This window comes from Alternaria ventricosa, assembly GCF_023758065.1.
Source record: "Alternaria ventricosa strain BMP 2768 chromosome Unknown scaffold_11, whole genome shotgun sequence".
Classification (NCBI taxonomy): domain Eukaryota; kingdom Fungi; phylum Ascomycota; class Dothideomycetes; order Pleosporales; family Pleosporaceae; genus Alternaria; species Alternaria ventricosa.
Genome location: NW_026055691.1, coordinates 699 through 103,112, shown reverse-complemented (window position 1 = coordinate 103,112; position 102,414 = coordinate 699). Strand labels below are relative to the sequence as shown.

Here is a 102,414-nt window from a genome sequence, read left to right as displayed (position 1 = left end):
GGGATGGTGGTGAAGACCGACGACTCGTCTAATTACGCTGTTGGTTCGCTTGAGAGGCAATCTGGGGGGTTTAGCCGGCACAAGGGCGGGATCCTCGATTAGCTGCCGCTGCGCTGCGCTTCGCTGGGGGCTAGGCTCCGTTAATGCTGATGTTGGAGAGGAGATGCGGCTATTGCGAGCAGACAGTGTAATGCGGATATTGTCCAGCACTGTGGCTCTGTGGTGCGCGCGCTGCACTCTGGTCAATCGGTTCTTCAGCGCTCAGATCTACCGCAAAGCTTAGTCAATGGGCCTGTCATGGCGGGGACAGAAGGTTGGGGGGTGGACTGACAGTTTTGGGGTCGAGGAAGGTGCGATGCAGTGTGCGTTGATGTCACCCACGGCGGCTGCGCATTACCTTAAACCCTGGAGTTATAACGGCTCGTCTACGCAGAGCGAAGAGACCCGCAGCTGCGCTTTGCTTCTTCCCGCGCACTCTACGCAGATCTGGAAGCTGGAATCCCGAGCACAGACAGGTACGGATAGCGGCCTTGTCGCTAGGTGCCTGGATATCTAGCTGCGACGTAGGCGGTGTGGGCGCGTCTCTGACGTCGCTTTCCTGCGATCTGTCAGTCTCGCAATATCAACCGAGGAAGTGGTCTCAACGGGGGTGGAGCTTACAGGGTTCTGCTGCAGTCTTCCAAATCAAATGATGTGGCGTCGACTGATGTTCAATCGTGGCGGCTTCGACGAGGATGCTGACCCGTTGTCGGACACTGGGCGATCTACACGCACACCAGCTTGGAGGACTTGCTCAACTGGAACAAACTTGCTGCATGCACTTCAATGAGATGTTGAGACAGAGACCAGAATCGACGGTGGTAGTGCCGTTGACGTATTGTGACAAATGTGAGCCAGGTTCGGTATACCAAGGGTCCGTATGGTGAAGGGGCCGAAGCATATATGCACCGTGCCCTCTGTTGAAATTTGAACTCTTGCTCTCAGACTGTTGCACAAGGTTGCCAGGGTTCAAAACCCCCGTGATCTTCGAGGCTGGTAGGGTACCGGCTTATGGTCTCAGAACAATGACCTGGAGTAGACTGTTGGGAACAGTGGGTCCAGGAAAGGGACTAACGGCAAGCAATGGAAGAGGTGGGAGGGCCCAAGATACGAGCGGCTGTCGAATGGGAGTGAGCTTGCAGAAAGTGGATGGTTGAAGTACAGTTGACAGGCAAGAAGCGCTACAGCTCGATACAGGGTAGAGACGGACTAGGGTGGTGACGGACTTGTTGGCTCAAAGGAGAATGCCTACCAAGTGAGAATAGCTTCGAAGCATGCTTAGCATGCTGGATCAAGATTCAGCCCCAATGCATATGATCCGTATTGCTCAGACCTGGCCATTTTCTAGCACCACGGTAGCATTGGCAAGCTGCAGCGGCGAGCCTTTCCCAAATGGGGAGTCTATATATCTCCGATGTCAGGGAGAGGTGATTTGCCTTGGTGCCCAGGATTACGTCTTTCGAATGGTCGCTGAGCTTCGCATTCCTTGCACGGAAGAATGGGCTTCTGCTACCTCGCGGGGCCAGGGCCCACCCCATGCCGCGCATCGATTGGCGCGCCCGGCAAAGACATCACAGTCCCGTGCAGCAACGCAGGAACATGGACCACAACACCACTCTCGAAATGGGGGCCGACTCGACACGGCAGCTAAGTGACCGGACTGGCGGGTCGTCGATGTTTCATCTCGATCAGCCGCCCGGAATGACCCTTGAAGCGAACAGATGATCATGGTTTGCTCTTGCTACGGCTGTGCTAGATTAGACTATCAGTCACGGGCGGCGTCCAGTCAGCGGCAGATGGCGAACGGGCCAAGACCAGGCGTAGCTAGCAGCGCCGCGGGCCGACAACCGTTGGCAGACGACAGGTCGTCCCGCAGATGGACAGTGAAAGAGGGAACTAGAGGACAAGAGGGTTGGGCTCGAAGCCGTTACCTGTCACAGAGACGAAAGCGACGGCACTACTTGGCCCCGCGGGGGAGCGGTTTGACGTGACTGAGGTGGATGAGGGAAAGCATCCACATACAGGCGCCACTGCCAGCGAGTGATGCGCAGATGTTGCATCGCCTCGAAGTTTGGGTTAGAGCACTATCAGCGCCATGATCCGGGCTTTCATCTGCCCCAAGCATACTGCGACCCGATACAGTGGTAGATGCGCAACACTCCGAAAGAGGGCACAGCCAGTCATGGACGACGTGGGCCGCAGGAGGTCGCCTTCGCTCGGCGGCTGCTGTCAAGCGACGATATGGGCGCGGCGAGCGGCATTTCGAGTCCAGGGTCTCCGGTTAGGCGACGAACGGTGAGGAAAGCGAGAAGCGACGGGCCCGCGGTGCCTCCCTTGTGCAGATGGAAGATGAGGCGATACGTGATAGATGGCCCACGGAGGAAGGAGGGATGGGCGTGGCAGGGGATTGGGAGGAGCGCCCGGTGACGTGCAGCTTCTCCCGGGTATTCCTCCTCCGCCTGGGGCTTCACCTTTCCGTTTCGGGCTCTAGCGCGTCTTGGCCGCTCTCTCCGTGAAGCTGGCGCTCCCCGAAAGTCCTGCCATCACGATATCGCGCACCCAACACTGCGCCAATATCGTCGTCGTCGTGAGTTTCCTGCTGGCCTCAGCGATCCTTCACACGAGCATGGTGACATGCCAGTTCCAAACCTCGCTGTCTCCATGTGTCTCGCACGTTGCGGTCGACCACGGAGCGCCTAGGGCTGACGCATCACGAGCACTCGTCTCTTCGCAATACATTGCTCACCTCTCAATGGATACTTCACTGCCACGCTGATCCAACCACTGCCACGCTGATTCAACCACTGCCACGCCATCAGCCTCTACTAGCGAACGAGGCAGGCCACCAGGCTTGCTGCAGGGCTAAGATGAGACTCCGGGCGCACTCCCTCGACTTCTTCGCCGGGACTATCATCTGACGCGTCTCTAATGCAAATTGCTGGACCAGGCTTTCCGCTTACATTCTACTCGTCCTACCACATTTTGCGCGCGTAGCCCCTGGTGCTTTCGGCACCGGCCATGACATCTCACTGCACCCATGCACAACAGCCGTTGAAGTGTAGATGTAGATGGTGGCTGAGCAAACCCAGGGGATCGCCGCTTGATACAGCAGTGCATCCAATCTTGAGGTCACGAAGCACTCGACTGTTCTGCAGGGCGTCTGCTGTTGAGGCACAATGGGCTGCAGCCTCCCGCACCCCCCGTGACGGCGATGGTCGGCTGTCAAGCAGTCCTCGTAATCGATAAAACCATGGCGACCCGCAGCCGCCTCAAATGTACCATCGGGAAGATCAGGAAGCGTTGCAGACCCTTCTGTGCTGTCTCAGTCGACTCGAAGTGGACTGAGGCTGCATGATCGTCAGGCTGTTGCAGCAGCTGTCTGCCGGTTATTGCGTATGACATGTTACACAAGAACTGCTTATCTCGGGTGTTCTGATCAACTGATCGTCGAAGAAGCATTGATGTGACCCAGCACTTGAGAACAGAATCGTCTGCACCTTGCGGTACGGGCCGTCAACGTTGAAGAGGTTCATATCCTCACACTTCTTTACCGATTGTTCCAGGTACTCGCAGACCATTTCCATTGGACTAGTCACCCTATTCCAGCTTCCCGGATATCGGGCAAAGCTTGCGCCCCGACCGCGCTGAGAGTGTCTCTGATTCAACAAGGGCGTGTACAAGGCAAGCTACTGACAACGTTCAAGTACTGACCGACCTTCTTTTGATTATACCGATGACGCTACTGCAAGCTTGTGTACACTTCACTGCCATTCTTGCGCATGCAGGATCATCTATTTCACGCTCAAAGAATGTCAGAATGGGCTGGCACGGTTTCAGCAAGCTCTCGGTAGTCCTCATACCCATACAGCCTGTCCCATGGCATATGAGGCTATAACAGGCGTTCACGTAATGAACGACAATTAGCGCATGTGTGCGAGCGGTTCATGGTCTGCCCTCAAAGGACTCGCACAACGAATCCAGTGGAACCATTGAAGCTGCACGAATTTGCGCCAACGAAGCTCCGATTCACACAAGGACGCTCTAGCGAGACTCCTGACTCGGCCAACGGGTCAATGCAAGCTTGCTAAAGGATCGATGAGCAGTAAGCCCATGTCTTGTAAAGCAATCTCTTTAATGGCGGTTGCCCAGCAGTGAACATTAACTGCAGCGAACACGACACTTGGTAATCTCTCTGATTTCATCAATAGACCGATGCTAATGGAATCTTTTCAATCAGTGGTTGAAATCCATTCGACATTCGACTTGCCTTTTCGAGCACTTGCACGGCCTGGTAGCGAGCTGTTGGCGTTGTACGGAGCGGCCGATGGCATCCGCGCAAACTACTACCACAACAACGAAATGGCAGCCTACCAATCGGCGCATGCCCAATATGTGGTTAGCCTTGCTATCTATGCTCAAGTCCTTTGATAGGGACATGGTCGTCGAGTGGCTGTGGTTCCCTTGGACTGCGTTGGACTCAGCCCTTTGGGCCAGTGCGCACGCCCGACAAGCGCGTGTTATTCTCCGACCCTGACGTGCAGCCGCCCAGATCTCACGTTGAAGATTTCATCAACGAAACTCAGCTCCGTGGTCGACCGTCCAGCGCAAAATGGCCACACTTGTCCCGTATGCATGCGCACGGTATGCACACAGCCTTTGAGCGACAATTTCGGGCAGTTTCCGAGATCCAGCCGTACGACGAAGCTGCCGGATTTCAATGAGACCACGGAAAGTCCACGAACGATTGGTCTGTGCGGATGCAGTGGAAGCAAACGACACGGCTGTGGACGGGTACGGCTTCTATCTTACCGCATTAGGATGCTACCGGTCAAAGCCGTTTGTTGTGCGGAAGGGCTAGCCATGGACGACTTTGTGATTCCATGTCTAAGCCCAAGGCGTCTCTTTGGCGGGGACACAGCACGAGCATCGTCACAAGATACGCCGTCTGTCCACCGAAATGTCAAAATTCTGTAAACCATAATCCGGGGACGGGTATTCAACAACGCCACAGTCGCGCGACATTTGAATGCCGTATTGATTCCACGGCGCCAACCCCGCTTCGAACGAGCTCCTGATTTTGTCTCTAACGGTGTGCCAGTCTTCATATATCTCCGATGCGGCTAATATGGCTCTTGGCCAGTGCTCAAATCACGAAGACGTCGTTGGATGACTCTGGCGTCGAGTGGTTGTTGTTCACAACAGTCGAGCCTGACCTGGATGAGTTCCTGCCCCTGGACGCTGCATGATTCCTGTGACTTGTGTCAGCTGGTCACGACAGCTGGCATCGGGCGTGCCCATGAAGCAAGTCGTCGTAATCTCTTGCCCCGTTCAGTTGGTTAGCCTTCGACATTGCATCGGCGGGACAAAAAGCAACAGGACAGCGACTGGAGATATGGCTCGAAAGCAATTTTTAGTATCCCGGGCTGACGTCGATGAGCTGCATGATCTGATGACCAGCGCGCTGCGAGTTAGGGATTCTTCAAAGCGACAATGAACTGTCTATTGGCATGCTGAGGGTATTGAGAAGGGTTGGTGTATATGGGCAGTTGTTTTCAGACGCCTGTTAATGAACCCTCAACTTCTTCGTAGTGGCAGCTTCTTTGAGTCAGTTCTGAGAATATCAGCTCCATCGTGCAACCAGCTCCGTCGTTCGGCTCCGCAGTTGCTGTCATATTATTCACCAAGAACATACGCAGGATCTCGTCATACACATATTCGTGTCCGATCTACTGACGGCTTCCACGACAATCATGCCCAGCGGGACTAGTTCTCGGGTACTCAACCCTCAGCATTACTGGATCGGTCAGGATTTCCATCGTTATAATTATGGGTGGACACATCTCTCGGCACATCCTCAGGCACGCAGTCACGGGTGAGGTATCCTATAGCATGACCGCAAGAATCCGGTTTCTCGTACCATGGAAGCTTCGAGGTGTGCTGATCGGATGATTCTTGCTGCTTTTCCTATCGTCCCAAGGGAAAGGATGGGTGAGGAGGCGGCCAGCTCCTGAGACTAGTGTTGAGTCCAAAACCAACTAGTGGCTGTCGTGAGATGCACCACTGGCGCTGCTTTCACGACATGCATGCAGGGTCGGAAGGGAGAATATACAAAGATAGTCATATCAAGCGCCCCAGCCACTCCGCTCGATGCAAGCCCCGAAAAGAACACATCATACCGATGAATGCTGCTGCTGCAAGTATAGTGTCGTTGAGTTACCGATCGACCAACGGCTGCCGCAGTCGTGCGCGGGTCCAGGGAAGGAGTACATGGAGCCTCAGATTCGGGGTCTCCGTGTTGCCCCTGCGATTTTGATGGAAATGGGCAAAGGGTTGCAGTTCTCCTCGATCTGCTTTGTGACAGGGTCACGAGATCGCGCTGAATCGTGAGAAAGGGTTGAGCTCGCTCTCTTCTTCACGAGAGTTTGTGCATCTTCGCATTTGAGATAAAGCACTGTTTCAACGGTCGAGTACTCTCGTCAATCTAGTAGTATCGTGGAGCTGTTACTGTACTATGTTGAACATACGCTATGGAACCGGTCTCACGCTGCTCTTCCGGAGCAGAACGCTTGTCGCTGCCTAGCAACCAACGCCTACAATATATTCTGTTCTCCAAAAATGTCTTCCAATCAAGTAGAGAGTCTTCCTCCATCCTATCTCTTAGTTTTACAACCGTCTCAATCCTGATCTGACCGCTTGAGAGATCTTTAGACGATGTATTGTAAGTTTGTGATGCACGCGCGTTAACGTAGCCGACCTAAGCCAAATCTCTCTCCTCTTTTAGTTCCCATATGGCATGCCTTCATGACGCTCTTCCTCTTGCCGAATCATTGTGTAATATACCAACCTCTGTCTTTGTAAGGTCCTGTCAAATTAATGCCACAATTAGTCCACCTTCTTGGCCATGTTCGAATGTGACTCACCTAGTTCTAGACGAGATGCGTTGCCCATTAGAGACTCCATGCTTTGACCTTATTCATATATGCCTATTGAAATACTCTATTCACCCGACAAGATAAAGGAAACATAGCAGGCTTAGATGCGACGGCCAGAACTCAGTAGCAACGTGCTTGCACCATGACATAGTAGTGCGAAGGCTTTACGCAGAAGACGAAGGAGTCCCTTTCGCCAAAGAAATATACAGCAGGAAGAATGAAAGACACTTTAGGTGACTTATGTGAGTAGTGATCTGATATGCCAACTGTGACAAGTGCTACATGATACCTACACATGTGCCCTCGTTCACTACTATCCAATCTCGCAGAACGAGGCTTGATGCTGGCCATCTCCAGGTTAACATTCACCTTCGCAATCTACTTTACCTTCGATTGGACATGCACGCGTCGCATATCACGGCATGTCTAAACTGCCTTCACACAAAGCCATAGTGCGAAGTAGATAACGTCGTAATCATATGGCGTCTTACATTTATCTAGAAAGTCTTTAAAAATATGATGCATTTGCATACTAGAATATTTCAACGCTTATATAGATATACGAAGCGTTGCTTAGATATAACAAGCTCGTGCAGACATCAACTTCCTAGAAGATACCTCCTATCAAGCAAATTGACTAAGTAGCTACTGGGTCAAGCGTGAAGAGCTTATGGCGACGAGTGGTCTTTTGGGCTTGCGATAGTAGTGCAAGTAACGCGCAAAACTGTGATCACTCCCGAAGACCGCATTCCCGCATCCCTCTTTTCCCTTCAGTTTCATGTATTCGCTTTCGACTTGCAACCGTAATCGCGATTACATAAGTATGATCGTCTGCTTGACGCGATCTTCGAACCACTTCTCTGGTCTTCTCTTAGATGAGGGCACTTCTGGTTGCGCGATTCTCTGTCGCTTATACCTCTCTCCGCGCGCCTCGAGGATGATGAAACTAAAAACCGTGAGGCTGCCAAGAACGTTGTACTCGCTGCTGAACGTGACTGCACATAGTACTGATTTTAAGTCTCCCTTTCCTCCATCCATATCATCCCAGCTTATCAGGGAATACATGTCATCCGGGGTGGGCAAAACGACGCGGGCCCTGCCGGTTTTGCCATTGTAGTCTACGAATAGTCGTAGAATATATGCAGTCAGGAAAAGTTCGTTTGATACTTCTGCTGTATTTCCCGCGCTGTATTGACGATCGCATTGTTCCCAAAGTGCCCTTGAATTTCGCACCGATACAGGGTGCTGAAATTGGTTGAAACACTTATCTCCTTGCCATGCAAGAGGAGACCAGCTTGGGTATCCATGCCGTCGAGTTCTGCGTCCACAGTTCTCCCAATAGAGGGACAAACAAAACTTGCGCCTTTCACCCTTAGGAGCATCGTTTCCAAATGGGAGACCCCAAATGCTGCCTACTGGGTCAGGCTCGTTCCGGAGGGATTTAAATATGCCAAGCACTGCATTCAGCGCGTTAGACTGGAAACTGAGACTACGAGCAGAGTACTTTTCTAGTAAATCCATCCCTATGCTCAACGTAGAAGCGTTTTTTTTTTGGGTTAGATGTGGGAAAGGTAAACTTGAGGTTGTTGACAGACGCCTCGCGGCCACTTGAGATGAATTCGTTTTCTGTAGACTTATTACAAACGAACAAAATTTCGTAATCTGTGAAATACAGTCTTCTTCGAGAAAGGTATCCTTCTTGAAGAGTTCTGACGTTACGTTAGCCTTTGTGGTATATCTTTGGGCTATATGAAGCACTGGACTTACTATGTGCGAGTAGACCATGTGGGATATTTAATTTGTGAGGCGACTGAAGAGACTCCTAATTCGAATCCTAAAGTCACGGGGCCGAGGTTAATGGATATATCAGGGAAGATACGTTTCCGCCCTACACTAGGTAATCTATACGTGCAATCTTCACCAGCCGCTCTGATGAGGGTGAAGTGAGCAGAAGCATATATAAGGTCCATTTGTCGGATTTGTACGTGTTTATCCCTGGAGTTATGTGGTTGCACACACTGAAGTTATGGTCAGTCAAGGAAATTCTGAAGAAGGGTATGTAGTCGTACGTATTTGTCCACCCAAAGGTACTGGTAGCCAAGAAGCAGAGTCGCAGTGATACTATCCTCAACCGTAGCAGGTAGTCCTGCTTCCAAATCTGAGCTCTCTTGCAGCGGCATATTACCGGCCTTGCCCCAAACATATGACAATGCGACATAATCACATCTCTCAGGCGCCAGAACAACAATTTTCTGGATACAATCGATCACCCTAAGACCCTGTAATGATCCTTGCTGCCTTACACTGCAACAATTGTGGGAAGCTGAGCAGTCTTCTATCCAGTCTCTGACCCATTCTAGATCAGATAATGAGGAGTAGCTCCCAAAATCAGACGACGTCAGAATGGTCAAATCACCGCCCATGTTTCGGTAGTTGTAATCGAAAAAGAAGGAGCCCGAAGATCGATTCCATGCGAACATGGGTGACGCCATTTCCCGTGTCCAGTCTCCTATTTCCCCAGAGACTGCTATTCCAATTGCTCGACAGAGTTCGCAGGCCGAAGCTTTCAATTCTCCAGAGCTAATATCAAGCTCGAAAGAATCGCCGTCTTGATACTCTGGCCACTCAAAGCGAAGAGGCGACTCTTTCCACGCAAGCCGAGCCGCCTTAGTCTCTGCCTCAATAACTAGGCATTTTCTCATTTTCGAGCACATGTTCACACATCGATCGCAGAACGTGGTACAGTTGCTGGGAAACTGTTCTCCGTCTTTCAAAGAATCGCGGCGCTCGTCTACTGTGGGGGATACGGCCATGGCCGACGGAATCTTGCCACGAGCAGCCGAAAAAGGCGCGTGGAGTAAAACAAAACTGGATGCGTCGCTCGAGTAGCGCCCTTGCGCCGATACGTTTGGAAGGATTCCTAAAGTGTTTCCAGCTTGAGAATAACCATGAAGAAGAAGGCTGTCGAGAGTACGTTGCAGCAGAAAAGCAAGGCTGCCTCTCTATTACAGCTCATCCTCCCTGATAGGCCCAAGCCCACGTGACTCTTATCATGCAAATCCAATTGGATAGCTGACTTATCCCGGCAATAAACACCTGCAGATGTACGACGAATACATTGCGTCAGTCTGCAACAGATACATGAGATTGTGTAACTTCGTTTGTAGTCCGATGTAGGCTAATCGACATGTAAGCGCCGGATGTACCAGTAGACCAAGGCCGGCCTCCAGTGCGAAGAAGCTGCATCCTCCAGCTGTGCCTCGACATCGCGGGTAGAGATTCTGAATCTAGCAGCATATTGTGGCAAACACTGGTGGACTGCCAACATTTAACCCTTTATCGCCTTCTACGTCAGTCCAAATGTATTGGTACCTTGACTTCTGATCCTGCGACATTAATACTGAATGCCGCCGACGAGGTGCAAGAAGAGGAAGTTGGCCTGCATCCGCTGCTTCATTGCGCATGCGCCATGAGCTGATGGTAATTGAGTAATTCAGCTTTTTAATTGCCGCACGCGACAAAGTCACAAGCCTCCTCCCGTTGCGCACGTTGCTGAAGTCGCACACCGGGGTAAGATGAGAAGAGTTGACGGGCGGCACGTGAACGTTTGGAAAGGGTCTCCCCAGGTCCCATCGTACTAAGTTCTAACCGGATGATATCAGTATAGCGTATGCATTCCCTGGCTTGCGGCGGAGTACATCCCGAGGCACGCGTGCAGGAAGGGCCGACCCACGCCACGCTGACAGACAGCAGGAGCGAGGGTAGTTCGGTGGATACCTAACTAGGTCAGCATGTCAGTTTGAGACCAACCCACTTTTCCTTTACACCAAATGCAGGTGTACGGCACGACCCAGTGTGGAGCAAACGTATTTCATTGACGACTTTTTTGCCTAAGGCAGCTTCGGGTACACAGACACACCCTGTTTTCTAATCTATGCTTCTCCGTAGAATGATAACACCTTGAAATGCAGTGAATGACGCAGTGAACCGAGTGTGGTTAAAAGAACAAGTAAACATATACACTGAAGCCAAACATGACCCGCACAGTCTAATCTGCGTTGCACTTCGCGGAGGAAGTTCAGCCGATGATCCCATGAAATTCTGCTTTGTACTGCCGCCGTGCATGATAGATGACTGGTCCGTTGCCCCTGGCAGATGCAATTGGTGAGGTGATGTGTCTAATGCTTTTTTTGATGATGGAAAAAGAAATCGTGAATACCGCCGTGTGTGATTCGTGACGCCTTGCATGCCCGTTGGCCGCAAGGCTGGCTCCGGGAACTCCGATGAGAATGCATCGCCCAGCTGAGTTCGACTCGTGCTGGGCGAATTTGCTGAAATTGTAATGAGTCTAATGGTTTCGATGGTAGAGTGATATGGATCTCGATGATATGTTGATGATACTTTGTTGTGGAGATGTACTGTCGCATGTTTATGGAGTTTGGATTGATGCTGATGATGCCCGATGACCGTTTTAGGCAATGGAGTAGGAATGAGCAAAGGCGGTGGCGCTCAGATTTCGTCGAGAGGCGTGAAAAGACGTTTCATGTTAAGCGTCAAGTCGGCGATGGCGTAGTCGTCAGCGATGGCAACCATAGAGCCGATCTCGATGCCTTTCTGGGCGGAGTCTGATGCAACGTAATGTCTAATCTGTTTCAGGAGATTGAACACATGCCGGCACCGAACATCGGCAGGAGCGGCCCAGTCGTCTGGTCGAGACTGCCGCAAGAACGCTTGAGCTAGGAAGTAAAAGTGGATGCCGTCTCGGCAGAATCCACGTCGACGCTGGTTCTGTGTGAACTGAATAGCAAGGTCCTTGTCCCAGCACGCCTTCCACAGCGAAAGTGCGCCGACCGTGGAACGGAGCTTATTTTGGATTTGCTCATTAACGCCATTTGGTGGTGTGGCAGGACTATCGCCTTGCGATCGGGGTGTGCTTGTACCGCTCGAAGACACTCGCTGGAGCAGCTGATGCTGGATGTTGTAGATTTGAGCATGAATCGCATGAATGAGAACTGGAGACGTTAGATGGCTATTGTCGACGGCAGACAGAGAAAACTTACTGAATTTTCCAAAGACATTAGTAGCCCGCTCAGGAAATTTTCCTGGACAGGCTCCATTGAGTACACACAACGCCTCGCACAAGGCTAGTTGTTTTGCCCGTCTGCTTCCCGATTCATTGCTCATCTGCGCTGACGAGCCTCTCAGACCCAAAGCACTGGCGCATTCTTCAGAAGTCTTCGCTTCCCAGGCTGCATCATCGGCCGGCAGAGGGACTGTGATGCTCTTGGCGTCGAACCTGGGCTGTGTGTTGAAGAAAATGGTGGAAGAAGCATCGATAAGATAGATGTATGCCGCCAATCGAGTTCGCTTTTCATTCTCGATCCAAGAGTTCCAGTTCCATAAGTCCACCTCTGCACCTGTTACTGGTCCAGGTTGATGCAACGCGCTCGCGTTCGGATTGTCCTGGGGAAGAGGTTGAAACAGTGCCGCACAACGTGTAATGTTGACCACTGCCCGCACCTCATCTCGCACTTGCTGACGTTGTTGCTGGGACCCGTGCCATAGGAACTGAGAGTGAAGAAGGACTAGTGCTTGTATCTCCTCGGTAGTCGCAGTCAGCTGATGGTTCAGATCAGCCATCTGGTGCGCCTGCGCCAGTTCGTGAACATGACTAGATTTCAGCATGCTTTCTCGAACACGATCCATGAGCCATCGGACATCCGAAGGGCGCATTCGGTCAGAATACACGGCGCCAACACAGCACATCGCCAGAACAAGCCCAGGGTTGGCGGAAAACGGATCAAATGTTGCAACGTGTATCAAAGGCCAGTGTGATTGATAGTGTCTGTATTGGTGTAGGAAATCCTTTACGTTGTCTCCAGTCAAGATAGTCTTCAGCCTTTCGTGAGCGTGCGCCTCGTCTGATTGTTGATTTGAAAGCAAAGACGCATTCGGAAAGCAAAAGTTGAAAAGCGATTGTGCCAGGTTGTGCAGAGGATCAGACGTGGATTGGCCAATAAACCAGTTGTCAAGCATCGGGGAAGAGTCGGCCAAACTGGGAACATGCGAGTATAGTCCAAACAAAGTATCATGTGGTGTATCATCTGAGGTCTAAAAGTTCCGGTCAGAACTGGGCCGATTTTTGAAAGGTTGGGCCACCTGCCGTACTGGAATTATTCATATCGCCGTTGAACGATCCGTTTCGCCAAAGTGAGCCATCCTGGCCGTTGGGCATGCCGTCCACGTTGGGCAGGGTCGATGCTCCTCCGTACGAAGCTGGGTCCGCGGCCTCACTCTTGACCGTCATGCCATTCTGTGCCATTGAACCATTGGTAGAGGCGTGGTCATAGTTGTTGTAATGGGAGTTGGGGTCGGATCCGTTGGCTGCAGGCTGAGTCTGCTGTTGCTGCTGTTGTTGCGCGTAGCCATTGGCGAGACCGTCGGGCCGGTAGTCGTTGAAGTTCATCCTGTTGTTCGCGAAGTCCATGGCCGACATGCTCCTACGATGCGCGCTGTCCTCGACTCCACTGCTGGGGCGCATCAAGCTGTTAGAGCGAGATGTGCGCGCCGACATAGACTGGTGATGGTTGGCAAGCGAAGGTAGGCTGTCGTTGAAGCCATTGCCGCCCATCGCCGGCATCTGAGGCAAGCCCATGGTGTAGCCACCAGCATCTGCGTAAGACATGGAATTCGCGCCAATGTGGTTGAGGTACGAGTTCTGGTCCGCGCCGCTGGGCTGCCTGTTCTTCTGCAAATGTTGTTGCGCGTGCTGGAGGTGGTTCGCGCCGGTTGGGTTACCCCTTCGTATTGAGCACTTTTGGAAGTGACGCTTCAGGATGTCGCTTCTGCTAAAAGTGTCCTTGCACAGATGGCATTGGTAGGGCCGCTCGCCGGTGTCTGTGTAACGTTAGAAGCGGAGCACGGTTATGTGGAGGCTAAACTTACGGCGCAACAGATGACGCTTGAGATGCTTCAGGTGCAGGTACGTCTTGTTGCAGTGAGGACACTCGTATTTGCCCTCAGCGTTCTTGGTGGCAGTGGTGGGAGTCTTGCCTGCAGCGGGCGCGGGCCTACCGGGGTGCGTGGGCAAGACTCCGCGACGACCTTGCTGACCGACGACGTGAACGGGCTCGGGCTCCTGGTTGGGGAGCACGGGAGGGTGGGCGTACATGGACGTGTGTCCCAGTCCCATGCCAGGAGGGCCGCCGAGCTGGTGGCCGTTGGTATGCGCAGATGCGGTGGAAAGCATAGGCGCCTGCGAATAGGCCGACGACATGGGCATGTACGAACTCGGCGTAGGCTGGAGGGGTCGCAGCGGCGGGTGCTGCAGCGGAGGCATGGTAGAGCTGCCATTGGCGGCCGAGGTCACAGGCGTGTGCGGCGGCTGGGGCGTGTGAGGGTTGCTATTGTGGCTGTACATGGGCGCGTACTGGCTGGCGCTCTGTAGAGGCGGCAGGGTGGGCAGCTGGTTGTTGTTGCCATTGTACTGCTGCTGGCCTATTGATGGGTAGCTATTGAGGCCAGGCTGACGGAATCGGTCTGTGGAATCCATAGTGAAGTTATTGGTGGGTCGAGGGTGAGTGAAGTGATGGGGAAGGCGCGACCAATTGTTAGTCGTGAAGGGACCATTCGACGGAGCTTAGGGCGGAGTAACGTGTGCAGGGCTGGCTAAGCACACGACGAGGGCCGTTGGACGGACGTCGGGATGGAGGAACGATGGGCCACGAAGAAGCTTTACAGGTGGAGCCGTGTGGGGGACTGAGATGGCCAGTCGAGACGCGTCGGCGGGTACTCCACGGGTGAGGTGGAATTGGGGAGCCCGCAGTGGGTGAGACGTCGAGGTGATGGGTAAGAGGGGCGACGATGTGGAATGGAAGAGTTTACCGGCGACGACGGGTTTCTCGTAGCTGGACTAGCAAGAAAGTTGCGGCGGTGGTTTGCCTGGCTCGCGCGGCAATTCACGCGAAGGGACAAGGGACCTGCTGCAGATCGGCGGCCCACACACCCTTCAGCCTCAGCCGATTGATTGCGGATAGACCAAGTGGAGAGCTGTAAGCACGAGACAGGTACGGTAGACCCACGACAGGAGTGAGGGCTGTTGGGGAGCTTTGGGGGAGGGGAGAAGGTGGCTCGGGGTAGAGATAGCGGTCGGCGAAAAAAATATGCGAGTTCTGCTGCGAGAAGTGCCCGTCTTCCGCACCACGTAATTCCTGTTTCCGCGCTGCTGAATGCCGGAGCTTGCCGGACGTTGATAGCGAGCAGATATGGCTTGTCAAGAATAATGTGGGTGGCAGATACTGTGAGGAGGCAGGGGAGGCGTCGGACGCGCAAGAGATTTCTGAACAAGGTCTTGTCGCGGCAAGCGCGTCGGGGTGCCTGTGCAGCGACGTTACAGACTTAGGGCGGGAATAGTAGGTGAGGACAGTGGGAGAGATGCAGGACCATCTCGAGACCCCGACTACGCCTAGGGACTAGGGACTCGGGCGCGGCACGTGATGACCGAGACTGATGACTTTTCGCATACGTGAGATGTTCGTATTGTGTGCACTGCATTGGAGCGCGTATGCGCCGCCCGTTGGAAAAAGTTATTACCAATGACGACAGCCGTTCGTGGGCTAACGGGCCAGGACCCAATTGCATGCACATGCACAGATGCCTTAGATTCCTAGTCTACGCGCTGGCCGGGGCCCTTGAGTCGTGCCCACCTCCGAAGCTGGGTGCGTGTATCGAGGCGTATCATAGCCCTCCCGTATGTCCCCCGACCTCGTCCATTACCATGGCCCAGGAGTTTCAACCACGCCACGGCGCGGCAATCGATAAGGGCAAGAGCCTCATTCCACCATCGCCCGCACCGTCTTTGGCGGTTTCACTTTCCAGAACCCCCATTCCCATGGTACCTCCCAGTTGCTCGTACGTACTGTCGGCGCGCCTTAGTCTGCGTGACTTGTCAGAGCCACCGGATCGGTAAGGCCAGCGAGCGCGAGCAAGCAACTCATCCGAGCATCGACCCGACAAAGGCCGAGCTTCACGTCGCGTTGGCGGCTGTGGCTTGCTGGGGTGTTATATCCGTCCATGAAACCAAGCGCGCCCGGCGAGCTCCACGCCCCAGCAATGTTTCCGCACCGCTGTGCCAGCATCTCCCGTGGTCGCAATACTCTGCTGCATGTCTCTCAGCTCTCTCCGAGCCGTCGCTGGCGGGAGCGCTGGGCCCGTGGCCGTTGGCAGCCGCCGAGCGTGAGGTGAAAAGTTTCGTGAGCGTGACGTATGGCTACCCGCAAGCAGCTAGCGCGTAGCTGGGATCCCTTGACGGCAGATTGCAACGGCGTCCGCCAAATCTTCGGCTCGCCAGATCCTTCGGCTGTGCGACCCTCGAATGAAACCTCACGTCTTGAAACAGCTCTGCGGAATGGATGCGCTGGAAGGTCGAGGCGCCGGGCTTTCAAATCGAAACAACACACGCTGCAGCTCCAGAGACAACAGCAATGCGCGACGTCTTGTTGGCCGCGATCGTCCAAGGCGAATATTGTTGAATGCCTCTCGTCCACTCAGCTTACGTATCGCGACTTGGAACGCCGCTAGCGTCTTCTATCACGATGCCGCTCGGCCTCGAAGCTGACGGTGAAGGACGCTCAATGCGGCATACCGCGTGCTGCTGCTGACTCGATTACAGCACCAAAAGTGACACGCATCCAATGCCTGCCAGCTCAACTCCTTCATAACTTCGCACCCTCTGCCCTAGTCCGCTCTTGTGCCGCCGTGCATATCCTGCATCTATCTGCCTCTTTTCGAACGCGCAATATGTTGTCCAGAGATTGTGTGCACAAAGTCTTGCCGTGACCGTCGCTTGAGAGCATCCGATCTTGACGTTGCATGCTTGGCAAAGTACAACGCAACCTTTTGCGGAAGAATTTGCCGAGGCTTTAGAGTGCAAGGTGATGGAAGAGAAATTTTCCTCGGCAAGCGGCATGCTGTCACAGAGACCGATGGCGCGATGCTTTGTAGTTGAGCTTAGACGGGTGTCGTGGCTTGCCAGAGTGCCGTTAGATGCAGATGAGCCAACCCCCCCACGTGTTGTGCGCTATCCCACATCGCTCTTGTGTATCAAACTCCCGGCATGCCAGCGATTCTTGCAGCTTGCGCCATGCCATCCGATGCGACACCGTGCGCTCAATCGCTTTCAGGGTTTCGATGGCACCACTGCGCGTGCTAGGTGGCCGCATCTGCGCTCCCCGTACGCGCAATGCTCCTCGAATGCACACACTGCCCACACGCTCTGCATCGTGGAAGTTGGAATAAGCTCCAGTCCCACTTGCGGTTGCGCTCCCGAATCTGGGTGTGGATGATACCCGAAGGTGGGCATCAAAGTGGGCTGTCCGCTTGACGCGCTGCAGTGATTCCCAAGACGGCAAGACCAGCGACATACAGGCGGGATGTCTATGTCGTGCAGCAGGCTCTGACCCGCCGTGGCTTGACCGTCATGCACTCGATGAGTTTCAACCTCCTGTCTTGTGAGGTCACGCCGCCGAGAAATAGACCGGTGAGGCGCTGGGACAGGCTTCCGACGTCAAGATAGCGTATCATCCAAGTCATGGAACCAGGGTCCTTGACCGGACGAACTTGGGACTGTCCGCCGACTTTGCGTAGGCGGAAGTGCAGTTCCGATGCGTAGCTGCGCTTGGCTTCGACGCGCATATGACTCGATGCGAAGCCAGGAGCAAGGCGCAGGCTGGTTCGCAACAAGGCGAGGCTTCCCACTGAAACACAGCGTTGTAATCATCGTGGTATGTCTGCTGGTACTATGGCGACGCTGTAATTGCGACATGGCGGGTTTGGTAGGCGCGACTCCGGTGGCGGTACCTAGGTAGACTGATCCCATCTCTTTATCTCATCATTACCGTGTATGAGCGATTTGTGAAACTTGGCTCTCAGAGCCATATTTTGAGGTGCTTCGGATTTTGGGCGTGATAAGAGAATTTCCTGATGATCACGTTGCAAGCCCTTGTGTGCCAGAGGCATTGCCTTGCTGTGGAGCGCCACGGTGCCTAGGTACCACCTTTGGTGTACACGATACTCAATATTTCATCGAAAAAAAAAGAGGTGCCAGGTTGAGGTACAGTGATTGATACATATGGATCTGATTATATCTGATATCGGAAAACGGGAACAATTGCGGAGACGTACATGCTTGGTGGCGCCTTCTCTGCCTGGGTAGGATGCAATAACTATCTATGTAGGCTTGAGCGTACATAGACGCAGTAGTGGTCTGCAACTTACTCCAATATAGCTGTCAAAAACTCTGGATCATGTGTACTATTGTTCCGAATGTGTAAAATCTAATGTCACAAGTTTTGTGCGTCGTGATGAAGCTGGCGAGCTGGCTCACCCTATGTAGCTGTATGTAGCAAGACGCCACCAACTGTCTCTGCTGCAGTGTGCGACATGGATTTCATCTTATTTCTTCCGGCTGCTATAGTAGTCTACTGGTTACCACGGTCAGTGAATGTTGTGTTGAACGGCTGCGCAGAATCGCTGCGCAGCCCTGGAGAGTTCTTCCTGCCCGGGCATGCGATATGCACGCAAGACAAAAACCCAGCGGTTATCTCGCAATTCGCGGATTGCGATCGAGTTCTAAAGAGTGCAATATGATATTCTCGACCTAGGCTCCCGATTTAGTGTGCGTTCTTATGATTTTGAGTGATGTGTGCAATACGTGATTATTTTCAAATGCTTGGAGCTTTCTAGAATTCACAAATGTAGCTTCTCCAAACGTCGCAACATCCAACGGCAGTACTAATAAACGCACCCTCGACTTCATCTCCGAAAGATCAAAACACTTCATGAGAACAAAAAGAGCTCTAGCACAAGCCTTACGTGCCCACACAACTGCGTTCCGCCGTCCACAAAACTACTGCATCCACGTCCCCCACCTACAAGTACGCGCGATGTCAGACTCCACCAACTCAGCAAATCCGCCTACTCCACAGGATCCTCAGGACCAGACATCGCAAGACTCCAACAGGACCCCACTACCCCTTCCGGCACCCACGGCTGAAGAGGGTACCACGCAGATCAACGTCGGTGGGCAAGCGGTCAAGCTTGATCACCTGGGCCCTCTGGTAGTGAATAAAGATGGCACATTGTCGCGCATCGCAAATTGGGAGCAGATGGCGGACATCGAGAAGCAGAACACGTTAAGGATTTTGGTGAAGCGAAACCAGTTGAGGACAGAGGCTTTGAAGAAGAAAGCGGATGTGGAGGGAAACGGGGCTTAACTGGAAGCATGGATCACGGGCGGAAACACATGTTTATGTATCGGGTAAAAGGCTGTTGTAACTTCATATACAAATGTGATGTTTCTTATTCTACTATCTATGTCCCGGGTCGAAACATATGGCTACATGGCTCTATGGCTTTTGGGTCTTTGTGTGTGTCATGCGCTCAAAGTAAGACCATTGGCCCTCTGGCGCTGGCTCCTCGAGTGGCTCCCAACTATGGCGGGTTAGCTGTGATGTAGATACTCAGAAAGAAGTCTGCTTACACCTTGGCCTCGACCATGACGTCTACAAGCTTGTGTTCGCCCTCGGCGACCTGGATGACCTCTTCAATCAATCCTGCGCCAATTCTGCTCTCAAGTTCCGAGATACTGTGCAAGTCAGCTACGGATGCATTGTTGATTACGGCTCATGCATGACATACGCTTCGGCGGTGTATTGCGGCTCAGGATCGAACTTGACGTCGGCGACTGCCCGCTCGGGCGTGTAGTTGACATCGCCCTTCATCTTTTTGGCATGGGGCAAGCGCTCTTTCGACGACCGAATGCCCTCGGGGAAGGTCTCCACGGCCTCACCGTCCCACTCAGCAGCCTTTGACCGCTCATCCACCTCGTGCTGGACTGGGAGTATAATGGTCTGTCCGCCTGTTGTGTCGATGGCCTGATATCTTGTCGGGTCCTGGCTGACCTGCTGCGCGACCTTTTGCTGCCACTCGTCCCATCCTGCTGGCGTAGCTTGCTCGATGACGGCAAGCCGGTGCTTGGTGAGGGCCTCGGTCGATTGGCGGTATACAGAGGATTCGGGTATCTTCTTGAGCTTGTCGAGGGTGGAGTGGTAGTGGTAGAGGAGGGTGGAGCGCGGCGACGGGTGGGTGAGCAGGCCTGTGAGACCCGTGGGAGTGCCGGCCTCGAGGAACTGGCCGGGCTTGACGCTGGCGAGGAGACGTGCAGCTGCCCTCATGTTGGCGGGAGTGTGCGAGGTGGGGCGGGGGCGCAATTGGTGCTTCGCAGTGGTGATGCCGTCAGGACGAAGATGCGCCCGCCAAGCGATATGCAGCCGGAGCGGCGGGCCCTGGCTAGTAAGCGTCCCATGGCTCAGGGACAATGCGCCCTGGAGACACGATTACCCTCATTCACGCGCGACGTCCCCCCCGCCACGCCTGCGTGATACACAGGCTTGCTGTAATTCCTACAATCCCTACCAATCGCGCCCTCGATACGCAACAACCTCGTTGTCTTCCCGCGAGCGGACCGCTGCCTCACCCGAGCAGCCCGCCCCTCAGCCATCGCCGCGATGCGCTCCATATTATATTCCCTCCTGTCGCTGGCGACGTTTGCTTCCACACTTGCGGCCGACACGTCGAGTGCCCAGGCGACCGCCAAGAAGGATGACTGGGACGACAAGACGCCCGACACAATATTCAACGGCGAGACAGTGCCGCCCATGATAGAACTTGGGCCTGCCACCATAGACGCCGAGATCAGCAAAGGCAACTGGTATGGAGGCATCTGTACAGCTTCCACGGTATACTGACATTCCGCAGGATTGTAGAGTTCTTCTCGCCCTACTGCAGCCATTGCATGCACTTCAAGCCCACCTACCAGACCATCTACGAATTCTACTACACCTCGAAACCCTTTCTCTCCAAAGACGAACCCGAAGGCGACTCCCTGAACTCCTTCACCCGATACTATGACTTCAAGTTTGCCAAGGTCGACTGCGTCGCATACGCCGATATCTGCAAAAAGCACAACATCCAGAGCTACCCGACCATGATCTACTTCCAGGACGGAAAAGAGACGGAAAGAGAGACAGGCTCTAAGGACATGAAGGGCATGAGCTCTTGGGTAGAGAGACTTTTGGAGACTCTCCGACCGGGTACACGCAAGGAGGGTGGTCCCAAGCTCCCCAAAGTTGGCGCAACATCTGTAGAAACTGGCCCGGAAACGGAGGAGGCTGTCAAGGAAGAGAAGAAGGCAGAGGCCCAAGACAAGAAGGCTGCGAGCCCAGCCACCAACCTAGCTGCCGGCGCCACACCTTCTGCTTCGCAAACGACCAAGGCTGCGCCTGCAAAGGTTGAGCCCACCTCCAACGCGAACCCATCCGGCATCGTCGAGCACCTTACCGCCGAGACGTTCGAGAAGCTCGTTACAAATACACGCGATCCTTGGTTTGTCAAGTTCTACGCGCCATGGTGCCACCACTGCCAGGCTCTTGCGCCGACGTGGGCGAACCTTGCGCGACAGATGAAGGGCAAGCTCAACATTGGTGAGGTTGACTGCGACGTGGAGAGAAAGTTGTGCAAGGACGCCCGTGTTCGAGGCTACCCGACCATGCTCTTCTTCCAAGGTGGCGAGCGCATTGAGTATGGAGGTCTCCGTGGACTTGGTGATCTGCTTGACTATGCGGAGAAGGCCTCGGCGATTGGTTCTGGCGTGCCTGATGTAACCGCTGAAGAGTTCAAGAAGATGGAGGAGACGGAAGAAGTCATCTTTACCTACTTCTACGACCACGCAACCACCTCGGAGGACTTTCAGGCGCTCGAGCGACTTCCTCTCAGCCTTGTGGGTCGCGCAAAGCTGGTCAAGACCAGTGACAAGGAGCTCTTTGACCGCTTCAAGATCTCCACCTGGCCAAGGTTGATGGTCTCAAGAGATGGAAAGCCTACGTACTACCCACCTAGGACACCATTTGAGATGCGCGACGTCAAGAAGGTCCTCACGTGGATGAAGTCTGTTTGGTTGCCCATCGTCCCCGAGATGACATCTACCAATGCCCGCGAGATCATGGATGGCAAGTTCGTTGTTCTGGGTATACTTAACCGCGACCGTTCCGACGAGTTCATCCTCTCTAAGCGTGAGTTGAAAAGCGCGGCGCTTGAGTGGATTGACAAGCAGGACACTGCCTTCCAGCTTGAGCGACAGGAGCTTCGCGACGCGAAGCAGTTGCGCATTGAAGAAGCCGAGGACAAGGACAACCAGCGAGCACTCAGAGACGCAAAGTCCATCCGAATCAACATGGATGATATCCAGCGCACTCAAGTCGCATTCGCATGGGTTGATGGTATCTTCTGGGAACGCTGGATCCGGACCACATACGGTGTCGATGTCAAGGACGGCGAGAGCGTCATCATCAACGATGAAGATGTAAGTCACTTGGATTCGCTCACATGTACCTTACTAACACACATAGAACCGTCGCTACTGGGATAGCACTGTATCTGGCGAACCTATCCGCCTCTCTCGCGCTGCAATCCTTGAAACCATCAAGATGGTTACCTCGAACCCGCCGAAAATTCCCGCCAAATCTACCACCGGTCGCATTACTGGCATGTACCTCTCCACTCGTCACTTTATCAACAACCATCCCTTCATCTCGCTCGGCATGTTTGTCGGTTTCTTCACTGCCGCGACACTTTTCGGCAACAGCAGGCGGAAGAGAAGATTTGGAAACACCGGCGCGTACTTCCAGCTGGGCGAGAAAGATGGCTTACTGGGCGGCATGGGTAACGGCAACTTTGGAGGCGCAAAGCACGACTAAGCTCTGAGATAAGACCACAGAATGACTTTTGGGTGGTTGGGCGTTTTCTTCGGCATGTAGCATAGTCACGATTGGTTCTGACAGCGATAGCGGTTATTCATCTCGCGTCATGTATTAATACAAACTGTTGTTATCTGTACCGCAATGGTCAAAGTGTGCGCCTGCTAATGCCCAGACGATATCACGACATTTCCAAGCTTTTGACGTGCTACGGTAAAAGCGCATGGAGGTCTAGAGCGTATGCCATCATATCCAAGGATGTCACTTGCAGCTGGCCATTGGGTGGAGCACACACGTGTCTACGCGACGTAGCTCCCCACGCGTACCCCACCACCCCTCCAACTCACTTTCACGCATTCTACGCTCTGTGACTCGGGTACACGTTCCGCCCTTGAACAGCTCCAAATCAAAGACAATCGTCCGCTCCTCTACAACTTTCAAGCTGCATTCCCTCAAGTTCCTCCGCGCACCGAGATCGTGCCATCAGCATTCTCCTGCGATCCAAGCACGAACATTTCTCCTCCAGGGATTACATTACACTTCCGCCCGCACAATGTCGACGATATCGCTATCGGACCTCGAATTTTTGACTCGCGAGTCTCTCGCCAGCGACTTCAAATCCTCCGGCAAATCGCTGCCTGAAAACACTGCAATCATCGACGTAAGAAACCCGCCAACACGAATCTTTACCTGACATACACAAGACTGACCATATGTCCCCAATCTAGGTACGAGACAGCGACCACGTCGGCGGTCACATCAAAGGCTCAACATGGGTCCCCTCGTCGCAACTCGATTACAAAACCCCCGAGCTGATCCGTACACTACAAGACAAGGAGGTCGTCATATTCCACTGCGCGTTATCGCAGCAAAGAGGGCCTAGTGCCGCGTTGAGATACTTGAGGGAGAAGGAGAGATTGGATCCGGCCTCAAAGGTGGAATCAAAGGGCGAGGTTGAGGAACAGAGTGGAGCGGTAGACAAGGAGGAAGGGGAGAAAGGACCTAGCGGGACACAGGTCAAGAAACAAAAGGTCTATGTGCTTCAGGGTGGGTTCACGATGTGGCAGGAGAAGTATGGGCAAGATAAGGATTTGACGGAGGGGTATGAGAAGGATATCTGGGAGTTTGGAACGCCGGATCATTAGAGGGCGGATGGGTGCTATTGCGTGAGAGGACCTACGATGGACTCATGTATCAGATCTTGAGGTCGGTTCCCGACATACATGAGAAAATACGGATATCAAGTATGAAATGAAGCATGGTATTCGATAACGAAGAATAAATTATAGCCAGAACGTACTAGCAACCCTTCGCGTCCGCTTGATCCTTGACCAACCCTGCGTAGTTCTGCTTCTCATAATCCATGATGGCTTGAACCTTCTTCGCACTCGCACTGCCCTTGTCAAACCGATATCCAACCCATTCCTTCACCAACCGCCTCGCAAGTTCAATACCCACAACCCTCTCGCCCATACACAGTACCTGCGCATCATTCGACAAGATGGCGCGCTCTACCGAGAAAGAGTCATGTGCCGTGACAGCCCTGATGCCCGGCACCTTGTTCGCAGAGATGGCGACACCGAGACCAGTGCCGCAGATGAGAACGGCGCGGTCTGCCTTGCCTTCCGCAACGAGCTTGGCGGCATCGACGGCGATGTGTGGATACGCGGTCTTGTCGCTGTTTTCAGGTACGCCAACGTCGGTCACGGAGGCGATGCGCGAGTCGGCTTCGAGGTCTTTGGTGATAGCTTTCTTGTACGAGACGCCCGCGTCGTCGCAGCCAATGGCTATGCGGAGGGGTTGCTGGTCTGATGACATGCTGGGTGCTGTGATGATACGCGTTGCGTGTGTGTAGGGTAGTATCAAAGTTCAGAAGTATCGTACTTCTTCTCGATGTTCCTTCTCTTCGTCTTGCTGACAACGTTCAAACGGCTTCGATCGCGTTCTTCTTCGTCGTCCTGATTTCTTGATCCGCCGCCGCTTCGTCGTTCCGTTCTGTTTGTCGAATACGATACGTGACCCTCTGCGGAATGTACTTTCCGTCCGCTTCCTTCAATGACTTCGTTGACTGCGCGATTGACTGTGTTCTCAAACGGTTTCGTCACGTAACTCAGATCCGTATGTCCGTGTGTCGGTCCTTTGCTTTCAATGACTTTAACTCTATCTGTCCCGTCCTTGCTGTGGTCTTCAACTTTCTGGTACACGTGGTCGGCGTCTGTATCGAGGTTTAGAGAGAACAAAGCGCGCTTGGGAGGGGCCATCTTCGGCGGCCGGGAGGAGGCAACGTGTTATATACGATTCGCGACAGTGGTTGGCAAAGGCAGGGGGCGTTGGGTCGGCGGTTCGGTTGAATGAGGGGTTAAACAGACGCCGTGACGCCGCAGAGGACGTGCAAAGCTGGAATCTGGATTGCGGGATGCGGGGATCGGGAGTGCCGGATGCGGTATGCCGGTGGGGTAAGAATGACAGGTTGCCTCGACGCGAGATAGCGACGGGACGAGGTAGGCCGGTCTCGGTGATGCAAGGCCGAAGTCTTGATGTTCTGTTTCGGTGTTCGCTCCGAGGGCTGGAAGTGAAGCAAGTGTAATTGAGGTGTCGCCTATCGTGCGTTGGCATCGAACAACCTCTTGGCATGAGATACATAGTCACACCGCACTCTGATATCAAGTCTGCTTTCGCTTACATTTGTTTGATTTGAATGTGTAGCCTCTATATATACTTACATCACTGTAGCTATTCTTGATTTCCTGATGTTCCACCCGTCTCTACTTCTTGTCCTCACCTCCGAACAGATCCTTCTCCACCATCTGCCTACAGATCGGATGGTAGAAGTCTTTGTTCTTCTCAAACGTGCTAACCGCCAAGTCGCGATCCGCCTCATTCAAGAGCCTGAACATGGGCCGCACAAACTTCATACGACCAATCTTGCCTAGCAAAGTCGCTGCAGGCTCGTAAGTTTCCTGTGCCTTGGCCATGAGCCCGATGTTGAGGTAGCGCGACAGAACCTCAATATTCTGAGTGTCATTGTAGCCATAAGTCGCACCAAGCAGGTGTACCTTGTCGGCTGAGAATTTCGAAGCGAAAGATTGAAGCTTCTCGAGGAAGACCACGGATTGGTTTGACACCCAGCCTTCGATATCAGAGGCTTGGGGCTTGAAGTCGTTGGATTCAGAGGAGATCAAAGCCTGCCATTTGTCTGCAAGTTCGTAGCAGCTCTTCACCATAGTCTGGTCAAAGTCTGGCTTGACAGGGAATCCCGGTGCGTAGAACAACTTGTCCCAGTCGAAGTTATCCAGCTTCTGCTTGCTCTCTGCGTCTTTCTCGAAGAACTCTAGGAGGCAGCTTTTGAAGTCGTACGAGTCGACAGACTTGAACTTAAATGTGTCGAAGTAATGGGGGATGAAGGAATCCCACTTCTTCTTTCCGAGAAGCAGCTCGAATTGGTACAGGGCGTGGAAACCTTTCTCGTACGGAATGGAAGAGAAAGCGTCATCAGGATCTTGGCCCTTGAGATCGAGAACAAGTTTGGTGTAGGGATGGTCTTCACCGTAGTTCTCGATGCTTTGCTCTAGAGCTTTCCAGCCAATGATGGCAGAGAAATGGCGATGTGCCTCTCCATGAAGAGCAGCAGCGATTCTACGTTCCAGGTACGTAGTCCAGCCTTCGTTCAACCAGAAATGCTCCCAGCTTGCTGCGCTGACCAGGTTGCCGGACCATGAATGTGACAGCTCGTGTGCGATGACGTCGACGTTTTGCTTGTCGCCAGAGATGATGGAGGGAGTGGCGTAAGTCCAAACCGGGTTCTCCATACCGCCGTATGGGAACGAAGGAGGCAGAATGAGTACATTGTACTGTCCCCACTGGTAGGCAGGCGAGACGATAGATTCGAGTGCTTTCATGAAAGGCTCGATTTCGCCGTCCAGCTCGTCTTTGCACGCAAGGAGCTCTTCGGGACCAGACCATACCGTACTGCGGGGACCGATGCTGGCACATGCTAGATCTCCACTCGCGACAGCGAAGAGATAGACAGTCATGGGGACCTTTTGCTCAAATGTGTACTTCATGGTACCGCTCTCGCCATCCTTCTTTGGGGGCAGGTAGTCACTTGCCCCGGTAGGCAGACCTGAAGCAAGCACCGGTAGGGGCGAGCGAAGAGCAAAGCTGAATGTCGATTTGACATCTGGAGTGTCCTGACAAGGGAAGACTGAACGTGCGTGGATAGCCTGGCATTGCGAGAACATGTATGGGTGTTTCTTGTTGGAAGTCTGAGCGGGCGTCATCCACTGAAGCGCGGTGCACTTATCAGTGGTTGCAACCTTGATCTCTACATCAACTGTCTTGCCTTTGGGGACCTTGGAAGGAAGAATGATGGTAAGAGGGCTGCCATACGGTTCCACGCGGTCTCCTACGTTGAACTTGACGCTTTTGCCCTCGACTTCTACAACGGAGATATCAAGAAAGCTATATTTACTTAGTAAAGCATTTCAAACATTCAATCTTGCAGAAAACGTGTACACACCTGCTGTCCAACACAACATCTTTCACATCTTCATCCGTCAAGCACTCCAACGTCAGCACCACACTTCCAAATAACCTCTTCTTCTGGAAGTCGATGTCGAAGTCTACACTAGTATGCCGTGTCACAAAGTTGTGATAGTTGGACAAAGTATTGGGATCCCTGGGCGTGCGGATCTCGATGTTCGGGTCCGCCATTGGTTTCGTTAACATGGCGGCGGGGGAGCGATGCATTGTGGCGAATGCGGCTGCTCTCGTAACTGAAGGTTTGAGAGGTCGACTTATTATCGAATGTTGCTTGGCGTATTGTCTTCCAGTCAAGGTTGGTGTTGGTGAGAGACGGACGTCTTGAGAGAGAAACGTTGCAGGTGATCGCGTGGTTTGGAGGTATCGTCGGAGTGGAGCAGCTTCATATGCCGATCTATGCCGCAGCAGAGCAGATGACCACCTGCCTAATGCGCTTCTGGCGGACATCTAGATATATCGCTCTCGCACTTCGAGTAGATAATAGGAAAAAGGCCCTCACAACGACAGTGCTGCGATAAGTCACCGCCTGTCTAGTCCGGATCCAATGTGGAGGTGCACGGCCTTCGGCGACCCGATGAAGAGCTTTGTTGTAGTTCTTCCGAACCGTCTTCGCAACCAACATCATCAGCACAAAACCGGGGACAAGGTGCAAGTCACCAAAATTTGTGAAGAGAGATGTGGGGTTGTGAATGATATATTGCAGATGCCCTGAAATGCCAAACGCTTCGATACTCAAAGCAAGCCAACATGCTATGCACGTGTCGCTACCAACACCTTGACACCTTTTATTCACACAATGCTGTCTAATCCTTCTTGCTGCCTTCCCCTTTCCGCGTCCTATCTCTCAGAACGAGATTGATGTCTGGTCGTGCTGACTGATACTGCTGTGCTGGTCTCGATACTGAGCGCTCATTCGTCGATGCAAGCGTCTCCTCTGCCCTTGATCTGCCCCTGTCCCTTTCGTCATCTCCAATCTCAAAGGCATCATCTTGGAGTTCTATGAGGTCGCCCAGGTCACCGCCGACAGCTCCCAGGACAGGTACGGCACTGCGTTTCCCCTGTCCAGGTGTACCCGGCTCATTTAAAAGCTTCTGTGCTTGTGTACCGACCTTCCTTACCCATCCTTCTATAGCACCCCCAAGCTCTTGGAAATCTAAGCCGCTGCCACTGAGCGGAGTGACAGCACCGGATCCGCCATACTGACTTGATGTTCCTGCACCTGCGTCCAACAAACCCGGCGCCCACGGTGTGAAGTATTCCTGTCCGGGTGGAGGAGCCATATTGGGCAGGTACTGAGCAAACTTCTTGTTCAGACCATCCTGCGCTGGCCCAGGGCTTCGCACATTCCTGCCCATTGTACCGACACCCCCTGGTCCTTGCAGACCCCATGCTTTGCCTGATGTACTTCTTTGACGACTGTGGGCCGAGGCGGATGACAGGTTGCTTGACGCGCGCGGTCGAACGGATTGCGAAGGTGAGCTAGTGAGCGGATTTGTGGAGGTGGACGAGCGTGGAAGGTCGACAGAAGCTCGGGGGGTAGATGCATCGGAGTAAGCGAGAGACTTTCGTCGAGCGGGTGGGAAGAAGCCGAGCGCTCTTCGTGGCATGCGGCCAATCTGTGTGGGCTGTTTGTCATTAGGCAGAAGAACCCATGAATCATGCGTCCATGGTGTCTCTGGGTCAGATGAGGGGACGGAGTCGTTCTCTTGGTCCTTCTTCTTTGGCGTGGTCCAACCGTTAGGGAGACCTTGAGTATCTGAGAGAGGAGCCTTGCTATTCGAATCTTCGCCGTACTCTCCCAGTAATAGATCTTCGGCAGGGAGGGCATCTGGGCCTTGGACTCGTTTCCCTTTTACGCCACACGCGTCTACTGGCAGCACGACTTGCTTCTTAATCTGTACACTATCGTTCGGCCACATGCGATTGGCCTTCCGTAGCACAGCTTGCTCGCAGTTGTATTTGATGCTCAGTCCCGCCAGCGTGTCCTGCGGGCGAACGTGGTGTATGTATACAAGTGCATCTCGGTCGTCGTTCTCGCTGGGAGGCGCGGAGGCGCTCATTCGTTCATCCGAATTCCTGCGCTTTATGCGGCCGACAGAGTCCGGCACCAGATGCTCACCGGCGGTCAGTAGGTCTTTGCGCTTCATCGCTCTGACCATTGCCTCTCTCTCTTCGTGTGTTCCAGCTCCGACATGCGAGCCTGCGCCTGCAGGACCCCATTGTTTCGGCGGCGGGGCGCTCGTCGACGTCCGACGCCCATGGCCCGGTTTACGTCTGCGAGTACTTTCAGACTCGCCTGAGGTACCGTCACTGGCCAGGACGGTCGCGGCAATGCCCTGAATAGCCGCCAGCGAGTTTCCCCATAGTCCGGAAAGTGTTTGCGAGGGCGATTTCGGGGTCGAGGTCCCCGAGGACCTTTGAAAAGAGGATGAAGGAGCAGAAGTGACGTTTAGACGGGACGAGGAAGCACCGCCCGTGCGTGCATTCGGGGTGGGAGATGTGTTCCGCGAGTTTAACCTCGACGTGGCCCTACTGGGTCCGCTCTCACTTCCACTCGTCGCATATATATCATCTTCCACTGAGATCAGTCTTCGGGTTCGGGGGCGCAGTGTCGAGTTGCTCTTGGACGTGGACAGCGAGGAGCCATTGGAGGGGTTCATGGCATGCGGACGCCAGGCGGAGTGGGTAACGGTGGTGCTGCATAGGCCAAGTGATTGGAGTGGTCGGGAAGCCGCATGACATGAGGTTACGGGAACATGGCGCAGACGTCAGGAGCAAGGACGGAAGCGCAGTGTCTAGGTCGCTCGGGTATCGTGAGGGTCAACAGCTGGGGAAGGAAGCTACGTAACCCCCGAGTACCACACCCCTTCATTCAAACACGCCCGTGCACTGTGCCGCCGAACCGTCAGAACGTCCCATGCCAAGTCACCTGGGCACCATGCAGAAGGCTCACGATTGATTAAGACGAATTGGATACGTAAGTAGTGGGTACTCTTCGACTTTCACCGCCCCTCCGTGACTTCTCAAACTGTCTGGGCGCCGTGTGACGATAAGGCCAGATAACGACTAGCTTCAGGCCAGAGCTGACTCGGTCACCCCATGCATTCACGACATTACTTCATGGTTTGAGTACCGATCGTGCATTGTCATGTACTATAACACTACTACGTAGCGACACGCAAACAAACGCCATGTGCGTGTATTAAACCCACGGATATCATCATCAGTCGTCATGGTCGACAGAACGAGAAACAGTAAAGACACACTATCGAATAGAACGAAGCTCACACACCCACTGGCCTGTCCGTCACCGGAACGGGCTCGAGCTGGTCGTCGCATCCACATCTTCAAACTCCAGTTCAAACGCGTCCACCTCCTCAAACTTCTTTCTGATAGCAGCCAACTTCTCCGACTGCTCAATGGCTGAGACTTCGGTGGGCTCTGCTTCGTTCTGGTCTGCCGTCTCGTTTTCCTTGTCCGACGAAATCCTGCGACCGTACGTTCGGCTCGACTTCCCTGCTGGTTTTGCTGGTGCAGTCTTCTTGGCGCGACCTGTTTTCTTTGTTGCTTTTGGCGATGCCGGCTTTCCAACCCCCTGCCTCTGACGAACGCGACGTGTTGGCATTTGTAGTTCATCTTGATCAGAGTCCACTTGCTCAATATCATCCGACGAGTCAATCTCAAACTCGTCGCGATCCCGCAAGCGATTGCGCCGACGTGGTAGTAGTTCTTTGAGTTGCGCGGTGGATATGCTCTGCTGTGCCTTCTTCTTCGCCCTCTGCTTAGCTCTCGCAGGTGTCTCAGTTTCCTCGCCATCCGAGTCCTCGTCCATCACGGGTGTCTTGGCTTGTCGTCCTCTCCTGCGTGGTCGCGTTTGCGCTGGGGTTGGAGGCGGCTTTGATACTTCGCGTTCCGGGCTACTTGACATGGGAGGTGCAAGCGTTTCGCTCAAAGGTTCATCGTCTTCCTGTGTCTGGGCGACGACTTCCTCACGTGTCGGCAGTACTTCTGGTAGGCTCGGGGAATGCGACCGCTCCGACTCCACATCTCCGCCAGACTGTGGACTCACTGGTGGTGACGAGCGTGGCACTTGGACTACAGGCGACAGCTTGCGCTTTGTACCACGGGAACCGGAGCTTGAGATCTGAGTGCCGCTATCATTCCGTGTCTCCTCCTCCGGTACCTGTTTCCGCACGTTGAGGGGTGTTGATTCGGCGTGGGGAAGGAAGTCGTCAAAGTCAAAGTTGTCCGTGTTATCCAAGTCGTCTTGGTCGTTGTCCTCCACGTCCGTAGTCTGCTGCACCATGCGCAACAAGCTTGGCTGCCGTGCTCTGCGCTTGAAGTTGGTCAAAGCAAGTATCGATCTCTCGTGTGCGGGCGTCGCGCCGACTTTGATGGCAGATGGCGGACGGGTGCCGTGAGCTGGTGAATTTGAGCCAAGGGAAGAGAATGTCAAGTCGCCATAGCCGCTATCCTCTTCTATCTGCGATTCTTCGTGTGTTGGTTCGGCTGCAGTTGGCGATGTCTGTGCTGCGGACTTCCTGGCACTGCTCCTCGTGGCCCGCGTCCGCTTTGATGCATTCGATGCAGGAGTCCGGTTCTTAGTCGATGGCACAGGGAGGTCTTCTTCAGCGGGCAGCGCGCCAGTCATGGTGAGCTCTGCCTCGTCCTGAGCCTCCGGTGTCTTCTCCCCCAGCAGAGTCCTGCGCGAACGCGTTGTTCTCGATCTGGTAACGAGGCCATCGCTATCTTCGCTGAAACTATTGGCTGCCTCACTGAGCTTTTTTGTTTGCGCTGGGATGGGTTTCGCCGCCTGCTTGCGCGCGGGGGCAGCTTTCGGTTTGGTGGGTTTCGCGACGCGCGACGCGACTTTCGATCGTGGTGGGCGGGGCATTGTAGCAAGGCGCCAGCGCGAGTGTGTTCAGGTATTAGGAAATATGCGCAGGCAATGAGTGTGTTCGCGATCGGATTGATGCGGGCGGCGACCGTGCGACGGGGATGGGGATGAGGCGCGTCGATGTTGTGACGCACTGGATTGAATTCACCACCTAGCGCCGATCTAGACGCGCGAACACTTGGCTCACGTGTCAGCGCATCATCCACGCAGGCTTGTCAGCATGGCCATTGACAACGCGATGACTGTGTTTTCGGCCTATGTAGTGGCTCGCTGAGGCCTAGTGGTATCCTGAACCTGCACGACGTGTTGAGAATGTCCGCAAGGCAACAACGGTTGGAGCGTACATAGCTGCCTTCACAGGCCCCAGATCTCACTTTTCTTGTCCATCTTCACTCACACTCCAGTGGCATCATGAACGCTCTACACTATCCAGATTCGTTGCAAGAATATGCAGTATCTGAAAAGGTCTATCTAGAGCAGCACCCCGAGTACAATTGTCTCGTCACAGGCTCAATTGTGTTCAACAAAGAAGGCAAGCTGCTGATTGTGCAGCGTGCAGCGGAGGAAAGAGCGTTCCCTGATGTCTGGGTGAGTCCATGAGGAAGCTACGAGTCTCACGGTGCTAACACCAAAAAGGAGGTCCCAGGAGGCAAGGTCGATGATACGGACCACACAATTTTGCATGCTGCAGCTCGAGAGCTCAAAGAAGAAGCTGGTCTTGAAACGACCCGCATACTGAAGAAAGTCACGCATTTTACCTTCGTAGACAGGACCACGACATGGCTTAAGTTGGTGTTTGAGATGGAAGTGAAGAACGCCGACACGGTCGTCTTAGACCCAGTCGAGCACCAGAAGTACCTGTATGCATCCGAGGAGGAGGTTGTCAACGACAAGGTGGGGGATGTGGAGCTGAGGTACATCAGCCCTGCAAATAAGGAGGTCAAGCTGGAAGCGTTCAGACAGAAGCGCGAAGAGTGTGTCGCGTAACGGTCGTAGGCGTTGGTACAGTTGAAACGCCTGATGTATATGGGAAAGCTGACTACTTCACGGGACGACTTCCGAGGCCATGTTCAAGGTATCGGCTGGACTTGACAGCACATTTGCGGTCGTGTGAGCAAAGCCAGCCCCTTTAGACCATAGTCTGCATGTGAAAGCGTATCACAAAGTCGAGTTCGCTCATAGAGACGACGATCAGTTGCTTCCCACGCTGTCTCGTCGGTCCGCATATGAAACTGGTGATTGTCGCCAATAGGAGGCGAGCCATATGGTCGGAGAAGTGATCTGGGGTAAGTTGGCAGCCGTGCAACCGAGCAACAAAGAAGGCAGAGTCGAGCCAACGTGACACGGCCCAGAAGCAGCCTAGGTAGCAGTGCAATTTCTGGCGTGTGAGCGAATATCCTGTCTGTCTAGAAAAAGCACGTTTCGTGTCGCAATGGTAATAACTGCCTTGCCGTAGCACCCCGGCGCCCGCGCTAGTTCACACTGTGCGTGCCCCCAAAGAACACGACCATTTGCGGACGAATCACAACCTCAACCCTCGACGACCGCGTCAAAGAGCACAGCGACAGCAGCATGTCGGGCGAACACTCCTTCATGGCCAGCGCCGTGCCCGCAGCAGCAGCGCCGCCGCCGCTGGCTGCGCAACCCAGCATTGGGACTCCGTAGGTTGCAGTCGCGCGCAGCACTCCAGCACATGCTCATACCAGCCAGGCCGTCGGCGTCGTCGCAGTCAGTTCCCCCTGGACACCCGTCTTTCCGGCGGCAACGCGCCAGCCGGGCGTGCGAAAGTGAGTGCGACCCATGTCTTGCCTGTATCTGCGCCCCTGATGGTACGAGGGAGGAGCCATTGCGGTCGGTGGGATATATGGTTCAGCTCGCGAGCCTCGGCACCTCGGTCGGCCTGGAGAACGAATGCTAACCACCACGCATCGCAGCCTGCCACGCGAGGAAAGTGAGTAATCAGCCGCGGAACCGCCGTGCTGCCAGAACGCGACATAACCAGCAATAGGTACGATGCGACGCCGCCTCATTGGGGATCCCATGCACCAACTGCACCGCCTTCGGCATCGAGTGCCGCATCCCCCAGCCCAAGCGCAAGAAGACGCAGACGGCCCGGGCCAAGGATGCAGAGAGGTACGCACGCGACCAACCGCCAGCGTGCTATCAACTGACGCGACAGCAGTGACCGCGGCGACAGCGACGACCGCTCGCCCGCCAGCACCTCCGCTGAGCCCCGCGAGAAGTCGACCGTATACAACACCCAGGACGGGACCCCCTCCACCACCGTCTCGCCCGAGTACGCCGCCCAACAGGCCACCCACAACGGCACCTATGTGCAGTTCATGAAGCCCAAGTTTGCGCGCGCCCCCATCAAGGAAGCCGGCCGCGTCGCATACCTTGGGGAGTCCTCCAACCTGTCGCTGCTTGTGCACGACCGCTATGGCACCACCGATGTCGTCCACTACCCGCTGCCCGAGAACGTGCGGGGCGCGAAGGCGCGGGTCAATGAGATGGACAACATGGAGATTGAGATACTGCATCAGCGAGGCGCCTTCCTGCTCCCACCCCGGGCGTTGTGCGACGAGCTTGTCGAGGCTTTCTTCAGATGGGTGGCTCCGGTCGTGCCAGTCATCAACCGCAGTCGCTTCATGCGCCAGTATCGAGACCCCAAGAACCCGCCCTCGCTCCTTCTGCTGCAGGCCATACTCCTGGCAGGCTCACGCGTGTGTACCAATGCGCAGTTGATGGACTCCAGTGGCTCAACTACCCCCGCGGCCATGACCTTCTACAAGCGCGCAAAGGCGCTATACGACGCCAACTTCGAAGATGATCGCGTGACCATCGTGCAAGCCCTCATCCTGATGGGCTGGTACTGGGAGGGGCCCGAGGACGTGACCAAGAACGTTTTCTACTGGACCCGAGTCGCTATCGTAGTAGCCCAGGGTTCGGGCATGCACCGCAGCGTCGAAGGATCACAGCTCACACGCTCCGACAAGCGCCTGTGGAAGCGTATCTGGTGGACCCTGTACAGCCGAGACCGTTCAGTGGCAGTCGCACTTGGCCGGCCGGTTGCCATTGACCCTGAAGATTCCGACGTCGAGATGGTGTCTGAAGATGACTTCATCGACGACGAGACAGAGCACGCCGCAGAATACCCACCAGATCCGATCCATGTTCAGTTCTTCATCAACTATGTCAAGCTAAGCGAGATTATGGGCTTGGTCCTATCACAACAATACTCGGTAGCGTCGAAACACCGCAGGGCGAATGCCATAGACCTGACACACAGCGACATGGCCCTCGCCGACTGGCTGCAACACTGTCCGCCGGAAGTGCAGTGGGAGCGAAATCGCCATCATTTCTGGGCTGCCTTGTTACATTCGAATTACTAGTACGTCTATGCATCCTTTAACCCTGACGTAGACTAACGCTCGCAGCACCACTTTGTGTCTTCTGCATCGCGCACACATGCCACCAGCAGGCTCACCCAAAGCCACTCATCTAGACGGTTTTGGTGAAGCCAACGCCTACCCATCACGAAACATTGCGTATCAAGCGGCCGCTATGATCACATCCATCATTGAAAACCTCAGAGCTCATGACGAGATTCGGTATACTCCGGCTTTCATCGTCTACAGCTTGTTCTCCGCCCTCATCATGCACGTCTACCAGATGAAGTCGTCTAATAAGTCTGTCGTTTCAGCGACTGAGCAGCGACTGCAGATCTGCCTGGATGCCCTCAAAGAGGTCTCCAAAGTCTGGCTTGTCGCAAAGATGGTGCACACTCTCTTCGAATCAATTCTTGGGAACAAGCACCTTGAAGAGCGTCTGCAGAAAGCTGCCGGCCGCAACCATAAGAAAAACAAGGTCCCTTCGGTTCCACCGCCACCGCCACCGAAGCCTGCCCAAGAATCATCGAAACGAAAGTTCGATGATATGGACCTAGGCTTCCCCGTTCCAAGTGGGCCGCCATCTGCTCAAGTCTCCTACGAGCGGTCCAGACCGCAGACTCCTGCCGTCACACCTTCGCGCGAGCTGCAACCCCAACAGCAGATGCCGCAGATGACTACTGGATCTCCACAGATGAATCGGCAAAATCACGACGCATTTATGGGCCCTTCACGGTCAGGGACGCGTCCTACGACCCCGTTCAATCCTTCCTACTCGTATCCAGGAACGCCACCGGATCTTTTCCTGGTGACCCGTGATACCCCTAATATTAGCCAAGAAGTGTGGCAGAACTTTCAGCCCGACCAGCTGTTCCCTGCCGACACACAAGTCAACTTTCCCCAGATGTCACCCATGCAAAATCATAGCCTTGTAGATCCTGCCTTAAGTCAACCTCAAAACATGGCCATGCCCTCTCAACAGACTGCTGGGGGCCAGTCACAGATGCAGAATCCACCGTCAAACACGGGCATCTCCAGCGGTTACGAGCATAATAATACTCAGGCCTGGCAGCAACAGATGGAGATGATGTCGCAGAACCAGCAACAGCACAGCGCACAGGATGACGCTTGGAGTCAGAGCTCCGGAGGCCGGCCCAACCCCATCGTGCCTATGAGCTTGAATGTCGATGATTGGTAAGTCGAAATTGCGGTTCTGTCTAAATACTGTCACTAACTCTTCGGCTCAGGTTCAACTTCTTCGGCATCAACGGTGAAGCCGACATGTCACATCTGTTTCAGCAAGGCCCTGCTTAGACCCACAAGCGTTTGCTTTTGTGATTGTTCGATTGCTTTGTGTTCAAGCTTTGCTCCGCGTGTAAGCATATCAGTAGCGTGGATTCAGTTGTTGCATGGATACATATCTCTACCAAAGGTTCAAGGTAGCAGCGTGTGGGTTCTGTACGCCCCGCGTACAAAAGAAGATGATTTGGCATACTACAGGACGACATTTTTCGGCATACTACTTCTCTGTGTCCGCTTCAATATAAGCTACCATCAATGCATAATACTCGCGTGCTTGGACGGATTCCACGATGCACACTTGTGACTGAGGGTGATTATGGTCAGATCTTGACAGCTTCAAAACCTTCACGTCAAGACACTCCAATCCAATGCCCCGTGAGGCCTTCGCTAGATTTCATCTGTCTCATGTGCATGCTCTTGGGATACGTCGCTGATGATTGCCATAGAATACTTCTAATCTGGGTTCATGCTATCTTTCGTTCTTACGTGGTCATCACATTTGTGTCGAAATTATGATTCAGCACAGTCTCCAGTGCTAAGAAGTCCGAAGCTCTCAATTTCGACGGAAGATCCACCCGTGGACCGGTTGGCTCCCCGCGTCATAAGCCTATGCAGGCCCGATTGGGTTAGCACCATTTCGGTTTCGGGAACCTCGCAACTTCACGTACCTAAGTACGCGAGACTGATACAACAACACCGTGAGCTCGACGTACACTAGCCGCCCAAGGTCAGATCACGACTTTATTACCAGGTTCGTAAATGCCCCTTCTTGAAGCCCTCCAAGTGCACCCATTCCTTCTGTTGCCCGCATAAACCCCAAGGTCGAACCGGAATCGTACCACGCCGCACATCGCAATGCAGCCACCCACGACTACGACACCGAACGCGCCCGAATAACGGCCCTACAACGATTACGATACCTTTACACAGCCGTACTCACTACGCGCCTCCCTCAACTGCTTCGCCGCAGCCTTGTCATTCGCTCGACCAAGTACCTGCTCCCGAATCAAACAATACTAACTTCCTCTCTCGTGTAGGTTAGGGCGCATCATTCCTACAAAATACGCCCCGACATGTTTCAAGCGCAACAAAATCCGGGCCGTGGTGCCCCACTCGGTGCGAATAGGTTGCAGAATGGCAAGATGGGTGAGGACAATCCCAGAGCGAGTTTGGGCTGTATCGCTGATTGCTGTCTATGCAGGTGCTGCATCTCAATGGGGGTTTGGAGCTCCAATGGGTGCGCCGGGCCTATCGAATGCGCAAACACGAACAAACGGCGGGGCCATGTCAAGCTTCGCGCAAGCAATGGGTGGCTCGCAGCCACATACGCCGCTGAATCTTGAGTAAGTCAACACACAAAATGTCTCCGAAACGAAAGAAAGGAGAGTACCGAAAGAAGACTTCCCAGCTCTACTCCGAGAGTCCGAAGGACGTTGAGAGACACAAGCTAAATGTTGATGACCATAGGGAATTCCCTTCGCTGTCGGGCGCGCCGCAAGCGCAACAGAACACCACCGCACAGCAGATGTGGTCGAACCCCACCCTACGAACCACCCAGCAAGCCCAGCAAAACACGATCGGACGTCCGCAAGGCCAAGGTCAACAACAGGGCCAAGGGCAGGCTACACAGGCTACGAATCAACAACAGCAGAACCAGGGACAGGATGATTCATCCCAAAGCCAGTTCTCTGGTGCTGGGGATGATTATCGGTTTGGAGGACAAGGGGGTGTCGGACAGTTGGGGGGTGTTCAGCCGCAAACAGGCAACATCGAGGAGTTTCCTCCACTAGGGGGTGCTGGCGGAGACATTCCACAAGATCGAAGAGCTGGCCTGATACAGAACGCAGCAGCATTCGGTGCGAATGGAAACAGCGCCTTTCCTGGGCTCGGACAAACGCGGAACGGCCTCTCAAGCCCGACAGATAGCCAGCAAGACCGGAGCATCAACCCCACTGTGGGTGGCAGGGCACCGCCAGGTACATGTAAGCAAGAGGTTTCAGCCATCATATCAGTCACTAACGATGATAGCATCACGGGCACCGTTTGAGAACATGCGGACAGGCAACCAAGCGGATGTAAGTACAACATGCAACTGCGCTGTACCTTGGCTAAAACCATGTAGGGAAACCAACGGATAGGACAGCAAGGCAACATGTTCTCCCTAGGTCCTCAGACAAGCATGCGAGGTGGTGCTGATCTTGCCCCGGGCGGCCAACGGCAGCAGCAGAATCAATTCGAGCAAACATTTGGGTCTGATGTTCTCGGCTCCCCAAACGCGCAGAACATGCTACACAAGAAGCTCTCGGACATGACGGACTCGGAAAGATACGGTCTACCTGGTCTCCTGTCTATGATACCTATGGACAGCCCCGACTATTCCTCGCTGGCTATGGGCCAAGATCTGACAGTTCTGGGCCTCGATCTGAGCCGGCCAGAGTACGCGTTCCTTTACCCCGCTCAACGCATCTGCTAATAATCTTCTTAGTAATTCTCCCTTACATCCCACGTTTGGTTCACCTTTCGTGGAATCCAACGTCAAGCCAGTAATCCCACCAGATTTCACTCTACCAGCGGCGTACACTGTAACAAATGTTCCACCACTGCATTCCAAAATGGCCAGCTTCTCCGCCGAAACACTATTAGCTATCTTCTATCAATTCCCGAGGGACATCTTGCAAGAAATTGCCGCACAAGAGCTATACAATCGCGATTGGCGGTGGCACATGAAGCTCCAGCAGTGGATGATGAAGGATCCAGATCTCGCGGCGCCTATCAGGATTTCGCCAAAAGAGGAACATGGATGGTATCTATTCTTCGATGTTAAGAACTGGAGAAGAGAAAGGGTATGTGTTCCGCTCTACCAATGTACTTCCTATCAACAACGTACCAGACACTAATGCGAGTATAGAAAGAGTTTGACCTCAACTATGATCACCTTGATCAGCGCCACGGTAGCCCTGCTATGGCAGGACAGATGTAGTAGGCTTCCTCTTCACACTGAGTGAAACGTCTTATCGCACATGCACCGCTTGGTGGTAACCTCGGCTGGTATGATACCAATAAAGTACCCTGAGGGTCTTACGCCTGGGGATTGAGCAACTGTTCTAGTCTACGCTTCATGCACGTGCTTGTGAGGCGACATCATTCACTATGGTCTCTTGATCCGTGAGACAGCAATTGGCAGGTGTGTGCCTGCTGCTTTGGCCGGCACGTGCCTTCTCTCACTGTTAGCGGTGAGATCGTGACTACCCCGACGCCTTGCATCGACCCTTCTTCGTCCACCATCTACTATACAACCTCACTTTACCCCCTCTATCACCGGTCTCAACTTCAGCGATTCTCGCAAGCACTAACCTGCAGACTACTCTCACAAGATCTTTGTGTCTCCAAACGACGTCAATACTAATACACAGCACTCAATCACTATGTCATCCCCAACTTCGAGCGATGCCGACTATGTTCGGCAAACGCTCATGAAGCTCTCGGTAGCCGTTCGCGAGCTGACTCCAGCCGGGGCGAAGCAAGTTCCGCAAAGCCCCGACCGCTTTAATCTATTGGCGCGTCCTACATACGGCGGCTGTCGTGTCTGTGGTCTTCCCGGCCACCAGTCCATCGACGTCCACCATTCGGCATCGTGTCGCGTTGCTCTTCTCTCGCTCATCGGCTTCTGGGAGGATATCGCGGATCATGTCGCTTTCCTCTATCAGTACTCCGAGCGGTTTCAGAAAGCCATCCAAACGAACGAGCCAACGTATGTAATGCGTCTTGACACCCGACCGCTGAAGGGTGGTGACATGGAGGTCGTCATTGTAGATCGCCTCACAGGGAACTTCCTGAAGTTTATGGCGCATATTCGGGGCATCAGAGCCAAGGTCAACGTGATTCTCAATGAAGATGACTTGGCTAGATATGAGCGAGTGGCGAAGAATCTGGAGGGGTTCTTCTTGGACGGGTTGACTCGTAAGTTCTTTCCAAAACCGCATGGAATAGCCTGAATTGATCTGCTGGTAGTGTCTGACCTCTACGAGCGCAGTATTGCGATGGAGCAGTAAGGCTATGGCTGCATGGGTGTTCACTTTTATCATTGATGCCGGCGATTTCAGTGGGCGTATCCTCAGGCATTCCTGAAGTCTGTTTCTGCACTGAGAACCATATGCACTAAAGGTGACATGTGACGAGCACGTGTTGGCTAGCGCAATACCTAGGTATTAATATTCCTCCTCCTGCACTTCTGAACGTTGAAGCTTGACTTTCGTATCCGCACTTAAGTAACACAGGCGGATCACAGTGATTGACCCGCACTCATAGCTGTACAAAATCACGGTCATTGATCCGCATTCTCTGTCATCGCCCATGCGTTGAAGTAGATAGTATTGGTACAGAAGGGTGGGTGCCACGGTACGCTCTTTCCCACAACCCCAATCCGTCACGATGTCTTTTCAAGCCCCGCTCCACCTTCCGCATCCGCGTTCACTCTTAATCATCGCGTATTTCATGCCTTCCACTAGCACTCCGATAGGCACAACCGAGCTCATACTACAGGGGTTTCCGCCAATAACCTTCGATTGCTTACCAACATATCTTCAACAGCGACGAGATTGCACCAATTGATGGTATCTCATCTGTAGACAGAGGTTTACAGAAGACCTATCCATCGCGCAGAGTTTCTCAGTGCGGGATCCGAGGACGGCAGCGCAAAAGGCGACGACGTGATGCAGGGTCCTCCGCAATCAGTACCAGGTTCGCATCGCAATTGAACCCCGCTCCGCGGTGACAATGAGGTATTCGATCCGGCAAATGATTATCTCAGACCCTGATCGCCTCCCCTCAAATCCATAAGCGATCTGAGTTTGCACATCAGCTACGGGTAACCGACTGACGATACCGCGGGCACAGGTGGATCCGATTGTCGCCAATCGTGGGACTGCCTGTACACGATGCTCATTGACGTACGAGCTTTTCCTGGAGCCTGTTGCGAGAATGTAATTCTAGCTCTCTTCCAACAACACCCATCATTATGGAGGCTAGCAATGCTGCCAACGTCGCACATGCCTCGGATCATGACAAGGGCGCGGAGGTCTTGCTGAAAGCCGTACAAATATCGAGACACGCGAAATCTGAGTATACAACCCAAGATACAATGTCAAGCCCCACTAACATATGCACAGGCAAGGAAACGGTACACGTACTGCCACGGCAGAAGCGAGAGACATGCCGACCCCAGAGGATACGCAAATCATTGAGGATAGATACATCTATGGAGGTTTGGAACGTACCCAAATGCCATCTGATCAGCTTCCCGCGTGCAGCGGCAGTTCACCCAGCACGACCGATTCTTTCTCGATGCTGTCTGCGACAAACCGGCAAAAGCTTGTACGAACGTACGACGACGTAACTACCTCAGGAGTGCCCACATACCCGGCTGTACCGAAGCTTCAGTTCTTGAATATGACGGATACTGTATACCAGAGCAATGCCCTCACTATGCCTCGCCGCAAGCCTCTGCCGAAGTCGTCTCAAAACGAGCTGACTGCGGTCATCGAATATGAAACACCGTTATATCGCCCAGCATCTGCACCTCCTCCGAGAACCACTACATTAATCCATGATACTGAGGAGCAAACTATTCATCCATGCTCGCCTCTAAGTAGGCCTTCCTCGCGCGCATCGACAATGACTTCCCAAGTCTCTGCGAAGTCGCACACAGAGCCTGGACCTATCCACATTCATCCATCCGCACAGCTCCAAAGCATGCAGTCTATCGGCGAGCTAGATGCAAGACTCCATGAAGTCGCCAGTCTGCGTAACTCATTCAGAAGGACGTGGCCCAGCCGTGTAATTAGTGACGCAACGCCTACCGGTACTCCAGAGTCTATATCCAATGTGCCATTGAGCGGTGGAGTTTATGAAGCTCATTCAAGATTGAATAGCAACGTTCTTTCGATGTCCACTGAAAGAGTGTATTTACATGACTGGGCAAGATCGAGCGAATGGGTTCAACCTTGTGCCACTGGTGAAAGCTCAAAGGAGTGGATCGAGGATTTCCTTACTCGCCAGGAACAAGCAAATCGCGACGTACACGGTGAAGGAAGACGTCTGGGCAAGCAAGACAGCAAGTATGGCAGTATCCGCAGCCGAGTGGGTAGTATCGACAAGTTCAGGCGTAAGCTTAGCATAAGGCGTGTTGCAGATGAACGGGGAAGCTTTGAGGCAAGACAAGAAAGGAGGCACGGGCGGGTCTTTGACTTGGACATTGAATCGTCTCCTTACGGCAGGGAAATTCTGCCAATACCTGGAGAAGACTTGGAGAGGCCGGCTATATCAAGGGTATTCTCACGAAATTCCATCACGAATCAGCACCTCAGACCCGAAACCGCTATGTCGAACCGATCGTCCTGGGCCCCTACATCTTCTTCGGCTCTGCATCCAACACCCACGCCAGAACCGCACCATATGTCACTACCATCGCGATGGCCATCTTCATACCCTACTTGCAGCACCTTCACACCAAACCCCTATCATTCGACGCCCAGGCAGCGACCTAAGGTCAAGAAGCATCGCTATCAATCGCACGGCTATCAATCGCATGGCAGAACCGCCAGCTGGGAGAAGCTCAAGGTCAAAGCGGTGACTTCCATAGGCTCGGATCTCAAGAGAAGTATTTCTACTGGTGTTGCGCCCGTTATCACAGAGGGAAAGGACAGTGTGAAGAATCTGGTGGGTAGGGTGGAGAGAGCTGGTGGGAGTATGTCTAGGAAGTTCAGCGCGAGCTTGAAGGATAAGTTAAAGGGTTTTGGCAAGAGCAAGAAGAGCATGGATGTTGGAGGGACTTTAGAAGTTCAAGGAGAACATTGATACCAAACGCAAGATATTTTCAGGGTCTTTAGGCGCATGTTGCACGATACTACATCGAAATTCGCTTAGCGGTTGGAATCAGCAGATTTCTGGGATCACATTGACCTTTCACGACACTCGCTATTTTTATTTCTTGAAGTATGTTCCGATATAGCGAACAGAGTCAATCCAATTTTGAGAGGCATCGCATGGCGACCAGAGCTGACGGTTGAGTCTAGCGTAGCGGCTCGCGGAGCTGTTCCTCAAATCGTCACCACCGCTCCTGAACCACAGAACTCTTATCCGTCAGCCGATGTTTCGACGAATGTCAAGATGATGCAAGGACCATGTGTCAGAGTCCGACGCACTGGAACACGGCACTTACAACGGTACCCCTCGGGACCAGTACACTGGTCCCGCTCAATGGGAATGCTTTCTCTTTACCGCATGATCAACCATATGACCTGTTGTGTCTCGAGCTTCGACAGCTCATAGGCCACTCTCTGAGACGACACGGTCATTACGTGCCGAAGTTGAAGCCAGATCATTCTCCTCCGATTTGTTCGCAACACTCGACATCTCTTCAAACATGTCATGATCATGTCCGAGGCTACCGTTCGACTTCATACCCTTCTTTCGAGCGCCTTCGTACTGAGGATTCTTTCCAAGCGCGTATCAAGGTCCCCACTGTCGAGCCGTCAAAATGCCACGCTACTACCCCACAATACCTCTTCAACCTTCACAACCACTACCTCTTCACCGGGGCTGCAAAGCATACTTCCTAAACAATCACCCGGCACTATACACCAAGCTACGCACCTTCAGCACACACCATGTGCATCCCTCACTCTCTTCCCATCCCGTCTCTGCAATATATCCCTGGCCGTACGTAGCATTCGTATCCTTGTCCCACCCATGTTTGTAAACCACACACTGACTAGTCTTCAGCCTTGATGCCATCCTCCTCCCCAAGCGCAAGCCCAACGAAACCCCTCTAGACAAAATCTACGTAATGTACCACTACCTAATCCGCGGCGACTATGAAGTCCTCCGCAACGAAGTGCAAGACTTCTTCGACCACACAAATTGGCACGTCCACTCCATCCCCGATCCGCGCGACCACGACCCAGAGCGCTACGCCATACTCGCGGCCATCACACAATACCTTGCGCATGGCATCAATCGTCGCATCAAGATCAGTCATGGGTATCGGAAGGAGCCCTTGGGACCATGGAAGACGGCGGCGTATGACGCCTGCTACAATGGCAGGGGTGGTTTACCAATATTTGAGAAATTGGAGAGGGAGCCGAAGTGGGCGGGGAAGGTTAAGAGGGTAAATACTGGGTTGGAGATTTGTCAGAGTTGGAACAGTGCGGTGTGGGGGGATAGAAGGAGTATGAGGTTTGCAGCTAAAGGAATTGTGAGTACGGAGATTGTGGAGTGCTTCATTTGAAGAGGTCGTCTGATCGGCATGGAGTGTTAGGCTCATAGTTTCATGTACTGTTCTTTCTTCGACGTTCATAGCGCGAGTGTTTCCAGGGAGAGACTGGCTCTCTCGCGACGCTATGCTGCCTCGTCTTCGATTTCCAAGTTCCCCACCTTGAACTTCTTGCCTTTCTTGTCCGCATAATCCCCATGATCGTGATAATCTTTCACTCTCTCCCTCACATACTCCAGCCCCCTGACCGGCTCCCTCTCTTCCGCATCTTCGCCAACAAGCCCTAACCTTCTCAACAAAGGCGATGCCACAGGCTTGATATCTACCTCATTCCCCGGTCTAACAAAGTAGAATAGTCCTAGCCGATGGATATGCGCTTGATCCTCCGGTGGTCTAATTACTCTGTGGATAGTCGACTTGAAGTAGCCTGCCGACCAGAAGGACAGTGTGTCGCCAACATTACAGATAATACCATCGGAAACAGGCGGAACGTACTTCCACTCTCCAGCCGGAGTTTTGAGTTGGAGACCTGCCACATCTTGACTCCAGAGTAGTGTCAAGCTTCCGAAATCAGTGTGCGCGCGAGACCAAGTATTCTGAACTTTGGCATCGTCGGCAGCGGGGCGTGGGTGGTAAATCATGTAGCGTAGATGGTCTTCTGATGCGTCGTCATAGCGATGTTGATCTGAGAAGTAGGTCTCGGGTAGTTCCAGGATCAAAGAGAAGAGCGTGAAGATCTTGGATGCTATGTCCAGAGAGCGGCGCGAGAAGGACTCGATCTCTGGGCGAAAGGGGTGGAGGAAGTGTGGAAATGGCTCGTGGGAGTTTGAAGGGATGAATTTGGGTATGTTGAGGGATTCAACGTTATCGAGGATCGCGGTACCCATGATTTTCTTCTCGTTGGCCTTGGCTTTGCGTTAGACAAGCGTAATTTGCTTTCTAATGGCATGGATATGAGGGGCGTACAGCACGGTATCCAAAGTAGTTGCCCTTTGCGAAATCACATCGGTACTTTGGGTCGCCCTTCTTCTCTAACGGCAAGTCGAAATAAGCTTGACCAATATCATATTGACGCTCGACCTCTTCCTGCGTTAGACCAGTGCCAGTAACGCTGAAGAAGCCCGTGTGGTGCACCTTCGGCGTTGTCAGAAGGGACGTTTGTCGCACAGTCTAGCTGCCAACTCACTGCGTCTCTCAGCTCTTCAGCCAGTTTTTGTTTTCCACTAGGTTCGTCATACGTAGATAGATCAATGACCTTGATCTCTGCCCAGTCTAGCTTCTTCGTTGTTTGCTTGGGCTGTCCCCACTTTGGAATGGAAGGTGGCTGTTGCAGCGTCGTTGATGGCATGTTGCTGGCAGTAGTTTCAACTTACGAGACTTGGGCGACTTGGAGTCCTGTTTGACTTTTATACATTCTGCGACGTTGTTCCCGGTTATTTCTAGTCCATCGCAACGGGTTGTGTCTCGCTGCATAGATGCGGAGGTGGCGAGCACGCAATACCCCGCTTGATGATGTGCTCGCATGACAGCATCGCATAACCCATGCTCTTCTCGCAATTACCACATCGGTTTGTTCTTCTCAAACAAATGGGTGGTAAAGCATCGTTGCCAAGTCGTGCCTGCCCTGTCATCCGTTCTTGAACTGGCTATGGTCGGGCAATTTGACCGCCCCTTTTGCCGTCTTCTCCAACAATTTCGACAAAGCCTTGCCCATCCATCATCGCACCGCGCAGCCCATCCAAATCGGAATCTGGGATTTCAGCGTAGCTGTCCCAGATGATCTTTCCAAACTCATCGAACCACCATATTTTCACCCTGCTCTTCTCGATAGCTTCTTCGTCTGCCACATACACATAGTTCTGAACTCGGTTAGCCACTTCTCTGATATCGAACAGCTCTTGATCTGTGATGTTGCGATCTACATGACTCCCGTCCTCTTCCCTCTCGATTTGGTAGATGGCACTTCCATAAACAAGTTCACTACCATCTCCATACTCGTCCATTATACCCAAACCATCGGTCAGTCCGGGAATGCGAAGAAGAAGCTGATCCAGGACTTCCTGATCCAGTCCATGGAAGTCATAAAGCGCACAATCATCTAAAACATGGTTCAAACTTTCAACGCAGCCGTCCTCGATGTTAGCCCCAGAAAGTCGTGCAAGCTCAGCGTAGCTTTGGGCCATTGAGGGCTTGTAACATGTCCTTAACCAGACTGTGTTCCACCCTGAGTACCATCTGTTAATGTTGTGTTCTTGGATGGTTTGATGCGGAGCAAATATCTCGTCGATTTGTTTTGTGGTGGGCGAAGGAAGAGATGCTGCACCAGGGACTTCGTCCAGTGCGCCCTGGACCCGCTTGTACAGAGGCTGGGTAGCGTCAATTTTGAGGCCAATGCAATCACGCCGTGGCATCGGGTGAGGCATGCCGCACCCATCTCTGCAGGAGGCTTGTACTGCGGTACCTCCTGGCTATTTCAATCCATCGCTGATGATGGTCGGCTGGCAGCGCAGGTCTGGTGCTTTCCCAATGTTCCTAAAGGCATGTTAATCACTTGTATCCCCATTCTGTTGTATTGAGTTGGCTTACTAGAGCGAACAGATCAAAAGGGGAGCGAACATGTCGTGTTTCGGCTTCCACCGACGCCATTATCTCTCAAAGAACCTAGGTAGAGGACACCGAGTCAAGCGAATCAGTCGCACTTTTTGCGAGTGAGTCAACAGCTTGTCATAGGAAACGTCAGTGTGACTAAGGTAGGTTGCATCGATCTGACGCGCTCCTAGCACACCCAACGCGTGGACACCGCGTGTATTAGTCAGCAAGCTAGCGTACCATCCTGACAGCGCTGACACTGTCACCCAACTCTGAGCGCTCGTAAGGCAAGCATATCTTCGCCAGCGGCGTGGACAATAGTCGATCGTAGGGTAAAATGTCAGATGCACGATGCTTTTCATAGGAAAGCTTCCTGGCCTCGTCGTGTGGAGGCCTTATCGCCAAGATACCATCGGCACTTCCGCATCCTCCGATTCTGCGTTGAGTAAGAAGTACGAGACGTTGCGCATTCCTTGCGGCGGCGGAAGACACCTGACAGCCGATAACTTTCCAAGCTTTCCTTCGTGCACAACTGCACGCCTGGAATCCAAGCAACTACAAACTCAGTTCCATCCAATTGTAGAACGACCGAGAGATGGTACTAGCGGCGCCAAAGCCACCGATTGTCTTGGGGATCTGGTGATGTCATTAGTCACGGCAGAATTTCGCCGTAGCGCGCAGGAACCCGATCTGCAAGTAGTAAGGACGGAGTTCCGACTCATGATTCTGTCTGTGTTCCAGTAGGCTGCACCCTGGGTGAATGCTGTGATGAAGAGTCGGGATGCATGCAAAGGACCGAAGAGGATAGGAATGTGAAGTATATAGAGTAGCTGGACGGACGTCCGTTGAATGTATTCACAAAGTAGTTCTCATCGTCTTATCTACATTTACCCGCAGCACCCTTCCACACGTTGGTCAGCCCACAATCTCAGTACTTCAGCTCGCATATCCCAAATCCACGGCTTTGTCGAACGTTAGGGGTGCCTTCAAGATGCCATCCGCTACACAACCTCTCAATATCCTGATATCAGGCTCCGGCATCGCCGGTCCTGTAACAGCGTATTGGCTGCACCGCTTCATGCCCACCTGCCAGATCACCGTTGTAGAACGATCACCAGAACCAAGATTGGGTGGGCAAGCCGTCGATCTTCGCTCCTCAGCTCTGCCTATCGTGAAGAAGATGGGAATCCTGGAAAAGGTGAAAGAGAAGACTACTACAGAAGTTGGCATGCAATTCGTATACCGAGATGGAGAAAGGCGCGCAACGTTCGAGGCTACTGGAGAGGAGGAGAGGCAAAGCGGTATGTGACTTGACTTTTGCATCCAGTAATTGACGAGAGAAGAAGACAACATTGCCAAGTCTACATTGAAACTTTTACTAATTCCATCGCAGCAACGAGCGAGTACGAAATCCTAAGAGGAGATATGGCACGCATCGTCTACGAGCTCACGCTTTCCAATCCAAACATCAAATACGTATTCGGCGAAATGGCAACAGAGGTTCACCAAGACGAAGCCAAAGGCAGCAAGGCACTCGTCACTTTCGCGAACGGCAAGCTTCCACCCACGGAATTCGACGTCGTCATCGGCGCCGATGGCCAAATGTCGCGAACCCGTCGCATCGTATTCGGACACGGACCCAAGAACGACGACTATCTGTACCGCCTCGGTCAATACTCTGCTCTCTTCACCATGCCCCGCGACCCCATTGACACCCAGTACGCACAGTGGTATAACGCCTCGCGCGGCCGCCTGTTCCTTCTGCGACCTGACCAGTGCGGCACCACGCGCGCGTATCTCGCCATCACCGATGGTGACCTTGGCCGCTTTGAAGAGATAGACAAGTTGTTAAAGAAAGGAACCAGGGAGGAGCAGCAAGCGTGGTTCGAAAAGGAGTTCGAGGGTGCGGGATGGCAGACTGAGCGTTGTATACGCGAGATGAAGAGGGCGGATGACTTTTACATGCAGCAGATTGCGCAGGTCAGGATGGATACTTGGCACAAGGGGTGTGTGGCCTTGGTGGGTGATGCGGCATATTGCCCCAGTCCGATTTCTGGTGTCGTAAGTTTTTCTCAATCACCGTCCTTGATTTCAAAAATGCATACTAATGTCGATACTAGGGCACTGGTGCAGCGATCGTAGGCGCATACGTTCTCGCAGGCGAGATCTCTCGCTCTCAAGATGATATCCCCGCCGCGCTCACCAACTATGAACGCATTACACGCGAATACGTCGACAAGGCGCAGAAACTCATTCCGGGAGCACCACAAATCGCAAACCCGCAGACGGAATGGGGAATCAAGGTCTTCAACACCGTGACCGGTACTTTGTCACACCCATTCATTCAGAAGTTCAGTGGTGTGATTGGTAAGATCATCCCAGCATTTGGGTCATCAAAGATCTGGAGCCCGCCGGAGTACGGGTCGTGAGGAGTGTGGATAGATGATGTGTTGGCGTTTCAGGGTGGAGGGATCTAGTGCAATATATTTCAGTGGAGAGCTTTTGATGCATTTATCAAATGTTAGTCTGGCGAACGTCTATCAAGCGAAATTGCATGGCAGGATGAGTTCTTCAAATCGAAGCCAGTACTGACGTTCTCCACTCGTCTACTCGGCAAGCAGGTCTACACCAACACTTTTCAGCGCATCGACCGCCCATACAGGATACTTATCCTTTTCCCTGTTGTACAGATCGCCAAAGAAGTCCTTGACAAACTGCGGGTATCGGTCCTGCATGATGGCCTCTCTCGCTTCCCTCATCAAGTTTAATTGGTAGTAGACGTTGTGCATGGTGAGAAGGTGGGCACCAGCAGTCTCTTTCGCGGTGACGTGGTATATGTAGGCTCGGGTGATACCCAGTCCGCCATCGGATGTCGGACGGCAGCATGTGCATCGGCAACCTTCTTCGATAGGGCTGAAGTCTTCGGAGTACATGGCATTGCGTAGGTTGAGGGAGCCGCGTGATGTGATGGCGTTGCCGAATCGCTAAAAATTGTTAGCATGAGAGTGTGATGAATAGGGAAAAAACATTACGGCGGTTCGTGTTGGCCAAACACAGTCAAACATGTCAGCGCCAAGTGCGACGGAGACGACCAGATCTTCTGGATATCCCTACGTTGGTCAGTAAGCTGTGATAGTGCGGAGGGCATCCAAAACTTACGACGCCCATAACATATCGCGGCTTCTTCTCAGGAAGCAGGTCGGTACATGTCTTCACGACTTCGCAATAGGCCGCCTTCTCCTCGCCGCCAGAAAGGCCTCCTATCGCGATGCCTGGTGTATCTCGCGCAACCATCTGGGCGGTACATTCTTTCCGCATGTCCAGGTCCAGGCCACCTTGTATGATACAGAAAAGGTTCTGTCTGTCTGGGTGCTTATGCGCTTGTATGCAGCGGTCAAGCCAGCGTACCGAGCGTTCCATGGCCTCCTTCATGCGCGCGTGATCGGGTGAGGTGGTCGCGATAACGTCGTCAAGTTGCATGATTATGTCGGAGCCGATTGAGTTCTGGAGGGAGATGGAGTGTTCGGGTGTGAGTAGCATGGGCGACCCATCGTGGGGACTGAGGAAACGGACACCTTCTTCAGTGACTTTGGCGAGTTTGAGGAGCGATACCATCTGGAAACTGGTGTTGGCGTCAGTTATGGTGCGTTTGTTCACCAAATTGAAGGTATGACCCACCCACCACTATCTGCAGCAGTCAGCACTTCCGTCTCTTCATCCCTGGGCGCTGTGTCATAGTGCACCTGTGAGAATATTGTGTGGCCAGGACTGGAGCTTATGCGCGCCGCCTATGGCATCGAGCGTCGCTTGTCCTGGCTTAAGGCCTCTCCCACATGTCAGCAATGGCTGGCATGGTGGCAGAACGTCGGCCGTACAGGTGATATGTGTTGTTTAGACATAGCCGGCAACCCTGATCTTCGAGCTGGTCGGGCGTGAGGCCTTTGAGCGAGGCCTGCGTCGCAACGGGCATGAAGATGGGGAGGGGTACAGGGCCATGAGGCAGATGCAGCGTCGCCGCGCGTGCTTTGGTGACCTGGAGTTGTCAGGGGATGGCCAAGACACGAAACTGACACGATACATACCGAGCACTTCCCCAGCAGCTCAAAAGTGAGGGCCGAAGGCATTGAGACGGGCGCCATGATGCGATTGGGGACGCGACCTGCAGCCGATGGGTCGCTTCTGCTGCAGCCCTGGAGTGTTGCGGCCCGTTCGCCTAGCGCGAGTCCCCCGTGTCAATCGTCATGCAATCCCAGATCCAGTCTCGGGACCAGCCGAGCGCATCGGAACCTAGTGAAGCAGTTGGTTGTCTTCAATCGACGAGAAATCACGCTTGGGATTGTTCAGAGAACTGACGCGGCTGACATCTCCAGTGGTTTTACATTTGACTGTGAGTGTACGTTCATTCCTCCATAGATCTGTCAAGGCAGGCTAGACTACCCAGCTTTACATTGGAACAAGAAAAGACCAGACTCTAAATAACTAACTCTAGATGAACAACTTCGAGCCTTGATACTTCGTGTTCTCCCTGTACACAGTAGACTTGAGCGAAGCCTCAAGCTCTCGCTTCGGGAAGCCCTTGAGAGATCGTGCATATGTTGCGACAGAGTGCGAAATGAGCTTGGTGTTGACAACCCACGCAGTAACGTTGAGGTTTGAAATATCGTCGCAAAGCTGATGGTAGCAAGGATCATACCAGTCCCCGGCCTTGCCCCCAAACATCTCTACTTCCTCCTCGGTCTTGATACCCTCGGCTCCTGTGGCAATACCACCACCGGGGATTCCGTTGCGAATGAAACCGTCGTAATCGCTGCGGCCATCAAAGGGAATGAAGGTGTAGTTCAGACCTTGATCCTCGTACCATTTGATGTACAGATCGCGCAACTCCTCTGATCCGTTCGGGTTCACCGCGTTTGTGGCATTGTAGATTTGGTAGGCGAAGTTGGGGCTAGCCATCATGTCGTAATCCATGAAGAGACGGATCTTCTGGTTCTCCTTCTCGGGCAGAGAGGCGACATAGTAGTTGGATCCGAGTAAGCCTTCCTCCTCACCCGCCCACCATGCAAACCTCACGCAGTTGGTGACATTGAATTTGGTGAGTTGAGTAGCAATTTCGAGCAGCGACATTGTGCCTGTTCCATCATCGTTGATACCAGGCCCTTCAGTAACACTGTCGGAATGGCCGCCGAGCATGACGCAGTTGTCCGGATCGCCTGCCGTTGTCTGCGCAATGATGTTGACCGTCAGAATTGTGTTCACTTCGGCGTCAATGTAGGCGATCGCATCCACGCGCTTTCCCTTCTCGAGCTTCTTCAGAATTGGTTCGGCTTCTTCACCGGACAGCCCGAATGTGGCTACGTGATCGGGAGACGGCGTTCCAAGGGTGCCAGAAACGCTGTCTTTCTCGTAGTTGTAGACAATGGCAGCGGAAGCGCCTTTGCGGCCTGCGTGCTCGGACTTAGTACCAAAAGGGCAGACCCCACGTTTGATGAAGGCGATGTTTCCGGCTACTGAGTCTGGATAATCCGACGCCTGGCAACCGTCATTCTCAACAAAAACGAGGTCGCCATGTACAGGCTCTTTGTCCTTTGTGGGAGGCGTTAAGCCCATGGGGTGGGCAGACTTCGGCACGACATCGCCAATGACAAGACGAGACTCGAAGACATTGCCGGACACAGCTGGGAAGGTCTGATTGGTGATTGTGTAGTAGTCTCCAAGTTGGAGGATAGTTTCATAGATGTAAGATAGCGTTCCGAGGTGGCCTGCGACTTCATCAGCATCAGCATACAACAAATCACGTGCGCAAACGTACCAGCACTCCCAATGACTCTGGTGGGATGGTTGTATTCCTCCTCGCCGAGCTTCGCAATCTCATACATCTTCTTGGCGCGTGCCATCAACCTGTCCCCACTGATGAGGTCCTGGAGCTCGGTCGAGTTGACCAACGGTTTGGTCCCATGTGGATGTCCGAGTGGCGCTTGATTGCCGGACGACAGAAGCGGGATCTGGAGCGCCGTCGCGCTTGTGATGGCTGCGCACAGCGCAAAGCCAGAAGAGAAGACCATGTTGTGGGTTACGGAAATGGATGGGTTTGGAGACGAGATGGGATGGAAGAGGGTTGTTTGTGTGTTTATGGAGGAGTCGCTGTTGCCATGCCGCTAACACGCGCCTCGCGATAAGGCCTGTCCCGTGCACAGTGCCAGGTGACTGCTTTTGCTTGAGCATATGTCAAATACATCATGGCTGTTTACATATATTGAAGCCTTGTCAAGCTTTGCGATGTGCAGAGGGAAAATCAAACCGTGAAGACATAGTTGCGCATCCAGCCGGCGTTACCATGCTGTTGCTAGTCTCTCCATCATATGCAAGGTACAATACATGCGGACCGCAGGAACCAATCAGGTCTGGATAGCAGCAACTCCACCATCGCATCACGGAATGTCTACAGGATGGTGTGGAAGTACCTAGGTTTAACAGCGGTAGACCTTCGGTTTTCTCTAAATCGTCATCAGCAACTTGTCGGCCCTTCTCAACATTGCGATCGATGATGGTTCATGCGGATGTCAGTAGCCAACGCGTTGGAGCCAGCGCTTGTTCTCCATGTAGCGCCATCGATGCGAATGACCTCTGGTAGCTCGAACTGTGTCGCTGGCCATCAATTAGTTCGTATGTGCATGGTGGACATCGAGACCCTTCCCCTTATTACTGCTAAACCTGAGATGTGGAGTCTGGGCCCACGTCAATGTGCATGGAGCTGAAACCTTGTTCTGGACTCCGCATCGTAGTGCAGCCAAGGCGTGTCAAGCATTGCCAGGGACGTTGCGTGGTGCTTGGTGACGTGTTCTACTGGAGATAAGCTTAGCTAGATACTGAATTACCATGAATCGGTGCTGAAAAGAACCAATGAAAACCAATTGGTTGCGAACGGCGCGCTCTGCTGCAGAGTTACGGTGTAAACGCGCTGCGACATTTTCGTTGTTTGGCGATCATAGCGTCGAGGCTGTGTGTTGTGGACGCGCCCGCCCCGTTGCGAACTGCACCTCGTAAACAAGGAAGCAGGCAGTATACTCGTCCCGAAATGACGCCCGGCCCTTTTACAATGTCTAGTCCCTCCGGCCCTCTTGTCTTTCTTTTTCACTTACTCTCTATCAACTCCTCTCCAATTACGGCATTACAGACTGCAACCGCTGCAGGGCACCTCGTTCGCCCGCCCTGAAACCCAAGCCAGTGCACTCAACTCTTGCACTTGGCGCACCCTAAAAACCACCCCTTGGGCAATCTTCGTATACCAAAGCCATGGCGCACCGCTCGAGAAGCTCGCGAGACTATCCCGACGGTTCAAGGCACCGCTCATCGCGCGACCGAGGATATACCAGCGAGAAGCCACGCTCCGTCCCTCCCTCCAATCGCCGTGACAGGCGCGGCTCCTCTCTGCCACAGTACAACCACAATGGACACAAGGTGACCCCCGGCCTTCACCCTGAGGGCGAGAGTGGCCGCAGGGGTTTCCACCCATTCAAGTTCCTGGTCATCAGCGGCAGGAGTAGCAGCACGATGTCTATGCTAGTGAACTGTCTATGGCCTATTGTGCCTGTAGCAATTGCACTGGTAAGTGGCATACAAGAGGAGATGTTTCTTGTTCTAACCGACTGTAATAGCACTTCGCGAGGCCCGAATGGCATCTAGCCATCTTCATTACCAACTACATTGCCATGCTTCCTGCAGCCAACCTGCTCGGTTTCGCCGGCCAGGAGTTTTCGCGCAAGATGCCAAACAAGGCCTTTGCCGTCGTTCTAGAGACAACATTCGGTTCGGTTGTCGAGATTATCCTGTTCATGGTCTTGCTCAAAACCTCCAACGGCGACTCAAACGTGCAGGTTATCAAGGCTGCTATATTGGGGTCCATCTTGGCCAACCTGCTCCTCTGCCTTGGTACCTGGTAAGTGTCTGTTTGATACTCGATAAAACATCCACTTATTTGCTCCAGTTTCATTGCAGGTGGTCTTAAGCATGACGTCCAAGAGTTCCATAGTGCTGTCTCTGAGAACGGTAGTGGTTTGATGCTTGTAGCTGCTAGTATGTCAATCCTCCTCTTGGCTCATCCAAGTACCAATGCTAACCTTTATAGCCGCGCTTGTACTTCCCGCCGTCTTCTACGCGTACCTCTTCCAAAACCCTGATTACGAAGAGAATGTCGATATCGCCTATAACACTCGACTGATATCCCGCGGTGTAGCCATCATATCCATCATTGGCTACCTGGTCTACTTGTACTACCAGACTGTATCCCACGATGGTTTGCTCCATGAGATTTACGAAGCAGACGATCACAAGGACAAGGACCGCCACGAGGAGTTGGCTAAGCCCAAGCTTACCCTGACCGAAGTTATCATTGCTCTTCTCATCTCATTGGCCTGCGTAGCGCTTGTCGCCATCTTCCTCGTTCTCGAAATCCCGCATATAGTAGAGCGTGGAGTTAGTGACTCCTTCGTCGGACTTATCCTGATTCCGCTGGTTGAGAAGATCGCCGAACACCTCCTCGCCATTGACGAAGCCTACGACAACCAGATCAACATGGCTCTCGCCCATGTCCTCGGTGCCTCTATTCAGACCGCCTTGTTCAACGCACCGCTTGTAGTACTGGTTGGTTGGGGTATCGGTGTCAGCATGGACTACAACTTCGCCATCTTCGACGCTGTTGCCCTGGTTCTCGCGGTCCTGGCGGTTGGCTCGTTCCTCCGCGACAGGAGCTCGAACTACCTTGAGGGTGTACTCTGCGTGATGACATATGTCATCATCGCGATCTGTGCGTTCTACTTCCCCAACCCTGCACACCACGGTGCTTCCGGGGGCAGCGCCGAAGGTGGCGCTGAGGGTGGCCACTGAGCCATACGTTCGGATGGCTATGTATGCAAAGCCATAGGGCTTCCTTCAGATTGATATTCACACAGCGGTGGTGTTGTGGAGTTTCGTTGCAACTGGGCTGTGAGGAGGATGGTCGGGTTTCCTACATGTAGCAAGCATTTGTGATGCGTTTCTTTGAGCGGTCTTCTTTTCCAACAGTTCTAATTAGCGAGCGAGATACCAATATGATACACAATATTGACACTCTTTTTCCGCTGAGCAATGAATGGTGTTGGTGATCGCGGCGGCTTTCCATGTGCTGCGTTGGCGCCAAACCCTTTGTGACTAGACCTCGTGCACGTGCCTCCACACAGATTAGGCGAATAATCGCGCCTGCCCTCCCGACATTTCTACTCTCCAGCGACAATCCAACTAACCCGACAGCCACCGCCCCTTCCCACGACAACCTCTTCTCCCAGCTCACACAACAAGTCGCCAAAATGGGTCGCGTCCGAACTAAGACCGTCAAGAAGTCCGCCAAGGTCATCATTGAGCGTTACTACCCCAAGTTGTCGCTCGACTTCGAGACCAACAAGAGGATCTGTGATGAGATCGCCATCATTGCCTCCAAGAGGCTCCGAAACAAGATTGCCGGATACACCACTCACTTGTACGTGCCGACACTGGGGCTGCGACAATGGCAATGAGGGGCTGGTCCTGGAAGCTTGAGTGGCCTGCGCAGAGGAGCGTTGTGCAATGCCTATGCGCAGGCTCTTGGGCACTTCAGAGGACAGCTCTTCAACCGCCCCAACCGCAGCCCCGCTTTGAGCAGCGTGCTCTCTTGCACCAAGCATCAAGCTAACAACTCGCAGGATGAAGCGTATCCAGCGTGGTCCCGTCCGTGGTATTTCCTTCAAGCTCCAAGAAGAGGAGCGTGAGCGAAAGGACCAGTACGTCCCCGAGATCTCCGCTCTCGACTTCACCCAGAACAGCGAGTCTGGCTCGCTCGACGTCGACCAGGAGACCAAGGACCTGCTCAAGAGCATGGGCGTACGTTACTCCATACCCATATTACCTCAAGCATCTCACTAACACTGTCCATAGTTCGACAGCATCCCCACCAACGTCATTGCCGTCTCCCAACAACAGATTGTCGAGCGCGGTCCCCGCCGCTTCAACGACCGCCCCGCCCGCTCGTAAATACGAATGCGCACGCGCGACACGACGGTCTCCCTTCTTCCTCCTTTCTCGGCTTACTGAAAATATGGTGTCTGGGAAAGGGTCTCTTCTGCCACGACTATGGCATGGTTTTACGGCTATATACGGCGGCATGATGATCAGGAGTCAATGAAACAAAAGGTTCTCCCCCACTAGGTGTCGCTGAGTCTGAGTGTTGCAAGACACGAAGATGATGCTTGATTGCCATTTCCCCTGTCCATGCTCCCTGTGTGATGCGATGGTGTTGTGATGACGAACAAAGAGATAGCTCAAGTTCAGGTAAGTGAATTCCATTGCCGGTCTCAACAGCACTATCAAAAGGGAACGATACTTATGTGCCTCGTGATGCCAATAGCTTCCCGTTCAGATGGAACAAATTCACACATTATCTCAATCTATCGCCCAATGCTGGTCCTTATGTGTAGTATGTTGAGTGTATCAAGGCTCGATGAATTTAGTCTATGCCGCATGGAACCCAATTCTGCTTAAAGAAACCACCAACGAAAACATCCCCAGAACATTGTCGACATCACCACACCGTTCAAGGCCACGCTCCGGTGTATGTTTTCTGTCTGCCACTACTACCGCCAGCGACGTAGTAGTCCTCCACGTCCTCAGCTCTAGCATTCTTATCGGCTTCCTTTGTGACATCGCTGTTGTTCTTCCGACCGCGACTTGTGCCCGCACCCAAGACCGCCTGATGCAGACTACTCCGCTTTTCCGACTCCGCAGTAACAGGCCGCATGGCACTCGTGGAGGAAGTCTTGGGCGTCGCTGGCACTGCTCTAATTGTGTCGAATGGATACGTCTCGGGCTCGGGTGCTGCGACCCAAGTTGGGCCAGGTCCATATTCTAGGCTTGGACGTGAATGCTCTTGCTGAGGCTGCAAGTCCTGTTTGACAGCGCGCCTTTGATTGCCCGAATACTGTTTTGGGGGTGGCGTTGGGGTACCAGAGCCAGTAGGAGATGACGGTGTTGTTGCTTTGGTTGTGCCGTTTTGCTTGCGAAGACGATCAAAGGAGTAGTAGAGGGCGATCATGATGAGGGGTACTACGAAGAAGACCCCTACAACGATGCCGGCTATCTTTGGACTGGATAGAGCCATTATAGTCTTCTGTCTGGTGATTTGTAGAGATAGTTGAGTAGTCTTGGGGATTTGGAAGTAGTGGAGTGGTAAGTCCCCCGTGTTTTAAGGACTATGAACGTGGTCTTATCAACTGGATGGGGAAGGATCTGGAAGCGGGTCACACAAACGCATGTTCATTCTGTTTGTGGATGCTCGATGTGGTAGCCGTCGGGTAGGTGCATGTTACACGTAGAACTTTCGAATGCATCTAGTGAGAGCTATGGTTTTGGCATGACGCGCACTGTAACATCATGATTCTCGAATCCATGCCATATATGCATACATGCCATGATCACGATGATTTTGGAACTACTTGCAAGATCTAGCACTTGCGAACCTGGAGAGTACGTACATAGCCCCGCCTTCAACTAGGTCTGCCTGAACAAGCTTTTCACAGCCCTCTTCAACCGGCTCTCTCGCTTCTCTTTCAACTTCAGCCATACATATAGCCCTGGTTTTCCCTTCAGGGACCAGCTCAACTTGCCCTTATCATCCCTCCAGTGAACCATCCATCGCTCCTTTTCCAACGAGGGGTTTTCGAGCATCAGCTCCCACCTATAGCTCGACCCGCGAAACGGATACACCAGATGAGGGTAGTGAGCGGGAAGTCGACCACACCCACATACCTTCTCATCATGGAGCCTTTTCAAGCGGAAAGCAATCTTCCGAACGTTACACGTCGTCGTCGGAAATGGTGGGTTAAGGACTGAAGCGCGAAGGCACCAGTGGTTGGCCTGGGCATGCTTTCCATTACACATTCCTGGAGCTATGAGACAATTCATTGCTGTGACCAGTCCAATGATATTGCTGTATGTTGTTCGGATGCGATAATGGTCAGATGCCACAGAATCGCTTGGAGGATAGAGGGGTGCGGGCATGTCCTGTACTTGGCTCATGTAACGCGCGATTTGTGCCGGATTCAGTGTCTCGACCATGTGCAAGACATCGTCTTCGCCTTCTAGGTCTTCTAATCCGATGGTCAGTCTGGCCAGGTGAAGCTCTAGTACTGGTGCCATGGCTTGCAGAATGCCCATTATAGTAGGCCGATCGAGCATTGCCCAGCGCGGTATTCCAATCGTGAGGTGCATCAGCGAGGCGAAGCTCGTCGGCCGGAGCGGTTGTAGCTTCATTGGCGTTGCGTTGACGGAGAACTGGATCGTGCGTAGGATGGAAGGGGCCAGGCGGACGGCTTCGGAGGTCATCTCGTTGTAGATCTGGGGGCAGGAGAGCATGAGCCCGATGTATGTCTTGTAGGGTGCGTTTGGTAGGAAGCCATCGGGTGCCATGTGGCTGTATATGAGCAAGCGTATCTCCGCTGGTAGTGCAAGCAAGTGGCATGGCGTCGCAGCTGTGGCTTGGGAACGTCTATCTCGACGTTTGATCAGCTTCATGTTGTATTGGGTCGATGGTGGTGTGCCTTTAACGTAGAAAGTGGAACGAAGTTGCTTGCGAGGCAGGGACTTTTCGCGTGGTGACAAAAGCTAGTTGTGGAAATATCTCTTCGTTGCTACTGTCTCCTTCACTGTCAAACGCCCATCAAAGTAGCGTCTCCCGTGCCTTGAAAGACTTTTGAATGCCATTGATTCGGCGCAAACCAGGTCTCAGCGTCACCATGGATACAAGAACTTGAACAATGTAACGGCACGCTTGATAAAAGGAGACCCAGTGCTTTCAGCTCCAATTTTGTCGTCTAGGTCCTCGCGTATACCCTGAGTGTCCTTCCGGAAAGGATACCATTGTGATCCAACGGAACCATGATTCTTTCAGGCTATCAGAATAACCGAGATCGCTCCAGAGAAGATGTGTTTTCTAGACGGCATATGCTGCTGCTGTTCCCAGAAATGTGGCACGTAAGGCAACCAAAGCTGGAAGCGACAACTTCCATAGATGGCGAAGAGGACCAGCGTACTGTAACCCACACATATTCAAATCAATATTTTCGCAATGATGACATGTAAATCTGGATCGAGGCGAGTGTACTGAGCGCAGATGAGATGAGGATGATAATGCAGGAACGCGATAGGAAGGGGTTCATCACTCAAGCGCACCCCGGGCGCACACCAACGCGTAGCGATGCGGTGCAGGAACGTATAACGCGTCGCAGCCATTGCTGACAGGAGAGAAACTGACAAGATGAAGCACTCAATGGATGTCCTGATGGAAGGTTGTGAGCGGAAGCGCTAACTATGACGTTCACCCGAGGTTCCAAGATTGTTGGGGCCGAGTCATGTGGGTCACGTGTTAATCCAATGCTCACCCCGAATTTACTTGGCACGCTAGCGACGCGAGCGTGAATGTTTTTGCCTACCGCCCTCACGCTCCGACAACCCAACCACCCCGTAACCTTTTGACCCGGCCACGAACCTCACCTTACAACCCCATCGAAATCCATCGAGATCTGTTTCTTTTCTCATCCATACTGATCCACAAGTAGACAATTTACTTCTTTCGGTATATCAGGTCATATATCGCGCTTGGATCACTATGTCACCTGCCGCGATCAGCCAGACCGCTGTTACCTCACCTTCGCCGCCACAACAACCCCACACACCGACTTGTACGTGTAAACTGTGGAAACATCTCTTGACCATGAACTAACGTGCCGTACAGCGAATGCTATACCTGCATCAAAACATTTCGATGACATCTTCCACGCCAAGTTCATGCACATCATCCAAGAATGGAAGAATGATCCATCTCGCGGCCAGCTAACTCAAAAGGATCGAAAGACCTTTATTGAGAATGCGTTCTTTGAGACCGATGAACTGTATTTCGGCCGGCGTATGATGACTGATCTTGAGATCAAGCTTCGCGCCCTTACCAAGGTCTTCTACAAAGTCCTCGCAGAAGAACCCTGGTCTGAGGATTGGATACGCGCTCCTGATGTTGAGCGTAAGCTTTCCAAGTTTGAGATGCACGAAGATTCCGTAGCTCTCGCCAAGGAGTATGGCTTTACCACACCTCGTGAAGCTGTCAAGGCGGCTCGCGAGGCTGGTATCAAGAACGCCGAGACTTACAAAGAGGCTCAAAAGGAAGGCAAGACACTCAAGGACATCAAACTCGATCGGGGCCCGTTCGACGATATCGAGATTGTCTACATCGCCGGCACGGTCTCGTCATCTGCTACAAGCAAGATCGACCGTAGTAGCATCTATCCAGTTTCCGTATCTTCAGTCGCCAATGTCCTTCAGAACCATATTTGTAGGGACATGGTCAGACCGTTCTCAATGGCCGAGCGCTTCGTCAACTGCACCGACACCAAGGAACTAGAAGACATGCGCCGCTTCGCATGTAATGTCTGCGATTTCTGTCCTCATCTTCTCGACAACGATAACGTCAGCCTTCTCGTTGTTTTACTTATCCTGTCGCGTTCTGACTGCTGTCGCCGCTTTGAGGCCAATGGCATTCGCATTGAAGGTTCCACGATTAGTCACCGTAAGGCTGAGTGCATGAAGAACAAGATGGGCTGGAAGACATCCGAGGACAAGAAGCCCTACGACAACTTCGCCCAAGAGTTCCAGACCCGTGTCAAGAATGCTTGCTTCCCAGCTCCCCGAGCTCAGCGCATCGGTGGTCGAAAGCCGCCGCGCAACTCTTCTGGCCCAGCGACTCCTCCAATCTACGCCCAGCCTCATATGGGTTACGTCGCGCCTCCACAGGTCCGCACCGATCACGTAAATACCGGCATCAACGTTCCTGCTCCGCCTGCACAGAACAATTTCGCGCAGCCTGCTGCCCCAGCGATCAAGGACCAGCGTGGTCGCGAATCAGCGGGTGCCGGTAGCAGCGCCGCCGAACCCATGGATCTTTCCTGAACTGTTTAGCGTGTCGTCGACAGGCTCATTTTTCAGAATCATTACTGCATGGCTAAGGCGTTCTTTAGGTACCTTCGGGTCTGCATATGGGGTTCAAAAACGGCGTTTCATGCATCATGTCCGATTTACCTACGTGGTTGCCATATTCTGCAAGCTTCGGTGTACTCATAGTCACTTTCCTGTAAATAGTCATACTGTCAGTATATAGCCATCTAATACATACATACCTGGATGCCGAATTAAGGCCATACAACCGAGGAATCTTCCAGTAGATGTTCTTGTTTTGAAACAAGCTACACTGTAGAGTTTGCAAAGGATGTTAATGTGTCGTCGTATCGTTGTTTTGATCTGATAACCAGTTGAAGCTATAAGACATCATCGCGAAATCTTGCCAGCATGAAGTGCTGCTTCATCCCATCTGACTCCGGTCGTGGACTCAGCTAGTCTGCCAAGCCGAGTGTGTATCAAATTGACTGTGGTGCACCTCCGACGTCTTTCCGCTCAACAACTCACCCACTAAAGACATCATCACAATGGAGCTCAACAACTTCGAATTCCTAGCCTTCTTCCTTTGCTCAAGCATCTTCGGTCTGCTCTCCGCAGTCTGGTCTACAGTACGTCAATTTGAAGCACTACCTCAGCGTCTCATACTAACAGCTCCAGACTGATCTCATCGGCAATCGCGAGATCATTCTCTTGATCGGAGTGTTTGTCGCAGTCGCGATCGCACTTCTTGCGCGTTTGTCCACCAGCAAGGCGCTCACCAAATTCCTCACGAACGATGTTGGCGGCGTACACGAGAAGCAGCTTCGCGATCTCAGTGAAGCCCATCGCCGTCACGTCGCGAGTGTAAAGCACGAGGGCAATCGCGAGAACCTTCGTCTTCGAAACGACATCAACTACGCCGCTATGAAGTTCGACCGCCTATACAACGAGCACGACTACATGTCGAGCATGTACCAGGAGCAGATGCATCACACTCAAGAACAAGACGACCGCATCGAGTACCTCGAGAAGAAACTTCAAGAGTTTGGACAATCCACGCCCGTTACTCGCGCTCCCTTCTCCGCGCCGCACTCGCAGATCAGCTTCTCGATCCCGCCACGTCGCCAGCGATCTGATGAGGCCTTCAACTACGTTCCTACGAAGGGCTCGCTGTCTCAGGTTGTTGAGAGCAAGGATGAATAAGTAAGACTGGACCCGTGTTCGTAGCTCTTCCGGATTGGCACGGCCAGGTTGCCTGATACATAGTTAGATCATTGGGAACGCGCTGGCGAGACGAGTGCAGAGTAAGCACAGGGTTGGATATCCGGAGTTGCACAGATCTCACAGGATATCAATGAGATGAATGTATCCTAAAGAATAGCTCACTCGCGAATGAAGTGCAACGTGTTTGACGCATCAACGCTGTGCCTGTCATGCAAGCGACCAGGCAAGATGTCTCATCTGCATCATGAGAACAACAATGTTTGCGCAAACCACACGCGACCTTCTCCAGGTTCAGGACTTATAAGCACGTAATACTCCTCACCACAGCAATTCCTTCAACACAACTAACTCAGCCATGACCGAAGAAGAGAGACGTACGCTCACTGGCGCTGATGATCCCACAATACAAAAGTTGCACACTGCTATCGCAGCCATCCAACCAAGCACGGCGATGACGCTCTTCCAGCAGCGCAGGCTTCTGTATCTCTGTCACCGTTTGAAAAGCGAGATCGACGTGCCTATCGGAGCGTGGTTGTTGGAAGACGTAGAAAGTCCAACTTCTGATTCTCAAGTCTGGCACGACGTTGATACCGAGCTTGGTATACCAGAGTCAGAAGATTACCCCCACCCGGTAGCCCATCAAACCGCAGGGACAGAACAGGATGGGAATTCTTCACCTCGTAGTAGCAGCAGAAGTATATCGAGAGGGAGAAGCAGGACAAGATGAGGCTGTCTAGTGATATAGCGAAACTACAGAGAGAATGAAAGCAAGCGGGGGCGCGAGATCCCTGGGTGGGGTGCGGTTAATGGCTTGAGTATGGGTTATGAGTGCCATATAATCATCAAATGAACGGCCAATCAAGAGTTCTATATTCAACAGTCCAGTCACTTACACGCGTCCCATTCTACTGAAGCCATGTCTTTTAGCCAAAGCGATGGTCGGCCCACCTATCCAAAGAAGGAGACAGGAATATGAGCTTCAAGGTCGACACCTGGATTGCGGCGATCAACCACGCAAACTTGCTTTCTATGATAGACCTCGGTATGGTGATTGCTTTACGTGCCACATCGTGAAGGAACTTGCTCACAGCAAACAAGTTCAGTATATCAGTGTAGAATGAGAAGCGTCAGAGCACCATCAAGATCATTCTACTCATCGATCAGCTCCATAACATGGCATCAGAAAACCTCAGCTACCCTGCAGAGAAGGCCGCCGTCATCAAAAAGCTTTCTCAAGCCATTGAAGCATTCGAAACTAGCGTTCCCGCCTCTTTCCAGGAGCATCGCCGCTACCTGTACCTGCTTGAGCGCTTGAGAAACGAGATAACCGACCAGATCAATGAGTGGAAAGGACATAACCCTGATGCTCCGCCCTACAAGACTTTCAGGCTTGGGGTTGACGCCGAATTAGACATACCAGTCGATCCTTACCAGGAGACACCACCTCCGAAGGCAGGGCTCTGGACGCCGGATCAACGTTGCCCGGAATGCGGGAAGCCTAGATAGTGCAGAGACAGTACGTAGGTGGCGGCCAAGTCTGCTGAATACATAGCCACAGGCACTATTCGCGAAGAATGATGAAGGTTTTGTAAAGATGTTTTCGTGATATGCCATAAACTTGTCATTTCTAATGAATACGATATGTGCGCGAGGGGTATATATCTAATCAGGGTACAAGAGGGGTATCGTATATAACAGTGCTGGTGGAAGGGTATCATGACAAGTACGAACGCATACTAAACTCCAACAATACGAAGGGAAAGCCACAAACAGTTTTAGACGCATGACCCGAAGTGTGGAGAATGAAATGAAGGTCAGTGCTTCCTCTTCGATCCTTTGCGGCTCAGACCCGTGCGCGAAGCGTATACAGGCGGGTGATCATCCGGGCTTTCAGAGTCTGTTGCAAAGGCATCGACATAGCGAGACTGCATGGATGGACGACGACCATCGCCTAGAGGTCGGGCAGATGGAAGTGAACCCTCGACGGTGCGCAGATCCCATGGGTCTTGCGATGCTGACTGCGGCGACATCATTGTGGCTGCTGCGAACGGGTTGTCTTGACTGATGGATGGACGCCTAGCAGATGGCGGCCGGGCGTAATCTTGGTTGAAGTTCGCCGGGAAAGATAACGGCGGAGGCGCGCGTTTCCTCGAGCTGGAAGGCCTGTAGGACTCTGTAGGCACCTGAGTATCGAGCACTGGAGGGCTTGGCTGCGAGACACTTGGGCGGCGCTTGCTGGGAGTGCGAGTCAATCCAGCGGGACGCGTGTTAGAGGTAAGACTGTCGTGGCGAGCCATCGAGTCGCGGCGTGTGGAGAGGGAACGATCGCCGCCACGCGGGTCCCAGTATGCAGCCGGCTTCTCTTGTTGGATTTTGCGGGCTGCCAGCTCCTCCTCTCGCTCCCTGGCCTCTGCGATCTGTCTTTCGCTCCGCATTTGTTGTTCCTCAGCTTTGATCAAGCGCTTTTGATCTGCTAGCTGAGCCGACGTCATGGAGGAGGACAATCTGCGTGATGCGTTTGGCCGCTTCGTCGTATAGTCGATGGTAGGAGGGCTCGATTTCTCCTTCTTACGAGCCTGGGCTTTCTTCTCTTCCAGATCCTTCTTCTCTTGTCTTAGGCGTTCTTCCTCTTTGGCACGACGAGCTGCTTCTCTAGCCAACGCCCGATCTTTCTCCTTCTCAGCGAAGAGCGTTTCCGCCCTGGCTTTGGCGCGGCTGTCTGCACGTAACGTATCGAAGTGCACGTGTCTGCCAGTATCTTCTTTGTCACGTTCGTCGACCACCCTTCGGTCAGACTCTTCTTGATGACGAACTGACTTGGACTGCCTGTGTCGCTCATCACCAGTTCTAGTGCGACGAGCGCCTTCAGGCGCGCCCGAGCTAGTGTAAGACGAACTCGAGTGATCAGCAAAGGCGTCGTAGTCGAGTGGATGTGGGCGATCTGATGTGTACGTCTCTCGTGGAGCGACCCTAGCCGTCCGGTATGAATCAGATGACATACCACCCTGACGCTGAGGTGGCGAGGACGGAACAGCAGTGGGTGGGTTGTGAATCACCGTGGAAGAGCGTTTTGTGCTTCGCTGCCTAGCCGGTGGGTCGTGCTCTGCGTCTGACTGAACGTATAGCGAGGGCGTCTGACTGGAAGACGCAGACGGGACATGGCGAGAGCTTTGACCATATGGTGCAGTAGGAGTTGTAAGGTAGCTGCCGTGATGATCGAAGGACGCTGGTGGAGGCACAGGGGCTTCTGGGAAACCAGTTCGGTAAGTGTAAGAGGCATCAGAGCCAACTGAATCAACAGCGATGTCATGAGATCCGACAGAGCCAAGTGAGGACCGATCGTAGGCTTTGGTAGAGACCGAAAACGGGTATTTCTTGCCTTTGTTATCTTTCTTTGAGCCAATCTGTATGAAGATCTCATTGCTGATGGGTCGTTGACCATCCCGAGTAGTGGGACGGCTACCACTGCCAGACGGACGACGTGTTTGGACCAAGTATGTTGAAGTGGTGGGAGTTGGTGGATTCGTCGGAGACGGTGTGCCCATGGAGCCACTTCTAGGAATGTATCGAATGGGTGCGACGATTGCGTCTCGGCAAGGTCTATCACCACGTGCTTTCGCACAAAGGCAGGCCCGCGTAGATGTCAGGGGTCGCCCATCAGGGGTGAACTCCTCACGCTCCTCGATCCGACACATGATGGCGATGTGTAATGGGTTAAGTGGGAGTTGATAGATATCCTAGAGGCGAGGATGATAGTAGAACACCTTGCCTCAAGCTTTAGTCTTGGGCTGGATGCTCTCGGTGAAGTATGATGTCAAACCAGCTTATCCGGGGTAATGAACCCGTCGGGGGATAGGCAGATATGGAAGTACCGGACGGTAAGGTTGTCTTGATGACGTGTGTATCCAGATCACACAAAGTGTAAACTGATCAGGATACCGGTCGATTTGCGTAGTTTCGATGTTTTGGCGATATTGGGGAGACTGAGGGTATTTGAGGAACAGGTGACGGCCCGACTGAGACAAGCGGCAAGTAGGATGAGTGTTCTCGTAGATTCAAGGACACATGGGCCGAAAAGCGAAAGAGTCAGAGCGGCGAAGGGGTAATAATAGAGAGGATCATGTGCAGGGAGCTATGCAGCTTCGAGGAAAGTAAAGTGCAGCCCTACTGGGCGAGGGTTCCTTTTAAGTGCAAGGCGGCGCAGGTTGTAGCCTGGAAAAGTGCACAATGAGTGGACAAGGAGCAGATTTACCACAGATGACCGAAACGGGCGGGCAGAAAAAAAGTGCCAGTGCCAGGCGGCCGCAGCGGCAGGCAGGACGGAATGCATGAACATGATCCGGGCGTCTTTGGGGCCATTCCTTAGGGCTGCGCAGCGGTGAATTGCACAGCCTGCGAGCGACCGAAGACACCGCCCAGCCGCGAGTGGGCCGTGGTTCTGACCGGTGCCCTGTGCCTGAGGGTGATGAAGAGGGAGACTGACCCGGTGTAATTGGGGAATTGGAAAAATTGTCGCAACTGGTAGCCGGTTTGCGCATCCGCGCGGCCGCACAACCTGTCTCAGACTCGATGGGCAGCAATAAACTGCCGGTGCTCGAGCGCACCCCGTCCTCCCCGTCACCGTCCCCCAAGCTCGGTTTTAGTAACTTCGCCTGATGACATGCTCCTTTGATGAAGACATCGAGGGCGTGCTAGTGCTGTTAGCGATGAAAGAAATCCGGATCGCCAGCTCTCAGCTGAAAGACTGGCGAATAATGGTAGGGGCTATGCAGTCATTCCCGTGTCGTGAGGCAGGCGGGCCTCCATGCCAGGCACCAGAAGCCGGGCATTTGCTGATCGGCGCCCAATGCCCGACCATATTGCTTTGCCTCGAGTAGTGATATGGATAGAGGGAAGGGTGCTTGGCCGCTCAACTGGCTGTGGGGCATCACGTTGCGGCGGGCGCTAAAGGGAGACGGGATGCACCCACGCTGCACGCGAGCAGCGGACGCATCGTTCGCATACTGGCCTCATGCGTCGCGTTCTCAAACTTCGACACCGCGATTATATTGCGCGTCGCTAGTTTTCTTGCATTTCTTGCAGAATCGCGCAAGAGGTGCTCACGAATGGCCGTGATGCTCGCCATTGACGAGGGTGGGGAGGCGAATTGCTGAGCATGTGAGCTCATGGCCACCTTGCTGCCTTGACCCAGCCGAAGTCGGGAAAGAGCACTCGACAGTGTGCGTCGCACCTGCCCGCGGGAGGTGAGTCTTCGTCAGCGCCTTCTTCCAACCCTCACTTAGCGCCAACTCGTAAGTAGCACCGAGAGGCTGCAATTGACCGACCGCGACAACAGATTGACCTCCTTACAAATTTCCACCGCCGTCAGCGTGAATGCGACAGTCCCACAAACATCTTTGCTTGCCGGATGTGGCGGTCATCCGATGCATGCTGCTTGCGAGCCGTTTGGTGGCACCCCCCTGGCCCCTGGCCTTTCCATCGCTTCACAGCCTCAGCCACCAGCCGTAAGAGTTGCGCTTCCCGTCACCTTTCTGATACTTTGGGGGTTGAATCCTTCGACTGGCGAATAACTACCAAGTGGCCAGGAAGCGAGCCGCTCTCTCAATCTGCGACACCGCTATTTGCGTCAACGCATCCGAAAAGGGAACTGGCCTGATGGAGGTGCGCATGGCCACACATCGAGCAGCCACACTTCGGCGTTGGTCTTGCGCGCTCTTTCATCCGCGGACGAAGAGATGGATGACGGAGTAAGATTGGGTTGTAATTGGCAGAATCCAATCGCGTACTTTGCACAAGCCAGTCATGACAAGGCGTTACAACAAGTTTGGAAGACTCGGTACTGTTCAGATCTTTCGACTGTCACGTTGCTTGCCGGATGCAATTCCGACTAACAGGTTCCACTGTCACGAGGATTTCATTCCACCGTCTTTTCACGAACGACGTACCGGCTAAACTCCATGATGCACTCAACGTCCACCGATATTACTGCCTCAGCCACGACGCCTCAACAGACTAGGCCGACAATGGCCTCAGGCGTGCTGTGCCACACCATATCGCCAATCCGCTATCAGTGTCACATAGCTGCTCAGCCTCCAAGACGGCCTCGACACGCGAAAATTTATTTTCTGCGAACTTTGTTGACGCTATCGGTGGCTGGAGAACCGCTGCGAACCTGAGAGCTACCAGAGCTCACCGCCTGCTTGTACATTGCGTACGTATGTGTAAGATGCAAGCGTTACAGCCAGTGTCGTCGCTCCAGTGTTGAAGACTGTACATCCTACTCAGGAGCGACCTCGCACTCGACAATGATCGCACTGCTGCTGAAACGTATGGCTTGGCAGCGCTACACTTACCAACATCTGGGAAGCGAAGGGTACGGGGCGGAAGCGTCTCACTGTCTCTTGACTGTTCGGATGTGCTCATTAAGGTAATCGAGTTCGGACAAATAGCCCATTGCAGTATCGACTCCATCTTGCTGATGTCTCATAAGCAAGTCTATCCGACATTTCCATCAAAACTAAGCCACGTTTCTTCTCACGTCTCACAGGAACCATCTACGCGCCGTCCCGAGTTGCCTGGTCTACCTGTAAGCAGAACGTATGCCACTACCAGGTTCCGGCCCCATCGCCACTGAGAACCAACCACAGCCTTGCACGGGAGCAACAAGCTTTGTTACATGGGTACGATAGCAGCTGAATGACTTGCTTAGGCCAAAAGTTAGGTATGAATAGATCAGGTTCCATCGCTGGAACCGAGCTCGGAGAGAACATCTGTTGAGCGGTGTGTTGCAGTAGTTGCCGAGCATGGCGAGACTTCACCGAACTAGGAGTCGAATTCACGGACGGCAAGATCAGACTCAAGTGCAATGCTTGCGAACGGCATGTACACGATCACATGCCATCCCCAACGTAAGGTCCACATCAGAGCAAACCGATTTAGGCCCCAGCCTACCACCTGTCTCACATTGGAACAAAGACTTGGGATTTTCTCGCTATCATGCCCACTCTAGGAGCTACAACAAGCGGCACAGCAGTACAACTCTACATCCTCGGTACCTCCGACCTCCTTCGATATCATGTTCTGCCAAGCCGAAGTCGGAGCCTGCCAGATGTCTCAGAATGTAGGCAACTATTCTCGCCACTAGCACGGATCCATGATGTGTCAACGGAGGTACTCACACTGGGTTATTGCCTGCCCCGTCGCGTTGGTATCCCGAAGCTTCTTCACTCTTGTTGCACTTGATCATGTCGTGCTGCGTAAGACTGGAGTCGGGTTGGGTCCTGTACAAGACTTGGCATCTCGATCACTAGTAAGACTCAAGTAGACACGTTTTCTGAGTATAGCTGGCGAGACTTATGACTGAAAAGCCAACGACGAGAGTTGTATAGATATCTCATGTTCATTTCATACAATACAATGTGTGCAGTATAATACAAATATGTTGTACCATCTAGTCCCCTCGCAACGCCTCAGCCATCCCAGGGAAACCCTTCGGCGGCTGCGCATGACCTTGAGGCTTCGTGCTCTCCAGGAACTCACTGAACTGCTGGCCCTGCTCACTCTGCTCATCCAGCTCCTTGATCCCACTCTTCTTTGCACCACCGACCAAGTTCCTGAAAGAAACCTTTTCAGCATACGGTCTCGCTGGCGGCTTCTCGTCGAATTCGCCTCTGCCAACAGCAACCTCCTGGCCAACAGATCGCTTCAATTTGATTTGAATGCGCCCGTCGTTGGTGACGCTACCAAACTGGGGTTGCACCATAATCTTCCTGCCACCGGGCGTGTCCACATCAATTGTCTCGACGTCCTTGGCAGCCGCATAGTTCCTGGGAACAGTGTATGAAGTTGTGCCGCTGTGGTCATCGTTTGCTACGAAGCCGCCTACTCCTAGACGGGCGTAGAGCTCGTTCTTTGTGCCTGTGCGTCTGGCTTGCATGACACGAGCAGGTATCGGGGTAGGGTTTTCTTGGGGACCGAGGATGGGGTGATTGGCGAGGTATGACTTGTGACGAAGATAGCCGAGTCCGGCTGAAGGGTGTGTAGAGAGGGGCGCGGTTTCTTGGTCGAATTGGTACTGATCGACTTCATTCTTGGCAGCGTCCGGATTGTATGCTGTGTGCTTGAATCTGATGGCTGGGAGCTTCAAGAAGGGAAGTATCAACTTGCTGACGAGCTTGCTGCTTAGTGGGTCCTTTGCAGTCTCTTGCCTCAGCGCTTTGATACCAGCATCAATCTCAGGTTTTGTGATGTGACGCCAGGTCTTTTCTCGTTGCTCTTGCCAGGCTTCGGCTTCTTGGGCGTCCATTGGTGCTAATTCGCCGGATCTAGAAGCGGCAAGTCGACGAGTGGCGTATATCTCGTTCTTGACATACTCGACTAGGTAGTCATTGAACTCCTTCTTGCGGCCTGCAAGCTTCTTGGTAAGGAAAGAGATGAAGTCCTCGGCGCCCATACCAGGAAGCCAAGGCCCCTCGTGCTTCCATCGCCTGGTATTATGAACGACAGGATCTACAGGTGGCGGCGTGAAGGGCGTAAATGGCATTGATCCTGGAGTCCGTGGGGCTTCTAGTCGCTCCTTCAAGGCTTTCTTTGCCTCCTTTTGCTCTTCCCGAAGAGCCACAAATTCCGCTAGCCAAGGCTCATTGTTTGATGATTTTCTGTTCGCTTCTTTTTGGAAAGACTTGAGGCCGGAAAGGTGAAGTCCCCATCCACGAGCCCTGAAGCTTGCGAGTTTCTCTTCCCACCTCTGTCTCCAGGTAGCGTTGAAGTCGTCCCATTGAGCCTTGACCCGCTCCGAAGGCATGCTCTTCTTGAGAGCCTTAAGGTAGAGTCCAGCCTCATCCAGCCCGAGATCCGTGTCGTAACTTGTAGTATCATCCCGGACCTCAAAAGCTCCCGGTAGTAAGTCGTCGCTCACCCCACGATTTCGCATCAACGACAGGCCCTTGATCATTGGCACACCCATTTCTTCCCACTTTTGTCTTGTCCGCACATGATCTGCCGCCGATTCGAAGTCCGTAACATGCTCGATAGTATCCAGCTGAGTGACCCTCAGTACTGGGTCGCTCACTTGTACCAGATGACTCCTTGACGGAATTGGCCGCTTGAGACCCCAGTCGCCACGTGCTAATGAGGATTTTGTCGTTGCAATCGCTTGGTGGGTCGGGTATGGCAGGGTCGCCGTGTCGGAGGACTTGGAGATGCCCGCGCCGTAGGTGTCGCTCACGGGCGGTCGAGCAAGTGGGTTGGGCAGCGAGAAGAGGCGAGAATTCCGGAGGAGGTTGGAAGTAGGCGAGAGGGACTGGCGACTTAGAGCCATGTTGGCGATGCGACAGCCGCGTGTGGGCGTTCAGTGGCGGCTGAAGTGATGATCCCGATGTGCATATCGAAATGTCGAGTGGAGTTTGCGGCGGAGTGGTCCGTGCGAGACCTCCGCGGCTTCTGATGGGTTGCAGGCTGGGTCACATCACCAAGTCAAGATGCATGAGACGGTGTTAATGCACTTTCATGTTGATGGACTATTACTTTGATAGATATCTACAGGAGCTATTCAAGATCTCATTCCCTCCATGCATGTGTGATTCGTCCTCCGCCTCAACGCACATGTCGGGAGCATTTCTGACATGCATACTCTTTTGGCGTGTGCAATATGCTGTCCGCCATCTTTCAGGTCAGGACTCACCTTTTCAACCGAAGGTTTTATCCGCATGGTCTTTGAAGCGCATACCGCGCGCCGAGTGGTCTATACGTATCGTTGCAATCTTCTACTGTATGGATGTCGTAATGCAATGACGGGTGTCATCCCCACTCATCCAGGCAAGTGTTTGTCCCAGTCCTGATCATCGTCTTCATCGTCGTCCTTGTCTTTCCTGTTTATACGTGGGACGTGCCCTTCAATAGCCATGGTGTGGTCGGATGTTTGCGCAGGAAGCGACGGTGGTTGAGGTGGCGCGCTGCTGGAAGAGCGCTCGAGAATCTGATCCTGGACGAGGTCGTTATTTGCCTTGGTAAGGTGGCCCGGTTTCTCGCCTCGTTCGAGCGCGAGATCAGTCATGGCATCTGCGCGGGCGGCCCAGGCTGCGTCCAGGTCTGCTTCGTCATCTGCGTCAGCCGTGGTCGCACTCTCCTGCTTGAGACGTAGCGGTAGGGCCTTCTCATGTTCGTCGGCATTGTCGACCATGAGCTCGATCTTGTCGCCGTACCCGCCGTGTCGCATCCACGCCGGCTCCTCGTTCAGCTGCACCTTGACGTAGAGTGCGCGTTTGGCGCAATCGTCGGAACACCACACCTCGAGCACCTTCCTGTCTACTATTTCAACACCGTGATCAGTGTCAACAAATTGCTTCCTCGCGGTAGATCGCGCCTTCTTCTTGGGTCGCGGGCATAGAGCGTATCCGCACTTGTCGGCAATATTGCGCTCCTCGATGAGGGCGTCGTAGTCGGCGGGCTGGAAGGGAATTACTGCTTTCTGGAAGAAGTGAGCGTCCGAGGGCGAAGGTCGCTTAGCATCGGCGTCTGGCGAGGTGGGAAAGTCCATGAGGGTCATGACAGCCTCCAACACCTCTGCCTCGACGCGCTTGCGGTCTTCAAGTACCGTCGCATGGTGGCGGGCGACTGCGAGGTGGCGCGCATTCACGGGTTTCCTGCCCGGGGGCGCGTTGGTAGAGACGGTCGCGTTCTTCAGGATGGACTTGGGCGGCATGGCGGGCCTGTGTTGGTGTTGGGATCGTCGTGGCTAGAGTGTGAAGTGGAACCTCGTTGGGCGTGCTTGGCGGAGCGTCGGGGACTTGGGCGGGGCTGTTTGAGCTTCGTCACCACACTTGTTCGCACGAGGCACCTGCAGCAGCCCTCATATCTCCCACTGCCCCTCGCCCAGAGCTGTATGGGTGCAAGCATTGAATGGTAGGCTGCCCCGTTGACCCGCGCGTCCCGCATTGCTGCCCAGGCTGACATGGGCGTCATCGCAGCTACACGTCCGAGACCCGCCGTGCACCTAGAGAGCTCCCACACATTCTTGCTGTAGCGCTGTCAGGCAGGGACCGCAGCTGTCACCCCCATTGAGTCTTCCGCCGCAGGACCACAACCACCTCTGCAGCCATCGACACCGCCCGCCGCCATGTACAAAGTCAGGGCCGTCTTCGACTATGTGTCCAACCACGAAGACGACTTGGGCTTCAAGGTCGGCCAGATAATCTCCGTCACCGAGGAGGAGGGCGACGACTGGTACGTGGGCGAATACACCGACGACAGCGGCACCAAGCACGATGGCCTCTTCCCCAGGAACTTCGTCGAGCGCTACGAGCCAGAGCCGCCACCACGACCCAACCGAGCTTCGCGGCACAAGCCATTGGAGCAGCCGCCTGCGCAGGAAGCCCCTCCCACGCCTCAAATACCGCAGCAGGAGCCAGAGCCAGTGCTGCCTCAAGAACCAGAGCCGCCAAAGCCCCAGGCCCCTCCCATTGAGGTGCCCAGCGCCGCCAAAACAACACCGCTGCCCATGTCACCCATGTCGCCTCGCTCTGCGTCGAGCGCAAAGGCTCCCGAAGCCCTGCCGCCGCAGTCGGAGTCGTCCAAGCCCGCTCCTCCCGCGAAGAAGGCTCCTCCGCCTGTCGCTCCCAAGAACAATGCCTTCCGGGATCGCATTGCTGCTTTCAACAAGCCCACTGATCCTCCGCCCAAACCCTTCAAGCCCTCTGGCGGCGCCCCTAGTTTCATCAAGAAGCCTTTCGTGGCTCCCCCGCCGAGCCGCAATGCCTACGTTCCTCCCACTCGAGAGGCTCCACCCGTCAAGACCTACCGTCGCGAAGAGGATCCTGAAATTGCGGAGCGTCAGGCGCAGACCCAGAACGATGCGGAGCGCGCGGGATTGGTCGCGCATGACAAGGCAAATGCGAACGAGGGCGAAGAAGAGCCACAGCCCAAGATTAGTCTGAAGGAACGCATCGCTCTGCTGCAGAAACAGCAGCAGGAGCAGGCAGAAAGGGCCGCGGCTATGCACAAGGAAAAGCCGAAGAGACCGCCTGTGGCCAAGAGGACTGAGTCTCAAGACGCTCGCGCTGAAGACAGCGAGGACACTGGCCTCGAACGCGTGACAAGTGGAGCTTCTAAAGGTCGTGCATCCATGGACCAGAATCGCCCTCCGCGAACATCGCACGACATCCGCTCTCCAGACGCGGACAGCCGTGACCGCGAACTCCTCAGCGAGAACGACGCTGATCAATCAGCAGCTGGAGATACTGAAGATGCTGGAGGAGAATCTACAAGTGTCGAAGAGGACCAGGACCGACCAAAGAGCAGGCACCCGCCGCCGCCACCTCCCAGAGCACCCACTGCCCCAACAGAAGAATACAACGTTGGTGATGAGCAAGACGTGCCCGAAGAAGAGGATGAGGAGGAAGAGGAAGACGAGGAGACTGCCGAGTTGAGACGCAAGGAGGAGTTACGCGAGCGCATGAGGAGATTGGGCGGTGGCATTCCCGGAATGCCTGGTATGCCTGGTATGTTCGGAGGTGGTATGCCCATGGGCGGTGGTCTTCCACCGAAGAAGAAGAAATCGACCACCGAGAAAAGGCCCGAAGAGACTGAGGAGTACAGCATGCCTCAGCAACGAGTTCCTATGTTTGGTATGCCTGGTATGATGCCCGTCCGAAGCCCAGAACCTGAAGATCGCACGATCTCTGTCGAGAAGGAGGATGAAACTCCGCACCCCGTCACAGGCACTCACTCAGCCAACGAAGTGCCAGACGTAGAGGAGGTTGCATCTCAGCCGGCCCGGCCAACTACTGGCGATGGTCCTCCGCCTGTTCCAACAGACCGTAAGTTTATTATTCCTCGCAAACCAATCCGCGCTTCTGTACGCCATGCCCAAGGCCGTCTGCAGTCGCCATCTTCCGAGACCTTGTCTAAGACATATGTCACTTATGACGGTCTGTCGGAATATGTGATGACTGTATGCGTGTCTAGTATGTGTGTGCACTTGGCTCTATCAATAATTCTTACGTCCATTCCACTGGTTCTAACATTCTCCAGGACGTCCTGCTCCCCCTCCTGTTCCATCGGCCTGTAAGTCATATCGGCTATCAATACATGAACAACACTAACAGTATCTAGCTCGACCGGTACCGCCACCTCCTCCGCAGGTTCTCTCTCCTGGGCCCGGATCTGAGTCTGGTGATGAGATGACCGACACTGCCCCTACTCCGTCTGCCCCTTCCCAGCCATCCAATAGGCGGGCTTCGTATTTCGCTTCTGGCGAGCCAGCTCAGGATCTGGCAGAAAGACGCGTGCCTCCCATTCCGTCAGCGGGTCCTACATCGCCTACAATGAGCCGTCCGCCTCCACCACCTCCACCAACGCAGGCACCTCCATCGCGCCATGAAGATCTTCCAATTCGCAAACTGGACCGTAACGAGGGCGAGACTGACTACGAAGGTGACTATGACACTGACATGGCGCCCGAGGCAACTCACAAGGACGCCTTGAAGTCACATGCTCGTGATTCCAGCGTAGAAGACAATACCTTGACGGACGAGCCAACTTCAGCACGCTCGCCCACTATTCCTCAGGGAATGCCGCCTCTGCCTCCTACTGCACCTCGTGCAGTTCCGCCTCCACCACCCCAACAGGCGCCCAGTCGGCCATCAACAGATGCTCCTCGTGGTGCACCGCCTCTCCCACCGGTACCACCACCGACTCGCAGCGTCCCTATGGACGATGACGATGATGAATATGATCCGTACAAGTACACTGGCCCACCCCTTCCGCAAGCCGCAGCACCTCCAGCTCCTCGAGCAGTGCCACCGCCCCCACAAAGCCAGCCTCCTCCCCCGCAGAATCGCCCACCACCACCCATGCCACCATCGATGCCTCCTGTACCACATCGTCAAGCGGGTGAATCAGATGAAGAGGATGATTTGTACTCTTCCCCGCCAGCTCGGAAGTCTCACGATAGGCCACCGCCTCCACCACCTCAGGCTCCTCCACACCAGCATGCACCTCCGCCTCTTCCACCTCTACAAGCTCCGCCTCCTCCAGCTCAAGAAAGAATGGTCCCGCCGCCACCGCAGGAACGCCCAGTTTCTATGTTCTCGCCAGTCGCAACGGAGGCACCGCCTCGAATGCTGAACACTCGGAAGTCGCTTGATGCAGCCCAAATGCTGACAACTCGATCTTCCATGGATCAGCCTCGCCCGGCAACGAATCAAGGTTTCATTGCAAACGATATCGATTTGGGAATGTCGTCGCATTGGTGGACCCAGCCTAAGCTACTTCCCCCATCACTCCAAGCCCGCAAAGACGTCCTGGTAGACATGAAGGAGTCGCAATCAGGCAACACTGTGGAGAAACTCATCAAAGTTCTTTACCTTGACTACTCACAAACAATCATTTCCGCCCGCTTCGAGTCCACCAACGTCTCCGACGTGGATCTTGAACAGCGCAATGAGCCGCCGCCTCCCAGCCAGCGTCCTGATCAGCTGGAGAACGCGTACGAGCAGTTTGGTCGTTCGATAGCCAAGACTATTGAGTCAAAGCAGAACACCGTCGTAGGCAATGGCACGCCACAGGGACTGATTGAGGAGCTGTTTAAGCCCTTCAATGACGCACTGCCCCCAATTTCAACTCGCTCCTACGGCGCGCTTGTGTACGCCAACCTAGCGAACGCGTCAACCCAAGTATACGATGAGATTCGCCCTGGTGACATCATCAGCTTCCGCAATGCAAAGTTCCAGGGTAAGACTGGGCCAATGCATGCTAAGTACGCGATGGATGTTGGGAAGCCGGATCATGTCGGTGTAGTTGTCGAGTGGGATGGCAGTAAGAAGAAGGTAAGGGCTTGGGAGCAGGGACGTGAGCACAAGAAGGTCAAGCCAGAGAGCTTTAAGATGGGAGATTTGAGATCAGGTGAAGTGAGAGTGTGGCGTGTAATGAGTAAGAGTTGGGTGGGCTGGAACTGATTGGTCGAGCTGCCCGTTTGTAGGTGAAGAGCGAGGAATTGTAATTAAACCTTTAGTCTTGCGCGTCTGTGTATCCTAGCTGGCACCCTCCAAAACTTTCCAACGTACTCACCATACCACACTCTGATACCTACTATACCCCAAGACTCCTACAAAATGACCTTCACATTCAACCCCGAAGTCGACTATGCACCCGCGCCGTCGCCGCCAACGTCCGCAGCCCACATGGGGCCATCTTGGAACGCTGTCTGGCGTATCGCCATCTCCAACCCCGACAAGGTGGCCGCCCTGGCCGAGGCCAAGGGCATGATCAAGGAGAAGCTCCGGTGGGAGAGAGCGGTTGCGGCGGAGAAGAGGGAGAGGATGAGGCTGGGGGTTTCAGCCTGGAAGCTCGACCGCGAGCTGGATGAGTGGAAGTAAGTCTTAATTGATCACACATTGACGAGCTAAGCTGACATATCTTGACAGGCCGGTCTTCGGACAGTAGATCTGGGTGGGGTGGAGAGGAATTGGGGCCTTCGGGCAAAACGTCTTGAGTTCCTGGCGGTGGCAGAGGTGGTGTGGTGTGGTTTGGGGGGATGGCGCCGCTGTGCGCCTTATAAATATGCATGAATAGAACTCTTCTCCATCATTCAGATAACTACTTGTAATATGCTGTGGTGATGACATTGTAGGAGTGCTTAGTATGGTACTGCAGGTGTTGTTTTGATTGGTCTGGGCACCTCTGTAGCTGCCACTCCCCTACATCATCTCACACACTCAATCGGCACGCAACCTCCAGGAGCAATACAGTATGCTCGCATGTTTCCCCGGTCAATCGGATCATCACTGACTACCTCCCTGGTGCTCTGTCGTCGACGTCTCGAGACTGTGATGATCTAAGGTATTTTTCAAAGCTCTCCGCCCTTCACTAGCAAACAAGGGATCCTGATACATTTTGCAGTACACAACCACCTTTGCAAAGTCCTCAACAACTCGAGCGAGCGACACCGAAATATGCCACCCAAACTCCCACCCACAACGAACGCTAGCGCAGACGAGTCGGCCGAACACATAGTCCGTATGAGAACGACGGTCTTCAATCACTTCCGGGAAACGGTACTGCAGGATGCGGCAAGAGCTGTAGCCCACAGCCTCTTCAAGAGCGATGAATGGGTCTTCAGGACGAAAGAACACAAGCAGCGAGCGGTGAAGATCGCGGAAAACCTTAAGGAAAACACACCAAACGCTGCAGAAGTCCTACGACGCACTTATTGTATCATGCGGGAGACAGCAGAGTCAAGCCGCTACATTGTGAAAGTCGCAGACAGAGACCTACCCTATAGGGCGATCAGGGTCAAATACATCAGCAGGATTGATGCAGAGATCGTTACCGACCCTGCAAAGCGCCGCTCATACCCCGTCGTCCACTTCCTCACCCCGCTCTTCGACACCAGTCTCCGTGAGCTGAGGAATCCTACTTGGACGTCTAACACCGCTCACAACATCGCTCTTCAGCTAAGCAGAACCGTCGCACTGTTCCCAAAGCACGCGCCATACCTGCTGAAAGACCCCAAGCTACTCATGTTTGCGCGACTATTCCTCATGGGCGATGAGATCGCAGCGTCGTTGGAGACAGTCGGTATTGAAGTGGGAGATAACTGGCACGAGCATACGCGGGATGAGTTTCTATGGACATACTGCGGTGATTGGGAGAAATGGTCGATTGACTGCGTTGAGCACACTTACTTGGCGACTCGTGATGAGATTCGCTGGTACGTGGAGAATGATGTTGATGAGGATGGGAGCGCTATCGTGGCAGCGTCGGTGGATGGGAATTATGGCGAAGGCAGCGATGGACAGGATGGCGAGAATGAGCAGGCTGGGGACGACGAGGATATAGAACTGGAGGACTGATAGATATTAGTTTAGATGATTGCATGTGTTGATTGACGATGTTAAGCCTGAACCGAAGGCAGAAGCAAAGTTGTGTTTCGATAACAACCTGGACGTTTTTCTGGAAGTTACTGCGTCTCGGCTACTGGAATAGCGCCAGCCGACAACGAGTGCGCGGGATATAGATCGACTACTCCAGTACCCTGGACGCACAGTGGTATCGTCTGGAGCTTTCTGTCTATTTGCTAGATTGCTCATGACGTGACATAATGGAAGGGATGAGAATGCGGTCATGACGTGACAACGAAGTTTGGCTACGCATAAAGACCCTGGCAGATGTAGCAAACTGATCAAAGCATAAGATCTTCAGCTTCGGTCAATCGGTTTCTTCACTTGCTCACATCAATACTCTCACCCGAATACACAGTCTTCGTCAACGGTCAACCTTTTGATCCGACATATGAGCAACAACATGGACGAAAGCGAAGCTGGACGTGAAGAGATGACCGCGGGGTCGAAAGTACCAGCCAGCACAACAGTACCACCAAAGTCTACCTTAAAAACGGTCGTATTTGGTAGGAACCCGTTGGGCAACAACGATGGCGACACTGAGATGGACGAAGAGGTGGGAATACCAAGAAGCATCGCGAGCGAACCGACAGCACAGCATCACTTAAAGTCGCGAAAGAAGAGAGCGGGGATTCCGAATCTGAGCGAAGACGATGGCGAACATGAGAATGGGAATAACCACGGTAAGGTGGCTCCGAGCAAGAGAAGGAGAAAGGCCAAACCTGCTAAATCCGCAACTTCTATCGATACTGACGTAGAAGAGCAACAACATCCGCAGGCTCTCGAAGTTCCCCCAGCATTCGAGATATCGCGGACGGCGCTGGCCGGCAACGAGCAGAAAAACCCGAAGAGGCCCGACAAGACCATCATCATCGCGCGAAGGAAGAGATGGGAAAAAGGTAACTTGGAGGTATTGATATGGAACGATGGGGAGCTTGAGTGGATGAGAAAGACCCATGCTACGAAGTTGTACAAGAAGACTGTCGAGAGGTTTGAGGAAGTCGAACAGAATGATTGGATAGATGTGAACGTACCTGGCTGGTATCAAGTAAGAGTTCTCAACAAAGTCACGCTGACAGACGGGCCGGAGAAATTCATCACACGATTCAGCAACGATGACTACGATCGTGTGAACCAGATGCTCATATTCATATTGGATCAGGTTCTTCAGCCCAACTCGTGGCTGGTAGAACCAGAGGATGGAAGCTATCAGTATGCGACGCACGAGGACGAAGCGAGAGCTATGGCATCCGCCTCCAAAAGTGCTCAAGAGCTCTTCGAGATGATCTGGCAGCTTCACATCGATGACAGCAAGCCTGATGACAGCGAGACCGATGCTGACCAGCTCGATGAAAACCAACTCAACGAAGAGACTCGTCAAAGCTTGAGTGACGTAGATGTCGTGTGGACTTCTGCCTCGAACTATGTCGAAACGTTCGATGACGAGAACAGATCATCAACAACAACGGCGCAAACATCCAAAATCAAGTTGATGAGCATCTGGACCGTCTTCATCGAAGACTTCTATGTTTGGCAAAGAAAGCGTACTACTGGACCGATCATGTTAGAAAAGATTGTGCCGCCAACCATAGCGAAACGGAAAGACCTCGGTCGTCGTATGATCACCCACAGTCCCCATGTTGCCAGGCCAGGCTCATGGCCCTATCTGCTCGCCCTGGCCCTCCTCGCAGACGACGAAGCGGAGCAAGCGGAAGAGGAGGTGGGGCTGATGGCGCACGCCGCTCGTTCTAGAGATACTATCCATACCTGCATGGAAGAGTATCAGGAGCATAAGAAGCTGAGCTATGCCGAAGCAGTACACACCTTCTGGTTGCTTCAGCAGTCCCTGCAGGACGAGCAGTTCGCCAGCGAGAAAGACGCAAAAAAGCCAGATGATGACGCTGCTCCGAGGCCTGGATCCGACCGCGGACAACATAGCAACTCTGAACACGACGACAGTACAGACACCTCTGGAGATGAAGACGACGCTCCGGCCAACGAGAAGAGCGCCCGGCCATTGAAGGGTATGAGACACGGTAAGCTGGCGAACGAACACGACAAGCATGTTGAAGCAGAGGATGCTGAAGACCAGTCAGGGATTGAAGAGATTGAAGGAGATGGCACTGAAGCTGACCAAGATCTACCAGCCCCAAGTCATGCCCCTCAGCATCAGGGTACCTCAGAGGAGGGAAAAGCGCTTGCGAAGTCAGGCCCTGGTTCAAGAAAACCTGGCATGTCAGCGGTGACTGATAATGAAGAGGGGGTAGTGGATGGAACATCTAGGCTTGGAAAACCGGGCAAGAGGGTATCCACTGCTGCGATCGGTGAGCAACCGCCAGCAAAGAAGTTGAAGACTAAGAAGACTGTTGCGTTGGCCGATGACGAGAACTAGGTAGACAGGGTCAGCCGTGTGACAATGTCTATAGTTTCAGCTGCCACACTCCATAGCTGTCAATTCATCTCTTAAGTTTGATATAGCCACTTGTAACATGTAGCAAGCTTGCAACAATCCACACTGGTGATGGTGACATGATTGCTGGTATGATAGGCGTTGGTATAAGAGGGCAGGTGTGCTATGCCTGTTATCAACGTCTCGTTACCTGCTTTGATCGCGTAATCATCATCCCAAATACAGCATGTCGAAAGATCGATCAAAGCCAACAACTGCTGCCATGCAGAACGACGAACCGCAGCCTCAGGCTGAGACATCCACGATAGCAACCAGCGAGAGCACTGCTTCCCCAACCTCAGACAAGATCAAAATCCCGGACGATATGGCCGAGCTCTGGCTCCAGGAGGCACCCGAAGATCTCCCAGGTCCAGTCATGAACGAGAAAATCATAGCTATCAGGCGATTGGGCCCAAAGAGAAATTACCTTTACTTGCTAGAAGGGACGGAGAAGTGGTTCTGGCCTCAGCGTGTCGCCAAAGACGCGAAGGATACGTGGAAGAAGCAAAAGAATGTAGCATCCATGAAAGGCCAGAATCTGGATGTTCAGAACAGCCTGCATGCTTACGACTTGTTCCTGATTCGAGTCGATTCGGCGAAGGTGAATCCGCTGCACGTTGATCTCGGTGTCGTCGATCGGAATTGGACAGAGATAAGAGAAGTTCGATACTTCACATCTCTTGCTCGCAAAGAACAGAACACCGAGGAAGAGAAGACTCCAGGCGCTGCTAAAGCTCAATCCTCTAAGACGAAAAAGAGCAAGAGCTCAGCATCTAGTGCGCCTCAAGAAGCGACATCGAACCCCTCCAGTGCTGTGCACATTAAGAGATTAGAAAAGCGGATACTTGAGGCTATCTTGGTGCGAGCAGCAAGACGATCGAGCTGGTTGTCAGCCAAGCATGAGAAGGCGTACAGCTTTTACGAGAAGAAGCACTATGACATGGCTCAAGGCCATGGCCTACAAACACCGTACATAGTACTTGACACAGTCGGTTTTGCCAGTACTTACCCGATGGAATACATCGGCATCCTGCTGCGCTTTGTGCAAGACATCGATCCACTCTCTCCTGTCTTAGAACCAAGGAACGAGCATGAGCCCTGGCATAGGGACTTCCGTCCATCGGAAGCACACGAACGCCGACCTACGATAAACCCGACGAAAACGTTCAAAGTCCAGTGGGAACAACTGACAGACATGAGCGTTAAGAGTCTGCTCGACACCCATCAGCAAGACCGGGAAGGAATCGTTTCATTGATAGTGTCTGAAGCACCACACACGCTGCACAACGACAGTTGGGTATTGCTTCTCGTACTCACTATCGGGACAGAAGAGTACATAGAGCGTTGTCTCAAATCAGCGGGTATCAAGGTTAAGAGCGGATGGTATGAACGTTCTTGCCAGAAGCTTCTTCATCAGCTTAAGGAATCGTCCAAAGTGGAATTGACACTCGTAGAGGACTCTGATGTGTACACAGCATGGAAAAGGCTGAAGCAAGAAATCCATCGGGGTGATGTGTATCCTGAGTGGCTCGAAGAAGACGCCGACCAGTGATCCGATGGAAACATCTCTAGCACGGAGATAGAACCGGAATCGAAGACTCCAGGTTCTCGCTCTGCGGACGGCGATCTCGATACTGCATAACTCATCGGACACTCATGGAAGCGCACCTAGTCTGGACAAGAGAATCGAGGAGGACTGAGAGGGTAACGGAAGGAACCTTCTTGGCTGGAGGTATCAGAGGTGACGACAGCGTGACTGGGATGGACTCTCAAGATAAGGTCGATAGTAAGGATAAATAATGCAGTGGTGACCAAGCTTCGTCTGAGTGACATGCCTGCTTCCTACTCGTCGCGTACAAGCTCAGGACTTGAACGGGAAGTCCAGGGTTTGCGCATTTATCCTTCTCACAAGCTCATTCGGCGGGCCGCATACTGGCGTTATCTCTTCTCCTCGCCGTTCTAGATCGTCGGCCAGCGTGCCCCTCCAGCATTGTCTTTGCCCCTGGCACTTCACTTTGGTGTGCCAGCGTTTGTGAAGCTAGACTGGTATGCGAAAGAACGAAGGACGACCGAGACACTGAGTGTTCTGGGGGCGAGGAAGGCGCGTTCGGGATGTCGCAACAGTACGGTGGTATCGCGGTAAGCCTGCATGGGGCTGATGGGCAGCCATGCAATCGCTCGGAGTATCATCCTCGGTGGACGCTATCATGAGTGCCTCGAGACCCTGGCGTGGTAGTAGGAAAAGACCTGAAGGAATTTGAGTAGAAGAGGCTCAATGTGCAGAGAGTAAACGGCTGCTGAATGTGAGCATCTGGTATCAAACGCGAAACGTCATTTTCAAATTTTGGCGCGGACACCATACTGCCAGAGCCCCTGATGTGCGAAACGTCGTTCTGGCCTACGGGCTCGCGTCGAATTGATGCCGAGAACGCGAGCGCGATATGCGCTATGTGCGAGAAAACAAAGAAATAAGGGCGTGGCGGCAGGCCGCGTTGTACAGAAGGGCTGACTGAGATGAGGTCGGATGAGAGTTGGTGGGTCGCCCGGAAAAGTAGCCGCATCCATGGCTCGCGCTTGTCGGCTTCAGGGAAAGTGCACCCATCATCCCCAACAAATCGATGACGCAGCATCTCCCCTTTCTCCTCGACGTCCTTCCTCCGCGTGAAGGCGCGTTCAAACAATCCAGCTGCGGAGCCTTACCATGGCGCGACATGACCAGACCGTCAGTAAAACGCCAAGTCGCCCTTCGCGTAGATGGCCCGGCGCTGAAGGTGGGTCAAGGGGCGGCTGCAGAAGGTCGTTGCTTCCTTATCGTTAAATCCGCCCAAACCCCGGGAATAATGACATATCCACAAGCCCGACATGTAGAATCCTATAAATACTTCATTCCCCGTCACCGTAGCCAAGCCTGTATATCGCCGACCTCAAAGCTTCTTCCAGCATGACGACAGAACACAGCATAGACCCCCGGTCTACACCACCATCAGCACAGCCTCGGACGTCCCCAGAGCAGACACTGGATGTAACAGAGGACAGTTCCAGAAAGAGCGAAGAAGACGCCTTGCATGGCCTGGAGAAGGGCTTAGACAGCACTACGCCACCAGAACAAACAGGTCGCTTTTTCGTGGAGTTCGATGGACCCAAAGACCCCGGCAACCCGAAGAACTGGACGCCCAAACGAAGATGGTGTATCACGGTTTCCATGGGCCTTATGGTTTTCACGGTCACATTTGCCAGTTCTATCTTCAGTGTCAACATCGGGATTGTCCAGGAGAAGTTCAATGTCGAAAAGGTCACAGCTACTCTTGGCGTAGCGTTGTTTGTCCTGGTACGTGGAGCCCCCGCCCGACGGCCACAAGCGCAATATCTGATACAAAAGTTTATAGGGATTCGTATTTGGACCCATTGCTTTCGGGCCAATGTCAGAGGTTCTGGGACGGAAGACTCCCCTCATGTTCGGTTTCGCACTCTTCGCAATCTTCCAGATCCCAGTCGCTCTTGCCCAAAACATAACGACTATATGCGTAGGCCGCTTCCTTGGTGGTCTCTTCGCCTCTGCACCCCTGGCAGTCGTGGGTGGAGCTCTCGCAGACTTGTGGGATCCCATCCCCAGGTCGTATGCCATCTGCATTTTTGCTGCTGGAGGATTCGCTGGTCCGGTAGCAGGGCCCATTGCTGGTGGCTTCATAGCCGAGTCGCATCTTGGGTGGCGCTGGACGTCCTGGATCACCCTCATCATGGCCGGCCTGTTTGGCGTCATCGGCTTCCTTGTCATACCGGAGACTTCTGCAGCCAGGATTTTGCAGTTGCGAGCTGCGAGGTTGCGAAAGGACACGGGCAACAATGAATACCACGCTGCGGCAGACGAGAACAAGTTGACTCTCGACAAAGTGCTGAACGTTTACCTCTTACGGCCATTTATCATGTTCTTCCAGGAACCCATCTTGGCGCTGGTGACAGCTTACATGAGCTTCTTGTACGGCATTGTCTATCTACTTTTCGAAGCTGTGAGTTTACATCCATACCTTTCTTGCTACCATGGTCTGACAACCGATAGTTTCCCGTGTCATTCTATGAGGAACGTGGCTGGTCTCTAGGGGTTTCTCAGCTCCCGTTCGGCGCCTTCATAGTTGGCATTCTGATGGGCGCTGGCTGTATTGCTTATAGTTCAGCGACTGGATTCACGCGCGCATTTCGTAAACACGGCAAAGTCATCCCGGAGGAACGCCTGCCGCCCATGATACTCGGAGCCATCGCACTTCCTGTCGGTCTCTTCTGGTTTGCCTGGACTAGCAATCCAAACATCTCTTGGGTACCGCAGGTGCTCTCCGTCGCCCTTCTCGGATTTGGTTGCATGGTGCCTTTCTGGCAGGGAATGAGCTACCTCATCGACTGCTATGGCTTCTATTCCAACAGCGCCATCGCGGTCAACACTTTCATCCGCTCGTTTGCGGGCGCTTTCTTTCCACTGTTTACACATGCAATGTACATCAAACTCGGTGTACCATGGGCGACCAGCCTTCTGGCGTTCATCTGTGTGGTATTCCTCCCTGTACCCATTCTGTTCTACATCTTCGGGGCGAGGATTAGAACGAAGAGCAAGTGGGCACCAACGGCGTAACGAGGTAGGGGCTGCGCCTGCTTGGCTTGTATAGTTCAGGTATTGTGCATATGCATATTCTTTCAGTGATTTCTCATCGTTTTCGAAGTTGAATGTCTATCTATTCCTCTCGGTCCTCATCTCAGTCCTAGCCTTGATCAGACATCGAATGCCTTTACGATAAGATCAGCAAACTTTGCTCGGGCCAGCTCTTCGACGTACTCGATACGCTCATCCTTCTCTCGTCTCCTCAACTCCATCCAGTCCAGCTCTTGGAACAACTCCCTCATCCTCCAGAAGATAGTAGCCCAGTAACCCTCTGCTATATCCACAGAGTAATCACATACCTCCTGCTTCGCTTCGCTCGAAACGAAATGCCAGCCATTGTTCCCCTTGGTGGTGTCTAGGCGTTTGGCACACCACTGTGTCCATTTTTGGAGCCATGTCGACTGCGCCCAACGAAATTGCCCCAGGGTACCGTCCATGACCACTCTCTGGCCGTCTTCTGTCGTAACTCGCAGGACCGAGTGCATTGGCACTGCGACAGGCTTATGCCTCAGACTGCGCCAAGTCGTCATGAAGTTGACCCTCGGCCAACATCTCAACCATTCTGCGCGCCCACGGAACAATTCCCCGACCTTCTTATCTACCTCCTCCTCGAGGACCATGCAAAACCAGTCGCACATGTTTTGCCGCGCGAGTGCTTCGTTGAGCCCCGGCGGCAGGAAGGAGAAGCGTTCAAGCTTTTTAGGCGGGTCAGTCTTTAGGTCTTCCGTCGACCATACTTGCCAGACTATGGTAGGCACAGATTTGGCTTTATATGCCCGTGCGTATGCGGCTGAGGCTCGTGGGGCGGCGTCAGCGGCGGCGTCGAAACAACGTAGGTAAACGTGCAGGACCTCTTCCAGGGACAGAGGTGGTGCGGTGGTGGTGGAATTGACCGGTGTCATGATGGAGGCGTGAGCAGGAGGACGGCTTCTGCTCGAGTGTTTTGGCGTCCTGGAGGCAGTGAGGGTACGGAGGGGCAGCCACAATTTGTCTTTGGATTTTAGCGCTAAAGGTACGTCAGTGCATCCCTGCCAGTTCTGGAGCACCTTCACTGACGATTTATAGTTACCAAGATGTATGAGAAATTTACTGTATTATCTACTGTGTCCAAGTCATCAGCCTATCAAGGGCCGCGTGAGGAAGGCTCGTCTATTTCGACTGCGCGTCCTCAAATGCCCCCTCGAACTTGGCCTTGCTCAGGGAACGGATACGTTCCTCCACATCGTCGTCCGACAGCCCACGGAGAGATGTCCAGTTCAGCTCCTGGAATATCTGCTCCATACGCCTGCGCGCGACTACCCAGTACCCAACCGTCCGTTCTCCGTGGCTACAATCTTTGCCTTCAAGCCTCTCGCACACAGTGATCTCCCCATTTTCGTTCGTCACCCAAATGTGCTTCTTAGGATCCGAGTGGTCAGGGTCCAGAAAGTTTGCAATAAGCTCCTTCGCTGCCATGAACCAATGTGTCTTCCAGTTTCGTCCATATTGATCGGCAGTGCCATCCAAGACGTGCTTGTCACCGTTACCATCGGATACCAACAGACAGGAGTGGGATATCAATTGATCCATCTCTGCCCAATCTGCGAGTATGTGGAAATGCGGTTTGGCTATGAAATTGATCCACGTAACCGTGTGGCCGATGCCGAGAAGCTCTGCTCGCTGTCAGTCACTGTTCAAGAGCGCATACTATCCATCGGGCCTTGTTCCTTACCACAGAGGTGCCGGGTGACGAAAGGCTTCATCATGACGCAGAACGTCTCGCAATAGTGCTTGAAGATCACTGCGCGATATTCACTCCCTGAGCTCAGTCGTGTTGTATCCGGGCACCCAAATTTCGATCGATCGTAGTCAAAGACCGCTGTCGGGACACCGGATCGTGACGGTCGGTTTAGCCATGATATCCTTATCCCGAAGACATGGCAGCCGAATAGCGCCTCTTGGAACATGATGAGGTGTACGAGGAGAATCTGGCGAAGAGAAAGGGCTGGAAGGGTAGTTGCGACGCGCACGCCGGCTTGAGGAGACTCAGTGGTCATGATTGTGGGGGAAAGTATCGGATTGGTAGAAGAAAATGGTGGGGGTAGTGAGAGTTGCCTTCACATCTGCTCCCGGTGTGGGCGTCCGAGTGCCACAACTAGCGCGTAAACGGGGACACGCACAGTTCCAGAGTACCCTGCCTACTTACAACTTTGACCAGACTTTCGGACTGACCCGCCATCTTTCGAAAGTTCAGTCCAACCCTTTCTCCACAATCAACATGGCGGCCATCGCCACTCAGAAGCAGGTCTTGGAGACAATACTGAAAGACTGCGCCAATCACTACGGCGGAGACCCAATGGCGAAGCTCAAGTCAGTTCTCCAGAAGCTCAAACCATCAATGAGCCAGCTAACACGCGAATCTAGGTCTCTGCCAGAGAACTATTACACGAAGACGAAGACATTGACGGCGGATAAAGAATGGCCCACCGCTCTTGCAGCCATCGAGGAGGCATGTCGAATCAAGCCAAAGGGCCAGCATCCACTCTGTCGCATTCGCATCAAAGCAGCTCCCCACACGAAGAAGGGCAGCGGGACCTATGTCTCGAGCGTGGCCGCCTGCATGCACGACTATCCCTTCAACGAAGCCAACAAGGCTGACGCGAGCGCCGACGCGGACATGCTCCTGACTGGGCCCGCCTCGGAGATCTCGTTCAGGTACTTCTACTTGTACCGCTGGATGCTCACCAACGCGCCACATCTGTTCGAAGACGACAGCCCGCTGCTCCTTCTTGCCCTGGTCTTCCAGAAGGCAGGCACTGTGGAGACGCTCCTGGCCGTTGCTGGCGCCGAGGTCACCGAGAAGGAAATGGACGATACGATAGCGCGCAGCATAAGACTGTACCAGCAGAGGTCTGGAATACTTGGATGGGCTCAGGCGTTCGAAGATCTTCGTGAGGCCATGAAGGGCAGGTGGCACTCCAACAGCGTGGCAGACTACGAGGGCTATGGCAAGCCTGGCTCATACATGCATGCCTCCCGCCAGAAGAAGACTCCGGTATGAAGGCCCAGGGAGGCTATGTTGGTAAGCGAGTTGTCTTGGTCTGGAAAACAACGAATTGACAAAATGCAGGCTCCTCATCCCTTTTGACTTTGACTGAAGGTCCACCGCGCGGACAACATGACTGCTCTACCGAGAGCCACGCCTACCTTCCGATCGCGACTTCCTACAACACCCTCATTGACGCGAAGGACCTGGAACCATAGCCAGGGCAACGCTTCGAAGGAAGCCAAGTAGAAAGGAGGCCGGCGCGCAAGGCACGGGGCAGTTAGATCAGCGCAAGGAGACCAGCCTATGCGCTGTCTCCGAACTGGCAGCATATAATCGCTCAGCAGATCAATGCAGCTCAGTACATATTATGATGTCTCTTCCAAGATCCACATGATGATTGACGACGTGAATGTTACACAACGTCACCAGCATCAAGCTGCGCGACAGGCTGGCAGACTGAACATTTTCCTAGACGCTGTGAGACCACTGGGTCAGATCTACCGGATAATTGGTACGTATATTAATCGTGTTTGTGATTTAAACATGCTGCAAGGACAGAGATTGCAGATGAAACCCAGCCTCATGAAGTGACGTGATGTGAACATCAAGGCTGGCGCATAAACTCGTGGAGATGACCAGACCATTTAATGGCACCTGTAGCACACTTTGTAGACGCATAGAGCGCTCCGAACATGCTGAAGCACTGAAAAGCTCATTGAAAGACTCAAAGTCATCGTCAGCTCAAAAAGCGCTGCCAAGCTGGAAGCCATCCTCAGTGACGCGTCAAACACCAGTAACAGGTGTCATGGCCATCGCAGCCTCATCAATACAAGTGGCGGGGCTTGTTAGCCGCGTGGGGGACTCAGAAAGGGCACGAGCTCAATGTTTGTGCCCGCTCTGGCCAGTCCTTCACCCCCGCGAGACTGGTCAGAGAATCTTCAGCCCCACTATACCCACAGATACCACTTGAGTATATAATACAACTAACGGATCTACATTTCACCATCCGGGGCAAGGATGTGTACTTTGTACAGTTAGGCCCACCATCACTAGGATGGTGCAGGTAGATAGTTGCTTCTTCTGATTACCTTCAAGAACCCCGCTAACATATCCAGGTTTTCCATACGACAGTGTCCAGGCACTATAAAGTTATGAATACAGGTTTTTTTGCTAATTCGATTCTCTGGAGTAGCAAACTGACTGAGGCGAACTGTTCTTTTTGGTTCTGTCTTTTCCCTGGCAAAGTGCGGCGGGGGTGCGGAGATTGGCTAGGTGACAGTGCGGAGAATGACGCGTTCCCCATCACAACATTGGCTCGATTTGCTCGTACAACGCCCAAGAGAGCTTCTGCACGTTCTATTGTGGCTTGCAGGCAGTCTCATAGTGTTTGTCTAAGTCTTATACCAAGGTTTTTGCTCGGTGACACCATCTCCCGAAGTTGCACTTCACTGCCTTTGCTGCGCATCACTCCGCGTCTGCTCAGTCAGAACGCTTACGAGATGCCCTTTACTCTATTCTTACAACGATATCTGTGGCCTGCAGCATCTCCCCTACATTCATCCGTCCTGCTGCTGTAAAGCGCCGACAAAGAGCTCCCAGCTGTTCGCTGGCGACAGTAATCGGCATTAACCTGATGTGATCGCGACGAGCGTGTTGTGTCTTTTCAGCGTCGACTTTTGCTTCATTCACATTCCTAGAATGCAGACTATCTGCTCCAGCATTGCTAGCTTTGTGACGCGACGTAGCCCAGCGGACATCTTGCAAGTCCTGCCCTGACCTGCCTTCCCTTTTGGGATCGCATAATAATTCCCTTCGCAATGAGACTTCTTTGAGCAGTATGAGAGCATCGTATCAGTACTGCGAGCCGAGGAGAGTGTTGGCTGTCAGCACTGTCTCCTTCTGCGCATACACGAAGGCAGGCACGGAGCAACAGAAAGATATGAATGCAGGCAGCGCTGTATCTGCGCTCCTGGACTGCACCAACATGTAACTGTTGAGCTGGCGATGCTCTTTGATAGCGCTTTTGACCTCCTCAAAGCCTGCACGTTCGACTATTCAGATGAACGCTTACGGCGCCCCTGAAGTGACTCCTGACGTGAAGTCCCTATTCATGTGCTATCAATATTGAACCGGGATGCAGTAATGCGAGCGCAGAGATAGTCGTTGGTGCGTTTGTCAGTCCGGCGGAGAAGCGTCGGGGGCTAGCGCGAGACCAAAACACCAGGCTCGATATCTCTGCTTCACCACTGACGAGCGCCGCCCACCCCGCCCTCACCCTGTCTTCAGAACTACTCTGTGTCCCGAGCACTTCATTTCCAAAAGCCTTCTCATCAATACCTTCCCCGTCGTACCCGCACACGACAAGCAAATCCAGGCCAACATGAACATCCAACAAGCGCGGCAGCCAGACCCGAGCTTCGCTCGTACAAGAGCGCTCATGGTCAACATATTCTCCATGACCACAGAAGCGGTCGATTAGCACAAGCTTCTGAGCGCGAGGGAAGTGGGCGGTCAGCTACATCTGCGCTTCCGCCCCAAATGGGATATCAGTCCCGGAATTCTCGCTCGAGAGCGAAGGTCCGTGACAGACGAGAGCTTCAAAGCATTCAAGTCGCACAACTACTGCGTCTTTGCGTGCAAGCTCCTAGCCAGTCTTTTGGCTTGGCTAGTCGAGGGTGAGTAGTATTTCGATTGTTTACAAGAGATTCTCACCGCTAACAAACTATGACGCAGAACTACGCCTTCCAATCGATGTCGAAGAGGTGGAGATACACGGGGTCTACGAGATCAAAGCCGTCGTCTGCATCGAGAGCTCGACCGGCAGGAGAAGGCGGATCGCCAAAGTACATACGGTTTTCAAAATCACCTCCCCCAACGACGATGGAGAGGGCGTCTACATCGACCCCTCAGCGCCCCAGTACCTACGACCCGCGGGCGTATACCCCGTCAGAGAATACCCTGCATACCCGGACGAGGAAGTGAAAGTGCCGATAGAGTTCTTCTCCTTGGGATACAATTACTCCCAACACCTCAACAGCGTTCACGAGAACGAAGCCAGTTCGTCACGTTCCCGCACCCTGCGCATAGTATTCCGAACCGAAGCGATCGTGCGAACGGTCAACAACCGGGTATACCAGAAGATGACTGGCTGCGCATGGAAGGACATCATCAGGGGCGGCAATGATGACAAGTGGGGTACTCTGGAGCATGATATCCTGAGCTCACTCAAGGCGGATCTCGACGTCCTGGTGAACTACCTCGACAACAAGTACATCCCGGGCAATCTCGACAGGAACACACACTGGAAAGCCCTGGCTAAACCCTGCATGGGTGCCGGTCATGCAAAGGTCATGGAGTCTTTGGAGCGAGCGTCGGGACTCGGGGTGACGCGGCATCAACTTTCTTAGGTAACTTCTTTACGCGCGGGCAAAGACCAATTAAATCATTACACCGCAACTCAATGACCCGTGCTTACAATCACCATTGATGAATCCTACAAGCTCATCCGAGTCCAAGTATCCTGCAAATTATTTTGCGTGATTCCAGCTACGCAATGTTGAGATGTCTTTCTGGTTGACTTTCAGCCTTGGCGTCCCCGACGATTGAACACACGCACGCCCAAAACAGCGGTTCTCGTATACTATTCACGCAGTACACTGATATCACCTAGATGAAACAGCTTCTGAGGCTGACGATGAGCTTCCGCAGCATGAAACCCGGCATGTATTGTCCTCTGCGGAGTACAGATTGCCTACGTACAAGCCGGCAAGCAACCGATAGGACAGCTAGCCAAGGACTATGTGTCTTCTTTATCCCCAACAAGCTCGAGCAGCATCCTGGGCCCTTTGCGTCGCTTTCTCACGTACGTAGTCTTCTCGATCGCTAGTCGCCATACCCTCCAGCATCGCCCAGTCGAAGCTCTGCAGCATCTGGCGCAAGCTGATCCCGATTTTGTGCCAATATCCCTGGCAAAACTCTTTGTGGTCTTCTCCAGACTCATATCTCTGTGGTGCAAGTCGAGTTTGTATTGCCCATCATGGGTGTAATGAGGCCAAAATTTGTCGCCGCTTATAATCGCGATCGTCGCTGGCCACCCGAATTGCTCTGCTGTGTCATCAAAGATGATCTCGGATTCGTCTTGCTTGCGGATGAGAAGAACTGAATGGCGCATCGAGGTCCTTTCGTTGCGGATGTGGAGGGTTTGGGTCGGCTTTGGATTCTCGATTATAGCATACTCGACCTTGGCGTCGTATGCTGTAGGACTGAGGTTAATTACTAGGGCCTGGCGTCAAAGCTACGATCAGGAAGTTTACATTCTAGTCGCGTCTCGACCGCCTTGTAGAAGATCGTGCAGAAGGTGTCGCACAGGTTCAGCTTCTTGTAAGAGATCTTGAGCGCTTCTGAGGTCCCTACGGGCACTTGGCCGTGGCTTTGGCGATCGCGTGTCACCAGTATATGATCTTTGACAAGATTGCTGGCGCCAAAGGAAGTGACAGAGAATGGGCGAAATACGGCCACGGCGGCGTTGAATGCGATGAGGAAGAGTTCAAGACTCTCTTCGATCGTGAGTCCGGCTGTTGAAGATGCGCTGAAAGAGGACATCGTCGGCGTAGTTCAGGGATTTGTTCTGTGCGGACAAGTCGTCGGCGGTGACAGTGACTGGAGTGAGAAAGTGAGACAGCTGGACCCTTCTTTTTGCTCCGCTCGTGCACCGTCTCCTGTGAACGACATTTTGGACACAAACCCCGCTATCCCCTTCCCAAATCGCGCGATATCTCTCACCTCCGCGACACCCATAACACTTTCCGGCCGCCGTCAAACTATGTGCTCTCGCACACTCGAAACGGACCCCGAACCGCAGGACGCAATGGCAGACCATCCAGGGGCTCCTGTCTGCTTCGAAGATGGCACATACCGCAGCGTCCGCACTCACGTCCAGGAGAGGGCGGAGCGGGATCTGTACCGCGTCGACCGCATCGTCAACCGCCTGTTTCTCGAATTCAGCGACACGACGAACCGCCTGTTAGTCATGTATGAGGTTACCGACGAGAGCAGAAGTTCACTCTGCATAGGAGTGCGCAATATCGAAGGCCATCCAGGCGAGGTATCAGTACTGGAGAACCAATCCTTTTCCCTCAAGGCAAGGCATGCCTATCTGTCACACAACAAATGTGTCCTTGTTCTGAAGGCCTTCGCGCCGACAGTGGCTTTCTTCACCGAAGGTTTGTATCCGCCATTACATCCAGCGAGACCCAAACTAAGGCTAACGTTTTCAGGTCTTACCACCTCGATAGAAGTACACGAAGCCCACGTCGACCACGTCCAGTCCGACCAAGAGGTAGAGGTCGCCTACTGGCAGGAGGAAGGCTCGGAACCGCCTATGCTCAGAGTACCCGTCGCCGCTTGGCACTCCATGTTCAGGATCACACCGACTGACGAACACAACCTCTGTCGCCCAGAGAAGCCCGCCCGGTTGAACGATACCGGAACGTATTTTGACCCCACAGCGGCTCAATACGGTCGTATCCAGGGGCTCAGGGACGCAGGTGTCTATCATGCCCTCAGCCCGGAATCCAAGACACAATCCTTCACAAGCCTCGGCTACCATTACTACGAATGTCAATCGGAGGAGGAGCTTGGACGTACACCGACTCGCGCTCTAGAAACGGAGGCATACATTCGAACAATGGACAACGCAATACACAAGGTCGTCGAGGAAGTCGGGGGGCGCGCAGAGCTCTTCGACATGTCGCCTACAAACTTTGAAGCCATATTGGAGTTAATGGCCACTCAAGCTCGGTCAAATCTTCTTGATGTTGCTGAACAGCTATATTTCCTCGACTATACTCGAACTCAAAACATAGAAGAGGGAAGCTCTGGAGATATAACCAGGTATCAGGCGGTGGCTGATGGATGCATGGGCGCAGGCCACAGGAGGTTCCTGCGAGCCTTGAGAGATCGAGTTCCTCGTTCGTGGAAGTGTGAAGACGACTTCTCAGGTTGTGTTTACGTGGTCGAAGGCAAGGACAGCGAAGGATGACGGCCTGCAGCCGCAGCCGGTGAAATGGCTCAGTCGAAATATGTCAGGACATAACAATGATCCCAATTTCCTGAAACCTGCATCTTTTCATGCAATAGTCTCAATCGTGATGTCTTTTAATCGCAATCGTCGAGCCTCTCTCCGCTGTGTTGAGGTTTGGTGAAGTCGTCTTAGCGTGGTACTAACGCCACATCGGTCAATTTCGCCCCACCAAGATGTCGTGAGATCGCAACTTCCAGACATCATGTACAAATTGTACAGTCTCGTATCAGCAGATCGCGTAGCGCTATCCAAGACTGTGTGTCCAAAAGATGATGCTATCGTGGAGTATCGCGGCTGACAGGGGACATTAAGCCCTCGACCGACCCCAGCCGTCCGAAGTCATCAAGTCCTTCGAACGGCCTGCCTTCTCGTGATGTACACAGCATGCTCCTATTCATTTATTGCCAGCTGCCGCCATTGCGACACTTGGCAGGATCGTCATCGAACATAACTGCTCGACTGTATCACGTTTTGTCTATTGCACGCGGCACGTCTTCTGTGCCATTGGTGGTACCAACAACCTCAAGAGTCTTCTCGCTGCCGTTCTGCAAGACCCTCCGTGCCGCATACTTACTATGCCTCTGTCGAGAATCTCTGATACTAGATCTAGAATACGCCAAATCGCTCATGTGCTAATAAGCTACGGCATTAGGCGGCATGGCACGTGTGTATCAATGCAGCCAGTCGCGCTCAATTAGCCCCCGCGAGCAAAAAACAAGAAACCCGACTTAATGTCGAGCATGCGCCGATTCGAACACGGGAGCAAAGAGTTCGGTGCCCCCAATGGGGGCACCTACATCTCTCCTAGTTTCACGAGTTAGTGGAATAACGACGAATCTTTGCAAATATATAGCCAACAAAGTCAGGAGAGACGTGTTCAGTATAACATGCTGACCCAGATTGGCGGAGTCTCGATTACGGGCCCTTCCAGGAACAAAAAGGAAGTGAACCGCAATGCCCGCAAAGCCAGCGCCACGCGGTGAAAACATTCGTCTGCGCCCGACAGAGACCGCGGAGCCGAGGTGAAGCGGCGGGCAAAAAGCGAGCCACACAACTTATTGTTTGCCTCCAGGAAGAGTCGAACGCGGGAGCAAAAAAACAAGATATGGATGCGGAAACAGCAAAAGGTTCGGTGCCCGCGGCACCTACATCCTTTCCTATGACCACTAGTTAGTGAAATAGAGACGATTTAGTTTTTTTATACATCCAACGAACCTTAGTTGATTTGTGTGCCTTCAAGATTTTGGTCTTGTGGCTTCACTGTTGGTGGGCGGGCGATTGGGCGGGCGCAGGACATCGCGCTCCTTCACCCAGCAACGTCGAATGCGAGTCGATTGTTCGACTTTCGTTCTCCATCAGCCGACGATAAGGTCGTGTTACTGGTGTAGGCTAGTCATCTTCCAACCCCTGACTGAGCGTAGGATAACACATTCAAGGGCATTGACGAGGCTTGTACATAGCCCCATTCGTTTGTGCAATATGTACGAACAAGAGACTGATCAGCACTTATGATCGTGTGCTTTTCGTGGCTTCCTTTGACTTCATGTAGATGGCATGTGATCGGCTGCAATCTCTGGACTTTGCAGTGCCATCCACCAGCTTCTGTTCCATCAATGGCACGACTATGCGAATAGTACTCAATGACACCGCCGAGCGACATGCGTCATAGTGCAGCTTGTATAGCATAACTGCAGACATGCGTGTACCTTCAATAAATGAACCTCGACTTTGGGGTAGACACGCAGCCAACGAGACTGGTACTGCCAGATAATGACCCCAAAACTCTGTGCTGGGAAGGAAGGAGATTCAACAGCATATCATGATTACACGTGCATGTCTCAAGCTTGACTTGCTCCAGTGACCGCAGCCTTCTAGACTTAGCGGCACATGCGGTCGGCGCAATCTTTACTTGCAGGCTGAGTGCAGCCTTGTCAACGTGTTACGGATGTCGACTTGGCCAGCCACGATTATTGATGCGTTGCGGTCATCATCCAGTCTGAGACAAGGGATAGCCTTTAGCAAGCGCACTGAGACGTCCCCCGATGTAGACTTTGGTATGATTCCAGCTGTGCTGCAGTACCGAGCGTCTCTGTGCCTAGCGAGGGCAGGCATAGGCGCTGTACGCAGTCGGTCGATTTGATGTTCGCAACTTGAGGCGAAGGTGCTGGGGCCTCAGCTCTATGTCCGCAACTTCATTGGCGACTCCGCCACCACCCCCGCGACCAACACCACGACGCAAACCACATCACCCCGAAACGACGAAATGAGCATCCGAATGGCTTGCGGCGACGTCGTGATGAGTCTTGCCGAATCCAGGATAGCGGAAATTGCACCTGAGGTCGCTCTGCCGACGAAGGCATGCGGTGCGAAGCAACTTTCCCGTCTGCGCTCCAGCGCTCCGCGAAGGAAGCAACGATACATGAACCGCCTTTCATCGCAGCACTGTAAGTTCATCTCCTCCTGGGTGTGTCACTTGTTGGCTTCTGCGGAGGTGGCGGATCGAGAGAGAACTGTTCAGTCGCGGCTTTGACGCCTCCTGGTCGGCGGCGGGGTAGATCTCAACAGACTCAATGTGCTGCTTGACAACTGACATCTTCCTTCTTTAGAGGCAGCGACAGAGATGAGCCGCATCAACTCAGTCTGCCACTCCAGGCCATCGATGGCCTGCCGCTGCGGCTGGTTCACGTCTGCATCACCTCCGCGGCACCGCACCCCCAACATTGAACACACTCGCGCCAGCACCACGAACACGAGGAACGAGTCGACGCACATCGCTCTCCGTTAGGCGGTCTTGACGGCTGTCGCCCTGTCGGCAAGTGGCTATGCATACGCACAGGACGGCAGGCGACTGTGGCGGCGGCGCCGACGCCTCTGGGCAATGCTGCGGCCGCCGTGACTGGCACATTCGGACAGCTCACGAGCTCCTCATTCTTGCGAAGCAGCGTAGCAGTCCAGGAGGTCTCGATCTTGTTTCTTGTCGCAGTGCGCAGAGTAAAGCCGCTGGCTCCCAGAAAGGACAAAGGAGGCAACAGACTACAGTTTCTGCGACATAGCGACTGGAGCGACAGCAGGCAAAGAGAACCCTCTTGCCTTGGGAACAGCAGGTCGCCGAGGACTGAGACTGTTCGCGTTCGAAGCCGCTATGCCGTGAACGCCGACCTACGTCCGCCGCTGAGCTCCCCGCAGAGAAAGACGGAACCACAAGTACCCTTGCGACAGCAGAGCAGGCGATCAGTCCGGATGCGTGGGGACAAGGAACACCATGCTCAAGGCGACTGCATGTTTGCTCAAGCTGGCCTCAACATGGTACGGAATTCTGCGCCCGCCTCACCCAGCGGCGTTATCTTGAGTACACACTGACAGGTAGCCAGAGGCCTCCTCCGCCGACGACCGCATCGCAACGTTGTCTCCTTCGCAGGCATACAACTTTGAACGCGCCGCCCTTCGCATACGAACGAACGTCGATCGCTTGCCTCAGCCGCCTCTCACACATAGAAGGAGCATTCCAGACACGTCTTTGGCGTACGAATATGCCAGGTTACAACAAAACATGACAGACCCGGCAGCAGTCAAGAGAGTCGAGCGGAACCCACGTTGCGAATGGGAAAGCTTTTGGTGCGATTTGGCGAGTGGACGCATAACAGATGATCCTCCGTAAGGTTCAGCTGGCCGGTCTTCAATGGCAATGGTGGATGGACACGATAGGCAGTTTTGGAGGGAAGCACTGAAGACGCCTCATCTCATTGCCGTGTCAGACGGGGGCAAGACAATAAGACGGCGATCAGACGGGATACGATGCACACCTGGCCAAGCTTGGATGTGGTGCCGTCATGGCGGCCATGGGATTTGCCCTGCTCTAGGCTTCTTGCAGCAGCGCAACCGGCTGCGAAGACGGGCCTAAGGCGGCACAGTGTCGGCGACTGGTCAAATGTGTCGCATTCTTCATCCGGAATGGAATTTTCTCGAAACGCTCCTCGCGCCCTGCGACCAAACCGCTACCAACTCCCTGCTCTTCTCGAACCGCAGTCCGGGTCTTTTATGTCGGAGAAAGGAGCGGCGGTTGCTTGCCTGATAGCCTGCGAGACGCGAGATGAAATGACGATGAATGGACTATCTGGCAAAAGATCTGAAAAGCAAGTCCGCGTCGTCGCAAAGTGCCGGAGGCATACCGAAGACTAGACAGGAACAGAAAAAAGAGATAGGAAGATGTGACTGATGGTCGTGGATATTGAAGAAAATGAGGATCGTTGAGAAAGAGATGGAAGGAGGTTTGACGCGCATGTGGCAATGTCGGAAGCTGCCCTGGTGGGGCCTGCCGTCTTCATCCGCCGCGGCCAGCGCTGCTGACGAACACGAAAAGGAGCTGAGCAGCAATACTTGCAGCCCCCAGCTGGATGCAATGACCAGATGCCCTGGCATCGTCGGGCAGTATGCAGAGATGTCTTTGTTATCGCAAGACAGAGTATGACGTCGCTGACGTGCGACTTCTCAAAGCCTCCTCAGGTACAGGCTACCGCGCCATGGGTATCTTGGGTGATCTGGCACCGGTCATCGCTATCGTTGCTTAGGCATCATCCTATGGTACCTGACACGTATTGTTCGACTAGAAGTCAACGAGCCATTAGCACGACCAACTCATCACAAGAGTAGTTCGGCATATTCGCTGTCGTATCATGGCTCCAGACTGGCAGAAATCTCGTTCACAGCCAGGCCGCATTACCATGTCTGCTACCTCGTTGGCGACGGCAAGACGCTCTACGCTCTATGCACTGCACGCAATACTCACGAGCTCCGGATGCCTCTGCGGCGGAAGTCCATACATGGCGAATGCGAGTGGCCTCCAAGATGCCAGCCAGGGATACTAGGACGACACCATCAAACCTGAGGCACCTACGCCTTACTCGCTGTCGTTCGTTCTTTGCAAGGCGGCCGGAACCATGGCAGGCATGTGCGCTACGCCTTTATTGAGAACACGTTGAAGCTCGATTGACTTGGACCTTACTCGTCGACTGAGTCACAGGAAGCGCCAATTATTAGTCCAAGCAGCTGAAGTCGACGATCTCCTGGGGTACGGCTCGTACTTCGTTGAGATTTCTCGTCATGGACTGCGTTCTTGTCCGCATTCCTATAACGCGATAGCGACAATGTCTCTCAGACGCCTGGGTTGAGGAGGAGTGAAATCGGGTGCGGAGAGCGAGCCATGATGGATCGAGGAAACCGTTGTCGTGGAGCTCACTTCAAACACATCGACCTAGTACGGGCAGAACCCTCTCCTCCCTTGAACTTTTCGATGTCACTCACACCACTCAACACCTCCAAAGAGATG

At 53.4% G+C, this 102,414-nt stretch overlaps 38 protein-coding genes across 38 annotated transcripts; 21 read left to right on the top strand and 17 right to left on the bottom strand.

The window, feature by feature from the left end:
• Window positions 1-11,480: 11,480 nt before the first annotated feature.
• On the bottom strand, window positions 11,481-12,611 carry J4E93_006516 (uncharacterized protein; the record flags this gene model as incomplete). Its single annotated transcript, XM_049344429.1, has 2 exons — window positions 11,481-11,942; window positions 12,492-12,611. The coding sequence occupies 2 exons, from the start codon at window positions 12,609-12,611 to the stop codon at window positions 11,481-11,483; spliced, it is 582 nt and encodes a 193-aa protein (XP_049198083.1).
• Window positions 12,612-13,095: 484 nt separating this feature from the next.
• J4E93_006515 (uncharacterized protein) lies at window positions 13,096-14,523 on the bottom strand (the record flags this gene model as incomplete). Its single annotated transcript, XM_049344428.1, has 2 exons — window positions 13,096-13,868; window positions 13,917-14,523. The coding sequence occupies 2 exons, from the start codon at window positions 14,521-14,523 to the stop codon at window positions 13,096-13,098; spliced, it is 1,380 nt and encodes a 459-aa protein (XP_049198082.1).
• A 4,390-nt stretch (window positions 14,524-18,913) lies between these two features.
• Window positions 18,914-19,243, top strand: J4E93_006514 (uncharacterized protein; the record flags this gene model as incomplete). The annotated part of the gene is made up of 1 exon (XM_049344427.1): window positions 18,914-19,243. One exon carries the CDS (start codon window positions 18,914-18,916, stop codon window positions 19,241-19,243), a length of 330 nt encoding a protein of 109 aa, XP_049198081.1.
• Window positions 19,244-19,375: 132 nt separating this feature from the next.
• Window positions 19,376-20,203, bottom strand: J4E93_006513 (uncharacterized protein; the record flags this gene model as incomplete). Its single annotated transcript, XM_049344426.1, has 3 exons — window positions 19,376-19,460; window positions 19,510-19,614; window positions 19,668-20,203. 3 exons carry the CDS (start codon window positions 20,201-20,203, stop codon window positions 19,376-19,378), a joined length of 726 nt encoding a protein of 241 aa, XP_049198080.1.
• Window positions 20,204-20,536: 333 nt separating this feature from the next.
• On the top strand, window positions 20,537-22,783 carry J4E93_006512 (uncharacterized protein; the record flags this gene model as incomplete). Its single annotated transcript, XM_049344425.1, has 3 exons — window positions 20,537-20,739; window positions 20,787-22,389; window positions 22,436-22,783. The coding sequence occupies 3 exons, from the start codon at window positions 20,537-20,539 to the stop codon at window positions 22,781-22,783; spliced, it is 2,154 nt and encodes a 717-aa protein (XP_049198079.1).
• A 553-nt stretch (window positions 22,784-23,336) lies between these two features.
• On the top strand, window positions 23,337-23,928 carry J4E93_006511 (uncharacterized protein; the record flags this gene model as incomplete). Its single annotated transcript, XM_049344424.1, has 2 exons — window positions 23,337-23,444; window positions 23,512-23,928. The coding sequence occupies 2 exons, from the start codon at window positions 23,337-23,339 to the stop codon at window positions 23,926-23,928; spliced, it is 525 nt and encodes a 174-aa protein (XP_049198078.1).
• Window positions 23,929-24,082: 154 nt separating this feature from the next.
• Window positions 24,083-24,601, bottom strand: J4E93_006510 (uncharacterized protein; the record flags this gene model as incomplete). Its single annotated transcript, XM_049344423.1, has 1 exon — window positions 24,083-24,601. The coding sequence occupies one exon, from the start codon at window positions 24,599-24,601 to the stop codon at window positions 24,083-24,085; it is 519 nt and encodes a 172-aa protein (XP_049198077.1).
• A 947-nt stretch (window positions 24,602-25,548) lies between these two features.
• Window positions 25,549-27,511, bottom strand: J4E93_006509 (uncharacterized protein; the record flags this gene model as incomplete). The annotated part of the gene is made up of 2 exons (XM_049344422.1): window positions 25,549-27,244; window positions 27,303-27,511. The coding sequence occupies 2 exons, from the start codon at window positions 27,509-27,511 to the stop codon at window positions 25,549-25,551; spliced, it is 1,905 nt and encodes a 634-aa protein (XP_049198076.1).
• Window positions 27,512-28,128: 617 nt separating this feature from the next.
• On the bottom strand, window positions 28,129-29,484 carry J4E93_006508 (uncharacterized protein; the record flags this gene model as incomplete). Its single annotated transcript, XM_049344421.1, has 1 exon — window positions 28,129-29,484. The coding sequence occupies one exon, from the start codon at window positions 29,482-29,484 to the stop codon at window positions 28,129-28,131; it is 1,356 nt and encodes a 451-aa protein (XP_049198075.1).
• A 1,148-nt stretch (window positions 29,485-30,632) lies between these two features.
• On the bottom strand, window positions 30,633-32,219 carry J4E93_006507 (uncharacterized protein; the record flags this gene model as incomplete). The annotated part of the gene is made up of 1 exon (XM_049344420.1): window positions 30,633-32,219. The coding sequence occupies one exon, from the start codon at window positions 32,217-32,219 to the stop codon at window positions 30,633-30,635; it is 1,587 nt and encodes a 528-aa protein (XP_049198074.1).
• A 414-nt stretch (window positions 32,220-32,633) lies between these two features.
• Window positions 32,634-33,209, top strand: J4E93_006506 (uncharacterized protein; the record flags this gene model as incomplete). Its single annotated transcript, XM_049344419.1, has 2 exons — window positions 32,634-32,810; window positions 32,859-33,209. 2 exons carry the CDS (start codon window positions 32,634-32,636, stop codon window positions 33,207-33,209), a joined length of 528 nt encoding a protein of 175 aa, XP_049198073.1.
• Window positions 33,210-33,794: 585 nt separating this feature from the next.
• Window positions 33,795-36,925, top strand: CTF1ALPHA (Cutinase transcription factor 1 alpha; the record flags this gene model as incomplete). The annotated part of the gene is made up of 7 exons (XM_049344418.1): window positions 33,795-33,883; window positions 33,933-34,009; window positions 34,157-34,173; window positions 34,231-34,355; window positions 34,405-35,613; window positions 35,660-36,805; window positions 36,859-36,925. 7 exons carry the CDS (start codon window positions 33,795-33,797, stop codon window positions 36,923-36,925), a joined length of 2,730 nt encoding a protein of 909 aa, XP_049198072.1.
• A 1,061-nt stretch (window positions 36,926-37,986) lies between these two features.
• Window positions 37,987-39,893, top strand: J4E93_006504 (uncharacterized protein; the record flags this gene model as incomplete). Its single annotated transcript, XM_049344417.1, has 7 exons — window positions 37,987-38,059; window positions 38,115-38,256; window positions 38,381-38,895; window positions 38,942-38,988; window positions 39,036-39,349; window positions 39,399-39,756; window positions 39,822-39,893. The coding sequence occupies 7 exons, from the start codon at window positions 37,987-37,989 to the stop codon at window positions 39,891-39,893; spliced, it is 1,521 nt and encodes a 506-aa protein (XP_049198071.1).
• Window positions 39,894-40,338: 445 nt separating this feature from the next.
• J4E93_006503 (uncharacterized protein) lies at window positions 40,339-40,908 on the top strand (the record flags this gene model as incomplete). The annotated part of the gene is made up of 1 exon (XM_049344416.1): window positions 40,339-40,908. The coding sequence occupies one exon, from the start codon at window positions 40,339-40,341 to the stop codon at window positions 40,906-40,908; it is 570 nt and encodes a 189-aa protein (XP_049198070.1).
• Window positions 40,909-45,310: 4,402 nt separating this feature from the next.
• On the bottom strand, window positions 45,311-46,533 carry J4E93_006502 (uncharacterized protein; the record flags this gene model as incomplete). Its single annotated transcript, XM_049344415.1, has 3 exons — window positions 45,311-46,090; window positions 46,152-46,319; window positions 46,372-46,533. The coding sequence occupies 3 exons, from the start codon at window positions 46,531-46,533 to the stop codon at window positions 45,311-45,313; spliced, it is 1,110 nt and encodes a 369-aa protein (XP_049198069.1).
• A 2,232-nt stretch (window positions 46,534-48,765) lies between these two features.
• Window positions 48,766-50,203, top strand: J4E93_006501 (uncharacterized protein; the record flags this gene model as incomplete). Its single annotated transcript, XM_049344414.1, has 3 exons — window positions 48,766-49,075; window positions 49,168-49,835; window positions 49,895-50,203. 3 exons carry the CDS (start codon window positions 48,766-48,768, stop codon window positions 50,201-50,203), a joined length of 1,287 nt encoding a protein of 428 aa, XP_049198068.1.
• A 177-nt stretch (window positions 50,204-50,380) lies between these two features.
• On the bottom strand, window positions 50,381-51,389 carry J4E93_006500 (uncharacterized protein; the record flags this gene model as incomplete). The annotated part of the gene is made up of 3 exons (XM_049344413.1): window positions 50,381-50,758; window positions 50,807-50,884; window positions 50,934-51,389. The coding sequence occupies 3 exons, from the start codon at window positions 51,387-51,389 to the stop codon at window positions 50,381-50,383; spliced, it is 912 nt and encodes a 303-aa protein (XP_049198067.1).
• Window positions 51,390-52,259: 870 nt separating this feature from the next.
• J4E93_006499 (uncharacterized protein) lies at window positions 52,260-53,836 on the bottom strand (the record flags this gene model as incomplete). The annotated part of the gene is made up of 2 exons (XM_049344412.1): window positions 52,260-53,533; window positions 53,584-53,836. 2 exons carry the CDS (start codon window positions 53,834-53,836, stop codon window positions 52,260-52,262), a joined length of 1,527 nt encoding a protein of 508 aa, XP_049198066.1.
• A 1,231-nt stretch (window positions 53,837-55,067) lies between these two features.
• J4E93_006498 (uncharacterized protein) lies at window positions 55,068-56,657 on the top strand (the record flags this gene model as incomplete). Its single annotated transcript, XM_049344411.1, has 4 exons — window positions 55,068-55,379; window positions 55,430-55,710; window positions 55,759-55,847; window positions 55,900-56,657. The coding sequence occupies 4 exons, from the start codon at window positions 55,068-55,070 to the stop codon at window positions 56,655-56,657; spliced, it is 1,440 nt and encodes a 479-aa protein (XP_049198065.1).
• Window positions 56,658-57,115: 458 nt separating this feature from the next.
• RPS17 (40S ribosomal protein S17) lies at window positions 57,116-57,815 on the top strand (the record flags this gene model as incomplete). The annotated part of the gene is made up of 3 exons (XM_049344410.1): window positions 57,116-57,285; window positions 57,488-57,665; window positions 57,720-57,815. The coding sequence occupies 3 exons, from the start codon at window positions 57,116-57,118 to the stop codon at window positions 57,813-57,815; spliced, it is 444 nt and encodes a 147-aa protein (XP_049198064.1).
• Window positions 57,816-58,374: 559 nt separating this feature from the next.
• J4E93_006496 (uncharacterized protein) lies at window positions 58,375-59,249 on the bottom strand (the record flags this gene model as incomplete). The annotated part of the gene is made up of 2 exons (XM_049344409.1): window positions 58,375-58,898; window positions 59,243-59,249. The coding sequence occupies 2 exons, from the start codon at window positions 59,247-59,249 to the stop codon at window positions 58,375-58,377; spliced, it is 531 nt and encodes a 176-aa protein (XP_049198063.1).
• Window positions 59,250-59,327: 78 nt separating this feature from the next.
• Window positions 59,328-60,245, bottom strand: J4E93_006495 (uncharacterized protein; the record flags this gene model as incomplete). The annotated part of the gene is made up of 2 exons (XM_049344408.1): window positions 59,328-59,507; window positions 59,847-60,245. The coding sequence occupies 2 exons, from the start codon at window positions 60,243-60,245 to the stop codon at window positions 59,328-59,330; spliced, it is 579 nt and encodes a 192-aa protein (XP_049198062.1).
• A 1,198-nt stretch (window positions 60,246-61,443) lies between these two features.
• J4E93_006494 (uncharacterized protein) lies at window positions 61,444-62,774 on the top strand (the record flags this gene model as incomplete). The annotated part of the gene is made up of 2 exons (XM_049344407.1): window positions 61,444-61,516; window positions 61,570-62,774. The coding sequence occupies 2 exons, from the start codon at window positions 61,444-61,446 to the stop codon at window positions 62,772-62,774; spliced, it is 1,278 nt and encodes a 425-aa protein (XP_049198061.1).
• A 533-nt stretch (window positions 62,775-63,307) lies between these two features.
• On the top strand, window positions 63,308-63,962 carry J4E93_006493 (uncharacterized protein; the record flags this gene model as incomplete). The annotated part of the gene is made up of 2 exons (XM_049344406.1): window positions 63,308-63,388; window positions 63,438-63,962. 2 exons carry the CDS (start codon window positions 63,308-63,310, stop codon window positions 63,960-63,962), a joined length of 606 nt encoding a protein of 201 aa, XP_049198060.1.
• A 1,835-nt stretch (window positions 63,963-65,797) lies between these two features.
• J4E93_006492 (uncharacterized protein) lies at window positions 65,798-67,528 on the bottom strand (the record flags this gene model as incomplete). Its single annotated transcript, XM_049344405.1, has 1 exon — window positions 65,798-67,528. The coding sequence occupies one exon, from the start codon at window positions 67,526-67,528 to the stop codon at window positions 65,798-65,800; it is 1,731 nt and encodes a 576-aa protein (XP_049198059.1).
• Window positions 67,529-71,433: 3,905 nt separating this feature from the next.
• J4E93_006491 (uncharacterized protein) lies at window positions 71,434-73,302 on the bottom strand (the record flags this gene model as incomplete). Its single annotated transcript, XM_049344404.1, has 1 exon — window positions 71,434-73,302. One exon carries the CDS (start codon window positions 73,300-73,302, stop codon window positions 71,434-71,436), a length of 1,869 nt encoding a protein of 622 aa, XP_049198058.1.
• Window positions 73,303-73,791: 489 nt separating this feature from the next.
• On the bottom strand, window positions 73,792-74,685 carry J4E93_006490 (uncharacterized protein; the record flags this gene model as incomplete). Its single annotated transcript, XM_049344403.1, has 1 exon — window positions 73,792-74,685. One exon carries the CDS (start codon window positions 74,683-74,685, stop codon window positions 73,792-73,794), a length of 894 nt encoding a protein of 297 aa, XP_049198057.1.
• A 414-nt stretch (window positions 74,686-75,099) lies between these two features.
• On the top strand, window positions 75,100-78,937 carry J4E93_006489 (uncharacterized protein; the record flags this gene model as incomplete). Its single annotated transcript, XM_049344402.1, has 3 exons — window positions 75,100-76,798; window positions 77,013-77,045; window positions 77,094-78,937. The coding sequence occupies 3 exons, from the start codon at window positions 75,100-75,102 to the stop codon at window positions 78,935-78,937; spliced, it is 3,576 nt and encodes a 1,191-aa protein (XP_049198056.1).
• A 156-nt stretch (window positions 78,938-79,093) lies between these two features.
• J4E93_006488 (uncharacterized protein) lies at window positions 79,094-79,424 on the top strand (the record flags this gene model as incomplete). Its single annotated transcript, XM_049344401.1, has 2 exons — window positions 79,094-79,353; window positions 79,406-79,424. The coding sequence occupies 2 exons, from the start codon at window positions 79,094-79,096 to the stop codon at window positions 79,422-79,424; spliced, it is 279 nt and encodes a 92-aa protein (XP_049198055.1).
• A 509-nt stretch (window positions 79,425-79,933) lies between these two features.
• On the top strand, window positions 79,934-80,833 carry J4E93_006487 (uncharacterized protein; the record flags this gene model as incomplete). The annotated part of the gene is made up of 1 exon (XM_049344400.1): window positions 79,934-80,833. One exon carries the CDS (start codon window positions 79,934-79,936, stop codon window positions 80,831-80,833), a length of 900 nt encoding a protein of 299 aa, XP_049198054.1.
• A 439-nt stretch (window positions 80,834-81,272) lies between these two features.
• Window positions 81,273-83,273, top strand: J4E93_006486 (uncharacterized protein; the record flags this gene model as incomplete). Its single annotated transcript, XM_049344399.1, has 1 exon — window positions 81,273-83,273. The coding sequence occupies one exon, from the start codon at window positions 81,273-81,275 to the stop codon at window positions 83,271-83,273; it is 2,001 nt and encodes a 666-aa protein (XP_049198053.1).
• A 244-nt stretch (window positions 83,274-83,517) lies between these two features.
• Window positions 83,518-84,882, top strand: J4E93_006485 (uncharacterized protein; the record flags this gene model as incomplete). The annotated part of the gene is made up of 1 exon (XM_049344398.1): window positions 83,518-84,882. The coding sequence occupies one exon, from the start codon at window positions 83,518-83,520 to the stop codon at window positions 84,880-84,882; it is 1,365 nt and encodes a 454-aa protein (XP_049198052.1).
• Window positions 84,883-86,271: 1,389 nt separating this feature from the next.
• On the top strand, window positions 86,272-87,951 carry J4E93_006484 (uncharacterized protein; the record flags this gene model as incomplete). Its single annotated transcript, XM_049344397.1, has 3 exons — window positions 86,272-86,658; window positions 86,717-87,337; window positions 87,388-87,951. 3 exons carry the CDS (start codon window positions 86,272-86,274, stop codon window positions 87,949-87,951), a joined length of 1,572 nt encoding a protein of 523 aa, XP_049198051.1.
• A 137-nt stretch (window positions 87,952-88,088) lies between these two features.
• J4E93_006483 (uncharacterized protein) lies at window positions 88,089-88,880 on the bottom strand (the record flags this gene model as incomplete). The annotated part of the gene is made up of 1 exon (XM_049344396.1): window positions 88,089-88,880. The coding sequence occupies one exon, from the start codon at window positions 88,878-88,880 to the stop codon at window positions 88,089-88,091; it is 792 nt and encodes a 263-aa protein (XP_049198050.1).
• Window positions 88,881-89,127: 247 nt separating this feature from the next.
• J4E93_006482 (uncharacterized protein) lies at window positions 89,128-90,014 on the bottom strand (the record flags this gene model as incomplete). The annotated part of the gene is made up of 2 exons (XM_049344395.1): window positions 89,128-89,630; window positions 89,666-90,014. The coding sequence occupies 2 exons, from the start codon at window positions 90,012-90,014 to the stop codon at window positions 89,128-89,130; spliced, it is 852 nt and encodes a 283-aa protein (XP_049198049.1).
• A 221-nt stretch (window positions 90,015-90,235) lies between these two features.
• On the top strand, window positions 90,236-91,018 carry J4E93_006481 (uncharacterized protein; the record flags this gene model as incomplete). The annotated part of the gene is made up of 1 exon (XM_049344394.1): window positions 90,236-91,018. One exon carries the CDS (start codon window positions 90,236-90,238, stop codon window positions 91,016-91,018), a length of 783 nt encoding a protein of 260 aa, XP_049198048.1.
• Window positions 91,019-93,386: 2,368 nt separating this feature from the next.
• J4E93_006480 (uncharacterized protein) lies at window positions 93,387-94,413 on the top strand (the record flags this gene model as incomplete). The annotated part of the gene is made up of 3 exons (XM_049344393.1): window positions 93,387-93,476; window positions 93,522-93,681; window positions 93,740-94,413. 3 exons carry the CDS (start codon window positions 93,387-93,389, stop codon window positions 94,411-94,413), a joined length of 924 nt encoding a protein of 307 aa, XP_049198047.1.
• Window positions 94,414-95,873: 1,460 nt separating this feature from the next.
• Window positions 95,874-97,046, top strand: J4E93_006479 (uncharacterized protein; the record flags this gene model as incomplete). The annotated part of the gene is made up of 2 exons (XM_049344392.1): window positions 95,874-96,228; window positions 96,283-97,046. 2 exons carry the CDS (start codon window positions 95,874-95,876, stop codon window positions 97,044-97,046), a joined length of 1,119 nt encoding a protein of 372 aa, XP_049198046.1.
• Window positions 97,047-102,414: the final 5,368 nt, after the last annotated feature.